This window comes from Mustela lutreola, chromosome 7 (assembly GCF_030435805.1).
Source record: "Mustela lutreola isolate mMusLut2 chromosome 7, mMusLut2.pri, whole genome shotgun sequence".
NCBI lineage: Eukaryota > Metazoa > Chordata > Mammalia > Carnivora > Mustelidae > Mustela > Mustela lutreola.
This window is the reverse complement of record NC_081296.1, coordinates 75,601,769-75,717,479: the sequence shown is the minus strand read 5'-3', so window position 1 is coordinate 75,717,479 and position 115,711 is coordinate 75,601,769. Positions and strand designations below refer to the sequence as shown.

Below are 115,711 nucleotides of genomic sequence, written 5' to 3'. Positions count from 1 at the left end.
GGGAGCTTTGAACAGAGCCGCCAAAAATTTGAATTTCACTAGCCTACTGCTCCTAGAGATCTGGTGACTTAAGAGTACCAGATAACAAAATTGAGTGACGTCTTGGTGTGATGGAAAGAACATGGGTATTGGATCAAATAATGCTATGTTCAAACTTTAACCCTTCAATTATTATTGTGTAATTTTAGCCAAACATTTTAATGGCCTTGGGACACAGTTTCTCTAAGATGAGCTAGAAGATGACTTTCACAGGTGGTTTTGAAGACTGAATCCAATTCGTGTGGATAAAAACTACAAGGCATAGAGGTCAGTACTGAGTCAACATTTGTTAACTCTACTTTGAGGAAATACATAGAAGAGGCAGAACTCTATTGAAAGTATGCAAAGGGCAGTTATTCTAGCCTGACCCCCTCCCTCTGGACAAAAAAGGTGTGATTTTCTGCTGTCCTAAGGCAGTGTTTGTCTACCAACTGTATCCTTATGCTACTTTCCCAAGTGAACTCCTACACCTGAATACTCTTGGTGCAGCGGGCTCCTTCCCAAGAGAAGGTGGACTTCATCTTCCTCCCCACCACGAAGCCTCTCATAGACTGACCCCAGCTCACATCTGGACCCAGGGCTTACTTAGGGAGCAAAATACAATGTTATATGTCGATTATATTTATAAAGCTGGGGAAAAAAGAGGTGGCAGGAACTGAAATAATAATAAACATGAGCTATCTCCCTCTATTTCTTTTTTTTTTTTAATAAACATATAATATATTTTTATCCCCAGGGGTACAGGTCTGTGAATCGCCAGGTTTACACACTTCACAGCACTCACCATAGCACATACCCTCCCCAATGTCCATAACCCCACCCCCCTTCTCCCAAATCCCTTCCCCCCAGCAACCCTCAGTTTGTTTTGTGAGATTAAGAGTCACTTATGATTAGTCTCCCTCCCAATCCCATCTTGTTTCATTTATTCTTCTTCTACCCTCTTAACCCCCATGTTGCATCTCCACTTCCTCATATCAGGGAGATCATATGATAGTTGTCTTTCTCTGATTGACTTATTTCACTAAGCATGATACCCTCTAGTTCCATCCATGTCATCGCAAATGGCAAGATTTCACTTCTTTTGATGGCTGCATAGTATTCCATTGTGTATATATACCACATCTTCTTGATCCATTCATCTGTTGATGGACATCTAGGTTCTTTCCATAGTTTGGCTATTGTAGATATTGCTGCTATAAACATTCGGGTGCACGTGTCCCTTTGGATCACTACGTTTGTATCTTTAGGGTAAATACCCAGTAGTGCAATTGTTGGGTCATAGGGTAGTTCTATTTTCAACATTTTGAGGAACCTCCATGCTGTTTTCCAGAGTGGTTGCACCAGCTTGTGTTCCCACCAACAGTGTAGGAGGGTTCCCCTTTCTCCACATCCTCACCAGCATCTATCATTTCCTGACTTGTTAATTTTAGCCATTCTGACTGGTGTGAGATGGTATCTCCTTGTGGTTTTGATTTGTATTTCCCTGATGCCGAGTGATATGGAGCACTTTTTCATGTGTCTGTTGGCCATCTGGATGTCTTCTTTGCAGAAATGTCTGTTCATGCCTTCTGCCTATTTCTTGATTGGATTATTTGTTTTTTGGGTGTTGAGTTTGCTAAGTTCTTTATAGATTTTGGACACTAGTCCTTTATCTGATATGTCATTTGCAAATATCTTCTCCCATTCTGTCAGTTGTCTTTTGGTTTTCTTAACTGTTTCCTTTGCTGTGCAAAAGCTTTTGATCTTGATAAAATCCCAATAGTTCGTTTTTGCCCTTGCTTCCCTTGCCTTTGGTGATGTTCCTAGGAAGATGTTGCTGCGGCTGAGATCGAAGAGGTTGCTGCCTGTGTTCTCCTCAAGGATTTTGATGGATTCCTTTCTCACATTGAAGTCCTTTATCCATTTTGAGTCTATTTTCATGTGTGGTGTAAGGAAATGGTCCAATTTCATTTTTATGCATGTGGATGTACAATTTTCCCAACACCATTTATTAAAGAGGCTGCCTTTTTTCCAGTGGACATTCTTTACTGCTTTGTCGCAGATTAGTTGACCATAGAGTTGAGGCTCTATTTCTGGGCTCTCTATTCTGTTCCATTGATCTATGTGTCTGTTTTTGTGCCAGTACCATGCTGTCTTGATGATGACAGCTTTGTAATAGAGCATGAAGTCTGGAATTGTGATGCCACCAACTTTGGCTTTCTTTTTCAATATTCCTTTGGCTATTCGAGGTCTTTTCTGGTTCCATATAAATTTTAGGATTATTTGTTCCATTTCTTTGAAAACAATGGATGGTATTTTGATAGGAATTGCATTAAATGTGTAGATTGCTTTAGGTAGCATAGACATTTTCACAATATTTATTCTTCCAATCCAGGAGCATGGAGCATTTTTCCATTTCTTTGTGTCTTCCTCCATTTCTTTCATGAGTACTTTATAGTTTTCTGAGTATAGATTCTTAGCCTCCTTGGTTAGGTTTATTTCTAGTTATCTTATAGTTTTGGGTACAACTGTAAATGGGATCGACTCCTTAATTTCTCTTTCTTCTGTCTTGTTGGTGTAGAGAAATGCAACTGATTTCTGTGCATTGATTTTATATCCTGACAATTTACTGAATTCCTATACAAGTTCTAGCAGTTTTGGAGTGGAGTCTTTTGGGTTTTCCACATATAGTATCATATTATCTGCGAAGAGTGATAGTTTGACTTCTTCTTTGCTGATTTAGATGCCTTTAATTTCCTTTTGTTGTCTGATTGCTGAGGCTAGGGCTTCTAGTACTATGTTGAATAGCAGTGGTGATAATGGACATCCCTGCCGTGTTCCTGACCTTAGCGGAAAAGCTTTCAGTTTTTCTCCATTGAGAATGATATTTGTGGTGGGCTTTTCTTAGATGGCCTTGATAATATTGAGGTATGTGCCCTCTATCCCTACACTTTGAAGAGTTTTGATCAGGAAGGGATGCTGTACTCTGTCAAATGCTTTTTCAGCATCTATTGAGAGTATCATATGGTTCTTGTTCTTTCTTTTATTGATGTGTTGTATCACATTGATTGGTTTGTGGATGTTGAACCAAACTTGCAGCCCTGGAATAAATCCCACTTGGTCGTGGTGAATAATCCTTTTAATGTACTGTTGAATCCTATTGGCTAGTATTTTGGGGAGAATTTTCGCATCTGTGTTCATCAAGGATATTGGTCTGTAGTTCTCTTTTTTGATGGGATTTTCTTGTCTGGTTTTGGGATCAAGGTGATGCTGGCCTCATAAAATGAGTTTGGAAGTTTTCCTTCCATTTCTGTTTTTTGGAACAGTTTCAGGAGAATAGGAATTAGTTCTTCTTTAAATGTTTGGTAGAATTCCCCCGGGAAGCCGTCTGGCCCTGGGCTTTTTTTTGTTTGGAGATTTTTGATGACTGTTTCAATCTCCTTACTGGTTATGGGTTTGTTCAAGTTTTCTATTTCTTCCTGGTTCAGTTGTGGTAGTTTATATGTCTCTAGGAATGCATCCATTTCTTCCAGATTGTCAAATTCACTGGCGTAGAGTTGCTCATAGTATGTTCTTATAATTGTCTGTATTTCTTTGGTGTTAGTTGTGATCTCTCCTCTTTCATTCATGATTTTATTTATTTGGGTCCTTTCTCTTTTCTTTTTGATAAGTCTGGCCAGGGGTTTATCAATCTTATTAATTCTTTCAAAGAACCAGCTCCTACTTTCATTGATTTGTTCTATTGTTTTTTTTTGGTTTCTATTTCATTGATTTCTGCTTTGATCTTTATGATTTCTCTTCTCCTGCTGGGTTTAGGGTTTCTTTCTTGTTCTTTCTCCAGCTCCTTTAGGTGTAGGGTTAGGTTGTGTACCTGAGACCTTTCTTGTTTCTTGAGAAAGGCTTGTTCCGCTATATATTTTCCTCTCAGGACTGCCTTTGTTGTGTCCCACAGATTTTGAACTGTTGTGTTTTCATTATCATTTGTTTCCATGAATTTTTTCAATTCTTCTTTAATTTCCCGGTTGACTCATTCATTCTTTAGAACGATGTTGCTTAGTCTCCATGTATTTGGGTTCTTTCCAAATTTCCTCTTGTGATTGAGTTCTAGCTTCAGAGCACTGTGGTCTGAAAATATGCAGGGAATGATCCCAATCTTTTGATACTGGTTGAGTCCTGATTTAAGACCGAGGATGTGATCTATTCTGGAGAATGTTCCATGTGCACTAGAGAAGAATGTGTATTCTGTTGCTTTGGGATGAAATGTTCTGAATATATCTGTGATGTCCATCTGGTCCAGTGTGTCATTTAAGGCCTTTATTTCCTTGCTGATCTTTTGCTTGGATGATCTGTCCATTTCAGTGAGGGGAGTGTTAAAGTCCCCTACTATTATAGTATTATTGTGGATGTGTTTCTTTGATTTTGTTATTAATTGGTTTATATAGTTGGCTGCTCCCACATTAGGGGTGTAGATATTTAAAATTGTTAGATCTTCTTGTTGGACAGATCCTTTGAGTATGATATAGTGTCCTTCCTCATCTCTTATTAGAGTCTTTGGCTTAAAATCTAATTGATCTGATATAAGGATTGCCACTTCTGCTTTCTCCTGATGTCCATTAGCATGGTAAATTGTTTTCCACCCCCTCACTTTAAATCAGGAGGTGTCTTTGGGTTTAAAATGAGTTTCTTGTAGGCAACATATAGGTTTTTTTTTTTTTAATCCATTCTGATACCCTGTGTCTTTTGATTGGCGCATTTAGCCCAAACTCCCTCTATTTCTTACCAAATCCAGTAATAAAAACAAATAATTGCATAGCACTTGCCTGTTCTGAGTCCTTTCTAGATATTAGCTCATATCTGTCTAACATGACTTACCCTTACTCAGGCGTCCAGACATATAGCCCAGGAAGTCTCTTGTACTTGCTCTAATCTCTTTTTCCACAACACCACACTCAAACTAAATCTTTGCATTTTCTTCATCATCATTTTGAAAGATAAGTGCAAAAATCAAACAACAAGGATGCTCACTGCTGCATAAGTCATAGCAGGAAAATACTAAGAACAACCTAAATGCTCAAAATAGGGATTGGTTAAGTAAATTATGACTATTAAAAAGATGCTGTAACGTTTCTCCAAAGAAGACATACAAATGGCCAAGAGACCCATGAAAAAAATGCTCAATATCATCATCAGGGAAATACAAATCAAAACCACAAGGAGATACCACCTCACACCTGTCAGAATGGCTAAAATTAACAACACAGTAAACAACAAGGAGGATGTGGAGAAAGGGGAATGCTACACTGTTGGTGGAAATGCAAGCTGGTACAGCTACTTTAAAACAGCATGGAGGATCCTCAAAAAGTTAAAAATAAATACCCTATGACCTAGCAATTACACTATTAGGTATTTATCTAAAGGATACAAAAATGCTGATTTGAAGGGATATATGCACCTCAGTGTTTATGACAGCATTATCAACAATAGCCAAATTATGAAAAGAGACCACATGTCCATTGATAAATGGATAAAGAAGATGTGGTATATGTATATATATATATTATAAAGGATGAAATCTTGCCATTTGCAATGACATGGTTGAAGCATTTCATTATAAATAAACATAATGCAAGACAAAATAAGTCAGAGGAAGGCAAATACCATAGGATTTCACTTACATGTGGAATTAAAAAACAAAACAGATGGACATTAGGGGAAAGGAAGGAAAAATAAAAAAAGATAAAATCAGAGAGAGACGCATACCATAAAAGACCCTTAACTCTCAAAAACAAACTGAGGGATGCAGGAGGGAGGTGCGTGGGGGATGGGCTAGATAGCAAATGGGCATTAAGGAGGCTCTTTCGATGAGCATACTGGGTGTTATATGCAACTAATGAATCACTAAATCCTACTCCTGAGACTAATACTACACTCTATGTTAATGAACTTGGATTTAAACAAAATCTTGGAAGAAAAAAAAAAAGATGCCCTAGAAGAATATCATTGATATCCAAAGATTATTCAATATACATAGTGAAGTAAATACTTCAGCTTTACAGAACAGGATACGTTCAGGATATCCAGGCTGGTATGCTAACTTAAATGTATGAAACAGTAATCTCTTTTTTTTTTTTTTTTAAAGATTTTATTTATTTATTTGACAGACAGAGATCACAAGTAGGCAGAGAGGCAAGCAGAGAGAGAGGGGGAAGCAGGCTCCCTGGTGAGCAGAGAGCCCAATGCGGGGCTTGATCCCAGGACCCTGGGATCATGACCTGAGCTGAAGGCAGAGGCTTTAACCCACTGAGCCACCCAGGTGCCCCTCTTTTTCTTTTTTTAAAGTCGTGTACGTACATGTATAATTTAACACCCAGGTTAAATAATAGACTCCTAGGATTCCAGAAGCAACGTCTTTACCCTCAGACCTCAATATGCTTCTGAGTTTTCTGACTTTGTGATAATCATTTCCTTGACTTTTTTGTATATTTTTAGCATTTGTGTGTCAACTCTGAGCAACTGTTTGATCTCTTTCTGAACTTTACTTAAATGGAACCATTCTTTGTTAATTTGCTTATTTGATTCAGCATCAAGTTTGAGATTTATCCATGTTGCTGCTTAAACCTCCGGCTGTTTCACTGCTGTTAGGTACTGCTCTGTGATATCAACAGTGTACCCATTCTAAGATTTTATGTTATTTCCAGCTTTTGGCTGTTACAAACAATGGTACTATAAATAATCCTGTGCCTGTTACTGCACACATAATTTTTTTAAAAAAGATTTTATTTATTTATTGTACGGGTCTATTCAGCCAAAGCAGCCCCACCCCGTTGAACTGCCATTTTGTTGTAAAACTTAAATTGATCTTAACACCCCCCCCCCCCCCCCCGCCGCCAGGGGAACTTATTTAAAAGCAAGTCCTGGAAACCAGTCCCAGGTAACAAAGTCCAAATACAAGGGTGGGTCAGGCCAGGAGGAGGTATTCAATCAGTGAGGGCGCATACTGTCTCCTAGCTACCAAGGAGTATGGGCCCCGCTTTTTGGGCACCTTTTGGGCACCAGTTCTGAACTAGGTGATAGACTGGTTCAAATGTCTACTAGTATAAATTGTAATTCAGTTAGTTGCCTAGCATCATTGTGGAGTTTCCTGTGTGTGTTCCAATCTCATTGGCAACCTGTGTGTGGCCAGGCCCAACCACATGGCCTTTGCTCTATAAAAGTTAGTCTGGAAAGCAGGGAGGGGTCGTCCTTTCTATAAGGGGTGGCCCCGACGGGTCTGTTTGACGGTCAGTCTGATTCCTGATGCTTGGTGCCAAATAAAGCTTTGCTTGACCTTCGCTTTGTATCAGTCTCACTCCTTTATTCATTTACCCATTGTTGGGGTACCCCATTTTGGGGGGACCCAACATTATCAGAGAGAGAGGGAGAGAGAACAGCAGGAGTAGCAGGCAGAGGGGGAAGGAGGCTCCCTGCTGAGCAGAGAGCCCGACGCAGGGCTCCATCCCAGGACCCTGAGATCATGACCTGAGCCCAAGGTAGACACTTAACTGACTGAGCCATCCAGGCGTCCCTGCACACATGAATTTTAATGCCTACATTAAAATGGTTTACATCCCCATCCTTGATCACACACCCCAACCTCCATCCCCACCACTCCACCCCCACCACCACATCCAGTCTTTCACTTGACTCTTTTCCTCAACTCCCTGCCAGTGTGCTTTTGGAAATTCCCCCAGAGTATGCTTGCTCTAGTTTCATATTCCACAAATCTGTGATCACTTACCTCCTGCTGGCTCCTAACTGGCTGAGGGCTTTAGATGACATCCTGTGGCTGGGTTTTTCTTCTTGTAGGCTGTTATCCTCTCTTGCTGTCCATAAGTCCTTCTCTCTTTCCCATCAGCAGTTTAAACCAAGCTGTAACTTGTTCAACAAGATTTTTCTGGAGGGTAGGGGTTTCAGAAGAAAAGCACAAGGTAGTAGGGAGAGAGGGAAAAGAGAGTGGGGGTTGGGGGAGAGACAGAGAGAGACAGAGATACTAACAGAGAGAGAGAGATAAGGAAACAGAGAAAACTTCTCATTGCCACCAGATGTGGACCCAGTTGTATCTAATCTTATCAGGGACTCCCATGGCTGTGCCCGACCCCTCCAACCCCGGCCCTGGGAATTCTTGATCTGCTGTCCTGTGCAGCCAGTCCACCTCCCCACACTGGGAGCATGTTCCCTGAGCAAGCCAACAACCTCTGCAGACCCATGTTCAACGCCCTCTGCTCTAATATCTCCCTCAGTCCTAATTTCCTTTCTTCAGGAGGATGTCCACTGCATCCAGGGATAACCTCTTGCTTCCTCCAGGGCAATTTCTTCCAGTAGTTCAGTAGCTTCAAATTTCCCAAAGTCTGGTTGCTCGGTCTCCAAAAACCTGAGGGTAGCATAACCAGGATCAAAATGAAGTGAGCTGGACCCCAGGCCAGCCTGGTTCTTTACCCGGATGGCCTGGGTGAAGTGGAATGGACCCTGGTCTGATTCTCCCTTTCCTGCAATCCCCTGCTCTCAAACTTTCCCGGTGGACCCTGGGTGACTCTGAATGTTAACACTATCCAGAGCAGATTGTCTATGCCTAGGCTCCTGGAGGTCTGAATATAACAGGGAGGATTTCTTTCTCCCAGACAATCACAGACTTTTTCCATCAGAGGCTGACTTCTGCAACCTTTCCCACTTGTACTCAGAAAACGCTCAACTCCATTTCGGGATTTGAGGGTCTTCATTGTTCTTTTGTGAAACTATGTGGCACATTTGAGTAATCTTGTAACAAAGGAGAGAGCCATGGGAAGACAATTTGACCTCCACTTCCTAGAAGTAACAGTTGTTGCCCTTGTCCTGCTCTCCTTCCCATTCTCTACTCTTTACCTCCAACCAGGATTTTTAAAAATTTCCATTCAACTAGTATTTATTAGTCACCTACTTTGTACAAGATGGAAGGTGCTAAAGTGGTAAACAAATCCATACGGGCCTTAAAGAATTTACACCCCAAAAAGTTGTGGGTTAGCCATGAAACCAACGGTTAATTGCAAATTAAGCTAAGTGGTAAAAAGGGAAAAAAGAAAAAGATGACAATAGCAGGAGATAGTGATGCAAATTTTAGAGTGAGGAAGTCAAGAAAAAAGCCAAGGAGAGATTTTTAAGTTGAATTTTGAGTTCTGTCTGGTGACAAGAGTCCTTGAAATGGGAAATAAATCGACCTCTTTGAAGAGGTGAAAGCAGGTCTGAGGCTGTGGTGAAGTGAGCAGGGTGTGCGTATAGGGTGGTCAGGATAGGAGCCGAGGGGAACAGGGGTCAGTCCGTGCAAATCCTTCAAAGCCATTTTAAGTAAGTTAGGTTTTATTGTAATTACAATATAAAAAATTATTTGATTTAATTTTTAGTAGGTAGCAAATTCTCTTTAAATAAATAAGTAAATGAGCATATTAAGTTAGTCAGTCAATAAATACAGTAAGACATAAAGTTGTAAACTTCTCTGTGAGAAGTCCTCCTCCTACCTCCTCGCCCCAACTGCTCAATTCCTGTTCCAGGTAACTACCATTATTATTGGCTTTCAAGAATTCCAGCAGATTTTCTGGGGACATAAAAGCTGTATTCTCATTTTCTCTCTGGTTTTTTTTTTATTTTTTATTTTTATTTTAATGATATTAGTACTTACTTATTTGAGAGAGGAGGTGAGAGAGAGAGGAACAAGAAGACTCCATGCCCAGCACAGAGCCTGATCTAGGGCTTGATCCCACCACCCTGCCTGAGCTGAAATCAAGAGTGGGACGCCCAGGGGCACCTGGGTAGCTCAGTGGGTTAAGCCGCTGCCTTTGGCTCAGGTCATGATCTCAGGGTCCTGGGATCTAGCCCTGCATCGGGCTCTCTGCTCGGCGGGGAGCCTGCTTCCTCCCCCTTCTCTCCCTCTGCCTGTGCCTGCTTCTCTGCCTACTTGTGATCTCTGTGTGTCAAATAAATAAGTAAAATTTTAAAAAAAAGGTCATTAGCCATACCTTTAGAAGAGTGGGATGCCCAACTAACTGAGTCACCCACATTGTAGACAATTGTAGACATTGTTCAGCAACTCCGCATTTTCCTGGATGTTCCTTGGAGCGGTTAAGAAGTAAAATTCAAGTGAGTAAATTTTAAAGATTTGCTGGCTTTGTTCAACAATTCACGAATTGGGCCATATCCCTCCCTCCTGGCAGACAGATAGGAGCTCAGAGGAGCTCCACACAATGAAAGGTTTTTACAGGCAGGAGGGAGTGGGAAAACGATGTTAGGGATTCGAGTGGCAAGGTCACCTTCCTTTAGGGGATGGCAGAAGTCAGTCGCTCGGATTACCTACCAAGTGCTGACCAAGGAATTCCAGGTTGACTGGTTTAAGATCCCAATTCCTCAGAGGCTGAAACTGTAATTAAGTTTGGTATTAAGTCTTATTCGGTTGATGGGAATTGAGCATAAGTGACTCTGTTTTGGGCCTGTTCTCTCTTTTTTGACAGAATGTGCTCATTCTTTTGTGTGGTTGTGTTGTATGCAGGTGACCTTAGTTTACTTAGTCTCCTGGCTGTGGACATTTGGGTGGTTTCCAGTGTTTTGTTATTACAACCGTGCTGCCGCAAAGAAGAACACTTGTCCTGTCACACACGTCCAAGTATATCCTGAAGCAGAATAGGCAGGTACATTTTCAGTTCTGGTAGGTACTTCCAGAATGCCCTGCAGACACCTGGGTATGAGAATGCTTGTTTCCCTGTGGCCTTGCATACAGAGTGTATTAGCAAGCCTGTCTTCTGCTATTCTGTTAGGGGAAAAATGGTAGCTCATTGTAGATTTAAGTTGATGTTCTCAATTGTGGGTTCTTTATTTCCCTTTCTGCTCATTTCTGTTACTATTTTTTTGCCCAGTTTTTTGACTAGGGTGCTGGTCTTTTTCTTCTTGCCCTTGTACTGTGACTTGCAAACATTTTTTTTTTTTTCTGTTTGTCATTATCTTTTGACTCGACTTGTGTGTATGTGTTTTACTATGTTTGAATTTATGATTTTTGGATTTTGAGTCGTAGTTAGGATATATTCTTCACTTTGAGGTTGAGCTTCAGAGCTCCTGAATTTTCTCCATGGTATTTCCATCTTGATTTTTTTTTTTTCTTTTTAGAACAGCTTCATTTAAGTTTGATTTGTGGCATCTAAATGTGGTATCTCCCAATCAGATGAGGGCCCTCAAATGCGGATGATGATCTGGGGGGAGCCCCTCCCTCTGTGGCAGTGAAAGAACTCACTGGAGGCAGAACAAAGAAGTTTACTGAATACATGCGCAAGGGATCTGGGACAGAACAGAGGAGAGGCTATCTACCGCAGAAGCAGTAGGCCGGGGCTGTGTAGAAAGAGGGAGGGTGAGGCAGTATGGCCATGTATGGAATTTCCCCCTTTTTGATAACTGTGCCTAGTTTTAAGTAGCGCGTGGGTCAGTTAGGGCTTATGGAGATTTCCAGGTAGGTCAGCTGATGGGCCTGTCTGTATTCAGCCAGGGGAATCCTGAGGGCTCTTTCCACATTCTGTTGCTCAAACCTTTTTGCCAAAAGTGGCCTCTACAGAATTGATATACCAAAAATTGCACATATTTAATGCATATAATTTGATGAATTTGGACATAGACATACATCTATGAAACTGTAATCTTGATTATGGTGATGGTTTCATATGGCTTTATTTTTTAAGTTTAAGTCTTTGATTTATTATTATTATTATTATTTTTAAGATTTTATTTATTTATTTGACAGGCAGAGATCACAAGTAGGCAGAGAGGCAGGCAGAGAGAGAGGGAGAAGCAGGCTCCCTTGCGGAGCAGAGAGCCCGATGCGGGGCTCGATCCCAGGACCCTGAGATCATGACCTGGGCCAAAGGCAGAGGCTTAATCCACTGAGCCACCCAGGCGCCCCAAGTTTAAATCTTTGAGTTAAAAGAAAAATTAATTTCTTGGTGTGAGGAATCCAACTTAGTTTTTTCCAGATGGCTCTCCTGGTTCCCGTTTATTGAAGAGTTCATCTTTTTCCCTCTGATCTTCTTGTTGCTATTTATTAAATTGTTCATCTTTTTCCTTCTGAGCTGAGATGTTATTTTTATTATATGCTAAATTGCTGTATGTATCTGAATTTATTTTTCCTTTTGTCTGTTCATATATCAGTTTCTCAATCTTTTAATTATTGAAGATTTATAATGTATTTTAATACCTTCTTGGTTTTACAGAGTGTTCCTTACTATTTTAGTTTATCTATTTTTCCTGTGAATGATAAAAGTAGCTAATGAAATCCAAAACAGAATCTCTAAAATGCTTACTGGGGTTTTCACTGGGAATGTGTTAAATTTATAAATTAACTTAAGAAAAATGGTATCTTTGTTATTGTGTGTTTTCTCTCTGAGGATGTGGTATGTCTTTCCATTTCTAGGAGCCTTTTATATTATTCAGTGGCAATTTTAAAAAGTTTATTGTGCTCAAGGAAATCAGTGTTAAGATGAAAAGATTTGGTAAGGAATTAAAAACTGTAAAAAAAGAACCAAGTGAAAATTTTACAGCTGAAAAAGTACAATAACATATTAAGAAATCAATACCCAGGTTTATTATCATATTAGATGCATCTGAAAAGAGAACTCAAAGATAGGGCAGAAAAAATTTTCATCTGAAACCCAGAGAGGCAAAAAGATAAAAAATAGAGAAAAGAATATTATACACACATATATATATAACATATATCTATGTAATTTATTTAACATATAATACACACATAAATACTAAATATATTATGTATATGAGGTAATGGAACAAAGTTTAACATAGTGTAACTGGAGTTGCAGAAGGAGAGAAGAGAGATAATGGATAGATACAATACTTGAAGAGAAAGTAACAAACTTTTCTATTTAAAATGCCTAACTTGGGGCTTGGTGATTTTTATGTGCTAGATAAATGTCAGCTGTTTACACCGTCATATTACTTCCACACCCCTGGTCCCATGAAAGATTTATACCATTGGCAGTATTGCTGGAGTCCAAATTCACTCTCCCAAAACCTATGTTTCCCAGGCATACTTGTTCTTTTCCATCTGTTTTGTTTGTTTGTTTGTTTGTTTGTTTTGTTTTTTAAATCAACAGCTTTTTTTGAGGTATAATTCCCAAATAAATCCATTTAAGATGAATAATTCAGTGCTTTTTGTATATTCACAGAGTTGTATGGCCATCACAAGAAACATTTTCCTCACCCCTTCCCCTCAAAGAACCCTGTTCCTCTTAGCTGTCAACTTCTGACTCCTTCCCCCTCTGCCCCAGCTCCTGGTAGCCAGTCACATGCTTTCTATTTCTACAGATCTGAGTATTCTGGACATTTCATAGAAATAGAATCATACAATACGTGGTCTTTTGTGACTGGCTTCTTTCACTTATCATGGTCTCAAGGTTCATCCATGTTGTAACACGGATCAGTGTTTCATTCCTTTTTCTTATGGAATAATATTCTGTTGTATGGCTATACCACATTTTATTTACCTATTCATCCATGGATGGACATTTGGGTTGTTTCCATTTTTTGGCTATTATGAATCATGCTGCTGTGAATAACATGTATAAATTTTTGTGTAGCTATAAATTTTCTTAAGGGTATACCTAGTAGTGGAATTGTTGATTCATAAGGGAATTTTATGCTTAGCTTTTTGAACAACTGTTTTCCAAAAGGGCTACGTCATCTTTACACTCCCACCAGCAATGTATGAGGGCTCTAATGTCTCTACACCTCCACCAGCACCTGTTATTATCTATCTTCTTTTTCTCTTTAAAGTAGTCTCTACATACAACGTGGTGCTTGAACTCACCACCCTGAGATCAAGAGTCGCATGCTCTACTGACTGAGCCAGCCAGGTCTCTTACCTTTTTTTTTTTTTTTTTTTAAAGATTTTATTTATTTATTTGATGGAGCGAGCATGTGAGAGAGACAGAGAGCAAGCACAAGCAGGAGGAGGAACGGCAGGCAAGGAAGAAGCAGGTCCCTGCTGAGCAAGGAGCCTGATGTGAAACTCGATCCTAGGACTCTAGAATTATGACCTGTGCAGCCGCTTAACCATCTGAACCACCAGGTGCCCCTCATCTGTCTTTTTGATTATAGCCATCCTAGTGGGTGTGAAGTGATATCTTACTGTAAATTTTTCAGTAACAATTTGAAAAAACCTTTTATTTCAAAATAATTATAAATCCAGAACAAGTTGCACAGATGGTGCAGAATCCACACGAATCATTCTGTTACCGAATGTTACCTAATGGTAACATCTTACGTAGCTTTAGTAAAATGTCAACACTAGGAAACTGGTATCTGTACAATACTGCTAATAGGCCTAAGTCAGATTTCACCAGTTTTAAGATGCAGTCTGTTATGGACTGCCTGTTCAAATTCATATGTTGAAGCCCAACACCCAAAGTGATAGTATTAGGAGAGAATTAGGTGTAGTAAGTTCTGGAGGGTAGAGCCTTCATAAAGGGATTGGGGTCTCATGAGAAGAGGAGGAGACTAGAGCTCTCTTTCCTTGCAAGGGGAGGATATAGCAAGAAGACTGCCAGGAAGAAGCTTTTCCTCCCATACAGAATCTGTTGACACCATGTAGATGGATGGCCAGGGAGGCAGTTGGATAAGAGATTTTAGAGCTTAGAAACTGGGAGGGACTCATGGTATAAACTTGACACGGGCTCTGTATCTATGTGGATATCACATAGGTAACATTTAAGCCACAAAAGCAGATAAGGCCACCTAGGGAAAAAGATGAGAGTAGGGCAGTGCCCTGGAGCATGCTAACACCTACAGCCTGATGGGAGAGGACAGCAGAGAGGTAGAAGGGAGGGTGTGACAGGCCATTTCCGGAAAGCCCCAGGGGACAAGGACAAGGCAGTAGTAGATGGTATTGATGTCCAATACCATCAAGAGGATAAGAAAGATGAAGATTAGAAACCAAAACTTCTATTCTATTTGGCAATTTGAAAGCATTTAATCACTTAAAAAAAAAAAAAAAAGATTTCTTTATCTCAGAGAGAGAGAGAGGGAGCACAAGGAGGGGGACAGAGGGAGAGGGAGAGAGATTCTCTCCAGCCGACTCCCCCGTAAACCCAGAGCCTGGCATGCGGCTCCATCTCTCAACCCTGAGATCATGACCTAAGCCCAAACCAAGAGTCCATAGCTTCACCGACTGATCCCCCAGGTCCCCGGCAATTGATCACTTTTTACTTTTTCTGTCTCCATGAAAATATTTTGTAAAAGGCAAGAGATTTATGCCATCTGAAGAGAAACCAGAGCATGCATTTGATGACCCCTTTCTCCTCAGAAGGAGGCTCCAGGAGTCATGTTGTCCTCTTCACAGTAGTGTCTGCATGCCCCATTCTCTCTCTCTCTCTCTCTCTCTCTCTCTCTCTCACACACACACGCACACACACACACACAGACACTCATCCTTTCAAATGCTAAAAACAATGAAGTCTGGATGATGTTTCCATTTTTATTCTTTTTGCTTATCTGTGTTTTCTCATCTCTCTACAACAGTAAGTTGTTATGTGGTAATTCAGAAAATTCACTGTGTTACCTGATAGCATCTGCGTGTCCCTGAGCACCGTGTGGCCAGCAGGGCAGCGGCTCTCTAAGTGCCTGTCCCTCCGTCCCTCCCTCCCTCCCTGCTGCTGAGAGAGAAGGAATAGCAGGCATAATACCCATCATTCCGGCCACTTATTCTGCATACCCTTGGCTTTGTTCTTGGCTACGGAGCCTGAGCTCTGTCCAAGGCGGGGTGGCGGGGGTGAGGGGTGGGTTCTGTGGTCTGAGGTCAGGGGTGGAAAGGCTGCCTGGAGGTTTGGGTTGCTAAGCGCACTGTTTAATTTAGAAGGGCCTTTCATCCTGGATCTCTTGATCAGAATTGGGGAAAAAAGGGGTGGGGTTCATGAAGCCTAGAGGAAGGGCCTTTGAAGGGTGGGGCTAAAGTGGAAGGAGGGGGAACCTTTTAAATAAAGGTCCCACACTGGCTGCCCAGGAGTACGTCCTCCACCTCCTCCGAGTCCGTCTGTGAGAAGGCAACGCAGCCGCTGCCGCAGCCCCAGAGAGATGATGGAGCCCGAGGAGTACAGAGAGAGAGGTGAGGAGGGCACCCCTGTTGTTCTCTAGGAACAGGGCTGGTGGTCTGCCCTTAGCTTTGGGGGTGGGGGGCTGTCGTTTGACTGGAGCCGTAGAATCGCCCTCTGAGAGTTGGTTTCCACAAAATTTTTCCTGAGAAAGGACTGCGGGACCCCAGAATGGAAAACTTTCTCAACGTCTCTTTCATTCGCCCTCTCCCTGTCCTTCTCCCACTCTCCCAAGTTTCAGCTGTCCTGTCCCCTTTCTCACAAAGAGAGGATTTGGATTCCTGATCCACTTACTAGGGAAAGGGGATTATTCACGTTCTGAAGCAGAAAAAATTTCTCCAAGTGTTCTGTAGTCACTGCAAAAATCTTTTCTGTATATTCATGTCTCTATGTGTGAATCTGTCAGTGCTCTTCTTTCACTTAGTCCTTCATTTCATAAATATTTAGTGAGCAGCTATTATATCGCAAGCCTTGAGGAATGCGAGAATCCAAATGGTTAGCCTGTTTTCCCGGCATCGCTCCTTAAGCAGGCAGGAGGTAGTGGCTTCTAATTTTTCTTTCTGGGACTTTTTATATCCTTCCCCCCAGGGATAAGTTATGTTGCCTGAAATTTCTTTGTCTTAAGGTATTGTCGCATGTTAGGTCCAGCTTTTCCTCTCTCCTCCATCCGCACCTCACTCACTAAGCAGCTAGCAGCCTTTGCATTCAAGCCGGCACTCGCTTATTCCCCGGGTTTCCCAAGAGCCACAAGCAGGTTCCCGCGGACATCCAGCCTCTGTGTCCAGCACAATTACATTTCCTGTTGCTCCTGGACCAGTGATGGGCAGGTCCGGTTTTGTAGAGCCCTGCTGGGGTGCTACTGCAGTTGTGAGAGGCAGTGGCTGTGGGAGGATTGGAGGAGAGGGAAGGGTGTTCAAATCTCCCTTTGTTCCTTTCCCAGTTTATTTCTGAGTTTGGTCCTGCTCATGAGAATCTTATGTGAGCTGGTGTAGAGGCAAGAAATCAGGTTCCTTCTTCTCTCTGTTTTATCTTATTTTATTTTTTTGCAGGGAAAGAAAAGCCTAAAGAATCCTAAGAAGCAATTACAGATACTGAGAGAGACAGGGAGAGAGAGAGATGAACACACAGATGCAGAAAGGGAGAGAAACAGAGAGAAAGAGAGACAGAGAGACAGAGGGACTTGGAGGGAGGGAGAGACATAGGCACTCTGTCTTAAGACTGAAGCCCCGTCCTGAAGAAATGAAAGGGGAGGGAAAAAAAGTAAATAATTTAGAGGCGGTTCAGAGTATTTGGATTGGCTATTTTTCTTCCTTATGTATTTGTTCATTCTTTTTTTTTTTTTTTTTTTTTTTAAGCATCTAAGAAATGTCCTAAGCATTGAGGTATTGGTGCAAAGAGAGTGAGGGAAACTGAGTTATTAAGACCTGGTCTTGCATACTCCCCAAACGAATAATACAATATATGCCAACTAGCAGGAATTTAATACTGGACACAAATAAACAAAAAGACATTGCATTTCCCCAGAACTTCAGGCTAGTGCAGGGTTCCTGGTCCGGGTCTATGTTGTGCTTTAGGGATTTCATGAACCTCTGAAATTATACACTGTGTGTGTGTGTGTGTGCGTGCGCGCAAGCCCATAGTTTTCATCAGATTTTCAAAGAAGTCCATGGGGTCGAAAAGTGCGAAACTATTGGTCCAGCGGGAATAGTGAACAAGTAGATTTTTCAGCTTGTGTCAGAACCTGGCAGGGGAGCTTAGCTTCTGTGCTAACGAAGAGTATAGTGTGTGTGTGTGTGTGTGTGTGTGTGTGTGTGTGTGTAACAGTTTTTGGACAGAAAGAGCTACAGAGCTTCTTCTAAACCTGTAAGGTAGAGAATTAATGAGATGTTCTGTTATGGAGAAGAAAAGAAAGGTAGGAGAGAGAGTCAAAGTTGATATGGATAAGGGAAAGGGGAGGAAAAATAAGTATTTTACTTTAGTGCTTGAGTTTTATAGTTCATGATTTTCTCTCTGGTTCATTTGTTCACTCACACACTCCACCCCCTCAGTCATTCATGCCCTCACTTATTTTTTCATTCATTTAAAAAAAAAGATTTATTTATTTATTTGAGAGAGAGGGAGTTGGGGAGGTGGGTTGCATGGAGAGGGAGAGATCCCAAGCCGACTGATTGGAGTCTGATGCAGGGCTCAGTCCCATGACCCTCAGATCATAACCTGAGCTGAAACCAAAAGCTTGTAGCCTAACTGGCAACCCCCCACCCATTTTTTATTTTAAGTAATCTCTACCCCCAACAAACGCTGGATGAGAACCCACAACCTTGAGATCAAAAGTCACATGCTCTACTGACTGAGCACCGCCACCTTCACTTATTTTTAAATTCTGAAGACACGGCTGGTGCTAGGGATCAGGACTTCTCCCCATCAGTCCACGAATCCACCTCCTTCTTCACCAGGTCTCTTGTTCCTGACCCGAGGGGGTGGGACAGGGATTGGCTAGGCCCAGTGGGGGGACATGAGGCGGCTGTCTCCTCCTCTCTTGTAGGAAAACAGATGGTGGATTACATCTGTCAGTACCTGAGCACCGTGCGAGAGCGGCGTGTGACTCCGGACGTCCGGCCTGGTTACCTGCGAGCCCAGCTGCCTGAGAGTGCGCCCGAAGAGCCTGACAGCTGGGACAGTATCTTTGGGGACATCGAGCGAATCATCATGCCTGGGGTGAGATACAGTCCCCACAAGGGCAATTCTGGGTTTTGGGGCAGTGGAGGGCAGGCAGTAGGCCTGAAGAGAGGCCTGTCGTGGGTCAGACTGCCACTTGGGCACCAGTGTGCCAGCCTGTTGTGTGAGCATGTGGAGGGCCAGGGCTTTGAACTTAGGTTTCTGAGGCCAGGGCTGCCCTGTGGGACTGGATGGGAGGCCGGAGGGCGTTAGCCCTTCACCTCAGGGTCTCGTCTGACGGATGCATGGAAATCGAATGGGATGAGGTAAGAGTGAAAATTGGGCCTGAGGGGAAAGGCCAATGTGGAGAGCAAGGCAGAGAGAGGAGGCTGGAGACAGTCCCTGAAGTCCCACCGAACGCGGAGACTGGCTGCAGGGCGGGAAGGAGGCCGAGACTACACCCTCCCTGAGGGTACCTGCTTGTCACCTAGAGAGGCCCAGGGAGCCGAAAGAGACCTGTCACCCCCTGCTCTCTCCTCCTGGAGGTGGGAACGGTGTCCTTCCCCACCAAGGGGAGGTCTCACGCTTGAGCTGCTTTTCAAGAGTAGAAAGGAGCTTTCCCTGAATCATCTGTACTCCCCGTGACAAGGAGTCCGGCCTGGTAACAGCACTGGCGGGGACCAGGGAGCAGACAGAGACCAGCTGTTGCTTGCACTGTGGCCTCTGTGGGCTGGGATGCTGTCCCTGGCCACCAGGGGCAACGAGCTGTGCCAAGGTGTTCATGCTAAAAGTGAGAACACCAGCCCTCCTCCCTCAGAAGGGCTGCCTTTTACTGAGCGCCGTGTCACATGCCAGGCCCTGGACAGGCCACGTTGCAGACTGGCTTGTTCTATCCTATAGTGATCCTACACTCCCTGTTTCACAAATGAGGAACCTGAGCCTCAAGGATGTTAATTGTTTTCTCAAAGTTACAGAATTTATAGTCTGGTGGATCCAAGATTTTAGCCCTGAGCCAGTCTCATTCCATAGGCTCCTTCTCCTACACTGATCATCTGCGCCGACTGAGTGCTCTAGCCTGACCCTGTGCACCCAGGCGCTGCCCTTCAGTGGGACCCCAACACACAGGCTGTTCCCTTCACTCTGTCTGCTTGGGGCATTGGTGTCCTGAACCGCATGTGTTCAGAGACCTCCCAGGACTGACTTGGGATTTGCTTCCATCATCCCCTCAAAGCTTCAGATGGGACAGAAATATGCCCGGAATCAGGGATGACAAGTTATCCAAGCTTTGTGCAGCCGTATTGGTTAGCAAGTTTGAATAAAGCCCATTACTCACCTCTCTCTGACCACTCAGTCTATTTCACAAGCATCTTTTGAAAATTTCCATATCGTAAAGCTTTACCCAGGAGGCTAGTGCCCCGATAAGATTATCTCATGGATTTCATTCTGTAAAATATAATCTGTTGAGGGACCAACTGTAATTTGGTAGTGAGGCTGAGAGCAACTGTCAGAGGAGGCAGAAATGAGCTGATTCATTGATTGCAATTCCCGCAGTTGCTGGGGGTGTGGCCAGAGAGGCTCATTTCTGGAAGGAGAGTTCTGTCTGTTCTTGATAAGGGTTCCTCTGGCTTATCTTATCATATTTATCTTGTAAGAACAGATAATTGTCTCTCGATAGGGTTAGGGGATGGAAGCCCTTCTTTGGGGTTTCCAAAATACTGTCACTAGGGACACCGATAAAGAGGGCCCAGTCTTCCAACGCCTCTGAGAGACGGCCTGAAATCGGTTGGCCCTTTGCTTTCTCATGTTGACCAGCACCTCATTGAAGACTGGACTGACTTTTCCCTCCCTGCCATCTCCTAGACACAAAGAGATGAACTTCCCTTCTGCTTTAATTCTGACTCTGGTTAGAAAAACCTCCTCTGCAATTCATGGGGGAGAGAGAGCAGCACAGGGAGAGAAGGCAGGATGTCTTCTTGCTTGGGTCCTGGGGGCAGACAGCCCTGGGTTTCTGCCTTGGCACTGTCATCTGTCCCTGTGAGGTGTTTGTGATCATGGGGATGCTGCTTCGCACTAGCTGGCCCTGATTCTCATCTGTGAAATGGGGGTAATGGGGGAACTTATCTCATGGATACTGTGAGAATTAAATAAGATGAAGTATGAGAAAATGGAAGATACCGTCCTTACCTTCCACACATTTCGCCTAGCGAAAATCGGAGGAAGAGGTCTGATTATCTAAGAGTCAAGTCAGATTATATGATGAGTCTATCACCATGTGATTAACTCACCATTTACGTTAGTGCTTTACATTTTGCAAATCTCCTCCCAGACCAGTCCACATGACAACCCCAGGAAACATTTATTTTCCTGGATTTATTTTATGATGGGAAACTAAAATTAAGAAAGGTGCAGAGGAGTATCCTGTTTTTAATGGGATCTGCATCATATATACATTTTGAGATCCCTTGTAAGAAAATAAAATTAAGTATCTTTCTCAAAAAGACCCATACAAACATGGGACCTTGGAGCTTAAGTTCCTTAGCTTCACGATAAACCTACAAAGTCTCACAGCTGGTTAGGGACAAAGGTAGGACTGGAACCTGTGTCCTTGGACTTGAATATTATGCTCCTTCTACCACACACACTTTCTAGGACACTGTCCTTGCCAATGAGGGATTACAAGAATTTCTGCACACTAAATATTGATACACAAAGATGTTGACTAATGAGTTCTCAGTAGGATTAGACATCTAGAATGACAGGGTTCCATGGGTTCAGAGAAAGTTTCAGAGGAGCTGGGGAACTGGGAAAGGGTTTGTGGAGGAAATGAGTATTTTGTAGCTTTCTAGGAATTAGCAGGTTTTGGAAGGTCCTATCAGTATGGGACATGCCTACTTGTCAGGAGACACAGCATTGCTCAAAAGCATGAATTCAGAAGTGAGCAGGGCATCTTCATCAACAGGGAGATGAAGCCAGATTAGATAATTAATGAGGCCAATGAGCCCATTATGGTAGGGCCCTCTCTGTCCATCTAGCTTCTGCTTTCACCTGGCTCTTCAGTCTGACTGTGGGCCTGGGGCTTAACTTGGAGGTAGGGGTCCCAGGCCTGTGAGCCGGCAGTTCCCTGCCCTTTTCTCTCCTTTCCCCAACTTCACTGGGAAGTGGAAGACAGCTTTGAATCCGTTCACACTGACTCCCCGCAGGAGCTGTGTGCCCAGAGAGCTTGGAGATCCACAAAACAAAGGACACTTTTTGCAAGAAACTGGTTAGGACAAGCAACTTCTTCTTCTGGAGCTCATAGTCTCCTCTTCCTTTTATTGCTGGGCAGGAATGGCATGGGGGATAAGCAGTGGAAACTAATGTGAGCACTCTTCAAAAATCCACAGCCCTAATTACTATACTGATTTTCATTTTGCATATTCCCTTCTGGTCTTGGCATACGTACATAGGCTCCACTGATGAAATAGCATAGAAGATGAGAAATGGGGGTGGGTGGCAAGAACACCATGAATATGTTGTATTTTTATGGAGTTGTGTCATTTACTTGACTGTCTTACAAGTGTCAGTCCATCTCTAGAGTGACCAGGGAGGGTCTCTGGTAGAGGGAAGCCTCCCAGACATGCCTCCTGGTGCCACACATGGACATGCTGTCCCTCCAGGTGGTACACTGGCAAAGTCCCCACATGCACGCCTACTACCCAGCCCTCACCTCTTGGCCATCGCTGCTGGGGGACATGCTGGCCGATGCCATCAACTGCTTGGGATTCACCTGGGTGAGTAACCATGGCCGTAGCTGTTAACTGGTGGCCGCTGGACATGTAGCAGAAAGTGACATGCTGGGGCAGGCATAACTTGTCCTGATCTCTGAATGGGGGTTCTAAGTTAAATATGAACAATGGCTACATTCTTTGAACTTTGTAGAAACTATCTCATCTTATCCTCTAACCCTAGGGCATCATGAGTAGTGGTCCATTTTTTTTGTAGATAAAGAAATTGAGGCTTGGATAACTTCACCTCCCTAGGATCACACAGTGCACAGAGACAGAGATGACATTTGGACTGAGATCTGGTTATTGCCACAGTTTGTGATCCTCAGTAGGCACTTTGGCGCCTGTGGGTACAACTTCCTCTGTGCTCTTGTCTGTGAGGGTTTAGGGATCTATCCTCAGGCTCCCCTTAATAATTCCCTAAGGGCTGAGCGGCTTTAAATTGCGCCAGAAGCCTCCAAGAACAGATTTATATTTTAAGCCTGACCTGTTATAGGGTGTGTCAGGGGAAGGAACAGCTGGGAGCGGAGGCTGAGGGGAGCTGCTATCTTTTCCAGGAAGGAGTGGTTTCTTTCTTAGTCCTAAAGCTTGCCCTTGGCTTTCAGGATGCTCAGCTGGGTATTTTAGGGACTAGGGAAGCCAAATGCAAGCCATCATTTCTAGGGCTGTTTCTCCATAGAACAGTGGGAGTTAGGAAAGACTCCTGCTGGTTGAGGAGGGGCAGCGATCCAAAGCCCTATGTCTTTCGCCCCTACAGTTTGGCAGAGGATGGGGTGAGAATGGGGCATAGGGCCTGACACTGAGCCCTTGTCCAGGGGGAAGATAGGTCAGGTTCCCACTGATAGCATGGGGACCAGGGAGGGCCAGGGCAGAGACATGTGTTTCTGGGGCTGATGGGGCAGGGGGAGGGGTGCAATCTTGGTGTCCAGGGACTTCCTGGATGAAGCTGCTTTCTGTCTCGCAGGCCTCCAGCCCTGCATGCACGGAGCTGGAGATGAACGTCATGGACTGGCTGGCGAAAATGCTGGGACTCCCGGAGCACTTTCTGCACCACCACCCCGGCAGCCAGGGAGGAGGCGTCTTACAGGTGCCTACCTTGGCAGAGCTCCTCCCAGCTTGGGGGGCAGACGGGTGAATGATAAGCTGAACCCCGCAGAGGGCCTTCTCCTATTTTCCACAGAGGTCCCCCCACGTCATCCCCTCCACCACTATCACTGCCATCATCCCCTTGCCCTTAACTGTCGTCATTATCCTGATGGCCGCCACAATTGCCCAGTCCGCTATCAGAGCCACCGCCACCTCCGCGGTCACCACTCTCACGGAGGCTGCCACCTCCACTCTTCCTTTTTCCCTTTTTTCTTCAAAAAAGATTCACAAGTCCACCCATGATCACATTTCCAGTATTGCTGGATTCAGGTGTCTTCGTTTCTCACCCGACCCCTCCCCTTCCTTGTCTCATTTAACACCTTTTGGGGAAAGGGAAAGAGAAGGCAAGTAGAGACTTCCTGCCCTCCCTCCTGGGTCCAGGAGACCCTGGGCAGTGAGAAAAATGAGCCCCATAAATTGATTTACCTTATCCTACAGCCCTATCATTTGGGTATCTGTCAAATGAGAGTTCCTCAAAGATTTCTTGTCTTGTTAAGAGCCACCCATATGGTCTAGCTTGCTGGGTGTCTCGCATAGACTGTGCATACTGCTGGGTACTTCTGCATCTAGAAGCCCTCTACATTTATGAGGGCTTGGTTGTGAGACCTTTGAGGGCCCAACAATTCTTGACTTCTACTCTAATACACAATTTTCCTGGTTTTATAAACTATAAGATAGAGATAATAATAAATAATATAGCAACAATATTTTCCTCAGAGAGTGGATATGAACGTTCAATGAGCCCTTTTTCTTCCTCCTCTTCCTCCTTTTCTTCTCCCCCTCCTCCCCTTACTCCTCTTCCCCCTCCTCCTCCTCCTCCTTCTTCTTTTAAAGATTTTATTTATTTATTTGACAGAGAGAGAGAGAGAGAGAGCGCACACAAGCAGGGGAAGTTAGAAAGGGAGAAGCAGGCTCTGGGACTCTGGGATCATGACCTGAGCTGAAGGCAGACACTTAACTGACTGAGCCACCCAGATGTCCCTAAGTGAGACCTTCTTTAAAATAAAAATAGCCATGCTGCTCTGGGATGAGACCTGGACAGTTTGCTGGACTCATTGCTAGCTCAGTGACTTGCTCTTTCTCTGCAGTCTTGCAACAAGACTAAAGGAAAATTGCTGCATGCTGTGGACCTTCTGGGTTGTGTGGAGATAGTTACAACTGCAGACAGTGTATCTGGGGGACATGCTAAATGTCTGCTGTACGTGACTTTGCTTTTCATTTAATTATCTCAAGGACTCTGTAGGTAAACAGTATCATCACCAATCTTTGAGATAAGAGCCCTGGAGCTCAGGGAGGTTGAAAGCCTGCCTCAGTTGGCCGGCTGGTAAGTGAAAGAAAGGATTTAAACACACACTCATCTACATCCAAGGGACGCTTCCTCCTGTATCATCAGCCCTGTGAACTTGGTTCAGTCCTGTAACATCTCTGAGCGTTGCTGTCCTTGTCTGTAGGTGGGAATCACAAGCACCCTAGAGTGGTTTATTGAGGAGCCAGTGGGATGACAGAACGTTTTGTAGACCCTGGATAGCTAAGTAGATGGAAGGTAGCATTGTTATTCTTACTACTCTTCTGCTGTTAACACCCTCTGCTAGGTCTTTTTAGCAGGGAGCTATAGCTGTGGGAAGAGTTCAAGAAGAAAAGACACCAAAGACCAAGTGAATGAATGTTGAGAAACCTGTAAGAATTCTATGAGGTTGCTGAGGGGCCCACAGGCTGCCCACAGACATGGCCAGAACAAAATCCTATCCAGCCTTCATTTGGATAATCAGTACTCCCACTCTGGGAGGCAAGCGGAAAAGAGTCTCCCAGAGGGGCAGTGTTAGCCCGAGATCACAGGACCCATCGGCAACAGAGCCAAGGCCAGAGTGACCAGCCTCTCAGATTAAACCAAGACCCCCTCTCTCAGGAATGTCCCTTTAGAAACAAGCTCTAGTTCCATGCCTAAAATGAATAAATTAAAGGCTCTTTATTTTTTAGCAAGTTTACATGGGGAGCAAACATATCTATAGGCAAATTTCTATCTAGCAGAGGCTGAACATTCTCTTTTTGGTTTCTGTGGCCTCTCTAAATAAAGGTGTTGGTATTAGGTGCAAATTTGCTTTCATCACTTCCCTGGTCAGTTGGAGGAGAGGCACAGGGTGCAGTGAATGGAGAATGTGGGACAGGTCTGTGAGTCGGGAGAAACAACAGCCCTTCAGGCAGGAGCCAGGGGAATATGCCCGGGCACCAGAGGAAGAGGCTGCCCCCGATAATCCTTCTTCCACTACAGAGCACAGTGAGTGAGTCTACCTTGATTGCCTTGCTGGCAGCGAGGAAGGACAAAATCCTGGAAATGAAAGCATCTGAACCCGGGACAGACGAGTCCTCCCTGAACGCCCGGCTCATTGCCTATGCCTCTGACCAGGTGAGTTGCCCGATACAGGCCAAATCCTGAAGTTGGCGCTTGGCTTCTCGAGTCATAGTTCTTGAGTAATTTTTTTCTAGACACCAGTAGGCTGGAGCTCAGGGCGGCACAGGCCTCAGAAGTCCTCTCTAGGACACACAGCAAATGTTATTTTGATTCTCCTAGTCTGGCTTCAGCAGTTCCTGGGGGGGGGGGGTGCGCAACCCCGGGGGGACTTGGCTAACAGGTTTCCATGGTCCTTCTAGGCTCACTCCTCAGTGGAGAAAGCTGGTTTGATTTCCCTGGTGAAGATGAAGTTTCTGCCTGTGGATGACAACTTCTCACTCCGAGGGGAAGCTCTTCAGAAAGCCATTAAGGAAGACAAGGAGCGGGGCTTGGTGCCTGTTTTTGTAAGTTAGAACGAGTTCTTAGCTTAGAATGATAGGACCTGGGGGCGAGGAAGGAATTTGGGCAGAATTTAGGCAAGTAACATGCTGAAAAAAAAAAAAAAGCAAAAAAAAAAAAAAAAAAAGGACAACATTTTATAAGTTATGAGTTGCTACTTGTTGGTGTGTTAAGAAATAAATTTTGTGGGTCATAATCTGTACAAGAAACAAATAAGAACAGAAACTATCAGAGCGCATTCCTATAACCAGAGTAGTCTGGTTTGGTGGAACTTTCCTTCAAATGCACATTTGTACTAGATTGTTCTATAAATTGTATTTCTTACTGTAGGTCATGGTAAAGTGTAATGTGAAATACATGCTGTTCCAGTGGGATGGGTAGGATCGATAATACTATGGTTCAGTCTTTTTTTTTTCCAGGCCAACTGTGTCACATGAGCCCACCTTCCCACATTAACCATTAACTTCCTTGATTTTTCTTCAGGTGTGTGCAACACTGGGGACCACTGGGGTCTGTGCATTTGACTGCCTGTCAGAGCTGGGCCCCATCTGTAAGTGTCTGCCCTGTCTGGCTAGGAAGATAAGTCATGAACTTTAGAATGTTCCCTTAGAGCAAGAACCTGAAACTAGCTCCGTGGCATTATCTTCCCCCTCTTGGGTCAGTGCAGAGAGCTGAAGAAGAGTCCCAGAAGCCACCTGTCACAAGGCAGCCAGAGCCCTGCTTTTCCCAGCAGTGGACCAGGGGGTTAGAAATCCCCCCAGCCCTTGCCTTGCATCCTCTCAAGGAAGCAACAGTGGGAGAGTCTCAGGTTCTCTTGCCCTCTCACGTGTACGTCCAAACCTAGAGTAGGCCATATGCGAAACACAGGGTGAAGGAGACACCATGGAACATTTGCTATTCTAGGCTAAGGAAAGGAAAATGGTAGGGTGGGGGAAACCATGGGGGAAGATAGAGGTGGAGAAGAAATCCCATTTGGGATTGCATAAAATCCCCAAGCAAGAAACCCTCTAAGAGAAAGAGATATCCCCGCTGGAACGTTTGTGTCAGATGCCTTAACCCTGCCCTCCGGGCCAGTAGGGAGTTGCTTTCTGTGCCAGGAACTTCTAGGTTGATGCCCAGGGAGTGCTGACCCTCTGGCCAGTGAGAGCAACAGGCCAGTTGTGGCTCCATGGATTTTCCCTTAGGAGGCCCCCACCCTTGCCCCCACCCTCATCTCCCCATGCCTTGCCAGCTTCTCCAGCTGGAGCGGGCCAGCCTTTCTTCTCTTCTCTTGAAGCCCGCCAGCCACTATACCAGGAGCAAGATGACTTTGAGCTGGCTGGTGGCAAGCCCCCACCCCCAGTCCTGCCTCCCAGCCAGGCGACCTTTGCCTCCTCAGGTGCCAGTGAGGGACTGTGGCTCCACATCGATGCTGCCTACGCAGGCACTGCCTTCCTGTGCCCTGAGTTCCGGGGGTTTCTGAAGGGCATCGAGTATGCCGATTCCTTCACCTTTAATCCTTCCAAGTGGATGATGGTGCATTTTGACTGCACTGGCTTCTGGTGAGTGTGGCAGACAAGCTTCCAACCCTTGGGAAAGCTTTGCTCCCTCTGGAGAGGCCTCAGCCACTAATGCCTGCTTGGTAACCCACAGGGTCAAGGACAAGTACAAGCTGCAGCAGACCTTCAGCGTGAACCCCATCTACCTCAGGCATGCCAACTCAGGCATGGCCACTGACTTCATGGTGAGTGGCCAGAAGCGGCCTCTGGGATGGACTGCACCTGACCCCAGAAGGTCTCCTTCATGTTGGCTTCTGTCCGAAACTGGCATATTGTGAGCCCATCCCATAATATGTTGCTGTTTGCCTTCAGTTTCTAAGCATATAGAATGAAACCCAGAAGACTGTTAAAAAGCCTAGAAAATGAGACCAACCTCTGAGGCAGTATGGCCATTTCCTGAATATGCGTGTCATTCCTTACTCCCCAAAGATGCCTCTTCTACCACGAGTGGGTCCATTCCCTTCTGTCTCCAGCTTGAATAATCTGCTCTGCTTACTGCCCAGCAGCAGGGTAGGGCAGAGAATCTCTGTGGGTAGGGAAGGAGGCTCCTTGCTTGAATCTCCTTCATGTTTTGTCCCCAGGGCATTGCGTCATGGTGGGAGGCTCCACGGGAGGTGGTGGGGCACAGGCACCCTTCCTGAGCTTCTCCAACCAGTCGTGGCCTTCTCAGCTAGCTGCACATCCGTCTCTTGAATCTGCCCACATTCTCAGCCTGTACTAGCTCCTGGGGAAATGGATTCTTGAGATTTACCCCTCAGTTTGAAGAGGAACCTTTCCTTTAGTTGTAGAGGAGACAGAGATGTGAACAAGTTATATCTGTGGCCAAGGGGAGGCAGCAGAGCAGAGTAGGTGAGCTTGGTTTGAAATGCTACCCCAGCTGTGGGCCTTTGGGAAACTCAGCTGCCCTCTCTGAGCTGTGGCTTCCTCATCTGTAAGATGGGCACAGGGAGGCTGTGAGGGTGAAATGGGAACATACACTTAAATCACTTAACACAGTCCTAGGAATGTGGCAGTTACTCAATTAATGGTAGGGGTAGTATTGCTAAAAATTCTTCTTTGAAGCTGCAGAGATTTCACTGGAGAATGGTTACGCTTTGAGGTCCTTAAGCCAGCTGGCCTGTTGTTCCTCAATTTACTAACCTCTGTGACCTTGGTCAAAGGACTTAGCCTCTCTGTCTTGGTCCCTCATCTGTAAAATGAGGATGATGATACTAATATTGGGTTCTAAGGCTTGTCATGAGGTTAAATGAATTAAAGCAGTGAGGCAGAGAGAACCGTGCCTGAGGTCCGTGATTCAGTCTGTAAAGAGAAGATTCTGTCTTGTCTCCTTGGACAATTGAACTGTCTTGGCCTTTTAGTCCTAAAATAATAGCTCTGTCGTCTCTTGATTGCATTGCTTATTCTCCCTCAGACCAGCTCAGACTTCCTTTACATTTCTGAGTCTGCTTCTTCTTCTTCTTCTTTATTTTTCAAAAGGGATCAAGATTTCCTTTATTCACAAGTGGTTGACTCTGGTTACCTTTAGAGGTGAGGTTCATGAGGGGAAGGGGCCCCCAGAGGAAAAGCTTGGGCTTTTCATGGCAGATCTCTCAAGTCCATTTTGATCAGCAAATACAAGCTTCTTTTTTCAAGGAGGAGAATTTTTTAGTGAGGAAAATGCTTGCTACCATACACTTTGCAATTGATGCTGTCACTTTTTAAATGCCCTTTGGAATCAGGTGTCAGCTAATAACACACTCAAGATTCCTCCCTGCCACGCCACCCCCCCACTAGGAAATTGTCAATGTCATCTATGATGTACATTGCCATATTTTCCTTTTTTGATTGGAGTGGGTCTGTAAGCTTACAGACCCCCAAGACGCTGATAAAAGTAGACAAATAATGGTTCTTTCATCTTCATTGCCCTGTCTGGTAGGTTTTCAGCAATTTTTTAATTAAAAAACATTTCCACAGCATTCTAAGGGGCAGATCTCTTCAGGGATAATTCTAAGTTTCTTTCTTGAGTGTGAAATGGGAAATGATACTCATTCTCCTATAAGTGTATTTGGATCATCATCACTTAAGAGCATTATCTTACCTTCCCCCATTTTGGATCTCCTGTTACCTTTTGTTTGCTTATTTGTTCCCACCAGTGTCCCAAGGTCTTTCTGTGGCTCGTTCCCATCAGTTTGGAGATTTTATGATGTTCTTTCTCTTCTCAATAACATTTTATAAAAAAAATATTGAATTCTACCTTTCTTAACAGTGGTCTGGGGAACATTATTATTTATAGTCCCTCTCCAGAAGGTGTGAATTTATGCATTTCCTTCCCTCACCTCTAAATCTCTGGATTCCATTTCCAAGTCTCAAAGAAACTTCTAGAAAATGGAAGCCTTCATCTGTTGTGATCCTGAAAGTCTTCACTGCTGCTCTGACCCAGGCTCTTTCTCCCCAGGTGACTGTAACTTTAAACAGAAGAGCAGCCATGTTTGAGATGAGCCAGAAATAAGCAGCATCCTGGGAGAGAAGGCTTAGGAACTTCATCCCTGAGCCCGACACCACCTAAAATCAGGGCTACATTTTCTAACATCAAGCTCCCACTAGTGGATGGGGGCATTGTCTTGCCTGTGGCTGCAAAACCTCAGAAGGACACAGAGGAGGCTTGGGGATGTCTTGAGTTAAAGAAGCGCCACATCACCTTTTCTATGTCCAAATTTCCTGCTCTAACTGAGACTATCATCTAGCTGGGTCAGCACGGACTGATTTTGGAATAGTGACAAGAGGAACAACCGGGGATATGAATAGAGTGTGAAGAAATAAAAAATAAAATAGTCTTTGCCTCTCATTTTAATTTGCTGGTGAGATAAAGTAGCCAGTTAGCCGTAACCATTTGGGAAGCCACGTTTTGTTATTCTAGAGTGTTCCTCTAATAAGGGATGGAGTTTTTGACTGCTTTCCCTGTCCCAGGGATTTTGTCCTGTGCTCAGGTTTTGATGCCCTCTGCTGGTAAGCACAAGTCCCCAAGCTGGAAAACAGAGGCTTAGTACTTGACATAGGAGAAACATTGTCCATCCACAATGGAGCAGTGTCCCCAAAGGGAGAGTGCCCCTGCCCAGGTCAGGAAGTGAGTGTTAAGGGTGAAGGTGAGCACATTTTCAAGGTTTTGGTAATCCTGTGGATGAGTACATAAATATCAGTGGGACAAATATTTATTTTCAGTCAACAGAAATTTTGGCAAAGCTTTCTGGCATTTGAAGAAGAGGTCACTAGAAAACACATTACTCATCAGGGCAACCGTCAGTGTTTTCCAAACCCTTTGGTTTGTTTGAGATGTGTGAAACCAGTTTAAAATTGTTTTGAAAATGTTTCAATCTAGGGTGTCCATGCCTTGAACTTTAAGCTCTGTTGATTTGGTTACCAGGAACAAAGGGTCAATTTTAGTTTCACAGGAGCCCGGATGTGGAGGCTCATTTGAAACCTGAAAGCTGGAGTCATGGCTCCTGAGGGCACAGGAATGTCACAGGAGTGTCTCAGGAAGAAGTTGTGACCAGACAGTGAGATTAAATAATGATCATCGGGGCTCTAGGTAGAAAGACTGCTGTGATCTATCTGTAGCTTGCATTTTTATCACCTAAATAGCTACCGCTTGCTGATGACTTCTGGCGAAGCTCTTCTCAATTGATTCCCTTCAAGCCACTTCCATCGGAGGTGCTGCTCATTCTCGGTCTCACGAAGAGCCAGTGGGGTGGCATCACCACCCCACTGGGGGGTGGCGTGGGCATCACCCAGGCAGAGCCCGAGAAGAAACCCATGTCTGTGGGGCTATAGTGTCCCAGCCCTTAAGCACTGTTCTTTACATTTTGGGGGGTGGGGGTGATAGAAATAGAACTTCATTCCCTGCAATTTGAGAAACTTAGGTTCTTTTCAAGAAGAAAAATACATTGCCCCATCTTGAATTTTGGCCTGAGTTGAAATGTTGAAAGCAGCATTTTGAAGCAAAATGGCTTCTCCTTGGTTCAGGGTCATGGACTTGGTTTCCACTTGCCATGCTCTTGGACAAGGGTAGATATTGGCCACCTTCCCCAGGATTTGGTCCCATGACAGGACATCCTTTGGGTAACTAGTCTTGGCTTCTTCTTAGCAACAACTTCCAGAGTCATGGTGACACCGTCTATCCCTGGAGGGCAGGACAGGCAGGGTAAGGAGTGTGTAAGGGAGCAGGGCTCTTGCCTGTATTAATCAGCCCTTGTGCCTTTGTTCTAGCACTGGCAGATCCCCCTGAGCCGCCGGTTTCGCTCTATCAAACTCTGGTTCGTGATTCGGTCCTTTGGTGTGAAGAATCTTCAAGCGCACGTCAGACATGTATGTAGTCTTGCTGTGTGTCCTTGTGGGGAGGAAAGCTGGCTTCTGCCCAGGGGACCTGCGGTGTATGGCTCAGGTGTCTGGGCCTGTTCTTGGGCTCCTGGGACTTGATTATTCAGGGTAGCCATTTCTTGTTAGCTAGAGGGATCCTGAGCAAGAACACGACACCGGGGGTGGGGGGCTATCTGCTGTCTGCTCCCCTGCGGGAGGGTCTCATTACTCCTTCTGTTAGTCACCATGCACCGGGGGAGTGATGGCCTGAGAGCCTGTTTTGCAGAGAGAGAAAGAAAAGAAAACAAAGGGCACCTTGTGTGTTCGGGGTAGGAACATATCTTTCTATAAATTACTCTGATTATCACAAAAGCCTGAAAATTTGTGTCCCTTATGGTTATGTCTGAGACACGGCTCTTCTGGCTTGGACATGTAGACCTACCAAGTCTGGAACAAACCTCTCTGCATCATATCGGTGCCTATTTACAGAAGGTCTATTTGGTATCATTTATTTTAACCCAAATCAACAACAACAACAGAATCATTGTGCTAGAAATAAAACCCAGAAGTGAGTGAGACAGGCACCGTCTCTCTGTTGTATTCTTCATGATAGAAGTGGGACTTGACTAAGAATTTTGGCTAGGAGATTTTTTTAAAAAAATATTTTTATTTATTTATCTGATAGACAGAGATCATTAGCAGGCAGAGAGAGAGGAGGAAGCAGGCTCCCCGCTGTGCGAAGAGCCCGATGTGGGGCTCGATCCCAGGACCCTGGGATCATGACCTGAGCCGAAGGCAGAGACTTTAACCCACTGAGCCACCCAGGCGCCCCTAGTAGCATTTTTTTTAAAAAAGATTTTATTTATTTAAGAGAAAGGGAGAATGAGAGAGAAAGGGAGAGAGAGAGAGCATGAGGTGGGGAGGGTCAGAGGGAGAAGCAGACTCTCTGGCTGAGCAGGGAGCCCAATGCAGGACTCATTCCTGGGACTCCAGGATCATGACCTGAGCCAAAGGCAGCTGCTTTACCAACTGAGCCATTCAGGGGCCCCTAGTAGCATTTTTCACTCGTTTCTCTGAGTGCCTATGAGTAAGGCAAAGCCACTGATAAAAGCCATGGGAAAGTTCAAAGACATTGTCGTTATTACTCTGTTTGTCTTTTCCCTTCCACCTTCCCTTTAGGGAATTTCTTCCTCATGAGATAAGCACAAAACCAAATGAAATGGTCAAAGCAGTAAGCATGGCTGGTTTATGGTTGGTGATTTGACATTCGTAATAAACATCCAGGTGTTTGGCCACTGGGTGTTTATCATTGAGTGGCTGTCACGTGGCATGTAGTGCGGGACATCAGGCACTTCGTCCTCTCTCTAGATCCTCAGACTTGAGACTGGAGGTAGTGGCTGGGAAATGAGACAGTGGAGGTTACAAGTTACCAGGAAAGCTCTTTCGCTTACAACTTAGGACTGGATATCCAGGGTGTAGGTCTGGCCAACTCCCCTAATGCTCCTCTGAATTCCCATCAGTTCCCCGACTCCCGACATTAGACCCACACTTCTGGGCTTGGCTGTCAGGGACCTGGGTAGGAGCCTCTATTTCAGCTCAGGCTTCTCACTGACCCGTTACAGCTGTGTGCTCAGTCGGCCTCTGTACTTTCCCCTGTGCTTTGCCCTTCTGGATTGCTTTCTGTTCTCCAAATGTTGTTAAAGGCTTGTGCTTCCTTGGCATTCCTAAAATCACCTACTTAAGCACTCTTTTAAAACGGAGCTCACAGGTTACCAATGTCCCACAGCAGTAAGGGGTAGACCAAAACAGAGTTGTTGTGAATTAATTTTATTTTTTCAACTTGACTGAGATCATAATTATTACTTGCATAGTGTCTTAAATTTTTAAAACACCTCCTACTGTTTCATCAGATTCTTACAACAATGCTTGGAATGGGCACCCTGACCAGCCCCATATTATAAGTGGGGTTCAGAGATGGTAATTATACCGCTCAAGAGTGGAAGTCCTTTTCTCTGCACAATTTTGGGTTATCTTCTACTACGTGAGCTCTTGGAGGTTATATAAAACCGAGATGTGTATCTCACAGAGAGCTGTAGTACAGTAATGCTTTGGAGAATGGAAACTGGGGTTGATTTTTCTGTTCTACCCTTTACTATTTGGTGACCTTGGGCAAATTACTTAAACTTTCTGTGTTTGGCTTCCTGATTTATAAGATGGGAAAATGATAATACCTATCAAAGTTTAATGGTGATGATTACATGATGATACATATAAAAACCTTACTTAGTATGGGACCTAATACACATTTAAGTACTCAATGAAGATTCTTTCTTTCCTTTCCTCCTCCTCCTTCCTCTGCTTCTTCCTCTTTCTTCCCCTCCCCACTCCTCCATTTTTCCCCTTCTTCTAATGGTAACAGATGACTGTTCTCATTATCATCATCATCATCATTCATCATTTTCTACCACCTACAGTTGGGATTGGCCAACTTTTTCTGTAAAAGACAGACAGTAACTGTTTTTGGCTTTGCAGGCCATACTGTTTCTGTTGTAACTATTCAATTCTTACACTGTAGCACAAAAGCCATGGTAGACAATACAAAAATAAATAGGCATGGCTATGTTCCAGGAAAGCGCTGTATTTGGCCTTGTAGCTCTAGTCTGCCTGCCCTTGACCTAGATTGGTTCAGGGCACGGGTAGTAGCCATGCCCTCTTCATCTGTGAAGGTGGTTTCTGGTGGCAGGGGTGCTGAGTTTTTCCCCTCTCCCCTGGCCCCTGTGTCTACCTTGTCACAACCAGCTTACGTTGTAGGCTGGGAGGTGGGAGAGCAAGCAGAACATGGTGGAAAGTGCCCATACTTGGTGACCAGGAGACCTGGCTTCTGCCCCTTGTACCTCGGGGAAGTCCCTTTCCCTGAGCCCCTTTTAGAAAATGCAGAAGTTAAGACAGAAGAACAAGAGTGTGGCATGAACATGGGGAAGAGAAGAAAGAAGAAAGTATGCGACCATGTAGGGTAAGATAAGTCTTTGAGATTAGATGCTTAAAGAGAATAGATCAAAACCTAAAAAGAAAGAAAAAAAAGACCCCAGTGTACTCAAGGAAAGAGAGGTCCTCCAACATCCTTCCTGCTTTTTCTTCCGGTGTAACAGCTGGGCCCACCTGACCACATCCTGCTTGGTATCAGCTTTATTTTATTAATTAATTAATTTTAAAAGATATTTATTTATTTGACAGGCAGAGATCACAAGTAGACAGAAAGGCAGGCAGGCAGGCGTGTGGGGGGAAGCAGGCTCACTGCTGAGCAGAGAGCCCGATGCGGGGCTTGATCCCAGGATCCTGAGATCATGACCTGAGCTGAAGGCAGAGGCTTTAACCCACTGAGCCACCCAGGTGCCCCTTATTTATTTATTTATTTTTAACATGTTATTTATTTGACAGAGAGAGAGAGAGAAAGCAAAGAAGGGGGAGCAGGAGAGGGAGAAGCAGGCTCCTTGCAGAGCAGGGAGCCCAACATGGGGCTTGATCCCAGAACCCTGGGATCGTGACCTGAGCTGAAGGCAGACGCTTAACCGACTGAGCCACCCAGGTGCCCCTTGATATCAGCTTTATCAACTTTTCTATTAAAACTAAACTTGGGGGCGCCTGCATGGCTCAGTGGGTTAGGCCTCTACCTTTGGTTCGGGTCATGGTCTCAGGGTCCTGGGATCCAGCTCTCTGCTCAGCGGGGAGCCTGCTTCCTCCCCCTTCTCTCTGCCTGTCTCTCTGCCTGCTTGTGATTTCTGTCTGTCAAATAAATAAATAAAATCTTAAAAAAAAAAAGAAAAAGAAAAAACTAAACTTGACCTAGTGCAGTCAATGATGGACTGTCTGTATGCCAAGTGTATGCGTTGTATAACTGACTGTGTAATGTCTGAAATTGAGAAACTGGGACAAAAGTGGTGTGATTAGCTAAAATCTTTTGAGTTCTCTTGAAATTGAGTATCAAGTCTGAGAACCAGGTGATTCAATGAGAACCAGGTGAGAGCAATTAGCAAATATTTTATTGAGATCCTTCTGGATGCTTATAGAAACTTTTTAGAAATGAAAGAAAAGATAAGTGTCCTTGTTTAGTTAATAATCTTAGGTTTAAGAAAAAGGAAATTAAAAAATGACATAAACTTCAATGAAGGATTAATATGGTACAAAGTTAAACATTTTTTTTTATTGTGGGAAAATATCCCTAAGGTAAAAATGACAATTTTAACTGTTTTTAAAAAGATTTTATTTATTTATTTGACAGACAGAGATCACAAGTAGGCAGAGAGGCAGGCAGAGAGAGGAGGAAGCAGGTTCCATGCTGAGTAGAGAGCCCAATGTAGGGCTTGATCCCAGGGCCCTGGCATCATGACCTGAGCTGAAGGCAGAGGCTTTAACCCACTGAGCCACTCAGGAACTCCCATTTTAATCATTTTTAAGTGTACAATTCAGTGACATTAGGTATGCTCCCAACATGTGCAACCATCATTACTATTTCCAGAACTTCCCCCTCATCCCAAAGAGAAATTCTGTGCTTGTTAAACTGGTGCAGAGAGCTTCCCTCCTTCCTTCTTTCCTTCTTCACTCCCTCTTTCTTTTTCTCTTTTTAAAAGTTTTTTTTCTTTTTTTAAGATTTTGTTTATTTTTTTGACAGCACAAGAAGGCAGAGAGGTAGGCAGAGAGAGAGGAGGAAGCCAGCTTCCTGCTGAGCAGAGAGCCCGATGTGGGACTCGATCCCAAGACTCTGGGATCATGAGCTGAAGGCAGAGACTTTAACCCACTGAGCCACCCAGGTGCCCCTAAAATATTTTCTTTATTAATTTAAGAGAGAGAGAGAGACCACTGAGGGAGAGGGAGAAGCAGTCTTCCCTGCTAAGCAGAGAAACTGATGTGGGGCTCGATCCCAGGACCCTGAGATCATGACCTGAGCTGAAGGCAGGTGCTCAATGGACTGAGCCACCAAGGTGCCCTGAGAGTTTTCTATGGTGTATGTGGGGAGGATGTATAAAAAATATATTCCTGGTGGAATGGGAAAAAAAAAAAAAAAAAAAAAGAAGGGGTCATGAAACAGTGTGTGAGGTATGGGGAAGGTATGAAAAGGTTTGAGAGGCAAGGGAGAGACATAGGCTTAGGATAAGGACAGGGCTGTTGAGAACCCACATGGTGCCTCTACATACTGTGAAAACAAGAATCTCTTCCTCTGGGCAGATCCAGCCTATACAAAGGACCTGGCTGGGAATGCAGACAATGGGCTGGACTTTGGCCCTCGCTTGCCACCTTGACCAGTCAAAAACCTGTGAAGCCCAGGATCTGAGGCCAGATTTCACTGATGGCAAAACACATGCCTTCTGGCTCTGGAGCTGAGCTGAAAGAGGGCCCTCAGAAATGAGTTCCTGAGGTGGATCTGAGGATGACAAGCCATAGGACATTGCTCACAGGAGGTTTCCCAGCTTGGAATATGAGCTACATCAAATGGAGAAAATCAGGCAGAAACCATTCAGAACTCTGTGGCTCAAAGGTGTCACGTTTAAACCCATTTAGCAGTGTGAAACTTTATGTGGAATTGTCCCTTTCCTGATTATTAATCTCAGTTCTCTCTATATTTACAATTTTAGGGCACTGAAATGGCAAAATATTTTGAGTCTCTGGTCAGGAATGACCCTTCCTTTGAAATTCCTGCCAAGAGGCACCTTGGCCTGGTGGTTTTTCGTCTAAAGGTAATGCCAGTAATGCCGTATCCCATGGCTTATAATTATGTTAGTTGATGGTTGTTCAGCCTCTTGGATCTATAAATACTGGGCTTCTGGGGGTGCTAAGGGGGACATGACATAGATGTCATTTCTCTTTATTCTTTAAACAGGGTCCTAATTGTCTCACAGAAAGTGTATTAAAGGAAATAGCTAAAGCTGGCCGTCTCTTCCTCATCCCGGCCACTGTCCAGGACAAACTGATCATTCGTTTCACTGTGACATCCCAGTTCACCACCAGAGAGGACATCCTGAGAGACTGGAATCTCATTCAGGACGCTGCTACTTTTGTCCTGAGTCAGCACTGTACTTCCCAACCTAGCCCTCAGCTTGGGAACCTCATCCAACAAACCACAGGCCCCAGAGCCTTGGCCAATGGAACGTCCCTTCAGTCTTCCAATGGGGCGGGCTCTGACCTAGCGCAGGCCAGGAAGATCATCAAGCAGCCTCAGCGTGTAGGAGCCAGTCCTATGAAAAGGGAAGACAGCTGCCATCTTGAAACCCTCCTGGACCCACTTGATGATGACTGCTTTTCCGAAGAGGCTCCAGATGTCACCAAGCACAAGCTGTCCTCCTTCCTGTTCAATTACTTGTCCGTACAAAATAAGAAGAAGGCAGTGCGTTCCTTCAGTTGCAACAGCATGCCTGTGAGTGTTCAGAAGCCGCTGCCCATGGAGGGCTCTATGAAGAATGGTGGCTCCTCTAGGGCCAGAATCTTCTCTAGGTTCCCAGAAGAGATGATGATGCTGAAGAAAAGTGCCTTCAAAAAACTCATCAAGTTTTACAGTGTCCCAAGCTTTCCTGAATGTAGCTCTCAGTGTGGGCTCCAGTTACCCTGTTGCCCTCTGCAGGCAATGGTTTAGACCAGGGGTTTCAGTCAGAATCCAAGAATGTGTTTCAGGCAATTGCTGAGCCCTTCAAAATTATATGCTGAATTTGTGCGCTTATGTGTATGTGCATTTTTCTTAAGAGAGAACCCATCATTTTATCAGATTCTCACAGAGGTTCGTGACCCATGATAAGATACAAATGGTATCTTAAGCCAGCATGGTACAGAAGGTCCCAGCCATCTGGTCAGAATGAAAGGACCCCAGGAAGGGTACTGACAGGCACCTTCTGTGGTTCAGCTTGTGATATGAGATACATTGTAGAAATAAATTGTACTTGTCCCTGAAAAAATATCCTGTGTGACTTAATTGACTACTGAGAAATTGGCTAATTCATCAGAGCTCATCCTGGAGCCTTAATGTATGTGCTTACGGAGTCTACTTTTCAGGATGTTGAAGATGTGGATTTAACTCTGAAAGAATGACTTTGGAGGAGCACTTGGTATGAAAAAGGTAGGCAGTCTGAGTCAGGCACTGTGACTCACAGTTTATAAATGAGGAGACTGAGGCCCCAGGTCACAAAAGCTTGTAAATGGGCAAAGCCAGGTCTCCTTGTCTTCAATAAAGCCCATGCTATTTCCATCGTGCCATAACTGATCAGAAGCTCACGGTCCAGCAGGTGCCCCCTCAGTCCTTCAGTACATTTCAAGGCTCCCTCTTTAAAATAAATTAAAAAAAAAAAATATATATATATATATAAAAAGGTGGTCGGACCCCAGTAGGCTCTGGTTACAGACAAATGAATGTTCTGGATAACAGTGTAAGTACTGAGCTCTCATCTGAGAACACATGCTTTAATATAACCTCTGCTTAACAACCAGAATTACTTTAACAAGATCAGAAGTCACATAATTGTACAATGTGATATTTCCAAGAACAAAAGTCATGTTCTCTCCCATCATTTGTGTTCAGGTTGTCCCTAGGAGATCAGTACAGCAAAGGCAGAGAGGATTTAGAATTTTGCAAAAATTCTTAAGTGCTGACCCACAAGCAACAATGTTCTAAATTATTGGCAAAATTCACAAATACACAGGGGTATCTGGGGTTTTCCTGGGGCCATTCTTAGGTCCTTTAGGCCACATTAAGTGCTCAGGAACTACTCATCATTAGGCATAGTAAGTAGAGGCAAGGATTTTGGTCATGAGTCTTCTTAGTCACTTAAAAAAATGGAGAGAGCTTAATCAATATTTCTAGAACTGTGTTGGGGGTGGGGGCGGTGACCCTTCTTGTCATCTATCATGAAGGATTCCTGAACATGTTTTCCTGGGGCCTTATGAGGATTAAATTGGGGGAGCATTGGGGCTCCTTGCCAGCCCCTGGTCATCTGAAGACGTCCTCAAGAGAAGGAAATTCCACTTCTTTTAGGGAGACTGGGGTGAATCTGGATTACACTTTTTGGACATGGACTTAGTTACCATGAAGTTCCTGTTTCCTAGGATAAGCGCCAGTAAAGAATATGTTGTCTTGATTGCCACTACCAGGGACCTGCTCCTAAGACTGTACAACTGACACAGGTTGAGGTTAAAGACTTCTCCTCAAGAAGGGAGCTGGCTAAGTGTAAGGGGAAAGAGCCTGTCTGCAAGGCCTCCTCTAAGTTTCCCAACCCTCCCGCATCATGCCCAGGGGGCCTAGGTCCTTAAACAGGCTACTTGGCAGGAGACTGGCTGTGGAGCGAAATCGTCTCAGGTTTGAGGAGCATGTGGGACTTGGAGCGGGGGCAGATACTGACTGGAGATCTGGGACTTATATGGCCCACAGATAACATTTTGCTCAGGTCCATGGGAGGCTTATAAAATCTGAGCCTTCACATTTAAAACACTGGAGGATTCACAAATAGCTGGGTTTCTGTTTTCTGAATAATCAGATCTTAGAAGTGCCTGAGCTGTATCCCCAAAGCACAGTCATCAGCCAGCTGAAGCCCAGTAGTGGCTGCCCTCAAGTTTGCCACATTCACGACCTGTTTATCTCATCCCCATTACTAATGTGAGTCCTGAAGACACGTGAGTGTACAATCCTTGATGTAGTTAAGAAATGTCTACTAACACCTTCCATGTATAGAATTCTGATACTGTTGGCTTAGGCTCCTTTAAGGAGTCAAGGTGGTCTTCTCACCTGCTGAGGAATGCAGTTTGTAGACAGTGGCCCAGATGCTCTGAGGAGGGGAGAGTTGGCCTCACACTGGAGCTGGATTTCCACTGGACTTCTCAATAGTGACCCAGCCCCCTCACCTTTCAGCTTCTTGCCATTTAAAATTTATTTTTGTCTTTACTTTTTTTTTAACCTACAATGCCATTATTATTATGATGAGTTAGGACATGTATGAAAAGTTGCCGATGAGGCTGTTAGGCTCAGGGTTTTTGCACTTCAAAGTCAAGAAAGAGACAATGTCATCCCATCGGTTGGCATTCATCTATTTTATTACATATTTTAGAAAATAATGCACCCTCTAACAAGCTTGCTCTGCAAATACGAATGGTAGGTGCAAATTGAAAGAAATACTTATCTCTAAATATTTTTACATGTCAAGGTTTAGGTGTAATTTTTAAAAAGCCTCCCTTTTTGGAATGCATAAAAAAATTGCATCTCGTAATCTCCAATCAAATTAAGGTTGGATTACACCAAATGGTTATACTGGGTTCATTCAGTTTCTTTCTGGAAATGTGAGTTAGCCTCTTAGGAATATTCAGAGTTTCAGAACTTTATTATTGATGGCATTGTAAATGTCCTCAGTCATCGGCACATACGTTTCTGCTTTGTCATCCAAGAAATACAAGGCATCTTTGATGACTGTCGGGTTAAAGCCCTCCTCCACGAGGGTCACTTTGCGGTGTTTAAAAGTTCCAGTGATTTCAATGGTGTCCTGAAAAACAGCAAACAGTCCACATTGGTGGAGTGTTTTGTAAACAGATGAGGGTTCAGGCCAAGGGGCAGAGGTGGGACAGGGGGGTGGAAGCTGTGAAGGGCAGCTCCACGTATCAATACCTCGGGTTTACAGAAGCTCCACAAGGTGGGGGGGGAGGCCTTTGTGGAGGTAGTTTTTCATTCCCCTGAGGCTTTAAAATCACCCGTGGGGCATGAGGGGCTGTGGATGGTGAAAGGCGGAGTAGGACTGCTTATTGAGCTCCAGGTGTTACTAGAATATCCTAATTTATGGAGGGGTGGGACTAAGGAATCATCTTAACACAGACATCGGCTTTATCTTTCTTCAGTTGATAGGTGATGGCGGATCTGAGGGTATTTCAATGTTCACGTCTCTCAGCCATTCTCGGCATAAAGCAAATGTCAGTGCTTTATGAACATCAACAGAAATAACCCTATAACTTCTGCAATAGCAGGTAATCTAATATTTCTTTTCTCAGGTCTCCAGCTACAGAATCATAGAGCTCATAGTCCAAAAGTGAGAGTGTTAAGCTAACCAATGGGTTAAGGTTTGAGAAAGAAAAAAAAAAAAAACACCAACATCCCTCTTGTGGTGATAGTTAAGCCTTTGATAGTTCCAACCGGCTAATGATGCCCAATTAAATTTCACACCTTAGAAAGATGTAGAACTACAGTGGATTTTTCCATTCTTTAGAACTGGAAACAACAAATAGGAGTGTCGGAGCATTTCTGTTTGAAGTGCCTGTCATGCCTCATCAAACACAGACTTTATGAGTTATCCGCTAATGCTGCTGCTGAGTGAACTGGTCTGTCTTTTTAGGGAGAAAGGGATCAGAATTCAGCTTCTGCTAGTTCTATTTTCTGATATTTCTGCTTCCTAGTTGAGCTTCCAGGTTAGGGGTGGTGAAGATTTGGTTAATAGGGTTGCCATGGTGGAAGGGAGTTGTTCTCTAAGAGACAGCTGTCTCTGAGAGAGAGGATAACTGAACTCCACAGCGAGAGGTCTCACCTGTATTCTTAGAAACCGGGGCCTTGCATATGTGGGCAGGTAATCGGCAACATGGTTAAAGATTTTCTTTCCATCGAATTCACAGTTTTCCTTCATTTTGATTGCGGCCATGCCAATCCGACCCTCATGACCTAGAAATTAAATGAGAAAACATTAGATGTGTTGTGCTACTTAAGACGCTTTCCTAGTTCAAAGAAGTGAGGACTAAGAGCCTGGGTTTCTTTTGGATAGTTGGAAATTTTATTTCAGATATATGTTGAAGTCATTCTAAAGCGAATACAACAACAAGAGCTATATGCCAATTAAAATCTTCTTTTTAAAGGTTTATTTATTCACTTTAGAGAGAGAGAGGAGGGGCAAAGGGAGAGGGAGAGAGAAACTTTAGCAGACTCTTCACTGAGCTTGAAGCCCCATGCAGGGCTCGATCTCAGGACGGTGAGATTGTGACCGGAGCTGAGACCAAGAGTAGGACACTCAACAGACTGCGCTGCCCCGGTGTCCCAATTAAATCTTTATCATACGCCAGACCCTATACTAAGTGTGTTTTATGGACTACCCCATTTAACCCTCACAACAGCCTTATGAAGAGGTAGAAATGCTATCTGCATTTTATAGATGAGAAACCCTACAGATGAGACATGAGGCTTAAAGATATTAAGGAATTTGTTCACGTTCACACAGCAAATAATAGGCAGAGTGAGACGCTGGGTTGAGACAAGTGGTCCTCTTTCTTAGTGGCCTCCATGAAAACACCTGAAAGGGAGACGAGTCCCACTGGTGGCTCAGGGAATTTTGGTTTTTGGACTCTGGTGGAAAGTCCTTTGTCCCCTGTCGTGAACCACTGGGCTCAGGATGCAGCGTCAGGTCTGTTGTGTTTCAGGGCACAAAAACCACCTTTGAGACTTATTTATTTAATCAAGATTCTTAATAGCTCTGCCTCTCTGCATTTCAGAGAAGCTGTGGGTCGGAAGGGTGATGACAGGCACAAGGGTGAGCTGCTATGGGCCCTCGGGTTGATAAGCTTTACACCCTTAGAGGCCGTGTCTCCACGGAGATCCAGCAGCTCTTTCCTCCCTGTCAGGCAGCAACGTAAGTGGAGAGGAGTTTAGAACGATTACTCAACTGTTTTCTAGTGAGGATAGTGGTAATTAGGTCTTAATACATCTTCTACCTGACCCAGCGGACCCAGCGGGAGTCTAGGTCCACTTCCCTAAACTACTTAGCTGTCATCAGAGAGGGGAAGGAGCCCGTCCTTCGTCACCTGAGCCCCAGCTTTCGAAACCTCTCCCATGGTGATTATGTGTTTACCTGTGGCTCTAAAGAAGGTAGGAAGCAAGAGGAAACATTAAAAGAAAGAAGGTGCACCCCTATACAATTTGCCTCTTAGCTGAAGGAAGGAGGAAGGGCACTGGACCCTCTTTCTCAAGGGGTCCCCACCCTGGGAGCTCTCTTAAGAGCACCCATCTCAGGACTCTCGAATGTCTCTGGTAAACTTCTTTCAGAATCAAGGCAGAGGCTGATGCAACAGAAATCTTCAGTGCTGACTGGCTCCTTGCCTCTTGCTCTGACAGAGGCAATGCCCAGCTGAGACATGAATAGTTCTATTGGATCTCTAGTCTCTGCCCGGGCTCCCAGAGCTTGGTTTGGGGCTGGTTCATCTCCAGAAGGAAGAAGGTTCCAGTTTACAGCTGTTTTTGCCAGAGTCTTTATAGAGTTGCATTGTGCAGTGTGGCAGCCACTGGTTACATTTGGCTCTTAAAATTAATTATAATAAAATCCAATAAAAAATTCAATTCCTCAGTGGTACTAGCCACATTTGAAGTGCTTAGCAGCCATGATTATTGTCCACCATATTAGACAGTGCAGACACAACATTTTCATCTTTGCTGAAAGGTCTATAGAGCACAAAAAGTTCTGGAGAGTAGCTGGGAAGTTCTGGTGTGACACCTAATAAATGTCAACCAGACCCAAACTTTGGAGTACCTTCCTGGTTGAAAGCTGAGATGTGTGAAGGTCCCGCTGAGCTCTCTGCTGCTGAGAATCACTCTGGTAGACTGGCTTATTCTAGATAGTCTTGCTATGTTTCTAGGCTGGAATGGGGTTGGCTGTGTGCCTGGTAGACCAGCCAGCCACAGGCAAGATATCGAGAATCACAGACTCTGAAAGCTAAGAGACACGTTTCAGCTCATCTCGAAGCTTTCAATGCTGCAGAATCCTCACAGGACCTCACATGGACATCCATCTTCTTCACATGTCCCAGTCTCTGGGACATTCCCTGCCTTAGGAGACTGGCTTTTCTGTTGTTGGCCTCTGGTTATAGGAGACATCTCCAGTGAAAGTTTGTTCCCTGGTGTTGCATACCTGTTCCTTGTTTTACCTGATTGCCTTAAAATCATTTGAAAACCATTAACCTCCTCTTCTTTTTGTTCTAGATGAGTGATTCCCAGATCTTACTAGTTGTTAGAGTCACTTGGGGATTAAAAGAAGGCATGAAGAGTCCTCGTCCCAAACCCTAGAGGTTCTGATCTATTAGACCTGGGCTTTAAAAAGTTTCCCAGGTTGAATCACTATACAGTACAGCTGAGACGAATACTACACTGTACGTTCACTAACTGGAACTTAGATAAAAACTCGAAACAAGTTTCTCAGATGATCCTGATGATCGGCCAGACAAGGCTTCAGTGCTCCTCAGAATTTAGAATTTTTTACAAAAATTTATGGTCACACGCACATAACATAAAATTCATCTTAGCTATTTTAAAGTGTACAATTCAGTGGTATTTTGTACATTCACAACGTTGTGCAACCATCACCCATATCTAGTTCTAGAATGTTTTCCTTACCTCCAAATCAGTTTTTAAGACAAATGGAGGGTTTGTTAAAACACAGCTGCCCAGGCCCCACCCCAGAGATTCTGATTCAGTAAGTAGGTCTGGGGTCGGCCTGAGAAATCGCACCGTCAGCAAGCTCCCGAGTGACCCCACTCCGAAAAGCATTGGATTCGATCCTTCCATTCCATTTCCCAGATTCTCTCACCTTCTCATACACATTCTTTTGTGTGGTTGGCTAAATCCAGCATTCAGAAGTGCATGCAACATTTCAGGTGGGGTCTGTGAGGGCCCAGCATGCTGTGATCGTGGACAACAATGACATGCGTCCTTGTGTGAATTCAGCCTATGTTCCAACATCGGAGGAGTGTGCTGTACCCCTCATGCTCTGTGACCCGGGATGCAGCTGCACATCCCTTCGTGGCACTGCCATAGGGTTGGAGAGGAACAGGCAAGAGAAAGTTTCAAATATTCTTAAAAAAATTAAAGACAGCCCAAAGTCATGGGAAACCATCACAGCTCAGGAACTTTTGGATTTCCATTTGGAAAATAGGTGAGAATCCCAAATATTGAGTTCTGGGGGAATATTAATAACATCTCTAGCACCTTATATTTGGACAGTGATTTGCAGGTTTTAATTCTCTGTCATCTATAATGAAAATGATTTTTTCCCATGATGACACTCCTGGATCTATCTGGTAAACAGGTATTTAGTATTTATGTAGTTGAAATGAATGTGTTCTCTTGACAATCTCAACTGCAGGGCTGGTATTACCCCAAATTTTAGTGACTTGGTCAAAGTCAAACAGCCAGCAGGTACTGCAGCCAAGTTCCCAAAGTCAGAACTCAGCACTCCCCACTCTGCTGGCAGAAACAGATCCGCACATGAAGGCTTGGTGACCCCACTCTGTGTGATGATGATTCTGAAAACTCATGGGGTGGGCTGAAATCAAGGACCTGTTTTAAAAGAAGTCTGGACAAAGTCCGCTCCTTTTCAGTTTTTTTCTCCTAGCAATTCTACTTGTTTTTATTTGTGATTCCCGGTTCAGAGGCCAAGGTACCATTTCCCCGCCATCAAGCCTAAGGGGTGCCAAATGCAGTGTGGGACCATGCATCTTGGAGAGATCTGGCTTGCCTGAGAGCCCAAGGACAGCCGGGGAGCTGAACCACAGAAGGAGACCAGGTTCAGATGTACTGACTTGGCTGATTTACAAGGGACCATAAAACAGACATCAGCCCCTTACTGCCAGGTGGCTGAAAGAGTTGTTCGACTCTCCAGCTGACAGGCAAAAGTGATGACAAACTTTGCTCTGGGGTTAAAACAATGTTCAGTAACTGTATGGGTTTAGGCATAAGGTTTAGATTTACAACATATTGTGCATACCTGGCACGGGCACTCCGTAAACATTTACTTCTTGGACGAAATCGACCAGTCCTACTATATCAGCAACTTCAGTGGTGGCCACGTTTTCCCCTTTCCAGCTGGAAGAAAAGGCAAGGTTAGCAGAGGTTACTGATGGTTCCTGGCCAGGTTGCCAGGACAGGGCAGGCGGTGTCGGCCCCAGACCTCTGGAGGGCGTCAGCACCTTTTTCCACTCTCTTCCCCCAGATGCCCCAGACTCAGTCATGGGAAGGCACCTTGCTTGAGAAACAAAAGACAAAGGCATAGAACTAAATAATAAAATGTGAAATTCCAACCTCACCGCATGAAACCTGACACAAAGAATGGTGCTGTTCTAGTGTTGAAATACAGGTTTGGCCTGAGAAAGGCCCAGGAAATAAAAATAAGTCTCAATGACTTTTTGTTGTGTTTAGGTCTCTCCCTTTTCTTACTGACTTTGGTTGCTATTTAATTCAATTTAATGGAATTTCGTCCTTGCATTTCAGGGTCTCATGGCAAAGGGAAAGCTTTGAATGGGAGATATACTTTATTTGCAGGGAGGTTATAATGTGAGTGCCCAACCTGGGGCTACTTGTCCTCTTAATAAAGAATTAAAATTTGTCTTACATTGAAAAATTCTTTAGATCTCCCAGAAGTATCTTTTTAGTAACATGTAGGTGGCATAAAATCATGGTATGGATCCTGACTCATGGAATACTAGAGATGGGAGGGTCACTGAGGTCCCTATCTCTTTCTTTTTCTTCTTTAAGAGACAGGGTCTCGCTCTGCTGCCCAGGCTGGAGCACAGTGGCTATTCATAGGGGTGATCCCACTACTGATCAGCACGGGAATTCCGGTTCTCCCCTCCTTAGGCAACCCGGTGGTCCCCCGCTCCCGGGAGGTCACCATATTGATGCCGACCTTAGTGTAGACACCCGATCGGCATAGCGCGCTACAGCCCAGAACTCCTGGGCTCAAGTGATCCTCCTGCCTCAGCCTCCCAAGTCGCTGGGACTACAGACGCGCACCACCGCGCCTGGCAGGTCCTTATTTCATGGGTGAAGGGATCGGGCTTGAAAAAGGTTACCTGCCGTGATAGCACAGCTGGTCAGGAGGAGAGGTGAGCTTAGGCGCTTGATTCTCCTCATTCCTGTTTTTGTTCTTCCTACTGCAGCCAGACACCTTCCATCCCTTCCTCATTCATTCATTCATTCATTCATTCATGTGTGTTAAGCTCTGGGCTAGGTGCTAGGGGGGTGAACCAGCAGGCACAGGGCCTGACCTCAAGGACCTTACACAGGAAGCAAGCTGATTAAACCCAATGTCACGAGGCTGGGGGCCCATGCTGTGGTTGGGAATTAGTTTCATGGTCATCTTGTAATGACCTTCAAACTTCATGGTGCTGACTCGGGTTTCTGTGGGAAACCACCTGGTTAGGGCTGGAGCGAGTGAGGGAGGGAGAGAAACAATTGGGGCTCAGAACACTCCACCTCCTCTTCAGCCCATCAGCTCCACATGAGTTTGCCTTTGGTTTTACCTAAAGAAAGGCCCCATGATTGGAAACAGTGTGAAAATTCCTGGCTGTCCTACAAGTGTCTGGTAATAATGGAGGATGAAGGAGAGGAGTTGGACGAACTATGGGGCTTCAAAAGTTGGGCCCAAGTTTTCTGCCTTTTTCTCATCTGGTGTTACTCAAGCAAGTTAACTGTGCATTGCAGAGTGACACTTTCTGTGTTTTGTTGCTTATTTTCTGGGAATACAGAAGGTTGAATGGTCACACTGAGAGATAGAAGGAAAGGGAGCATCAGAGCCAAAGCAGAATGCAGTTCCAATTTAGGAGGCAGCCAAATTGTACATGTGTTAATTTTTTGGCTCAATAATTCAGAGAAACCAACCGGAAAGTATCTCCAACTCGGTCGTGGAAGTAGATGAAATTGTCATGGTCAATCATTAAGAGATCTCCGCTATTAAAATAGAGGTCTCCTTTCTTAAAGACGTCTCTCAGTTTTTTCTTCTCTGTCTGAGTATTTCCTCCAGCATAGCCAGAAAAGGGTGTAAGTTGTGTGATTCTGCAAATGAGAAGTCCAACCTCGCCTAGGACAGAAGAGAGTAAACTGGTATTTTATCGGCTAGCAGCAAGCAAATTTTATTATTAACATTCTCCGGAAACTGTTGCCATATACTCAGAAAAGGACATCTTCACGTGTGGCCCTTAAACCTGCTGAAAGTACCATTTTAAATGTAATTTTATTTAATTTTATTTTCAAATGCCATTTTTTAATGTTATAGGGCTTGGCATTAAGCCTGGTTCCACAATGAAAAAATTAAAGACTTTACTTGTAATTAAAACACTCTCAGAGGGGCACCTGGGTGGCTTAGTGGGTTGAGCCCCTGCGTTCAGCACAGGTCATGATCCTGGGGTCCTGGGATCGAGCCCCACGTCGGGCTCCCTGCTTGGCGGGGAGCCTGCTTCCCCCTCTCTCTGCCTGCTTCTTTGCCTGCTTGTGATCTCTCTCTCCCTCTGTCAAATTAATAAATAAAATATTAAAAAAAAACCAAAAAAACACTCAGAAAAATGTAGTGCGATGTTCAGATTGCATTTTCAGTTACCTTTATTAGAAATCATTTACAAAGCTGGCACAACATTGATCTCATTTTCCATGTACAGTGGTAACATTCAGATGCTTATCATTTTAATAATTTGCATACAGTATTTGGAATCAGTTTTTGAACTTACAAATGGAAGATATTTTCTCCTTTACCTCAACCTTTCATTTTCCACAAGCTAAGACAACTCCCAAGTGAAACATCCCTATCATTGTCTTAGTTTTATAGTATTTTCAAGACATAAACTTATAAAGTTCTTTTTCAATCTGTTTTGATTTGACCAAATGCACAGATTTTCTAAATTCTAGATCTTGAAACTCCATATGTATCTGTTCCTCAAGTGGATCTTAAAATTCTTCCAAAAGTGACTGTGTTCAAATAATTCTTATCCCATTTTACAGAAGATATGCCTATCCCTCATGTGCATAACCTAAGTCCTGCCAATGGACATTGCCCCAGTTATCAAATTAACCCCGGGCTGAAATTAGCATATATTTTTTTCAGACTACTCCCCGATTTTAAAATTTGTAATGAAATTGAAACTCATTGGTTCTCCTGTGTGTTTTCAAACTCTTGTAATTGGGTTTTGATCACATTTTATTTTAAAGAGGCTAACGCATGGCTTAAAATAATAAAATCTCCCTTCCAAGTACTAACCAGGCCCAACCCTGCTTAGCTTCTGAGATCAGATGAGATCGGGTGTGTTCAGGGTGGTATGGCCATAGACTTAAAATAATAAAATCTAAGTAACACCAAGCTAAGAAAATGCTTTTAAAAACCTATCCTTTTATATATTTATATTTATATATTTTATATATTTTTAAATATATAAAATATTCATATATTTTAAAATATTTATTTATATATTTTTATATATTTATATAAAATATATTTATATATTTATACATTTATATATTTTATATATATTTATATTTATATATTTTTAAAGATTTTATTTATTTATTTATTTGAGAGAGACAGAGAGGGAGGGAGAGAGACAGCATGAGGGGGGAAGGGTCAGAGGGAGAAGCAGACTCTGTGCAGAGCAGGGAGCCTGATGCAGGACTTGATCCTGGGACTTCAGGATCATGACCTGAGTTGCTTAACCAACTGAGCTACCCAGGCTCCCCTCTGCCATTTATACTGAAGTGTGTGAAACCTGGCTTTAATAGGGGGTTTTGAGGCGCCTGCATGGCTCAGTTGGTTAAGCAACTGCCTTTGGTTCAGGTCATGATCCCAGAGTCCTGGGATTGAACCCCGCATTGGGCTCCCTGTTTGGTGGGAAGCCTGCTTCTCCGTCTCCCACTCCCTCTGCTTAAGTTCCCTCTCTGGCTCTCTCTCTCTCTGTCAAATAAATAAATAAATAAAAATCTTAAAAAAAAAAAATGGGTTTTGGAAAATGCCGGGTAAACCCAGAGTAAGAGTGATAGAGGTCTTGAGAATTTTCAATTAGCGGTTTTGCTTTTTTCATTCCTTGATAGAAATGTGAAAAAATGCCTAGCGTTGGAGCAAAATAACACAATGATAAGAAGTGGTGAATGCAAGAGAACAAAAAAGAAAGAAACCAAGAAAACCAATCAAACAAACAAAACAACTGTTGCCATACAATCCATTGGCAACACGCTGGCTGTAGGAAGGGTCTCTTTCCATGCCCATGTGCATGTATATCCATACACATCATATACACATGTGTAGACACTGTACACACAGAGTACAGAATTCTATGTGGCCACACATTTGTAATTCTAAAAATGTTAGTATTTTACCGAATAATGATTTACACACATCATTAGACAAATGCACAGTATTTTAAGCTTGAAAGTGAAAGAAGACCCACTAAAGTGAACTAGATTTTGCAACCATCATTCCATATCCCTTTCCACAAAATACCTCACAGACAGGAAGTTGTTAAGCTAGGTTTCAAAGTATAACTATGCTACATGTAGTGGTAAATTAATACCTTTTGGAATTCCTGGAATTAATTATTTCTGAGGGTATTAAATAAGTCTCTTTTATTCCCCCACCCTAAAAAAAATTTTTTTTTAACCATGTATTCATTTTAGCAATTGTATGTTAGTTCTTTTTTTTTTTTTTTTTTTTAACTTTTTTTTAAGAGCCTGATGCAGGGCTCAATCCCAGGACCCTGAGATTATGACCTGAGCCACAGGAAGAGGCTTAACCCACTGAACCACCCAGGTGCCCCTGTATGTTAGTTCTTAATAGTCACTAGATAATGGTAAAAAAAAAACCCAGGTTAACTGAACAGAACTCTCCCGTACCTTTGGGAACTCTGATGCAATATCCATTTCCATCTCGCATAGGCTCATCTTTCTCCACGTCATATTTAATCAGATCATAAGTTATGACTTTCTAGAAAAATTAAAATACATAATTTTATTTTATTTTATTTACTTTTAAAGATTTTATTTATTTGAGAGAGAGCGAGAGAGCGTGCACACAGGAGAACAAGCATGGGGAGGGGTGGAGGCACAGGGAGAAGCAGACCCCTGCTGAGCAGGAAGCTGGACACGGGACTCCATTCCAGGGCTCTGGGATCATGACCTGAGCTGAAGGCAGAGGCTTAACTGACTAAGCCAACTCGGAGCCCCCAAATATATCATTTTAAATATAAATTTCTTCACATCTTTCCCCTTTCATTGTGGCATGGCATACATTAAGTACAAAAAGTACATAAATCGTAAACACCCAGTTTGGTAAAATTACATATGGACACATCCATGTCACCACCACACAGACCAAGAAATAAAACACTTCCATATGCTGTCAAAGTCTCTTCTTTCCCTTTCTGTCATGTCCACTGCTATTCTAACTCATCACCATCAATTATCTTACACTTCAAATAAATGAGGTAAGGAGATAGAGTAGGTGCCCTTGTTCCTGCTTTCATTCTGTAAAATGTCTGTATCTCGTCTAGCCACGCTGTTTTTTTCCCCAATGGTTTATTTTTTATTGCCATGGGATTTTCCTTGTTTGAATATACCACAATTGATCTATCTTCCTGTTAATTGGCATTTGGACTGTTTCCAGTTTTAGACTTTTACAAATGATGATGTTGTGAACACTCTCTCACATGTGTTTTGGTAGACATATCACAAGGGGGTTTTAAAAACCTGTATGCCACTGTTAGATGTTTCACATTTCCACATATTTTCCAATATTGTTAAGGCTCAGTTCTAGCATTATTTCATGCGTGTGGCTATCAAATGATTAAAACTCCACCATTTTCACATATACATTTCAAAGACATAAGAACTTAAATTTATATAGTCCAGTAAGAGAAATAAACATATGATTTTCTCTACTAATATTCTCTACTCTTATTTCCTCTACTAAATCTGACAGTATTTAGAAGTAATTATTAGCCAGGAAGACTGTGTCCGCTTCAGATTTAAGTTTATATGATAAGTTAACCAGTCCTATGCCTCAATAGTAGCAGATAACCATTACAAAGCAAGTAGCATTCATAGTCTGCCAATGTTAGACCTTGTTTATTTGCAAGGGTGTAAAAAATTTGGGGCTGGTGCATCATTGGGCTCTCTGCTCAGCAGGAAGCCTGCTTCCTCCTCTCTCTCTGCCTGCCTCTCTGCCTGCTTGTCATCTCTCTCTGTCAAATAAATAAAATAAAAAATCTTAAAAAAAAAATTGGGGACTGGTAACTAATGTTTTTTTCCACATCAGTTGCAGGGGCATCTTCTCCCTCCTCCCACTTTTTTTTCTTCCAATTAAAAAAATACCAGGATGCCTGGGTGGCTCAGTGGGTTAAAGCTCTGCCTTCGGCTCAGGTCATGATCTCAGGGTCCTGGGATCGAGTCCCACATCGGGCTCCCTGCTCAGCGGGAGCCTGCTTCCTCCTCTCTCCCTCTCTCTCTCTCTCTCTGCCTGCTCGTGATCTTTCTCTGTCAAATAAATACATAAAAAATCTTATAAAAAAAAAACCCTTCTTGTTTAAAGCTGAAAAATTGACAATAAAACATGGTAATCAACGGATGAGAAGCCAAGAACTAAGTAATATATGGCACCAACTTTTAAGGGCCTCAGATCTGGTTTAAAACGAGTTTCCCTGACACTTGTCTTTTTTGAGGGTCAGTAGTAATGACATGGATGTCTTGTACCATGTCTCAATCAACTCAGCCTCCTACCCTTTCTTGTTCTGAGTTGCATTCGACCTGGGTACCCGAGGTTTCGGCTGCTGTGGGTTGAACTGAAGCTAGCTAGAGAAGACTGACCTTACCAGTGGGGGGTAATAAATGGATTCTGAGCTCTGTGGCAGTGCTGCCCTGTAAAATTTTCAGCTATGACGGAAATGCTCTATATTTGAACTGCCCAACACAGTAGCTATGAAACACATGTGGCTACTGAGCATGTGAAACGTGGCTGGTGAGAGGGAAGCACTGAATTAAAAATGTCATTTACATCATTGAAATAGAAATGGCCACATATAGCTAGTGGCCACTGAGCCAGGTGGCACAGGAGTGGAGAACGGTGACAGGACCTGTGTCGCATAGACGTGGCTGTTAGTGTCTGAGAGGTTCCAGGGGCTTGAGAATGCCTTGAGATAAGGCCAGAATGTGAGGAATGGGATGATAATAAGCACAAGAGCTATAGCTAATAATTGTTCACAGCTATTATATGACAGGCATTGGGCTATAGCCTCTAAGGACTTTTTTCCCAAGCTATTTAATTCTTTCAATAACCCTTTCCCCTCATTATAAATACAGAGTTTGGGCCAGATGCACTAGGCTCTACATTTTCTCTTTTCTCTTTTTATCTTTGTTTTGCAAACAATGAAAGGGAGGCCTAAGCAACAGAAGTGACTTGCTCAAGGTCGCCCAGTCAGTATGCAACGTGCTGAAATTTGATCTCTCGAGGCCCAGCTCTTATGCACACCAATTGCTGTCCTTTGTCCTCTGAGGATTAGCCCATCCTGTTGCCTGGGAGCTCTGGTGTCACCGTTCAGGGCCAGGCAGGAAGGGCTGCCAGTGGAGTAGTGACAGCTGGGACTGCTCTAGCCAGCGGAGACTCAGGCTTCGCTGAAGATTCCTGGGATTGTTGAAAGACGGGATCACCTGGAAGACTGACTGCTCAAACACAAAAAAGGCAAAGAGACCGTCTGGAGACACCAGACAATAAACACCTGAGTGGAAGCAGAGACTGCTGTGGGAGCTGGCTGGAAAATAACAACTAGCATTCTGGTGGAGTCATCGGGGAAATACGAATGTTTGTGAAATGCCAGAGCCGGGGCACGTTCCAGTTCTCTGGGAGGTCCCAATGGTGGTTCTGAATCCTGGCGTCACAGCTTTTGGCAAACACTGATGTGGGTGCCCTGCCCCAGAACCATGGGACTCAGAGCTCAGGGGGTGGCACCCTGCCCCTGTAGGTGTACAAAGGTCCCCCAGTCACTGTGAGACACAGGACCATGAAAGAGAAACACTCCATTTCACAGTGTGCGGTCAACTTACCCAACCAGTAGGCTTCTGGTATTTGGTCATCTACACTCATAAATGCATTGGGAATATTGCGCAGAAGTTGCAGGTAGCAAAGGCGTAATAGGTTGTTATTACAAGAAATTGAGATTTAAAAAATGAAAGGGCCCTGTCACTTTGCATTCACTGTCATAGAGAATGAGCAGACCCTCTCTTGGAGACACGGATCGACCATGGCTCTGATGCGGTACGAGCTTCTAAGAACATTGTCATGACACAGCTTTTAAGAAGTCTCTGTATTCTGAAAGGCAGTCCCATATGCTTTCATCTTTCAATGTACTTACTTTCTGTAGGTAGTTTACTCTCCCGACAGCACCGATTTTTCTCGTATAATTCATAAAGGCAATATTGCCTTCCGTGGCAGCGTAGAACTCATAAATGTAAATGTCCCCAAATCTCCTGATGAATTCCCTCCACACGTCTGCTCGCAAGCCGTTTCCTATGGCCAGTCTCACTTTATGGACATGATCATTTGGTTTCTGTGGCAGGGGAAGGAGAGACCAAATTAAACCCTCTCTGGAGACTGCACTTACATACTTGTAATCGCCATTACGTTTCTACACATTTATGTTGGTTATGGATTCACCTCTTAGTGCACGCCTTTTCTGTTACTCACACCCCATCACGCCCCCTCCTCGCCAACCCACATGGTTTGGGCTGACAGCTGGAACTCCGATTTCATAACCCAAAGACTTGTGTTTTCCTATTTTGATTTTTAAGAGGTAAGGTGAGATAATTTGATAGAACTAAAGGAGGCTAACATTTAATCCACATCCACTCTGAAGCTAGACCAAGGTACTGACTGTCTTCTTGATGGGGCTGGTGAATCTCAGTGAACTACCAAAGAGGAGGGTTCACATGGGAAAGATCTATCAAAGGCTCACAACCGTCTTCACTTGACAGGGAAGAAGAAAACTGGGAACACAGTGTAAGGAGAGAGACTGATTTTCTACAGAGTGATTACTGTTAGGGTCTCAGGGGTGGAGAGAGGATTTTTTTTTTTTTTTTTAAGATTTTATTTATTTGAGAGAGAGTGAGAAGGCGAGCATGAGTGCGGGAAGGGAGGGAGTGGGAAAAGCAGGCTCCCCACTGAGCAGGGAGCTGGGTTAGGGGCTTGATTTGGGGTTTGATCCCAGAACCCTGGGATCATGACTCAAGCCAAAGGCAGGCACTTAACTGCCTGAGCCAGCCAGGCGCCTCTGGAGAGAAGACTCATGATCATGTCCTCATTTCACAGACCCAGAGGTCACAAAACCAGGTAAAGCGGAACCACGACGATGAAAATGTCCCAGGGGGACTGGGAAGGGGAAGAGAGAGAGGAAGCTGGCTCCCAGTTGCCTTGGGTGGCCTGGGAGGAATACATTTTGCTATAAATAAAAATCACAAAGGAAAAATTGTTTTGAGTGTAAGATCTGAAAGGAGCGCTTGTGTCCGCGGGAGAGGTGGAGTTAGGACCCGGTTGCTTTCCATTCAACCACAATCGCTTGGGAGGCCCCTACAAATATGTCCAAATCTGTAGTAATTTCAATGATATTTTATACCAATAATGCAATTTATGTCTTCCAGGAGATCACAGTCTGGTGGTGGGAGAGGAGGGTAAACAAGTATAATTTTAGTAAACAAGTATAATTTTAACCTGCAAATTCTGTAATTCTATAACCTTTAACAGGAAATGTAATGGAATGGGTGAAAGTGCCTGGTAACCAGACCTCTCACTTCAAATGTTAAGTTCTTGGATTGGACAACAAATTTGCTTAAGAGGGCAAAGCTTCTGAAGAGCATTTCTTACCTTATTTCCTATTCTGTGAAATCACTCTGAAGTTATTTTGGGGTAAGAGTTCCTCTTGGAAAAGAGCTGTTGGCATTGAGAGACTGGTGGTTCTCTGGTAAGGGGAGGGCATTTGATAAGATGGATAAAAACCAAACCAAAACAAAGCTTGAATTGAGTTCCACGTGAGAAGGAGGCAGTGGGTCAGGGGAGCAGTATAGATAGATGCCTTTCATTTTCGAGTACTTGTTGGTGAAAAGTCAGGTGGTGAAGTGTTCTCAGGAGTCCTAACCAACAAAGTGGACAGATACTGGTTTTTGTAAAAACTGGGTCCCTTGTGTGGCCTTCTGAGGAGGAAATGTGTGTAGAGCCCAGGGGTCTCATGCTAGTAGCATGAACTTCGACATTCTGACTGAGTGGGAACCTATTCTCTTAACCAGCAAGCTAGATCATAGGTCACAGAATCTATAGATCTTCCTCGATTTCTGATGGCATTACATCCCAATAAACCCACCATAAATTAATAATGTCCTAAGTAAAAAATGCTTTTTATTCACCTACTCTACCGGACATTATAGCTTAACCTAGCATCCCTTAAGCGTGTTCAGAACACGTACATAAGCCTACAGCTGGGGGCACCTGGGTGGTTCAGTGGGTTAAAGCATCTGCCTTCGGCTCAGGTCATGATCTCAGAGTCCTGGGATTGAGCCCCACATTGGGCTCTCTGCTCGGCGGGGAGCCTGCTTCCTCCTATCTCTCTACTTGCCTCTCTGCCTACTTGTAATCTCTGTCTGTCAAATAAATAAATAAAAATCTTTTTAAAAAATTAAAAAAAAATAAGCCTACAGCTGGGCAAAGCTCCAGCACAAACCCTACTTTATAATATTGTATTGAAGATGTCAGGTAATTGATTGAATACTGTACTGAAATTGAGACACACAATGGTTGTCTGGGTCTTGGCTGTTCACCCTCATGACTGTATGGCTGACTGGGAGCTGTGTCTCACTGCGGTTGCCCAGCCTCACGAGAGAGGAGCAGAGTATCTATTGCTAGATGGGAAAAGATCAAAATTCAAAACTCGGCATATGGCTTCTACTGAGTACCACTTTCACACCACGGTAAGGTAAAAAAAAAAAAAAATCATAGGCAGAACCATCATAAATTGGGGACTATCTGTATTCCCTTTTAGAAATTGAAAGTACCTAGAAGCGGGGAGACCATATGCCTGGTTTGTCAGGGCCAGTCCTGGTTTATGCCCGTGGTCCTGATGTACTTATTTTTTTTTTTTTTAAAGATTTTATTTATTTGTCAAAGAGAGAGGGAGAGAGAGCGAGCACAGGCAGACAGAATGGCAGGCAGAGGCAGAGGGAGAAGCAGGCTCCCCGCCGAGCAAGGAGTCTGATGTGGGACTCGACCCCAGGACGATGGGATCACGACCCGAGCCGAAGGCAGCTGCTTAACCAACTGAGCCACCCAGGCGTCCCCCTGATGTACTTATTAATTATACTCCTTTCACTCCCAAGTGTCCCCTTTTAGACAGAGAATTGGAGGGTCACCCTTCCACAAGGCACTCTTCCCAGTTGAGGATTGTCAGCTTTTCAGAGATTACCCTTGCCTCCCACACTGCTGTCCCTCACTGCCCCTCCAGGAACAAAACATCATAAATTTTCGAAGAATACTGACTTTGGCTCTAAAAAATAACGTCCTGACCTGGAGCTAACCTGCTCCCAGGCCTGTGTGAGAAGCTCCAAAGTAGCATTCCAGTGTGTAAACCTGAGACTTGACTAAATTCACGTGCAGCCCGTAATCACCCTCTTAGATCATTTCCTTTTCTGATGGGTGGTGAATGTTGCTCTCCTCCATGGGATTATAAACTCCTCTGAGGCCAAGTGGATCTCTATTTGTCGGCCATGCCTGCACCTGGACTCTGCATACAGTCCAATCGCTGCAATCAAAGGAGAAACCTCCACTGGGAAGCCCTCAAGCTTTCTGTTGGATAGTTAATGGTCCGGACATCAGCCCAAGGGCAGGCAGCCCAAAGGCAGTCTAGGGCACAGCAGGCGGCAGGTGCCTTGGTTGTCTGGGCAACAGGCCAGCCTGCCTCACAGGTGCAGCTGTCACCTGGGGGTGGCAGTTAGCTGGGATGAGAGTCACAATACCACAAGCTCGGTTTTCCTCATGAACTGAGGGATCTCATTACACCAGCAGAAGGGATTAAGGCTGTAAGCTGGAGGTGTTTGTGTGTACCAGCTGGGAGATCCTGGAACCTTCTGCCATGTCTGGTTCTCACCCAAGTTTTCCTTGCCCCTGGCTGAGCATACCGGTGTGATTTGAGTTTTCCTTGCCTGTAGGAGAAACTGTGTTTCCTTATCATCAAATTCACTCCTCAAGGGAGCTGTATTTTAGGTCAAGAATCATCTGCTTGTTTAACAGAGATCAAACTTTTGATTCCACATGAGAGAGGTGAGGGCACATGCAAGCACCTGGGGGGACTGAAATCCACACTAGGATTTGATGACTAAAGGGTGAGAGGTTAGGGTGTCCAGAGAGGAATGAAAAGCACCAGGTAAACAGAAAACTTTCATCGAGGGTCTTACTACTATGTGCCAGGCATTTGACCCTCATGGTCTTGCTCAGATTTCTATAGAATCCTACCAAAATGTGATAGATAACAAAAGTATTTGCCCCTGGGGTGCCTGGGTGGCTCCGTCAGTTAGGCGTCTGACTCTTGACAGCTCAGGTCTTGATCTCAGGGTTGTGAGTTAAACCCTGCATTAGGCTCCATGTTAGGTGTACAGCCTACTTAAAAAAAAAAAAATTTTTTTTTGCCTCAATTACAGTTCAGGAATCAGAGTCTCAAAAAGATGCTACATAGGTAGCAACATAGTTCTCCAAGATTCAAATCCAAATGCATGTGACTTCAGAGAGAATGCTTTTCCTTGGTTCGGGGGAAAAAAAAAAAAAAAGTGGCACATATGCAGTTTACATTCTAACAGTCCAAGCACTGAAAGGTTTTTAAATGGTGGCTTCTGTCTCCTCTCTACAACCTGGAGGCTTACACTGTCCACTCTTGTAATCAGTGCCATTGTCACTCTTGAAATCAGTGCCAATCCAATGTCAACGTCTTCCTCTTCTCTCCGGCTTCTAAATTACATGCTTAGACTGCTATCTTTTGATTAATCAATTTTAGATGTTATTTGTTGACTTTCTATTGTGCTGGAAGAAGTTGAAGCTCTCTATCATTCTCTTCAGTTTTTCCAATATCGCAGTTTTTAGTTAACTCCAGATGCAGTGCTCACATTTTGCTCATCATACACTACTGATGAGCCAAGGAATACACTCTGATCCAGTTATTGAGGCAATTTTTATTTTTCCTGCAACTCACTGCCACCTACCCATTTGCTGTGTTTTCTTTTTCTATTCACAGGTCTTTCCTCACCACTCAACAGCCTGGAAATACAATATTCTTCATGATGAAATCCACCAGATGCTCTAATTTCCTTTTCCCTTTATGCTTTCCTGTTAGCCCTCTGCTCCAATCTGGACTGGTTGCTCTCCAGGCCTGGGGATCCCTTTCCCTCTCTCTCCTGGCTCCTCAGCTCTCTCTTCTCATTCTCTTGTTTGCATGGAACACTTTCTCTAGTAACTTCCTAAGGAGGGTGTATAGGAGGAAAGCCATTTTGAGATTTTGAATGTCTGAAAATGTTCTTACTGTATACTTGATTGATAATTTGATTGGATATAGAATTCTAGATAGGCAGTACTTTTTACTAAGAATTTTGAAGGCATTGATCTTTTGTCTTCTAGCTTGCAGTACAGTTGTTGCCAAGTCAAATGTTACTCTTACAGACTCTTTCCTCTCTGTCTCTCTTTTTTAGTAGTTTTACATTTCATCCTGGTGTTTAAAATTTTTAAGTTGCACTCATTTCATTGGGTACTCACTTGGCTCTTTCAATTTGTCCTTCAGCTCTGGGAAGTTTTCTTTCCTTTTTTCCTTTTTTTTTAAATTTTAAAAAGCTGTTTCTCTTAAGCATTTTTTTTCAGATAGGTTGACCATTACTGTTTTCATTTCACTTTCAAGAAATATTATTGTTATTATTATTATTTTTTAAAAAGATTTTATTTATTTATTTGTCAGAGAGAGAGAGCGAGCACATGCAAACAGAGTGGCAGGAAGAGACAGAGAGAGAAGCAGGCTTAGAAATAAGTCAGTTGGAGAAAGACAACTATCATTTGATCTCCCTGATATGAGGAAGCGGAGATGCAACGTGGTGGGTAGGAAAAGAATAAATGAAACAAGATGGGATCAGGAGGGAGACAAACCATAAGAGACTCTTAGTCTCACAAAACAAACTGAGGGTTGCAGGGTATGTGGAGGGGGAAGGTGGGTAGGGAGAGGGAGGTGGGGTTATGGACATTGGGGAAGGTTTGTGCTATGGTGAGTGCTGAGTGCTGTGAAGTGTGTAAACCTGGTGATTCACAGACCTGTACCCCTGGGGCTAATAATACATTATATAATAATTAAAAAATTAAAAAAGAGTTGGATACTTAACTGACTGAGGCTCTTGCCTGTAGGTTCTGCACTGTTCCATGACAGGGTAGTTCTACCTGAGAATTAGACTTCTAGATTCTTTTGCCTACAAGCATAAACTGGCTACTGGAGTTCTAGAAGCCAGGGAAGGGCACTGGTACCCTCTCTAGTTAATAAGTAGATATTTACTCAATCTCTGTTTTCAGTGTTTCACCCCTGCCCGCCTCCCCTTGTAGGGTCCTTGATTTCAGAGCTCTTCTAGGTGTTCTCCAGAGAATAAACCTCCAATCTACCACAAGGGTGGGAGAGGGGAGCAGAGGTTTAGGAATTTTTTACACAGATTTTCCAAAATCCTCCTGTTTTCAAGCTTGAAACCTCAGTCCATCTCTAGTTGTATTTGGTGCCTCTGATTTCTCAGGTTTCAGGAAGTCAATCAACTTCCTTCTTGTTGGTACCAGCTTCTTAGCTTTCACCTCTCTCAATCCCATGATGTCAGTGACCTTCATCTTTCAGTTCTCTAAACTATGTAGTTTCCTGTTGCAATGTCTCTTAGCTTCTCTTTGTTTTGGGGAGATTTTTAAGAAATGAAAAAACAGAGGCATTCACCATCTTAGAAAAATTCTAGAGTCCCGGGCGCCTGGGTGGCTCAGTTGGTTGTGCCACTGCCTTCGGCTCAGGTTTTGATCCCGGAGTCCCGCAGTGGGACTCTGACCTTCTCCCCCCTCATCTCTCTCTCACTCTGTCAAATAAATAAATAAAATCTTAAAAAAAAAAAAAAAGAAAAATTCTAGAGTCCCTTATCTTTTTTTTTTTTTTAAGGTTTTATTTATTTATTTGTGAGAGAGAGAGAGAAGGAGCAGAGAAAGAGGGAGGGGCAGAGAGAGGGGCAGAGGGAGAAGCAGACTCACTATTGAGCAGGGAGATGGACACGGGGCTCGATCCCAGGACCGTGAGATGATGACCTGAGCTGAAGGCAGACACTTAACTGACTGAACCACCCAGGCGCCCCACCAGAGTCCCTGATCTTAACAACTAATATGCTATACTTCTGTGTGGATCCCCTAGGACAAAAGAAAACCCCCAGTGACAGGAATGAAAGGAAGAGGATCCATTTTTCTGCTCTACAGAGAGGGCTTTCTCCCTCCAGTGCATCTTCTCACTGAAGCCAAAGGGACTGTCTAAAAACATTGTCTCCCCATCAGTCTTCCATGGAAGGTCCTTCCATGCTTTGTCATGTTCACATTTAAGTCTTAGCATAGCAAAGCCCTTGTCACCTGGCCCCATCATCCAGTCTGCCTCCTGCTACACTGCTTGCAGCTCCCAACATGCCAGTCCTTCGCTCCACTCTGCACACCCTGTTCCAGGGAACCAGAAGCCCTTCTTTCATTGCACGGCTGGTAAGTTTCTCTGTACCCCTCGAAACTCACCTTCTGTGGTAAACCTTCTCTGATTCTGCTCTCTTTACCTCTTTCATTTTTCTGCTTTCCTTTCCCTTTTTTGCCCTGCCCCAGCTTGCCCCTGAGAGGTCAAACTGGTCACTGTCTACTCTGTGCTGCTAAATACCCTCCACTCTATATTCTGTCAGAATGGAGGTGATGCAGAGACAGACATGTGAGGCTGGGAGCTTATCTAATTTTGGAGGGAAGGCAGATGACTCGAGGAGGTAACAGTAGGGAAGTTGAGCCTATTCAGCGGTCTCGGAATTCTGGTCGTTCTTATTTCCTCTTCCAAATACCATGACTTCTATGTGTGGCCCCTGGAACTCTTTCCTGGTTCCCTTTTCCTTCTCCCTCTCCTCCTCCTGCCCCGATCATACATACACCTGGCAAGCAGTACAAAGCCTCATTTAGACCCATTCTGTGGCTTAGCCCTGAACTGGAGTAGAGAAACACTGAGCTTTAGCAGTATCTTGTTCCAATAAATTTATCTTTTTCCTAAATGGCACTGCTGTTTAAGCAAATACACAAAACAAAATGGGAGATGACAGCTGCATGCTGAACCCGACTGGACTTCCACAGTAAACAGGTATTCTGGACGCTAAGGCCCATACGTAACAATGGAAGACAGGTAAGATGGATCAAGATATTTCTATAGCAACACTGTAAAAGCACTAGTCAGCAGCTTTGTTATGCAAACCCCACTCAACTTTAGATGAGCTTGATTGACTCATTTGAATGTCCTCTCATTTCTTCCTTCCCACCCGTGGAGCAGAATTTTCTCTGATTCATTTGATGATAGATATGGAGCACCTACTAAGAGGTACACATTCTTACGCACTGAAGATGATGATGATAATGGCTACTCTTTGTTGATTATTTACTAAGCATCAGGTATTTTGTTCGGTACTTTCTTAATCATCTCTTTTTTGTCTTCACAGCCCCCTATGAAGTAGGTACTATTGTTTACCCTGCTGGAGGACAGGAAAGTGAGAGAGAGTTTAACTGTCCCGTTCACACGGTCATTGGTTTCAGGCCTGGTGACCCCTGAGTCTTGGCTCTTAAGCACTACATTCTTCGCTTGAGCCAAATCTGAATTCCTGTGCTAAGGGTAGCTGGCGACATGTCTCCCCAGTCTTCTGCTCTATCAAAGGAGCTAGTGACAAACTGAGGATTTTGGAGGGGAAGGGAATGGGGGACTGGGTGAGCCTGGTGGTGGGTACTAAGGAGGGCACATATTGCATGGAGCACTGGGTGTGGTGCATAAACAATGAATCTTGGAACACTGAAAAAATAAATTAAAAAAAAAAAAAAAAAAGGACCTACTGAATAGGATTAAGACAAGGGACAAGCAGAGGAGCCTCCACCTCCCTGACATTGTTCCAGGGTTTCTTGAGAAGCAGTGCCATGTCTGTGGACGGGGGTTATTTGGTTTATCTACTCGGCTGAGGCAGGAGTTTCCTCCCTAACATCCACTGCTTGGGGTGGGGGGTGTTAGCCCCTCCAGTGATGGCCTATTCTAGACAGCTCTAAGGATGCAAAACTTCCTGATTACATTGGTCCAGAGCCTTCCACCACCAGTTCTAGTTCTTTATCCACTTTTGTTTGAGAAGTCCTTTTGATGCAATCTTTCTTTAAGCTCCTTTAAATCCACAGAATTTGGGTCATCTATCGTGACCTATTTTTTAAAAAATTATGGTTAAATATGCATAACAAAATTTCCTATCCTGCCCATTTTAAAATGTACAAGTCAGTGGTACTAAATACATTCACATTGTTGTGCAGTCACCACCACTATCCATCTCCGTAACTCTTTCATCTTGTCAAACTGAAACCCTGTACCCATTAAACAAGAATTCCCTGTGCTCCCCCGCTCCTGGCCCCTGGCAACACACCACTCTACTTTTTGTCTTTATGATTTTGACTACTCTATGTACCTTGTATACATGAAATCATACAGCATTTGCCTTTTTGTGATTGGCTATTTTTCACTTAACACTGGGTTCACTTGTGTTACAGCACACTGCAGCACTCCCTTCCTTTTGAAGGCTGAGTAATATTCCACTCTGTATACATACCACACTTGCCTACCCTTTCATCCATTCTTGGGCACTTGGGTTGCTCCCACATTTTAGCTATTATGAATAACGCTGTTATGAACATGAATATACAACTATCTCTTTGAGAACCTCCTTTCAATTCTTTTGGGCATGGTACCCAGAAATGGAATTGATGAATTACATAGTAATTTTATTTTTCATGTTTTGAGGAACTGCTGTACTGTTTTCCACAGTGGCTGAACCAGTTACTTCCCACCCACAGTGCATGCAGGTTCTAATTTCTCCACATCCTCATCAACGCTTGTTGTTTGCTCTGTGTGTGTGTGTGTGTGTGTGTGTGTGTGTTTAATAGTAGCCATCCTAATGAGTATGAAGTGGTATTTTACTATAGTTATGATTTGCATTTCCCTAATGATTAGTGATGCTGAACATTTTTTCATGCGCTTGTTGGCCATTTGTATATCTTCTTTGAAGAAATGTCTATTCAAGTACTTTGCCTATATTTGAATCAGGTTGGTTGGTTGTTTTTTTGTTATTAAAGTTTAGGAAGTCTCTATACATTCTGAATATGAATCTCTTCCAAGATATATGATTTGCAAAAATTTTCTCCCAACCTGTATGTTGCCTTTTACTCTGTTGATAGTGTCTTTTGAGGCACAGAATTTTGAAAGTTTTATGAAGCCCACTTTGCCTATTTTTTCTTTTGATACCTATGCCTTCGGTGTCGCATTCAAGAAATCAGTGCCAAATCCAATGTCATAAAGTTCTGTTTTATGTTTTCTTCTAAGAGTTCTATTATTTTAGGTCTTGAATTTAGTGTTTTGTTTTGTTTTTGAGACAGAGAGAGAGAGAGAGCGAGCAAGGTAATGGCAGGGGCATATGAAGAGAGAGAATCTCAAACAGGCTTCACACTCAGTGCTGAGCCCAGCATGGGACTCCATCTCACGACCTTGAGATCATGACCTGAACTGAAATCAAGAGTCAGACGGATGCTTAATCAACTGAGCCACCCAGGTACCCCTAGGTCTTTTTTCCATTTTGAGATAGTTTTTGTACAAGCATGTTAGATAAGGGTCCAACTTCATTCTTTTGGGTATTCAGTTTTCCCAGGTCCATTTGTTGAAATTTGTTGAAAAATTGTCCTTTGCCCAATGAATAGTCTTGGCACCCTTGTCAAAAATCATTTGGCGACACATGAAAAAGTGCTCCATATCACTCGGCATCAGGGAAATACAAATCAAAACCACAATGAGATATCACCTCACACCAGTCAGAATGGCTAAAATCAACAAGTCAGGAAATGACAGATGCTGGCGAGGATGCAGAGAAAGGGGAACCCTCCTCCACTGTTGGTGGGAATGCAAGCTGGTGCAGCCACTCTGGAAAACAGCATGGAGGTTCCTCAAAATGTTGAAAATAGAACTGCCCTATGACCCAGCAAATTCACTATTGGGTATTTACCCTAAAGATACAAACGTAATGATCCAAAGGGGCACGTGCACCCGAATGTTTATAGCAGCAATGTCCACAATAGCCAAACTATGGAAAGAACCTAGATGTCCATCAACAGATGAATGGATCAAGAAGATGTGGTATATATACACAATGGAATACTATGCAGCCATCAAAAGAAATGAAATCTTGCCATTTGCGACAACATGGATGGAACTAGAGCGTATCATGCTTAGCGAAATAAGTCAAGCAGAGAAAGACAACTATCATATGATCTCCCTGATATGAGGAAGTGGTGATGCAACATGGGGGCTTAAGTGGGTAGGAGAAGAATAAATGAAACAAGATGGGATTGGGAGGGAGACAAACCATAAGTGACTCTTAATCTCACAAAACAAACTGAGGGTTGCTGGGGGGAGGGGGTTTGGGAGAAGGGGGTGGGATTATGGACATTGGGGAGGGTATGTGCTTTGGTGAGTGCTGTGAAGTGTGTAAACCTGGTGATTCACAGACCTGTACCCCTGGGGATAAAAATATATGTTTATAAAAAATAAAAAATTAAAAAAAAATCATTTGGCAATGATTAACATTGACAAGGGCTTACTTCTGGGCTCTCTATTCTATTTCACTGGTCTATACGTCTGTCTTCATGTTAGTACCATATTGTTTTGATTATTATAGCTTTGTAGTAAGTTTTGAAATTAGGAAGTGTAAATCCCCCAGTTTCATTCTTTTTCAAGATTGCTTTGCAGGTGCCTGGGTAGCTTAGTGGGTTAAAGCCTCTACCTTCAGCTCAGGTCATGATCCCAGGATCCTGGGATTGTGTCCCACGTCAGGCTTTCTGCTCAGCGGGGAATCTGCTTCCCTCTCTCAATGTCTCTGCCTGCCTCTCTGCCTACTTGTGATCTGTCTGTCAAGTAAATAAATAAAATCTTAAAAAAAAAAAAAAAGAGTGCTTTGGCTATTTGGGGTCCCTTGAGGCTCCATATGAATTTTAGGTTAGGTTTTCTTCTGTATTCACAAAATATGTCATTGGGATTTTGATAGGGATTGCATTGAATCTATAGGTCTCTTTGGGTAGCAGCATTATTTTAACAATATTAAATCTTCCAATCTGTGAACATGGGGTGTGTTTTCATTTATTTATGTCTTCTTTAGTTTCTTTCATCTATGTTTTCTAGTTTTTATTATACATGTCTTTCACCTCCTTGGTTAAGTTCATTCTTAAGTATTGTATTCTTTTTTATGTTAGTGTTTTTGTAATTATCTTTTAGATTGTTCATTGTTAGTGTATAGAAATACAACAGATTATTGTGTGTTGACTTTGTATCCTGCTACTTTGCTGAATTCATTTATTAGTACTAACAGTTTTGCTGTCTTAAGGATTTTCTTAAATAAGCTTATATTATTTTTAAAGTCTTTGACTGAAGGTTTCTGAAGGTTTTTCTTTCTTTTTTTTTTTTTTAAGTAACATTGATCATTCTTTATACTTCTCATAAGTATTTTGAAGACAACCCAGAACTGAGGGGTAGGGGAGGAGCAAGAGCTAATAGAAATTCTGTATCTTCTAGATTTGAGGTAATCTGTGAATTATACAATAAATCATAATATATTTTGAAGATAGAAAGCCCCAATCAAATTTTAGTTTTCAGCATCTGAAACAGCGTTATGAGGAAGGAGAAAGGTGGAAGTGTTTATATGTGTGAGTGTGTGTAAGCCTGAAAGAGTTACACAAACATGTTTATTTTCCTCAAGTCCACACACCCTCCCCCAGGAGACTTCTAACTGACAAAGGGGGCTTTTAAGGCAGACGACAAAAGCCAAACAGAAGGGCCCCATATGGATTTCTGAGTTTTAATAGTGAAGCATGCAATCTTGAGGGCCAGATGGGATACTAATGTGAAAAAAATTCAATAATGACTTCAACAGAGATTGCTGTGAGAAAGGTCCTAATCCAGTTCACAGCTAATTATGACTCTCACGAAGCTGGTGAATCTGCTGCCCAGATCAGAATAATATGTGCTAAGTCTAAGCATCCCAGGGGAACTGTATACCTCTCTAAAGTTAGTCATACATCCTTGAGGGGCCAGAATTTAGAGGTTCATTCAATGAAGTTTGTTGATGCATCGAATATGCCACACACAGATCTCAGGGCTAGAGGTCTGGCAGCGAATGAAGCCCCTGGTGCATGGAACTTTCATGCAACTGGGGGAGACAGACAATAGTCACATAAACCTGTCCTGTGTCAGGAGGTACAGTCCTATGAAAAGCAGTCACCCATGAGATGAATGGTAAGGGGTGAGGTGATAACACTTGTTGATTAGTAGGAGGGGTCTCTCTGATTAGCTGACATGTGGGCAGAGACTGAATGAAGTGAGGAGGGGAAGAATGGGGGCCAGAGCATCCTATGCTTCTTCCTATGTCACGGCAGATGTTATATAAGTTGAAGATAACAGGTGCTTATAAATAATAATTTATCTACTTAGTGATCCTCTGAGTTTGTTTTGATTAAAAGGACTACAGGAATCAGGATCTGGTGAGTTTACTGCATTATCTAGTCTAGTGATTCTCAACTGGGGCTGATTTTGTTTGCCAGGGGACATCTGGCAATGTCTGAAGACATTTTGATTGTCATAACCTGGTGGGGGGGAAGGGGAGGGTACTACTGGCATGTCCTGCATAAAGGCCAAAGACGATACCAAACATCCTACAGTACACGGAACAACTCCATATGGCAAAGAATGAATGCACTGAAGATGTCAGCAGTGCTGCTGTTGTGAACCCTTGATTTGGTCCTCAGGCAGGCTGTCAGGCCTCTGATAATACTTGAGGGGTAGGGCAGGAGAAGTTCTTTCAAAGAACCCCATCAAGATATGTGGATATCTGCAAACAGGGTAGATCCCAGGCCTCTGGACTAACCTTGGGGCATCGGCTCAAGCCTGTTGACAGACTTAGTCAGATGGTTTCAAGGCCACATGGTGATTTATTCAAGCAACATTAAGTAAATGATTCCTGTAAGCCTGTGGTATAAGACGAAGTAAGGATACAAGATGTGGTCCCTGCCATCAAAGACTTTACAGCTTAGGGAGGATGGAAGGTGTGAAAACAAATACATGCAAGGTGACAGGGCCAGAGTGGGTAGAAATTAAATGATGCGAGGGAAAGAAATCAAATATTGCTGGAGTGACCCAAATAGGTTTAACGTATGAGGTATCCTTTCAACTGGGCTTTGAGAGTGAGTAGGCTTTAGACAGTTAGGGAAGGAGAGGATCTGCTCGGTAGAGGGTAAGAATTGAGAACAGGTAAAAAAGTAGGCAAAAGTAATATTAACAACTGACACCTAGTAAATCCCCTCTATAGGATAGGTGGGGCGCCATGCACTTCATCGCGATGAACAACCGTGGTCTAAACTGAAAACTGGTAGATAGGTAAGTCTCTGCTGAAGCCCAGCAGGACCCAGAGTCATGGGAATTCCCCTTATCCATCTCAAAAAGAATGAAACTTGGGGAGTGTTACCTGGGGTGAGTTGCATAAATACCGAAGAAGTTCACCAATATACTGAATGACAGTGACATTATACTTCCTGCAGTCATCCCAGAACTGGCTGGCTGAAAATTTGCTCCGCAAGACAATAGTAGAACCTACAGAGAAGTGTATATAAAGTGTTAAAAAAGAATTGCTATGAAAAACTCCCTGGTTGTATTTGTCATTTTTTGAAAGGTAGAAATTTAAATATGAATTATATTCACAACCGAGTTTTGAGTACTGCTTATAGTCAAGATGAAAACCAATAAGGCATGGTTTTATTCCACAGAGGCTTTCAATCTGGTGGGCGACAGACACATGCAGACGTCTTTCTAATAAAAGTCAGTGTGCAATAAATAGGGTGTTCAAATGAATCTCTAAGGGAATGTGAATGAGGGGGTGTGTGTGTATTAATTCGGGTGCTTGGGGATAAGTGCTGAGAAGGGCATATTTTGGAAGAGGTAGGACTTGAATTATGTCTTGAGCAATGAATATGAAGAATGATGAGAGAATTCCAGGCAGAGGAAACAATGTGAAACATAAAGACAGGACAGTCCAGAAGGCGTGGAAAGATAGCCAAGACTCAGCTGGATCGTGACTGGAGTGGTGAAGAGTGGGTGAGTCATGGGAGAGGAACCTGGAGAAGCAGCTAGGGGTGCCATCATGGAGAACTTGGAAGTGCCAAGTGGAAGAGTCAAACTTTGCAGGCAATGGAGTAGTAGGGTCTTGAGCAAGCAGGAAAACTGTTCTTTGATGGGTGAGGTAGACATAATGGTTCCCAAAGATGTCCCTGTTCTAATCCATAGGACCTGTGAATATGGTACCTTACATGGCAAAAAGGACTGTGTAGAGGTGATTAAATTCAGGATTTTGACATGGGAAGATCACAGTGGATTACCTGGGTGGGCCCAGTGAAATCACAGCTGTCCTTATAACAGGAAGGCAAGCAGGTCAAGGGCAGAAGAAGATGGGATAATGGAAACAAAATGTTGTAATGATGTGGTTTGAAGACTGAAGAAGTGGCCATGAGCTAAAGCCTCCAGAAGCTGGAAAAAGCAAGGAAATGGATTCTCTCCTAGAGCTTCTAGAAGGGATGCAGCCTGCCGACACCTTGGTTTTAAGACTTCTGACCTTCAAAACAGCATTAAAACTTGTATTCCTTTAAAGCCACTAAGGGCACCTGGGTGACTCAGTGGGTTAAAGCCTCTGCCTTCGGCTCAGGTCATCATCCCAGGGTCCTGGGATCGAGCCCCACATCGGGCTCTCTGCTCCTTGGAGAGCCTGCTTCCTCCTCTCTCTCTCTGCCTGCTTCTCTGCCTACTTGTGATCTCTGTCCGTCAAATAAATAAATAAAATCTTAAAAAAAAAATAAAGCTACTAAGTTTGTGGTAATTTGGTACAGTAGCATTAGGAATAGCAATAGCAATAGGAAATCAACATAATGGATAAAAATCATATATATCAGACCCAACCTAACTATAGGCATGAAATGTAGTAAAGTGAAATTAAAAACTCAAATTTTTTTTTCATGCTATTAGTTTAGCTTTATTCCTAAGTATACAAAAGTCCACTGTTTTAGAAGAGGAAACATTTTTTAAAATACTATTTTTTCTTCTTTAGAATGTATCTATGGGAAGCACCTGGGTGGCTCAGTGGGTTGAGCCTCTGCCTTTGGCTCAGGTCATGATCTCAGGGTCCTGGGATCGAGCCCCACATTGGGCTCTCTGCTCAGCCGGGAGCCTGCTTCCTCCCCCACCCCCCACCTGCCTCTCTGCCTACTTGTGATCTCCATCTGTCAAATAAATAAACAAAATCTTAAAAAAAAAAAAAAAAGTACATTGCTATCACCTCAAATGTCTTATTTAAAAAAAAAAAAAAAAAGAATGTATAAGCAAATGTGTGAGTAATGGAGTTTTCCCTTTGGGACCTCAGAGGCCCTCTGCACTTGATGAACCCAAGTATATGACAGGTCCCATCAGTCATTCCAGGTCAGTGTGGAGGTGGGTACTGATGCTGGGGTAAATATTTTATAACTGACCAATACATTGGTGAGGGAAAGACAGAGAGGTTTGGGCCATAACACAGGCACATACATATGTATATGCATACATGTTATTATATATATGTTTATTATTAGTTAAAATGAAATGTCACATGGAAGAAAAAATTAGGGTCTTTTTGTTTGTTTGTTTGTTTTGTTTTTTTAGCTTAGAGAGTTAGAGATGGCTTTCTGGGAGAGGTGGACGTTAGACTGAGCCTTGATGTATACAAAGGGCATAAAGACTACTGAAAGGAGGCAAGATGGCAACTCTAATTTGTATGGTAAAATTTTGGAAGGAAAGAGAAGGGACGGAAAGCAGGTATCCTGACAAGAGCTGAAGAGCTGTGGGAGCAGAGAAGAAAAAGTAGGATGAGAACAACTAAGGGGGAAGTTTAAATCAGATGCTGACAGAGATCTACATGCAGATTTCTGAAGATGGAAATTACAGAGGGCACTTACTTATGGGACCTAAGAATCAAGTGTCTTGACCTGGATGAACACCCAGAACATTTTGAGGAAATTTCCTCCTTGATATCCTGAAAACTGTAGCACTCTATTATCAGATAAGCAGGCATGGGAAAATATAAATTATTCTAGATACTTGCTGGTGATGTGGGAGCCAAATACCCTTGTTCCTAACATAGAATCAAATGCCGTTCCTGGCAGACAGGAAAGTCGCCGACTTTGTATTAACTTTCCCCGTGGAGCATGTGTGGCTGTGTACCAGACTCCAGTGCCTTTAGAGAAAAAGCTTACCACACAGGATACATCCGTGGAGACCAACCATTAGCGCAGCACTGTGGTACAAGGGCAGGGTGGTATAAATGACATCATCTTCCTTAATCCCGCTGGCACTGACGAAGCCAGTCCCATACCACAGGCGTTGGTGATTGATCGTCGCAGCTTTCGGGAGACCTTTGCAAAGATACAAGAGAAGGCAGGGTGAGCCAAGATTGGCCATTCGCAGACATGTTGTCTGGGAGAGAGATCTGGCTTAGGAAGATCCATGGTCCAGTGCTTAGAGAATTGCATGGGGCCATAATCAGTTACACCAAGAGTCAGCAGATTTTCTTCTGTAGGAGACCAGAGAGTCCATGTTTTAGGCTTTGCACGGTCATACAGTCTCTGGTATAAATACTCAACTCTGCTATTGTAGCTGATAATAGCCAGCCATATAAAAGAATGAATGTGGCTATGTTCTGAGAAAGCTTTATTTGCCACAACAGGGGGGGGAGGCTGTATTTGGCCCACAGACCACTGCTTGCTGAACTGAGTTAGATGGTTACTCCAGTAGTAATTTGAAGAGAAAGGCATGAATGTCTGTTGAATTTTTGCTCTACACCTGTCATCTTGCAAGGTATTTTCAAAATTTCAAATATTTCTCATAATTAACAGGATCAGTAAAATTATATTCTCTAATCCACAGAGGAGAAGGCTGAGATTCAGAGAGATTGAATACTTTTCCATTCCTATCACTTTTCTTCATAACCACTTTTATTAATTTCTTAGCTCCTCTTCTAGAGTGTTTTTATATAAATACAAGCAAATAGGAAGAGTTGCTTATTTTGTTCTTGCCCTTTACTCCATTAAAAAAATGGACAAACTTCTGCATTTTTCCCTCTCTGCTTAACACTGGATGATTGAGAACTGTCCATACTTATCCAATGAAACTTTCCTTATTCATTCATTCATTTATTCTCTCCTTCTCTCGGTTGCATCAAGTCTTTGTATTTATGTGTTATAATTTATTTAACTCTTTTGCTATTCCAGCCTGGTCCACATGCTAGTTTATCCTATGAGTGATGCTGTATTTGTAGGATAAATTTGCTGAAGTGAGACTGTAGGGTCAAAAGATAACATATCTTTGTAATTTTGATAGGTAGCGCCCTATTGCCAGTTATAAGGGCTGTCCCAATCCACTCTCTCACCAGCAACATCTGAGTGGACCTGATCCTCATAGCCTTGCCTAGGTATTCTCTCAAATGTTGGAATGTTTGCCAAATTGAAAGGTGAAAAACGGTTTCTCGGTGTAGTTTTAGTATATTGCATTTTCTTAAATATAATTTATATAGCATATTTGCAAAACACTATTAAAAGGATTTGTTTATATTGTTTCTCATGGAAGGTGACACAGTCATGGGGAGGTCCTGAAGCCATTATTAAGGGGCTAGGGCTAGAGGTTAAGACGTTAGTAGGTAAATGGACTTTTTTTTTTTTTTTTTAAGATTTTATTTATTTATTTGAGAGAGAGACAGTGAGAAAGAGCATGAGCAAGGAGAAGGTCAGAGGGAGAAGTGGACTCCCCATGGACCTGGAAACCCAATGCGGGACTCGATCCCGGGACTCTGCATGACCTGAGCCGAAGGCAGTTGTCCAACCAACTGAGCCACCCAGCTGTCCCTATAAATGGACTTTTTAAGGAGGAAGGCAGTCCATTGTAGACTCAGATCCTTCCATACTTACTTGATGGCACCTTAGCTAGGTATGGCCTAAGTAATAGCAACTCATTATAAGGTAAAGCAGTGTGGTCAGAAACCTGTCATAACTGTGAACACAATTCAAAATTCATTTTCTTTGACAGTGGGCCAATGGCATTATGTTAGTATTAATGTTCCATTCTACACTAATATTAAGAAATATAAGAAAGCATTGATAATCAATTGTATTCACCACAGAAAATAATTGTACAGATAGTAAAAACTCTAAAAAATATATATATTTTAAATCATTTTTTAAAAGATTTTATTTATTTATTTGGCAGAGAGAGAGATCACAAGTAAGCAGAGAGAGAGAGGGAAGCAGACTCCCCGCTGAGCAGAGAGCCCAATGCGGGGCTTGATCCCAGGGCACTGAGACAAAACCTAAGCTGAAGGCAGAGGCTTAACCCACTGAGCCCCTAAAATATATTTTTAAAAAGGAAATACATATCCTTCGTTGCTTTGAGGTACTTTCAGAAATTTCCCAATTTAAGATTTTGTATTAATGAAGAAAAAAGAATATATGGTAACTATTACATAATTTTGTACTAATGACTGAGGAACAGGGAAAACATCTTGTTTTCCAATTGCTTAAGTGAGCTCTTTTTTTTTTTTTAAACTTCTTTTTAAAGGCTTATTTATTTGAGAAAGAGGGAGAAAGAGAGAGAGAGCAAGCACAAGTGGGAGGGGCAGAGGGAGAAGGAGAATCTCAAGCAGATTCCCTGCTGAACACAGAGCCCAACACTGGGCTTGATCTCATGATCCTGAGATCATGACCTGAGCTGAAACCAAGAGTCAGATGTTTAACTGACTATGCCACCCAGGTGCCTCAAGTTCTTTTAATTAATTTTTACAAGAGTTACTTAACAAATATTTTATTTAGAGATAAGGAGAAAAGCAAAGTAAACATCAACCCAATCACCTTCCAATTAAATATAAATTCAGAATTATGGGATTAAATTAAGGGGAGCTCAGTGTCTTTTTCTCCCTAAAGTGGGTTTTATATTTGACTGCCAAAAACTACATTGTGAAGTTCTATTCTTGTGTAGCATTAACTAGAATTCCCTATAACTAACTGAGGGCTGACTTTTTCTCAATTATTTCCCAAAGTTCACAACTTAATTTTACCATTCTATTAAGAAATGAGGATAAATGAGGATAAATTCCCATATATTAAGGTACTGTCTGTATGTTGGGGAAGCATTTGGTTAACTATGTCATCCCACCATTCTGATGGCGTGGCAATAGATATAACTTCTGACAGAAACAGGATAGACAAGCTTTGGGCACTGGATTTAATATGTCATGCCCAGTCTCCCTTCATTTACTTAAAGAAAATACTTAATGAAAGTAAGTGTACAAAAGGGAGCCCATCTTGAGGTTAAACTCAGGTCTAGGAATTGGGAGAACAGATGGGTGCTGAGGGTCTGTTGAGGTAAAAGAAGGGAGTGTTTATAGGCTGGTGTTGGGATAAAAGGCTCAAAGGAAACTTTAGCTTTATAATGTTTGATTGTTTTACAAGGAAATGCCTGCATGCAATACCTGCTTAAATTAAATTAAAATTTTAATCAAAAGGAGAAATGAGTCACATATTCAGTTTTCCAATATTAATAATAACCATCAGCATGCTGGCACTGGCTTCTTGTCCTCCTTTTAAATATATCCATATGGTCTCATATTATTACATTTTGATAATGTTTTCTCTGGCCTAGAGCAGGCAAACACCACATTATCTGTTAAATCGAAGAACTGGGAGGTATTGTGGCAGAGAGGTCAGATGGGTGAGAAGTAGTGTCATCCAACCAAGGTGAATCCTGACAAATGACCTTGAGAAGTTCTTAATCTCTCTAAGCACGAGTTTCTGCATCTGTAAAATGGGGATAAGAACGGTACTCATCTTTTTTTTTTTTTTTTTTTTTTTTTTTTATTTTTTATAAACATATATTTTTTATATACATATATTTTTATCCCCAGGTCTGTGAATCACCAGGTTTACACACTTCACAGCACTCACCAAATCACATACCCTCCCCAATGTCCATAATCCCACCCCCTTCTCCCCAACCCCCTCCCCCCGGCAACCCTCAGTTTGTTTTGTGAGATTAAGAGTCACTTATGGTTTGTCTCCCTCCCAATCCCATCTTGTTTCATTTATTCTTCTACCCACTTAAGCCTCCATGTTGCATCACCACTTCCTCATATCAGGGAGATCATATGATAGTTGTCTTTCTCTGCTTGACTTATTTCGCTAAGCATGATACGCTCTAGTTCCATCCATGTTGTTGCAAATGGCAAGATTTCATTTCTTTTGATGGCTGCATAGTATTCCATTGTGTATATATACCACATCTTCTTGATCCATTCATCTGTTGATGGACATCTAGGTTCTTTCCATAGTTTGGCTATTGTGGACATTGCTGCTATAAACATTCGGGTGCATGTGTCCCTTTGGATCACTACATTTGTATCTTTAGGGTAAATACCCAATAGTGCAATTGCTGGGTCATAGGGCAGTTCTATTTTCAACATTTTGAGGAACCTCCATGCTGTTTTCCAGAGTGGCTGCACCAGCTTGCATTCCCACCAACAGTGTAGGAGGGTTCCCCTTTCTCCGCATCCTCGCCAGCATCTGTCATTTCCTGACTTGTTGATTTTAGCCATTCTGACTGGTGTGAGGTGATATCTCATTGTGGTTTTGATTTGTATTTCCCTGATGCCAAGTGATATGGAGCACTTTTTCATGTGTCTGTTGGCCATCTGGATGTCTTCTTTGCAGAAATGTCTGTTCATGTCTTCTGCCCATTTCTTGATTGGATTATTTGTTCTTTGGGTGTTGAGTTTGCTAAGTTCTTTATAGATTCTGGACACTAGTCCTTTATCTGATATGTCGTTTGCAAATATCTTCTCCCATTCTGTCAGTTGTCTTTTGATTTTGTTAACTGTTTCCTTTGCTGTGCAAAAGCTTTTGATCTTGATGAAATCCCAGTAGTTCATTTTTTCCCTTGCTTCCCTTGCCTTTGGCGTTGTTCCTAGGAAGATGTTGCTGCGGCAGAGGTCGAAGAGGTTGCTGCCCGTGTTCTCCTCAAGGATTTTGATGGATTCCTTTCGTACATTGAGGTCCTTCATCCATTTTGAGTCTATTTTTGTGTGTGGTGTAAGGAAATGGTCCAATTTCATTTTTCTGCATGTGGCTGTCCAATTTTCCCAGCACCATTTATTGAAAAGGCTGTCTTTTTTCCATTGGACATTCTTTCCTGCTTTGTCGAAGATTAGTTGACCATAGAGTTGAGGGTCTATTTCTGGGCTCTCTATTCTGTTCCATTGATCTATGTGTCTGTTTTTGTGCCAGTACCATGCTGTCTTGATGATGACAGCTTTGTAATAGAGCTTGAAGTCCGGAATTGTGATGCCACCAACGTTGGCTTTCTTTTTCAATATCCCTTTGGCTATTCGAGGTCTTTTCTGGTTCCATATAAATTTTAGAATTATTTGTTCCATTTCTTTGAAAAAGATGGATGGTACTTTGATAGGAATTGCATTAAATGTGTAGATTGCTTTAGGTAGCATAGACATTTTCACAATATTTATTCTTCCAATCCAGGAGCATGGAACATTTTTCCATTTCTTTGTGTCTTCCTCAATTTCTTTCATGAGTACTTTATAGTTTTCTGAGTATAGATTCTGTGTCTCTTTGGTTAGGTTTATTCCTAGGTATCTTATGGTTTTGGATGCAATTGTAAATGGGATTGACTCCTTAATATCTCTTTCTTCTGTCTTGCTGTTGGTGTAGAGAAATGCAACTGATTTCTGTGCATTGATTTTATATCCTGACACTTTACTGAATTCCTGTATAAGTTCTAGCAGTTTTGGAGTGGAGTCTTTTGGGTTTTCCACATATAGTATCATATCATCTGCGAAGAGTGATAATTTGACTTCTTCTTTGCCGATTTGGATGCCTTTAATTTCCTTTTGTTGTCTGATTGCTGAGGCTAGGACCTCTAGTACGATGTTGAATAGCAGTGGTGATAATGGACATCCCTGCCGTGTTCCTGACCTTAGCGGAAAAGCTTTCAGTTTTTCTCCATTGAGAATGATATTTGCGGTGGGTTTTTCATAGATGGCTTTGATGATATTGAGGTATGTGCCCTCTATCCCTACACTTTGAAGAGTTTTGATCAGGAAGGGATGTTGTACTTTGTCAAATGCTTTTTCAGCATCTATTGAGAGTATCATATGGTTCTTGTTCTTACTTTTATTGATGTGTTGTATCACATTGACTGATTTGCGGATGTTGAACCAACCTTGCAGCCCTGGAATAAATCCCACTTGGTCGTGGTGAATAATCTTTTTAATGTACTGTTGAATCCGATTGGCTAGTATTTTGTTGAGTATTTTCGCATCTGTGTTCATCAAGGATATCGGTCTATAGCTCTCTTTTTTGGTGGGATCCTTGTCTGGTTTTGGGATCAAGGTGATGCTGGCCTCATAAAATGAGTTTGGAAGTTTTCCTTCCATTTCTATTTTTTGGAACAGTTTCAGGAGAATAGGAATTAGTTCTTCTTTAAATGTTTGGTAGAATTCCCCCGGGAAGCCGTCTGGCCCTGGGCTTTTGTTTGTTTGGAGATTTTTAATGACTGTTTCAATCTCCTTACTGGTTATGGGTCTGTTCAGGCTTTCTATTTCTTCATGGTTCAGTTGTGGTAGTTTATATGTTTCTAGGAATGCATCCATTTCTTCCAGATTGTCAAATTTATTGCCGTAGAGTTGCTCATAGTATGTTCTTATAATAGTTTGTATTTCCTTGGTGTTAGTTGTGATCTCTCCTCTTTCATTCATGATTTTATTTATTTGGGTCCTTTCTCTTTTCTTTTTGATAAGTCGGGCCAGGGGTTTATCAATTTTATTAATTCTTTCAAAGAACCAGCTCCTAGTTTCGTTGATTTGTTCTATTGTTTTTTTGGTTTCTATTTCATTGATTTCTGCTCTGATCTTTATGATTTCTCTTCTCCTGCTGGGCTTAGGGTTTCTTTCTTGTTCCTTCTCCAGCTCCTTTAGGTGTAGGGTTAGGTTGTGTACCTGAGACCTTTCTTGTTTCTTGAGAAAGGCTTGTACCGCTATATATTTTCCTCTCAGGACTGCCTTTGTTGTGTCCCACAGATTTTGAACCGTTGTATTTTCATTATCATTTGTTTCCATGATTTTTTTCAATTCTTCTTTAATTTCCCGGTTGACCCATTCATTCTTTAGAAGGATACTCTTTAGTCTCCATGTATTTGGGTTCTTTCCAAACTTCCTTTTGTGGTTGAGTTCTAGCTTTAGAGCATTGTGGTCTGAAAATATGCAGGGAATGATCCCAATCTTTTGATACCGGTTGAGTCCTGATTTAGGACCGAGGATGTGATCTATTCTGGAGAATGTACCATGTGCACTAGATAAGAATGTGTATTCTGTTGCTTTGGGATGAAATATTCTGAATATATCTGTGATGTCCATCTGGTCCAGTGTGTCATTTAAGGCCTTTATTTCCTTGCTGATCTTTTGCTTGGATGACCTGTCCATTTCAGTGAGGGGAATATTAAAGTCCCCTACTATTATTGTATTGTTGTTTATGTGTTTCTTTGATTTTGTTATTAATTGGTTTATATAGTTGGCTGCTCCCACGTTGGGGGCATAGATATTTAAAATTGTTAAATCTTCTTGTTGGACAGACCCTTTGAGTATGATATAGTGTCCTTCCTCATCTCTTATTACAGTCTTTGGCTTAAAATCTAATTGATCTGATATAAGGATTGCCACTCCTGCTTTCTTCTGATGTCCATTAGCATGGTAAATTCTTTTCCACCCCCTCACTTTAAATCTGGAGGTGTCTTCGGGCTTAAAATGTGTTTCTTGGAGGCAACATATAGATGGGTTTTGTTTTTTTATCCATTCTGATACCCTGTGTCTTTTGACAGGGGCATTTAGCCCATTCACATTCAGGGTAACTATTGAGAGATATGAATTTAGTGCCATTGTATTGCCTGTAAGGTGACTGTTACTGTATATGGTCTCTGTTCCTTTCTGATCTACCACTTGTAGGCTCTCTCTTTGCTTAGAGGACCCCTTTCAATATTTCCTGTAGAGCTGGTTTGGTATTTGCAAATTCTTTCAGTTGTTGTTTGTCCTGGAAGCTTTTAATCTCTCCTTCTATTTTCAATGATAGCCTAGCTGGATATAGTATTCTTGGCTGCATGTTTTTCTCGTTTAGTGCTCTGAAAATATCATGCCAGCTCTTTCTGGCCTGCCAGGTCTCTGTGGATAAGTCAGCTGCCAATCTAATATTTTTACCATTGTATGTTACAGACTTCTTTTCCCGGGCTGCTTTCAGGATTTTCTCTTTGTCATTGAGACTTGTAAATTTTACTATTATGTGACGGGGTGTGGGCCTATTCTTATTTATTTTGAGGGGCATTCTCTGAACCTCCTGAATTTTGATGCTTGTTCCCTTTGCCATATTGGGGAAATTCTCCCCAATAATTCTCTCCAGTATACCTTCTGCTCCCCTCTCACTTTCTTCTTCTTCTGGAATCCCAATTATTCTAATGTTGTTTCGTCTTATGGTGTCACTTATTTCTCGAATTCTCCCCTCGTGGTCCAGTAGCTGTTTGTCCCTCTTTTGATCAGCTTCTTTATTCTCTGTCATTTGGTCTTCTATATCACTAATTCTTTCTTCTGCCTCATTTATCCTAGCAGTGAGAGCCTCCATTTTTGATTGCACCTCATTAATAGCTTTTTTGATTTCAACTTGGTTAGATTTTAGTTCTTTTATTTCTCCAGAAAGGGCTTTTATATCTCTCGAGAGGGTTTCTCTAATATCTTCCATGCCTTTTTCGAGCCCGGCTAGAACCTTGAGAATTGTCATTCTGAACTCTAGATCTGACATATTACCGATGTCTGTATTGATTAGGTCCCTAGCCTTCGGTACTGCCTCTTGTTCTTTTTTTTGTGGTGAATTTTTACGTCTTGTCATTTTGTCCAGATAAGAGTAAATGAAGGGGCAAGTAAAATACTAAAAGGGTGGCAACAACCCCAGGAAAATATGCTTTAGCCAAATTAGAAGAGATCCAAAATCGTGAGTGGGGAGAAAGGGGATAAAAAGAGGTTCAAAAAGGAAGAAAGAAAAAAGAAAAAAAAAAAAAAAAAAAAAAAAAAGAAAAGAATTTTTTTTTTAAAAAAGAAAACACCTAAGAAAAATGTAAAAAAATATATATATATATTAGATAAACTAGTAAAAAATCGTTAAAAAGGAAAAAGGTAACAGTTAAAAAAAAAAAAAAAATTTTACCCGAAGGCGAGAAAAAAAAAAAAAAAAAAATGAAAAAGAAAAAATTAAATTAACTGCAAGACTAAAAAAAATCACAGGAAAAAAGCCATGAGTTCCGTGCTTGGCTTTCTCCTCCTCTGGAATTCTGCTGCTCTCCTTGGTATTGAAACCGCACTCCTTGGTAGGTGAGCTTGGTCTAGGCTGGATTTCTTGTTGATCTTCTGGGGGAGGGGCCTGTTGTAGTGATTTTCAAGTGTCTTTGCCCCAGGCGGAATTACACCGCCCTTACCCGGGGCCGGGGTGAGTAATCCGCTCGGGTTTGCTTTCAGGAGCTTTTGTTCCCTGAGCGCTTTCCGTAGAGTTCCAGAGGACGGGAATACAAATGGCGGCCTCCTGGTCTCCGGCCCGGAGGAGCCGAGAGCCCAGGGCCCCACTCCTCAGTGCGCCCTCAGAGAACAGCGCCCAGTTACTCCCGTCTGCCTGACCTCCGGCCGCGCTCCGAGCTCACCGAGCCTGCGACCGGTTCAAGGTAACACGGAGCTGCGAGCTTACTGTCGGCTCTGTCTCTGTAGCCGGCTTTCCCGTTCCAATACCCGCAGGCTCTGCGACACTCAGACACCCCCGATCCTTCTGTGACCCTGCGGGACCTGAGGCCACGCTGACCCCGCGTGGGCTTCGCTCCGGTTTAGCCTCTGGAGCGATGTCCCTCCGCGGAACAGACTTTTAAAAGTCCTGATTTTGTGCGCGGTTGCTCCGCCGCTTGCCGGGAGCCGGCCCCTCCCCCCGGGGTCTATCTTCCCGTCGCTTTGGATTCACTTCTCCGCCGGTCCTACCTTTCAGAAAGTGGTTGTTTTTCTGTTTCCAGAATTGCTGTTCTTCTTCTCTTCGATCTGCCGATGGATTTTCAGGTGTTTGCAATCTTTAGATAAGCTATCTAGCTGATCTCCGGCTAGCTGAAGCAGTCTCAGCTTGCTACTTCTCCGCCATCTTGACTCCTCCCCACAGATGTCTCCCAAGAACGGTACTCATCTTAAGGATGGTGGGAGAGTTGTATAAACGCGAGACCCTAAAGCTTATAGGAGAATGCCTAGTATATTCTATCTTTGATATTGCCTGTTCCATATAGTTATTCCAATAGCACTGTTAATTGGCAGTGTTTTTTTCTTTATGGTTCATAAAATTATGCTGCAGCTTATAGTTGAAGGTATCTTAGATTTGGTGAAATACAGTACTTCAGGCCCTGGGCTAGAGCCATTCTACACCCACATCACCAAACAGCTCCCAGTCAGTGTTGCATGGGAAGATAATGGTCAAAGCATTTATGTAAATACAACTCTGTTATTGTTCTCTCATTTTCATTGGTGCCCCATTTATAACTGGCTATCCATTATGTATAGACTTGTGATATAAGATAATTGAAATCCAACCATCATTTAAAAAATTCCCAAAACTTATTCAGTGCCAAATTTTATCTATTATCATAACTATGTTTGTACTTCTTGGCTAACTTCTTTCTCTGTTCTACATACCAGCGATGGGGAAATACAGGTAGCTTGGAGACACCCAAATAGGATCACATGCTATGAAACAAGACCAGTTCCCACAGGCAAAGAGCTAAATCCTCTAAAGTATTAGATATCCGATAAGTTTTGCCAAGGGAAAGAACATTTGAAAACTTAATGCAACATTTAACTCCTTCAGGCTAAGTCCATTTCTTTGAGAATCCTTTATTTTTACCTGTGGTTCCAGAAGTATAAATGTATAAGGCAGGAGTGGAAAAAGTGACTTCGGACCGCCAAGACTCTGGAATAGCTTCTGTTGACATTTCATCTACTTTGTCTAGTAAAGAGTCGACCCCATCCGTGTTAGAAGTTCTGCTCACATAATAGATGGACACATTATCCTTTTTCAGGCTTGGCAGCACCTCTTCAACAGCGTCTTGTAGTTCTTAATATGGAAAGAAAATCCAAATGAATTATATTAGTCCACTGAAGTTCTCTTAGTGCAACAGGCTTCATATTGATTTTGTTTCCAGCATAATTTTTGCTGAAATGTATAGACATGACATGGGGTACTTATAGTTATACAGTTTTAAGCATGGACTTTGCTAGATTTGGAAATTTCACAAGATTCCAAGTTTTGGGGGAAGGCTGGGTTTTAATGGGTTCCTAGCATCAGGTGGTTGGTTGAAGATTTCAAACAAACTGACACATGGATAAAAACCAAGATATATAAGTGCATAACTTACATGCATGTCTGGTATATGTCTCAAAATACTCCAGAAATGAATTTGGTTATTCCCAACATATGTGTCCCAATGATGAAAAAGAAAAAAAGAAAATTTTAAGGTAGGAGACAAAAAACAAAAGCAAGGCAACCATGCTAACTAATAATGATGACAGAAGCCAACTTTATATGTACACATACAGACATATTTCTTAACACATCAGGAGCAAATAGTATCCCTAGGAAAGTTCAACTCATCTGAGAAAGGAGCTCCAAATTTCATAAGCATATTTTATGCTCTAAGAAAAAATCAGGGCCAATTAGTGTGTTTTTCAAACTGTGGGTCACAATACAGTGGTGGATTTTTGAAATCATTTGAAGTGACCAAAATTTTAAAAATTCCAGTAGAATGAAATATGTTTTCAGAGTATATCACACATAGGAACAGGTAAATATTACTTTTTTAAAAACAGCTTTCAGTCAGTTGTATGAGTGTGTGTATACTGTCACAAACAAATACATTTTTCTACTGTAGGCCAACGTCAAAAAATTTAAAAGGTACTGATTTAATATATAAACCACATTTCATGTTTGCTGCTTGATTTCTGTGCCCTTCAATCACAAGATAAGGTGGCCTTTCCGCTTATTTGTCTCGACCTTGTGAAAACTGAACTGAATATACTTATTTTTAATAGGAAGCTGACCCAATACCCCAGGGAAGTACCTTGGGGAGGCCATCCCTAATTCATCTTATATGCTTTGTTTTTCATTTGTTTATATATGATGGCTCCATCAAAACAAGAAATACCATCAAGCCACATACATTTAAAAAAATATTTTAAACATTTTAACCAGAAGACTCATGCACCTGGTAAAAAGAAATCAAATAGTACGAAAGAGTTTATTATGAAAACCAACAGTTCCATTCCCCTTGCCTCTTCAAAACTAAACGTGCCACCTAGAGGTGATTACTTTCAAGTGTTAAAAATCTGTTTCTTCTAACAATTGCCTCTGTATCACCAAATAATGTGCTTTTCCTGCTACCTCTTGACCTATCGATTTTGATCCCCACTCTTGTTCTCCCCCGTCCATCAATAGTCACTATCTCCACTTTACGCTGTCTAGGTTCATAGAATTTACATCTTTTCTGAGACTATAATTCCATCTTCCCAGCTTTGTTTATGGGTTGGCTCTAGAAGTGGGCACCAATAATCAGGGTCAACAAGATTATGACTATGTAAATATTATTCACTGCAGAGCAGAGTAACACATTATATAATCATGTTTCCTTTCATGAGGAGTTTTCTCCTTGTGTGTCTGTTGGCTACCATCCTTTAAGATTCTATTGGCTTCAACTGTTTTCCACCTCCACCAGATCAGATTGCTTTCTAGTCCTTCAGCACTTCAAAATATTAACCAAAAAATACCCCTCTTATAAAAACTGGAATGGTTAACACCCCATCCCTTGCCACTGCCTTGGTTTAGGTCTTTATCGATCTTCCCGATAGGCTTCCAGACCAATCTCCCTGCCTCTACTCTTTCCCTGCTTCCAACTTAGCAGCTACACTATGGTTTCTTATTATTGCCCTGCTTAAAATCTTTCAATGGCTGCTAAGCCCTTATGGTAGAGTCTACTCTCCTTATGAAGCATGTGAAGTTCTGAGCCCATTCACAGTTTAACCCCTGGGGACTTTACTGATGTCATCTCCTAGTACCATCTCTTATCCCCTTTCCTCTAACCACATCGATCTATGTGAACTGAATGTATCCATACTTCCACATCTCATGACCTTTGTCCAGATAGCTTCACCTACTCTGAGTGCCGTCCTCTATCCTGGTCACCTGGAAAACTCGAGCATATCCTTCAAGACTCATATCCTTGGCAACACTTCTCTCTGTTGCCTTCCCTTCCCCCGCCGAGTGGGGTGCTCCCACAGGGGCCTACATTAGTATTAGTACACTGTGTGACTTGCTTGTTCTTTTTCTCCTCTATTGGTGAAAATGTTGAGATCAAGGATCAAGAATTACGAAATCTCCTCTCCCTCTCCCTCCCCTGAAGCTATATACTCAAACACTGTGTTGTAATTTATCTTGATTAGTCTTTCCCCTTTGCCCCCCTCTTTCCCAACATTTATCCATCATCTGTTTGAAGAAGGCTTCCTATGTGCCAGGCATGATTCTAAGCACTGGATATAACCGCGATGGAAACAGACACAGTCCCTGCTTCTACAGAGCCTAATGCGGGAGGAAGCGAAGAAATCATCCATTTAAGTAAGGTGTCCTAGGTGTCACAACAGGGGATATGGCATTTTGGGAGGGGCACAAAGGCAATCCAGAGGCAGTATCATCTCAGTGGAGACCCGGAAAGATGAACAGGAGTTGGCAAGTTGAAGACCAACGGAGATTGACTGAGCCTGTTTCTAGCAGAGTGAACAGCTTATCCAAAGGTCCAGAGGCCAACAACATGGTGTCAAAGTAGCTGAAAGTGGCTAAAGTTGACTGGGGAAAAGAAGGTTGGGAGAAGAGTCTAGAATATAGTCCAAGTCCCTGGTGTAAGTCAGGGCATATGGATTGCAGCTAAAAACATGATACATTTTTCAGCCTGAAGTTTACATTCCATTTTTTAAAAAGGTAAAAGGAAATGCAATTAAGCTGGTGTCATGCTAGATTACAGTTCAAGCAATTTGGCATCACGCATCTTTTACTGCATTCATGTTGCTACCCAGTCCTCTGTAAGCCTTTAGTTTGTGATACCTTTAGTAGAAGTCATCTCATCTGAAGGGAAGGCAATTGATCCTGCCCAACAATTTCCCTACATGTCCTCTGCACTGTTGGTGTAGAATTTGCATTTGGGCATTGACTTGAGAGTCCAGTGTCACCAACCATATTAGGACACACCTAACATACCTGATGGCAGCATCCTTTCTTCCTTTAAACTAGACATGCTGATATAAAAACTGAAATTTGAAAGGAGCTTCTGGATTTCTGTTAACCAGCTATTTGATATTTAGTATCTTTCCTTAAGCCCTTTATAAATACAACTGGACCTATATGTTTTCTCCTTCACAAATTTTGTCCAGTGTGGGTGTTATTACTGTAAAGTCTGCTTACTTAAAAGTGGCAATCAACCAGGACCCAAAAGCTCTACTCGGCCCAGGCTGAGATCCTGAGAACTCTCTGTTCTGAGATTTACATGCAGGAGTCCACTTGACAATGACACCTGTCTGGTTGCAAGGGAAGCAGACTAGATAGAGGGCAAGGTTGAACAGCGATGCAACCACACAGAGACCTCGTTCAACTGGTTCTCTGATCCTATTGGTACTCTGGCACAATGGCTCTCTTGAAGCAAGGGCAAGTCCTGGAGAGGGTCCTGGCTAAGAGATTCCACTGCCCATGTTCCCAGCAGCGGAGGAATGAGCATCTCAGTACTGAAGGGCGCATTTGAGTAGTCCATAACAACACCCACTACCCCTTGCATCCTTACTGATAACAAAGCCTTAATGTTTCCATTTGTATAGAACAGTCTGTACAGTAGTTTTACATATATCACATCATATAATTTTCACAAGAACCCTGTGATACCGATACAGTCATCCTGTTTCTACAAACGAAGACAGAAGTTCAGTGAGCCTATGTATGGAAGGATACATACAAAATAAACAGAAATATATTGGGTTTATGCGATTCCTGCTGCATCCTATACTAGCCATTCGGGTTCAAGTTTTGAGAGAGTGCCTTACTTTTTAGAAGATATTGTCTATTTGTCCTTCTGCTTAGTTCTTGTTAAATAAAGCATGTGGATCTACCTTTGAAGGGCAATATTGACAATCTCTTGTTCATCTTCTTTGAAAAGCATAACCTTGAGCTTTGTTGAAGCTTGGGTGTGAAAAACAGTATTCACAGAAAGGGGTCTGAATGGTATAGAGTAGATCTGTTGGTTCCTCATTAGTCTACGTTTAAGTTGGATTGAAACAGAATCTCAGAGAAAGCAGTGCATACTTGAGTGAGGGAATATTGAGGGATAACGTTTCCCCTCCCTTAAAATCTGCCTTGTTCAAAAAAGAAATCAAGGGAGCATATGAAGTTTCCCTCCCTCCCTTCTTTCCATCTTAAATAAGAGAAGAAGAGGAATTTATGAACACACGGCCCATTCCTAGAGAGCAGGGAGACATACAGGTTGGTGAGCTGAACCAGTCTTCGTCACCAAGGTGGCAAGGTGCTACTGGCTAACGCTGCAGCTTTCTGATGGGCAAGGCATTCAGTCTAGCAGCTAGTTCTGCTACTCGATTGTCTCCTTGAATGAGTATCTGACTGAGTCAGAAAACACTCCAAATGCTTATCTCAACAAAGTAGGATCTGAAAAGGAGGCGTGAAAGGAAACGTGTTTTGATAAAAATCTCAGGATGATTGTGAAATGGTTGGTAGCTGCACAAGTCAGGATTGAAGGCTTATCTTTTCTTCACTCAAAAAGGCAACTGAAGCACAAACTAGTTCTTAACAATCTTTGGAGACAGTCTGAAAGCAGGTTTTCTAATGCCATTTGTAACTGTGATTTTGCATTTTTAACATCGGCAGTTTGGAAATTACAGCATTTAATAACCTACAGTCTGGTCTATACGTCAACACCCTGCAGATAGAGGCATGCATTTACCCCTCCCCCTGCCCCACACAATACAAATCTCCCTAAGGTCAGAAACACGTTTAATGAAAGTTAAGTCCCACCTGGAATAGGTTAATCTTTAACAGGGAAATAAACACTCATCTTACCTTTATGCATGTATATAACTTCCTTTTTTTTTTTTTAAAGATTTTATTTATTTATTTGACAGACAGAGATCACAAGTAGGCAGAGAGGCAGGCAGAGAGAGAGAGAGAGGAGGAAGCAGGCTCCCCGATGAGTAGAGAGCCCGATGCGGGGCTCCATCCCAGGACCCTGGGATCATGACCCGAGCCCAAGACAGAGGCTTTAACTGACTGAGCCACCCAGGCGCCCCAACATGTATGTAACTTCTTAATACTATTTTCGTTTCTCTTAAAGTTCTTACTTATGGGAACCCTTGCTTTCTAAATAGCCCTGGAATCAAGGTTAATTCTTTGATTAGGAGGCTGTCAGGTCATATCAGGACTTACATAATTGGTATCCATAAGCAACCCTGCCACCTATCTACCAGCTATCTGCTTCCTTATTTTTGGTCAGAGGTTGTGGGAAGGTCCTTTTCAGATACTGGCCACTTATATTCAAGGTGCAGAATAATCTGAACCCTAACCTTCTTCAGTTTCAATAACAATAACACCTGATTTAAAGTGGCTTTTGTTTTCACACCTTCACTCCCTTCTTGTTTCTAAAGAAAAAGAGCTGTTAGTGTTTGCAAATACCTGGTAGTTTAAACCTGGTAGTTTATTTTGAATGCCCCTTGCAACCTTTAGGTATGAGCAGGGCATGAAGAAAAATTTTAGAGAGCCTCTTTAAGCTAGCTCTCTGTCCAGACCCCGAGTACGTTACTCATTTGATGCCTAGGCTTTTATCCTCCACCATCTTATGCAGAGACCCTCATGACTACAGTCCCAGCCCATCCTATGCTCATGTCAGTTTCCTCTCTGGCAATGAGACCCCATGAGAGCATCTCTCTCCTACAGTCCATTGCCAGAGGTAAACTTCGAGGTAAACAAGTCTGGTAGGGTGAGGCTGGGCTTAGAGGGAACTGGATCTAAATGGATTTTCTCAAATCGGGATATATTTAACTTTTTTACAACATTTTTCGTGTCCTCATGCCTGACCCAACAGTTCTCATACTTCAGAGAAGAAAGCCAGTCACAGCCAATCAGGATAATGGAACTCATTAATTTGACAAACATTTGTTAAGTGACTACTACGTGCTAGGTAATACTAGGGCCTGCTTCAAAGATACAGGAGAGAATTCTAAGCCTTTGAGACAAAGTACACGGAGGCAAGGCATCTAAGTTTTCCTCGAGCAGCCCAGAGAGAGGAGTGGAGATGAGTACCTGCCTTGACCCTTGGCTAAAGTTGGTATTGGAAAATCATCTCCCTCCGTGGAAGTGAGACCACTGCTGTTGGCCATTCTTTGAATTCTCTGGGTCCTTATTTTCTCTGCAGTGGAGTCCATTCTGTAGACAGCTTTTAAAAATTACCATTATTTAAGTCCAGCCTGCTGTTGTCCTCACAAAGTAAAATTCTAATGAAGCATCTATGTTATGAACCTGATGCAAACTGCTTCTGGGCTTCTCTTGCTTGGACGCCCTGTCCCCAACTGCCCTTGCCAAGCTCAGTTGTTAATGTCCCCAGAAGCGTTCGCCCTCTGTTCACCAGCCCCCACCCTGACCCCAGCACTTTGTATCTCTCTCAGCAAACTTAACATACTTTTTACATCCTCCTGGATGTCACAGTCATTTGTGAATGTGGCTTAGTTCTTTTACTGGACTATAAGATCCTTGAACAAACGAATTCTTCTTTTCTCCCTATCCTATCATGGCAACCAAATTGTACCTTGTACAAGGTAATTGTACAAGGACTCCGTAACGTTTCTTGCTATCAAATTAAATGGTTGGTTCATCTACTTTTCTCAACCTGACCTCAAGTTTGTCTGACAAGACTTCTCCTTGGGGCACCTGGGTGGCTCAGTGGGTTGGGCCACTGCCTTCGGCTCAGGTCATGATCTCAGGGTCCAGGGACCGAGTCCCACATCGGGCTCTCTGCTCAGCAGGGAGCCTGCTTCCTCCTCTCTTTCTGCCTGCCTCTCTGCCTACTTGTGATCTCTCTCTGTCAAATAAATTAAAAAAAAAAAAAAAAAAAAAAGACTTCTCCTTGGTCCTGACACTAGTTTTATAACAAAATGCTCCACCATTATAATGACACAAATGCTTTTGAAAGTTATTGAAGGCATTTTCCTTCATCCCATTGTTCAAAGGAGGTCTAATTTTATTTTTGGCAACCTTGCAAAACCAGGTCAAAAGTAACCTGGAATATTTTACAGATCTCTGGATCTCAGTCTTATAATAGTATCTTTAAGAGTTATTAGAGCTTGTGAAAGAGTACTACCTAAAGGGAGCCTTTCACAGTTGTGCTGAGCCATGCAGTGTAGGTAAGCCTGGCCAGTGAGCTGATGAAGGAGACATAGGATAGCCTTCCAGTAGAAGAACTAATTTAGTGATGATCTGAATGTTAGCATAGATGGCAACAGAGAAAATGTACGATTTTGGGGGTCCTCCGGCATGTTTTCCTATCTCACTCAAATTCTGTTTGGGAAGTTGCTTGAAAAACTATCAGCCCCAAAACTTGTTTTCTATCAATGACAAAATCAATACGGGATATAGCTGAAGGCAATGTTTCCATGTAATTACTTCCGTCATACCCTTCTATGGAGAAGGACCTGAAATGTACTACAGAGAGAATGTCATATTTTCTGAGTGATGGGTGCTCCTATAGAGTAAATTCCAAAGCTATAATTGGCCTGTTAATTATAATTGAGCCCTGTTAAGCTTTATCAAAATTCACCAAAATTCATGACAACGGGATCAATCTTCATGATAAATGCCACGGTGCTGGTCTTTTGCCTAGACTCCAGAATCTGACAGCTAGTGGGAATTCAAGAGCTCTTACTACTCCACAAGCCCTAAGGCTGAAGTTCAAAGCACAGAATCAAACCCTGGTGAATGGTAGCCATGCCAAAATTTCCAATATAGGTCTCACTTTTATGTACTGATGTTCAGGTGGTGTAGTAGAGTAAGTGCCTTGGAAGTGAACAAAACAAAACAGGACAAAACATGTAGGTTCCGTCCCCAGCTCTCTGTTGCTAACCCACTATGTGACTCTGGGCAATTGATATCACCCTTCAGGGCCTTTGTTTGTTCAACAGAACCAATCTCTGCAGTTCCTGACGTCCCTCACAGGGAGCCTGAAGTACTATGCAGGTAAACAGTATTGAAGTGTCTCCTGCCCAGGGGTAAAAAGATCACTGTGATAATAACTTTCTTTGGAACCAAAAGCCAAAGTAATAGGTTTAAGAGTCTTCCAGTTACTAAGAAGTTAAATTATCTCTTTGCTCAGGCAACTAGAAATTGCTTGCAATTTTCTTGAAGGGACCATCCCCCTTACGTAACTTGGCTGTCGTTAAGTTGACCCCGTTTTTAAACATTTATACAAAGCCTTCATTTTTTGGATTATTTTATACCACATGAAACACGTGGGTAAGTTTCTTGATTTCCCACAAGGGAGCAGACATCCTTCTGTGACCCTACGCCAGATGCTTAGCTTGCCTCAGTTTCCTTAGTTGTGAAACGTAGGGGAGAGAGCAGAGGATGCTTAATCCATTCCAGCTCTAGCCCAACATCTATGTAGAAGAAGGCAGCACAATGTGGGGCAATTCACAGGCTTTAAAATTGGATGGAGCTGGGCTGGAATTTTAAGTTTGTTTTCTCAACTGTCTGATAGAGGGTAATGACATGTTATCTCTCGGGGTAATAAAAGTGCTCTGCATAGACGCTGGCAGGGAAAGGTATTTCAGAAAGGTGGGGCTTCCTAGCTCCCTATTTCTTCAGGTCTTTCAGCTCCTATCTGGTTGGGCCTCCCCTTACTGACCTTACTGACAGAGTGAGAAGCAACTCCTAGTCCTTATTCCCTCTCTAGGAAGGAAAGCCAACAGTCCTGTGGGTAACAGATTCTTTGTTTCTTCCTGGCCGGGTCACTCCTGGAGCATGAAGTTACCATTTCAGGTCTTGCTGAAGCATAGCAAGAGGTAACTCTCAAACCAGAAGTCACTTTGGCTACAGATGTAATGGGGGCTGATAAGGGCACTGCAGCAGATCCCTAAAATCTTTTGGGGGAGCAGATCAGTAACCTTCTCTCTGCAGTGAGAATCTAGAAAGGCTAACTGCATTTGAGAGCTGGAAGCATCCGTGAAGACCCTGTATTAGAGGAGGAAACGAAAGGACAGGGAGGGAAAGTGACTTTCTCGTGATCACATAGCCAATCAAACAGCAGAGATGAGAACACTCTGGATCCTCTGGAATTCACATTCAAGACTCTGCATTTTAACGCAAAGATTGTCAATACTGGTTAAGAGCTTGGACTCTGGAGGTAGATAGCTGTGGTTAACCCCTCTCCCCCCAGCTGTGTGACCTGCGGAGGCGTAAGGCGTCACCTCTCTGGTTTAATCTACAAAGCCGGTGTAGTAAACCCTATCTGTTAATAGGATTAAAGGCAACACTTAGTGCTTAATACAGTGCCTGGCAGGCTTCCACAACAGGTTGTTCTAAAGATCATTAGCCTGAGGAAGGGTTGCTATTCCCTTCCTCTACACTTCCAGGTGGTATCTGAACTTCCCTTTCCAAAGCTCTACTCTACACCATGCAGCGGCGTTTATCACGGCGCGAAGGAGCCCATTGCCAGGGCCGGCGCTCCCCGGGGCTCACCTGGCGAGGCCAGTAGCACCTTCGCGCCGCAGCACTGGAAGCAGTGCAACAGGGACTTCGCGCGGATGTTGTAGTTGAGGCACGCCATGGCACAGCCCAGTTTGACCAGCCCCAGCCACAGCCACACGTAGGCTGGTTCGTTGCCCATGAAGACAGCCACGCAGTCTCCCTGGCGCAGGCCGAGGTGCTCCCGCAGCGCCCGCGCCACTTGGTTGCTGCGCCGGTCCACCTGCGCGTAGGTGAGCGTCTCGTCTCGGTAAAGCAGGAAGGGCTTGTGCGGGATCCGGCGCACTTTCTCCAGAAAGACGTGCAGGAGCGTGCGCACCGGCCGCCTATCCCTGTAGCTGCGCACCCGCTGGGACACACCGGCCAGCCGCAGAAAGAAACGCACGTCCTGGAACAAGTAGGGGCAGCAAAGGTTCACCAGCAGCGGTAGGAGCAGCAGCCCCGCCAGTGCCGTGCAGATGGCGGGCAGCATGACGGTGGTGGGGCCCCCTGTCCCCGCGAGGACAGTGGGTGCGCTCCGGGCGTGCAGCGCGGCGGCGGGGAGGGCTCCGGGCGGACGGCGTGCTGGCTGCGCGGGGGCGCGCGGCGAGGCTGGGGCGACAGCGGGGCGCCTGGGGTGCCGGCACCAAAGCGGGCTCTCTGGCAAGTGGAGCGGTGTGCGGTCTGCGGGGACGCCGGGAGGGAGAGGCCGGCTGACCCCGCCCCCTTGTGGGTGTGCAGCCACCTGGGCGCCCCGCCCGCCTAGCTGTCCTCCCGGGGCCGGCGAGGCGGCTTGGCGGCTCGCCGGGGTCTCGGCCGTCCCTCGGCGCGACGTCGAGTCTCTGTCTTGTGACCGAGGAGCCACAGTTTCCTTGTCAAATGGTGATGACAAGACGCACTTCGCGGACGTTGGGAAGATTAGAGGAGATAATGTAGGCGTAGTCTGTAACTTATTGCTACCACCCGCGGAGTGCCTTATAGAAGTGACTTAGTATCGGTAAAGCGCATTATAAATGTGAGAGTCTGGTAATTAATTAGTAACGCGTACCAGGTGCTACCGCCACGTGGGATTCCCACCCGTCCGTTCCTGGTCCCAGAGGCTTTCCACCTCATTTCTCTTTGTTTTTCAGATTTGCCGCCCCCACCGCGCCCTTCCCCCAGCCCAGTTGCTGGGTGGTCTCCCGTGATGAGGATTTCAAGGTTGAAAAGAAGCATTATCGGTTTTCACCTCCATCTCATTCCAGTTCCTGGGCTGTGTGTAAAAGGACCGGCCCAGCCAGTCCAGATTGGGCGTGAGGCAGGGCCACACTCTGCCCGCAGAAATCAAGCTCTGGCGATATTATACTTTCATCTGTTTGTTTGCTTGTTTGACTTTTAATATTTTGCTCTAAGTGATTTTTCTCTCTTGTATGCTGAAGATTTTCAACTAATGTTAGCCTGATTCAACATTTACTAAGGGGTTCTATCAAAGAATATTGCAACACAGAGGACATTAAGTAAACATTCCCATTTCTCAAAAGTCTGTGTGTGTGTGTGTGTGTGAGAGTGTGTGTGTGTGTGATCGTGATCGTCTAATTTTCCTTAGTGCTGCTTCTGTAAAGGGAATACTTGCTGCTTGCTACTGAAGAGGGTCGATCTCTAAGAAAAGCAGTGTTCTTTCTTCCTCTCCTGTCCTCCTACATTCATCATCTTATTCTTAGGGGATAGCCACAAGTAATGAACACCGACTCTTGCCAGACACTCTGCTAGGGGCTTTCCTGTAATATATATATTTTTGGAGCAACACAGTCATCTAAAGGGGGAACTTTCGTGCTCATTTACAGACAGGAAAAGGACACTTGGGTAAATTAAGAGAGCTAGTAAGCGGCGCATGGATTTTGAGACTAATATCTGTTTGGCCCTGGGGCCCTCCCTTAGCCACACCATATGTTGCCCTCTTATTCTCTAGGTTTCCATCCATGATCTTTTCAGAAATCTTCTTTTCTTTTCTTTTTTTTTTTCCTTTATTACAATCTCTCCTTCTCCCCTGCTCCTTTTTTTTTTTTTTTTTTTTTTTTTTTTTAAAGTGCCCTGTTTTTACTCCTGGGACCTTCTCAAGCAACCTTTCCTTCCTTGTCTTTTTCTGAATCTTTCATGGCAGATCCGGCTACTCTCGAGTGACTGGTTGCATCATATCTCTGGGGATGGGTTGGGGGTCTTGGTTATCCCTGAGGAGTGGCTTATAGTGTTAATCAAAGACGGGATCAGGACAGAAACCATTCTCGTGGGCACCTTTTCTTTCATGTTGAAGCTCAGAGCCAGCCCTCCCTTAACGTCCCAATGCCACCATTGTCCCCTTGACTAGTCCCTTCAGTAGCCTCCTAGATCTCTCTTGCCACGTCTTTGAATAGTACTTCTCGGAGTGCTGGATTACTGCAAAAGCCCCCTTTTTCCCTCTTCTTGTGAGGATCACTCTAGCCTTGTGTATCAGCAGTTTTTCAGTTGCAAGTGAAAGAGACCAGACCAAACTGGCTTATGTAGAAATAGGAATTTCAGCAGCAACTTCAGTCAGAGTCCAGGGGTAGGACAGGCTCCGAATGAGCCTTCATTGGTGGCTTAAGTGCTAAGACATGGACCCCATTTCCCTTCCCCCATTTCTTTGCTCCACCTGCTCTGTTCTCATGTAGGCTCTCCCTCATATCCAAAGATGCCTGCCAACCCTCGGGCTACATGATTCTCACGTCAACTTCTGACAGAAGTATAAGAATCTTTTTCTTAGTTCTTATTTAAAGAAAAATAAATCTCTGATTGGGTTCTGGGCCCATCCCTAGAGCAGTCTTTGTGGCCTAGTGAACAGTAATGTTGATTGCTTTAAGCTAATCAGGACTCACCCATGAAGCTGGGATAGAGTTAATCCTATACATCTTGGAACTCATGAGGATCTATTTCTTGTCCTGAATTTATAAACCCACCACACAGCTTGGCTTTTGATTTTCTGTCTGTTAGTTTTGCCTTTCCCACATAGAATTCAGTTTTCCAGAATGAAGTCATAAAAAAGAGCATGAGTCTTGAAGTCTGAGGACCTGGGTTCAAGCACTTGTCCATTACATGTTGGCTGACCTAACTCACCTCAAGTTTACCAGAAAATGCTGATGGTGGTACCTTGTGTTAATTTTGTAGGCTTTGAGGTAGTGAATGCACAGGGGCTATAGTCAGCAAGGATGTGTTTTGTATGTTATGACTTTACTTAGTATGCATAGGAATTTTGTGACTTAGTATGCATAGGAATTTTGTAATTGACTCATTCAATGGCTTATGAGAAGGGTTATCTGTAACTGTGTTGCCTTCCATGAATCCATCACGTTTCTTGAAACAAGGGGTGCCTACTATAGCCTGTGGAATAGCCAGCATGGGTGACCTTTGGGGACAGGTTTACAGGTGTGTAGCTATTCAGAGAGGGAAATGGTAAAAGATCAGTGGGGATGGCATAAGCTGAGATTGGCCCCTCTTTTGGAGAAATGAAAGAGGGGAGAGACTGGGGACAATAGGTTGTTGGTATTAGACATGAGGGAGCAGGGCTCCTTTTTTTTTTGGCATCCCAGTTGTGCTTGCTTACTACACAATCAAGACAAAATACAAGTTGAGAGGCTCAGTGGGTTAAAGCCTCTGCCTTCAGCTCAGGTTATGATCTCAGGGTCCTGGGATTGAGCCCCGCGTTGGGCTCTCTGCTTGGTGGGGAGCCTCCTTTCTCCCCTCTTTCTGCCTGCTGCTCTGCCTGCTTGTGATCTCTCTCTCTATGTCAAATAAATAAATAAAATCTTAAAAAAAAATACAAGTTGAAAAAAAGGTGTTTGTTCTCAGTAGTTCTGACTGGAATGCCTTTGATTTAGGGTGGAATTTTAATTGAGGGAAAAGTCCTAGTGAAATGATTGGTGCTTCTAGTGATGGTATGTGTGTTTCACAAGATTTTTTTCCTGCTTATTAAACAGCCCTCTCTCCTTTCAGCATCCCATTACAAACCACAAGGCCCCTTCCCGGTTGCTCTTCTACATCCCTGGGTGGGTTAGTTAATTCTTTACCTTTACCTTTTGGTTTCTTTGCTCTTACTTTACCTTTTCTTGAATTATCTTCTTGTCCAGTTCTTTTTTTTTTTTTTTTTTTTTTTTTTTTTTTTTTTTTTGTAGTTGAAGTATAGTTGACACATCTTATTGTATTAGTTTCAGGTGTATCTTTTTGTCTGATTCTTAACTGGTAAGGTTTATAGGGTTGTTTCTTCACCTTTTTTGTTTTTCTCTCTAGGTGGTCTCCCTGGTTCCTGTTGATGCTGCAGACTTCCGAGTCTGCATATGCAGCCCTAACCTCTCTCCTGAGTGCCAGAAATTCACTTCATAATGGCAAACCAAACACCTCTGGGTGAATTCATTTATTCAATCACTCATTTATTAATTTAGCATTTATTTTAAGTGTACTAGATACACACTGCTTCATAGGAAAAAAGGCTGGGCAGGTATTCTCATTTTCAGATGAGTGAATTAAGATTCAGGGAAGTTAACCAATATGCCAAAGGTCACACACAGCAAGTAAGTTAATTGTGGAGCAGGGACTAAAACCTTTTCAATTCAGAGTTAGGTGTCATGGGTGAATGATGCCTCCTCATCCACCCACCACCCCCCACCCCCCTACAAAATATTTACTCAGTAGAGCTGCAGAAATCTGTGAATGTGACCTTATTGGGAAAATAATTAACTTAAGGATCCTGAGATGAGATAGTCCTGTACTAGCATGGGCCTTAATCCAATGATAAGTGTCTTTAGAAGAGAAAGGAAGGTGGGAAGATACACAGAAGAGAGGGGGATGTGAAAATGGAGGCAGAGATTGGAGTGATGCCTCTCTAATCCAAGGAATACCCAAGTTTGTGGGCAGCCACTGGATGATAGAGAGGGCTGGAATGGATTCAGAAGGAACCAGCCCTGCCAATACCTTGGTTCTGAATTTCTGTCCTCCAGAACTGTGAGAGGAAAAATTTCTGTGGTTTTAGCCAATGAGTTTGTGGTGATTTTTCACAGTAGTCCTAGGCAACTAATATACTAAGTCACATTGTGTTTCACATAAATTAGGACTCCTACCTCAGGACTGGGTGGCACAGTGGGTCAAAAAGTCCAGCAGTTGACAAAAGAGAAAAAAGTATGAAGATCTGAAGTAAGTCCTACTGAGTTTACTGGAACAATAAGAATCTTCATGTAATAGGCTTCATGGGAAGTAAAATTGTGATCTGGGAGTCTGGTTTCCCACACAGTCTGGGGTCACTTTATTGACCCCAGACCTTAAAACTCATGGATCACCACTGTCTTGGTGATTCAGCCTTTCTCTATCCCTGTTTTGTAGTTTCTGCCACAATTATTTTCTTCAGTTCTGTAAATTATTTTTCCTGCCTGTCCCATCAATTCTGTTTAAACTCATGTCTTCTGTTGCCTAACAACATGTGATTACTTTCTTCTCCTTGCTGATCTTTCACCATTACCTTCCTTTTTGTTCAATTATATCCCTGTTTTCTAGCTCGTATTCTTTTTTTTTTTTTAAAGATTTTATTTATTTATTTGACAGACAGAGATCACAAGTAGGCAGAGGCAGGCAGAGAGAGAGGAAGGGAAGCAGGCTCCCTGCTGAGCAGAGAGCCCGATGCGGGGCTCGATCCCAGGACCCCAGGATCATGACCTGAGCTGAAGGCAGAGGCTTTAACCCACTGAGCCACCCAGGCATCCCTCTAGCTCGTATTCTTGAGTAGATCTTGTAGACCCCAAAATTACCGAAAACACGACTATCTAGAATTCTTATATATCCAGGGACTGCTTTCCAGCTTATAAATTCCTGTAATTGAGGAAGGTGCATAGTCCTGGTCCAATCAGCTGTGTTATTTGTGGGCACACATGGAGCTGGTAATAGAGAGGCCAATGGAGTCTTCTGATTCATTACATAAACATGGTCCCTGTACTTAAGTCTTACTCATAGAGACTCGGCAGTTTTCCTCTAAAGCGACTATGGAAACGGTAAAACACATTAATTAGCTTAATTTATCTTTCTGCTAATTTCATATTATAATGTCTTCATTGAGTTCTTCTGACTACTACATACAGCTGTTGTGGAAAACTAACTTCTTTTAACTAATAAATTATTCATAATTTAGCATTTACGTACATGGCAACATTATTTGTGTAGATTCAAGTTTTTATCTGATGTTACAGTCCTTTTGCCTGAAGAGCTTCCTCTAACATTTCTTGAGTTGTAGCTATTCTGGCAATGAATTACTTCAGCTTTAGTTTTTCTGAAAAAGTCTTTATTTAACCTTCAAGTTTGAATGGTATTTTCCCTGGGTAAAGAAGGCTTGTATGTTAGTTTAATTCTCTGGTACTTTCAAGATGCCACTTTCTTGTCTTCTGGCTTGCATCGTTTCTGACTGCTGTAATTCTTTGTTTCTTTGTACATAGTTTATTTATTTATTTTTTCTGGATATCTTCAAGATTTTCTCTTTATTTTTGGTTTTCAGCAGTTAGACTCAGAGTGTGTGTGTGTGTGTGTGTGTGTGTGTGTTTAATTTATCTTCTCTGGGATTCTGTAAACTTCTGGGTCTATGGTTTGATGTCATTCATAATTTTGGAAAATTTCTTGGTCATTATCTCTTCAAATATTTTTTCTGCCCTATTTTCCCTCCCTCCCTCTTTCCCTTCCTTTTTTCCTATGACTCCAGTTATTCATATATTGGGCCATTTGATATTGTGGAACAGTTTTTGGATGCACAGTTTTTTATTCACTTTTTTCTCTTTGTGTTTTAGTTTGTATAATTTCTTGACCTATCTTCAAGTTTTACTGAGTTTTTTTTTTCCCTCAGCTGTAATAAGTCTATCTAAATAATTCTACATTTCTGGTATTGTGTTTTTTATTTCTAGCACTTCCATTTGACTCTTTATTATCATTTTCATTTCTGCTGATAGTCCCCATCTACTCATACATTAAAAAAAAAAATGGCTGTTACTCTAAAGAGCTCCTCCCTATGGTTCTTTCCTACCCACATGAGTGGAGTTTGTTATGATCAAAGACTTCAAAGCTTAATGCATATACATGCACCCCTCCCCCCACCACACCTGACTTTTGTTTCACTATAATGTTAGTCATAGTAACTAGGAAAATAAGTCTGGTCCCAATTTCTTCAAGACTGGAGAAGTCAGGGGGCGCCTGGGTGGCTCAGTGGGTTAAAGCCTCTGCCTTTGGCTCGGGTCATGATCTCAGGGTCCTGGGATCGAGTCCCGCATCAGGCTCTCTGCTCAGCAGGGGGCCTGCTTCCTCCTCACTCTGCCTGCCTCTCTGCCTACTCGTGATCTCTGTCTGTCAAATAGATAAAAATAAAATCTTAAAAACAAAAAAAGACTGGGGAAGTCAGTTATCTAAGATAGATTCAGAACTCCACTAGTGACGTTAGACTCTCCTTTTCATCTTCTAGACTGTACCTTGCTCTTTTGTGTCATCCCTGTTTCATGTTTATAGTGTGACGCAGATAATATACAGGAACCTTCTGAATACCAAGACAGACCTAGCCAGTCAATCTTAGCATTCTCTTTGGTTGAGCCTAAGCATATATCATAATGTTTTGTTTTGTTTCTTTTTTTTGTTAACACAGTGCTCTAAGATGCCATGACCAAATGATCATATTTGACTTCTGAGATTAGTTTTGCTTATCATTTATTTAGTATTGATCTATATAGTTGGACAATAGAATTACCAGGGAAGTTTGTTTATTTATTTATTTATTTATTTTAAAGATTTTACTCATTTATTTGACAGAGATCACAAGTAAGCAGAGAGGCAGGCAGAGAGAGAGAGAGAGAGGGAAGCAGTCTCTCTGCCAAGACCCTAGAACCTCAAGACCATGACCTGAGCTGAAGGCAGAGGCCCAACTCGCTGAGCCACCCAGGCACCCCTCCAGGGAAGCTTTAAAAACTGCATGTCATGTCGTTATTTTTTAAGGTGCTTTTATATTTTTGAGATACACACAAAATATTTATGGATAAGATCATGTCAAACCCTTTCAGAGATAGTCGTAGATATTGTGATTTTTTTATTCCTAAATACTTCAGCCTGTATCTTATAAAAACAAGAGCTTGCTCTAGTGTATCTAAAATAGAGATACAACACTTGGGAAATTTAAAATTGATACAATTCTATCATCTAATATATTTAATATTATCCCCTAACATGAGACTTTATTCAAATATCCCCAGTTATCTCAATAATACGTTTTATTAGAATTTTATAATCACCCAAGAGATAATCAAGGATCACACATGTTGTAGTTAGTTATCTGTCTATTTTGTTTCCTTTAATCAAGAGCAGCTCTCTAGCTTTTTTTAAAGGCTTTTTTGACATTGAAATTTTTGGATTTCAGGCCAGACATTTTATAGAATGTTCTTTGGTTTGGATTTACTTGATATTTCCTCAAGGTTAGACTCAGGTTGTGAAGTTTTCACAGAAATACCACAGAAGTGACTTGTATCCTCAGTGTGTCATATCAAGAGGCAACTGCTGTTGGATTGTCCCATTAGTAAGTCTGGTATTAAGATGGATCACTTAGTCAAAGTGCTAACTGCCAGATTCGTTGTATTTTTATTTGTGATTCATATATATTCTGGGAAGCAATACTTTCAGACTGTATAAATATTCCTTTATGCCCCATTTTTTTCACTCAGTGATTTAAGCTCACTTTGATGATTCTTGCCTGAATCTATTATTCCTACAGTGGTTCTAAAAGGATGGTTTTCTATTTCTATCATTCCTACTACAAGCATCGATTGGCATCCTTTCTTTTTCTTTTCCTCTCTTCTTTTTAAGGATGGGTATGGACTCATGGATTTAGTTAGTCTGTTTATTTATTTATTTATTGGTGTCTAGCATTTTCTTTTTCTTTTTTCCTTTTTTAAAGTATTTTTTTACTTTAATTCTTTAAAGTAATTAATACTTTAATCACTTTAAAGTAATCAATCAAATTAATTAATTATATAATTATATAATAGTTAATTATAATTTAAATTAATTAAAGTACTAATTACTTTAAAGTAATTAATTAAATTACTTTAATTAATTTAAATTACTTTAATTTACTTTAATAGTTAACATACAGTGTTATATTACTTTCAGGTGTATAAAATAGTGATTCAGTAATTCTATATATTATTCAGTGCTCATCATGATAAATGTACTTTTAATCCCTTTTACCTATTTCACCCATCCTTTCCCACTTCCCCTCTGATATGCTTTATTTTAAACATAGAATCTCAGTTAAAGTTATTAGTTTTTATTTTTTTTAAACAATTTTTTAAAAGAAGATTTTATTTATTTATTTGACAGAGATCACAAGTAGGCAGAGAGGCAGGCAGAGAGAGAAGGGGAAGTAGGCTCCCTGCTGAGCAGAGAGCCCGATGCTGGGCTTGATCCCAGGACCCTGAGACCATGACCTGAGCTGAAGGCAGAGGCTTAACCCACTGAGCCACCCATGTGCCCCTATTATTTATGTATTTATTTAGTATTAATTAATTAATTTAGAAAATTTTTCAGGTACTATTTCTTTTTTTTAATTTTTATTTTTTTTATAAACATATAATGTATTATTAGCCCCAGGGGTACAGGTCTGTGAATTGCCAGGTTTACACACTTCACAGCACTAATTTTTAAAAATTTAAAAGAAGATTTTATTTTACAGAGAACAAGCTGGGGGAGCAACAGAGGGAGAGGGAGAAGCAGACTTCCCACTGAGCAGGGAGCCCCCAATTTTCATGTCAAGAAGAACATTTTACTGGAAGCATACTTCAGAACACATTTTTTTTAAAATTAAAGATTTTATTTGTTTATTTGACAGACAGAAATCACAAGTAGGCAGAGAGGCAGGCAGAGAGAGAGAGGGAAGCAGGCTCCCTGTTAAGCAGGGGGCCGGTGTGGCAGTCCATCCCAGGACCCTGGGATCATGACCTGAGCCAAAGGCAGAGGCTTTAACCCACTGAGCCACCCAGGAGCCCCCAGAATACATGGTTTTAAAGATATCTATATAAAACATTTCAGGGGCACCTGGGTGGCTCAGTTGGTTAAGCTTCTGCCTTCATCTCAGCCAGTGGATCAAGCCCCACATCAGGCTCCCTGCTCAGTGGGGAACCTGCTTCTCCCTCTCCCTCTGTTGCTTCCCCCACTTCTGCTCTCTTGCTCACCTTCTGTCAAATAAATAAATAAATAAAATATTTTTTAAAATTCCACTCAAGAAAAATGAAATGCACATTTCTTCAAGTACACACAGAAGAATTTCCTGTTAGATCACATAGAAAGATATATAATAAGATATGGTATATATATATATATATATATATATATATATATATATATATTACGCAGTCATCAAAAGAAATGAAATCTTGCCATTTGCAACAATGTGGATGGAACTAGAGGGTATTATGCTGAGTGAAATAAGTCAATCAGAGAAAGACCATTATTGTATGATCTCCCTGATATGAAGAATTTGAGAGGCAAAGTGGGGTTTGGGAAGTAGGGAATGAAAAAATGAAACAAGGTGGGATAGGGAGGGAGACAAACCATAAGAGACCCTTAATCTCACAAAACAAACAGGATTGCTGGGGGAGGGGTATAGGGAGAGGGTAGTTGGGTTATGGACATTGGGGAGGGTATGTGCTATGGTGAGTGATGTGAACCTGACAATTGTAAACCTGACAATTCAGGGACCTGTACCACTGGGGCTAATAATACATTATATGTTAATAAAAAGACAAAATAAAATAAAAATGGAAAAAAGTATTCAATGATTTAAAAGAAAGAAAAAGAAAGATATAAATATTACAAATTTTTGAAGACTGAAATTATTCTAAAAATCTTTTCCACCCATAGTGGTGAAAAACAAAAGATTAATAACATAAAGTAGGAAAATCTATAAATATTAAGTATTTAATACATTAAAATTAAACAACACTCTACTGCACAAGCAATGGACCAAGTAGGAAATCAAACAACATATCAAAATATGTCTCAAAACAAAAGAAAAAGAAAGCACAATATTCTAAAACCTATGGGATGCAACAAAAGCAGATGTTGGAGTGAAGTTTATGCTATAAACGCTTATATTAAAAAAGTTCAGGGATGCTTGGTTGGCTCAGTCAGTTAAGCGGCTGCTGTCATGATCCCAGGGTCCTGGGACTGAGTCCCGTGTTGAGCTCCTTGCTCAGCAGGGAGCCTGCTTCTCTTACTCCCTCTGCCTGCCATGCTGCCTGCTTGTGCTCTCTCTCTGTGTCAAATAAATAAATAAAATCTTAAAAAAAAAAAAAATAAAATAAAATAAAGTTCAAGCAGATAACATTATACCACGAGGAACTAGAAAAAGAAGAAATTCAGCTGATATCTAGTAGAGAAAGAAAATAATAAAGAAAAATCAGAAATAAATGAAATAGGGACCAGATTAACAAATAACATAACATTGAGAGTAATGACCAGTTTTTTTAAAAGATAAAATTGACAATGTTTTAATTACATTAACTAAGAAAAAAAAAGTCTCAAGAACCAAAATGAGAAATGGAAGCAAAAGCAATACAACAGATAATCACAGAAATACATAACGTGATAATTACATACTAACAAATCAGATAACTTAAGAAAAAAAACAGATAATTCCTAAAAACGCACAGGTTAACATGATTGAATCCTGAATCTTCAATCCAGGAAGGAGGAAATCTTTTTAGACTGATAACAAGCATGGAAGTTGAATTAGGGGGTACATGGGTGGCTCAGATGGTTAAGCATCTGCCTTCAGCTCAGGTGATGATCCCGGGGTTCCTCAGATTGAGTCCCGAATCTGGCTCCTTGCTCCTTGGGGAGCCTGCTTCTCCCTCTGTCTCTGCCTCCTTCTCTCTCTGTCCCTCATGAATAAATAAATAAAATCTTAAAAAAAGTTGAATTAGGAATCAAAAACCTTCCAGCACAGAAAAGCCCAGGGTCACATGGTTTCATTGGTGAATTCTACCCAACATTTAAACAATTAATGACAATCAAATTATTACAAGTGACAATCAAAATATACAAATAATGGAATAGAGGGAACACATCCAAAATCATTCTAGAAGGCCAGTACTAATCTGATAACAAAGCAGGAGAAAAAAATACAAGAACAAAAAAGTCTAGTTTGTCCAATATAAGTATTCTTACTCTTTCTTTTAACATCAATTTTTGTGATAAATATTTCTCCACCCCCTTGTTTTCAGTCTGTAGGTGTTTTTAGGTCTAAAAGGAATCTCTTGTAGGCAGCATATAGATAGATCTTTTTTAAAAAAATTTATTCTGACACCCTATGTCTTTTTTTGGAGCTTTTAGTCCATTTACATTCAAAGTAATTATTGATACATATGTATTTCAGGAGATTTTCTCTGATCTTGTCTGTCACATTTGGTCTCTGTTTTGCACTCAAAGAATCTTTAAAATTTCTTGAAGTGCTGGGCTAGTAGTCATGAACTTCTTTAGTTTTTGTTTGTCTGAGAAACTCTTCATCTCTTCTTCTATTCTGAATGATAACCTTGCTGGATAGAGTATTCTTGGCTGCAGATCACTCCTTCCACATGCATTTATTGGCATCCTTTCTCTTTTCCTCTCTCATTTTTTAAAAAGATTTTGTCAGAGAGAGAGAGAGAGAGGCAGAGGGAGAAGCAGGCTCCTCACTGAACAGGGAGCCCGATGTAGGACTCCATCCCAGGACCCGGGGATCATGACCTGAGCCGAAGGCAGATGCCCAAACATCTGAGCCACCCAGATGCCCCTTTTCCTCTCTTTTTAAGGAGGGGTATAGACTCATGGACTTTTAAAAAGTTCGACATTTTATAATTCTTTTCATTTGTTTATTTTTGCTGGTTGCCATGTTCTTTTATGTTTCCTATCAGTCTTTGAGCATGCTGTTAGTTCTGAAAAAAGACTATGTCCCAAGTCACATTGTATTTTCCCTGACCTAGCCCTGGAATCATCCATTTTTTTTTTTTTTTTCTATGTAATCCTGCTTCTTTCTGTTGGATTTTGGTATTTAGATGCTGAGATCAGGATACAAAGTATACTCTTTGCTACAGAAGAGTCATTGCTTCTAGGATCTTTCAATGTATGAAGCTAGGAAATACATACTTTTTAAAACCATGAATTTGTAGTGCTATCACTAATTCCTTAATCCAATGCCATAGGGTTTGCTTCTTCTTCCCCTGTTCCATATTTTAAACAAAAATCTCCCACAGTGGAGAAAACTGGTTCCCAACATCAATATATCTATATTTGGAAAATTGTTTTCAGAATTATCAGATCAATACCACCGCCAACAACAAACTTATTGAGTTGCATTCAAGGTTTTCGTGCAGCTCTTATTATCCTTAGAACACCACCTGATGATGGAAAATTAGTTTAGCCTTCAAAGATTACTTGGAATTATCATAGCAAGTGGTCATGCTATTGATGTGATCATACTTATACTGGTTTGTTTCTGTTTCTGTTCAGTTTAGAATCAATTCAACCTTTGGATTTAATTTTGTATTTTGGAAATGAAAACATTTACATGGTCAAAAGTCAAAATTCTATGAATAATATGATAAAAATTTGATCAGCTTTGTTCCATTGTTTCCCCTATCTTTCCCACTCTTTCTCATCTTTTCCCTTTAGGTTTCTAGTTTATTTTCCCTGCATTTCATTTTGCATAAATAAGCCCATATTTTTGCCCCCAGTTGTATTGAGATTCACTTGATGTATGATGTATTTTTTTTTATTTCATCTTCTTTCTTTCTTTTTTTTTAATTAAAGATTTTATTTATTTATTTGACAGACATCACAAGTAGGCAGAGAGGCAGGCAGAGAGAGAGGGGGGGGAAGCAGATTCCCTGCTGAGCAGAGAGCCCGATGGGGGCTTGATCCCAGGACCCTGGGATCATGACCTGAGCTGAAGGCAGAGGCTTAATCCACTGAGCCACCCAGGCGCCCCTCACCTTCTTTCTTATAGAAGGTAGCATAGCATATGTATTTTTCATTTTTTTCCTTGTTATTTTTTTTTTTTCATTTTTACAAAAAACATTTTAATTTCTCTTTATTGTGGTTCTTACAAATCAGTTTTGGCTGAATAGAAATATTGTCCTCTGGCACAAAGCCCCCAAGTTCAAGGAAGTTCCCGATGATGGGCCATTTTCTATTCTGGGATACCAATGAGGTGTCTAAGGGCACCTGTGACAAAAAGAAAGAGAAACAAAAAAGAATGGGTGAGGAGAGTGGTGGGGCAGAAGATGGGGAGAAAAATTGGCCTTGAAAAAGCATTTATTTATATCAGGCTAGATGGCAGAGGAGTATGAGATCTAAATTCCATCCTGTCTCAGGAATTCAGCTAGACAGTTATCAAGCCATTCTGAACATCTACAAACTGAATAAGAGATTGAAGAGAAGAAAAGCAGCAATTCTAGGAACAGAAAAGCGACTACTTTCCGGAAGATAGGACATGCGGAGAAGTGAATCTGAATTGATGGTAAGATAGACTGTGGGGGAGGAGCTGGCTGCTGGCAATTGAGAGAGTAGCAGAGCACAAAATGAGAACTTTTAAAAGTCTGCTCTGTAGAGGAATGTTGCTTCAGTGGCTAAGCGAGGGTGGGGGATGGGGGGTGGGGGGGTGGAACACTTGCTGGAACAGTGTGGTCCTAGGACCTTTGGAATCACAGAAAAACCAAGGGGGTCTGAGTGCGGCAGAGGTCCCAGGTATCAGATTGGGGAGGAGGCTCTCAGCTTGGGGTTGTCATAAATCCCAATCTGAGGCACAGTCAGGCCACTGCTCTTTGAGCAGGGGCCCCACAAGTGGCGGATCTGGGAGACTCCCCTTCCCCTCCCCCTACTTTTTCCCCTGGGAGGATGGCGCCAGAGTGCTTGGCAGGAATCTGCTGAGTTGGAGATTCCAAACAGGGCGGTGCGCCAGAGATAGAAATGCTCAGTCATAGGCCAGGTGAGCCCAGAGCATGGCTAGACACCAGGAAGACAGGAGGGATTGACGGCTTTTCTCTCAGGGCACACTGTGGAGTGGGGACCCAAGCTCTCAGCTCCTATGGGGCCAGAGATTGGGAGGCCGCCATTTTCATTCCCGTCCTCCAAAGCACTACAGAAAGTGTTCAGGGAACAAAAACTCCCAAGATGGAAACCACTCAGATTACTTAGCCTGGCTCCTGGCAAAGGGGGTGCAATTCACTCTCCAGCAAAGACACTTCAGAATCACTGCAACAGGCCCCTCCTGCAGAAGATCAGCAAGAACATCCAGCCAAGAGTAAGTTTACTGATTGCAAAACAGCATTAGGGAAATATAGCATATGGAATTCATGGCTTTCCCTCTCATGATTCTTTAGTCTTTCAGAGTTAACTTTTTAAAATTTTCATTATTTTTTTTTCTTTTTTTCTTTTTTTGAATTTTTCCTGTTTCCTATTTTAATGAACATTTTATTAATACTTAAAAAAATCTTTAAAAAATATATTATTTAATATTAATGTATTATTTAATATTATACATATTATGTATAATATACACAATATATTATGTATATTTTAATATATTTATTTATATAAATATATATTTTTATATAATATATACTTTTATTTATATAAATATGAAATATAAAAATATAAATATATATAAATTTATTTATATAAAATATATTTATATATTTATTATATTATATATATATATAATTAGGCTGGTGAATGGAACAGAGCCATACACTTGATTTGGGGTGTATTCTGGTATGTTAGAAGAAACTGCCTCCCAAAATCTAAAGAAAGAAAAGCTTATATATACAAAAATAAGGGTAAACATGGTGAAGGAATGTAATATGACTGTAAAGATGAAAATTTTAAAAGATTTTAAAAAAGAAATTGATGGGCGCCTTGGTGGCTCAGTGGGTTAGACCTCTGCCTTTGGCTCAGGTCATGATCTCAGGGTGCTGGGATCAAGTCCTGCATTGGGCTCTCTGCTTGGCAGGGAGCCTGTTTTCCCCCCACACCCGCCTGCCTCTTTGCCTACTTGTGATATCTCTCTGTCAAATAAATAAATAAAATCTTTTTTAAAAATAAAAATAAATAAATAAAAAGGAATTGATAAGGTAAGAAGTTGGTTGGGAAAAGGAAAGGGGGAAAAGAGAGAGAATGTGATCAAGCTGGAGACTAGAGCAAAGGCATATGCTAGAATTAATGTATATTTTTTTCTGTTAGAAGAAACTATATCCCAAAGATTTAAAGAAAGAAAGACTTTTATGTATACAAAAAATAAGGTTAAATACAATGAAGGGATAGACTGACTATAAAAATGAGAATAAAGTTTTTTTAAGTATTAATAAAATGTTCATTAAAATAGGAAACAGGAAAAATTCAAAAAAATAGAAAAAGAAAAAAAAATAATGAAAAATTTAAAAAGTTAACTCTGAAAGACTAAAGAATCATGAGAGGGAAAGCCATGAATTCCATATGCTATATTTCCCTAATGCTGTTTTGCAATCAGTAAACTTACTCTTGGCTGGATGTTCTTGCTGATCTTCTGCAGGAGGGGCCTGTGTATATATATATATAAATATAATATGTATATTATATATAATATATAAAAATTATACATATGTATATGTATATGTATACATACATATGTATAATTTTTATATATTATATATAATATATATATTATATATAATATATAAATATAAATATATGTATACATACATATACATATACACATACATATGTATATTTTTTTCCTTTCTTCTGTCCCTGGTTTCCGGTCTCTTCTGATTTGGTTAGTGTATATTTTTCTGGGGTTGTTGTTACCATTTTAGCATTTTGTTTTCTCATTCATCTATTCCTCTCTGGACAAAATGACAAGGCAGAAAAACTCATCTCAAAAAAAAGAAAAAAAAAAAGAACAAGAAGTACCGACTGCTAGACCTAATCAATATGGACATTAGTAAGATGTCAGAACTAGAGTTCAGAATGATGATTATCAAGGTGCTAGCTGGGCTTGCAAAAAGCATGGAAATACTAGAGAATCCCTTTCTGGAGAAATAAAGGAACTAAAATCTAACCAGGTTGAAATAAAAAAAGTTATTAATGAGGTGCAATTAAAGATGGAGGCTCTTACTGCTAGAAGAAATGAGGCAGAAGAGAGAACTACTGATATAGAAGACCAAATGATAGAGAATAAAGGAGCTGAGAAAAAGAGAGATAAACGACTACTGGATCATGAGGGGAGAATTCAAGAGATAAGTGATACTGTAAGATGAAACAATATTAGAATAATTGGGTTCCCAGAAAAAGAACAAAGAGAGGGGCAAAAGATATATTGGAGCAAATTATAGCAGACAACTTTGTTAATTTGGGGAAGGAAACAAGCATCAAAATCTAGGAGGCACAGATAACCTCCCTCAAAATCAACAAAAATAGGTCAATACCCCATCATCTAATAGTAAAACTTAAAAGTCTTAGAGACAAAGAGAAAATCCTAAAAACAGCTTGGGATGTGAGGTCTGTAATCTACAACAGTAGAAACATTAGATCGGCAGCAGATCTGTCCACAAAGACCTGGCAGGCCAGAAAGGACTGGCATGATATATTCAGAGCATTATGAGAAAAATATGCAGCCAAGAATACTATATTCAGCTAGGCTGTCATTGAAAACAGAAGGAGAAATAAAAAGCTTCCAGGACAAACAAAACTAAAAGAATCTGCAAACACCAAACCAGCCCTACAGGAAACACTGAAAGGGGTCTTCTAAGCAAAGAGAGGGCTTAAAAGTAACATACCAGAAAGGAACAGAAACAATATACAGTAGAGTCACCTTACAGGCAATATAATGGCACTAAATTCACATCTTTCAATAGTTATCCTGAATGTAAATGGGTTAAATGCCCTAATCAAAAGACACAGGGTATCAGAATGGACAAAAAACCAAAACCCATCAATATGCTGTCTACAAAAAACTCATTTTAGACCCAAAGACACCTCCAGATTTTTTAAAAAAGATTTTATTTATTTATTTGACAGAGAGGGAGAGATCACAAGTAGGCAGAGAGGCAGGCAGAGAAAGAAAGGAGGAAGCAGGCTCCCTGCTGAGCAGAGAGCCCGATGTGGGGCTTGATCCTAGGACTCTGGGATCATGACCTGAAGGCGGAGGCTTAACCCACTGAGCCACCCAGGCACCCTGACACCTCCAGATTTAAAGGGAAGTGGTGGAAAACAGTTTACCATGTTAATGGACATCAAAAGAAAGGTGGGGTGGCAATCTTTATATCAGACAAATTAGATTTTAATCCAAAAACTATAATAAAAGATGAGGAAGGACACTATATCATACTTAAAGAGTCTGTCCAACAAGAAGATCTGACAATTTTAAATATCTATGCCCCTAACATGGGAGCAGCCAATTATATAAACCAGTTAATAACCAAATCAAAGAAACACATTGAAAATAATACAAAATAGAAGGGGACTTTAACACCCCTTCATTGAAATGGACAGATCATCTAAGCAAAAGATCAACAAGGATATAAAGACTTTAAATGACACACTGGATCAGATAGTCATTGCAGATATATTGAGAACATGCCATCCCAAAGTAACAGAATACATATTCTTCTCTATTGCACATTCTCCAGAATAGATCACATCGTGGGTCACAAATTAGGTCTCAACTGGTACCAAAAGGTTGGGATCATTCCCTGCATATTTTCAAACCACAATGCTTTGAAATTAGATCTCAATCATAAGAGGAAAGTTGGAAAGAACCCGAATACATGGAGGCTACAGAGCATCCTATTAAAGAATGAATGGGTCAACACGAATATTAAAGAAGAATTTAAAAAATTCATGGAAACAAATGAAAATGAAAACATAACTGTTCAAAATTTTTGAGATGCAGCAAAGGCGGTCCTAAGAGGAAATTATATAACAATACAAGCCTTTCTCAAGAAACAAGAATCATCTCAAATATATAACCTAATCCTACACTTGAAGGAGCTGGAGAAAGAACAACAAAGAAAGCCTAAACCCAGCAGAAAAGAGATAATAAAGAACAGAGCAGAAATCAATGAAATAGAAACCAAAAGGACAGTAGAACAGATCAATGGAACTAGGAGCTGGATCTTTGAAAGAATTAATAAGATTGATAACCCCCTGGCCAGACTTATCAGAAAAGAAAGGAAAAGAGAAAGGACCCAAATTAATAAAATCATGAATGAAAGAAGAGAGATTATAACCAACACCAAAGAAATACAGTTATAAGAACATATTGTGAGTAACTATATGCCAGCAAATTAGACAATGTGGAAGAAATGGATGCATTCCTAGAGACCTTTAAAACCGCCAGAATAGAACCAGGAAGAAATAGAAAACCTGAACAGACCCATAACCAGTAAGGAGATTAAAGCAGTCATCAAAAATCTCCCAACAAACAAGAGCCCAGGGCCAGATGGCTTCCCGGTGGAATTCTCCCAAACATTTAAGGCAGAATTAATACCTATTCTCCTTAAACTGTCCCAAAAAATAGAAATGGAAGGAAAACTTCCAAACTCAATTTATGAGGCCAGCATTACCTTGATCCCCAAACCAAAGATCCCATCAGAAAGGAGAATTACAGGAGAAGGGAGTTGAGGGAATTGGAGGGGGAGAAGAACCACGAGAGACTATAGACTGAAAAACAATCTGAGGATTTTGGAGGGGCGGGGAGGGCGGAGGGAGGTCGGACGAGCCTGGTGGTGGGTATTATGAAGGGCATGTATTGTATGGAGCACTGGGTGTGGTGCATAAACAATGAATTCTGGAACACTGAAAATAAATTAAAAAAATAAGTAAAAATTAAAAAAAGGAGAATTATAGACCAATATCCCTGATGAGCATGGATGCAAAAATTCTCACCAAAATACTAACCAATAGGATCCAACAGTACATTAAAAGAATTATTCACCACAACCAAGTGGGATTTATTCCTGGGCTATAAGTTTAGTTCGACGTCTGTAAACCAATCAATGTGATACAATACATTAATAAAAGAAAGAACAAGAACCATATGATAATCTTAATAGATGCTAAAAAAGCATTTGACAAAGAATAGCATCCTTTCTTTCTTTTTTTTTTTTTTAAATTAATTTATTTATTTGACAGACAGAGATCACAAGTAGGAGAGATGCAGGCAGAGAGAGAGAGGAGGAAGCAGGCTTCCCGCCGGAGCAGGACCCTGGGATCACGACCTGAGCTGAAAGCAGAGGCTTTAACCCACTGAGCCACCCAGGCGTCCCACATCCTTTCTTGATAAAAGCTCTTCACAGTGTAGGGATAGCGAGTACATACCTCAATATCATCAAAGCCATCTGTGAAAAACCCACTGTGAATATCATTCTCAATGGGGAAAAACTGAGAGCTTTCCTCCTACGGTCAGGAACATGACAGGAATGACCACACTCATGGCTGTTGTTCAACATAGTACTATAAGTCCTAGCCTCACAATCAGACAACAAAAAGAAATAAAAAGCATCTGAATCAGCAAAGAAGTCAAACTCTCACTCTTTGCAGATGATATGATATTTTATGTGGAAAACTGAAAAGACTCCACTCCAAAACTGTTAGAACTTACACAGGAATTCAGTGAAGTGTCAGGACATAAAATCAATGCACAGAAATCAGTTGTATATCTATAGACCAAAAACAGGAAAGAAGAAAGAGAAATTAAGGAGTCAATCCCATTTACAATTGCACCATAAACTGTAAGACACCTAGGAATAAATTTAACCAAAGAGGCAAAGAATCTGTATCAGAAAACTATAGAGTACCCATGAAGGAATTGAGGAAGACACAAAGAAATGGAAAAACATTCCATGATCATGGATTGGAAGAACAAATATTGTGAAAATGTCTATGCTACCAAAAGCAATCTACACATTTAATGCAATCCCTATCAAAATACCATCAACTTCTTTTTTTTTTTAAAAGGAACAAATAATCCTAAAATTTATATGGAACCAGAAAAGACCCCAAATAGCTAGAGGAATGTTGAAAAAGAAAACCAAAGCTGGTGGCATCACAATTCCAGACTTCAAGCTCTATTACAAAGCTGTAATCATCAAGACACTATGCTACTGGCACAAAAACAGACACATAGATCAATGGAACAGAATAGAGAGCCCAGAAATGGACCCTCAACTCTATGGTCAACTAATCTTCAACAAAGCAGGAAAGAATGTCCAATGGAAAAAAGGCATTTTCTTCAACAAATGGTGTTGGGAAAATTGGACAGCCACATGCAGCAGAATGAAGCCGGGCCATTTCCTTACACCACACATGAAAATAGACTCAACAATGGATGAAAGACCTCAATTTGAGACAGGGATCCATGAAAATCCCTGAAGAGAACACTGGCAGCAACCTCTTTGACCTCAGCTGCAGCAACTTCTTCCTAGAAACATTGTCAAAGGCAAGCATGCAAGGGCAAAAATGAACTACTGGGACTTCATCAAGATCAAAAGCTTTTGCACAGCGAAGGAAACCATCAACAAAACCAAAAGACAACAGAATGGAAGAAGATATTTGCCAATGACATATCAGATAAAGGGCTAGTATCCAAAATCTATAAAGAACTTATCAAACTCAACACCCAAAGACAAATAATCCAATCAAGAAGTGGGCAGAAGACATGAACAGACATTTCTGCAAAGAAGACATCCAAATGTCCAAATGGCCAACGGACACATGAAAAAGTGCTCCAGATCACTTGGCATCAGGGAAATACAAATCAAAACCGCAGTGAGATACCACTTCACACTAGACAGAATGGCTAAAATTTGCCAGTCAGGAAGCAACAGATGTTTATGAGGATATGGAGAAAGGGGAACCCTCCTACCTTGTTGGTGGGAATGCAAGCTGGTGCAGCCACTCTGGAAAATAGTATGGAGGTTTCTCAAAAAGTTGAAAATAGAGCTACCCTAGGACCCAGCAATCACACTACTGGGTATTTACCCTAAAGATACTAATGTAGTGATCCAAAGGGGCACGTGAACCCAAATGTTTGTAGCAGCAATGTCCACAACAGCCAAATTATGGAAAGAGCCTAGATGTCCATCAATAGATAAAGAAGATGTGGTGTGTGTGTGTGTGTGTGTTGTGTGTGTGTGTGTGTATAACGGAATACTATGCAGTCATA

At 42.2% G+C, this 115,711-nt stretch overlaps 2 protein-coding genes across 2 annotated transcripts; one reads left to right on the top strand and one right to left on the bottom strand.

The window, feature by feature from the left end:
* Window positions 1–16,070: 16,070 nt before the first annotated feature.
* Window positions 16,071–39,663, top strand: HDC (histidine decarboxylase). Its single transcript, XM_059181519.1, has 12 exons — window positions 16,071–16,177; window positions 18,706–18,878; window positions 22,475–22,588; window positions 23,547–23,669; window positions 25,998–26,132; window positions 26,378–26,521; window positions 27,000–27,066; window positions 27,895–28,057; window positions 28,149–28,239; window positions 32,297–32,395; window positions 38,017–38,118; window positions 38,262–39,663. The coding sequence occupies exons 1-12, from the start codon at window positions 16,147–16,149 to the stop codon at window positions 39,009–39,011; spliced, it is 1,992 nt and encodes a 663-aa protein (XP_059037502.1). The 5' UTR covers window positions 16,071–16,146; the 3' UTR covers window positions 39,012–39,663.
* Window positions 39,664–41,434: 1,771 nt separating this feature from the next.
* Window positions 41,435–94,171, bottom strand: SLC27A2 (solute carrier family 27 member 2). Its single transcript, XM_059181518.1, has 10 exons — window positions 93,493–94,171; window positions 83,575–83,784; window positions 72,814–72,972; window positions 70,008–70,132; window positions 55,529–55,723; window positions 52,020–52,110; window positions 49,029–49,227; window positions 47,137–47,234; window positions 42,925–43,055; window positions 41,435–41,895 (listed from the first exon to the last, which is right to left on the bottom strand). The coding sequence occupies exons 1-10, from the start codon at window positions 93,968–93,970 to the stop codon at window positions 41,719–41,721; spliced, it is 1,863 nt and encodes a 620-aa protein (XP_059037501.1). The 5' UTR covers window positions 93,971–94,171; the 3' UTR covers window positions 41,435–41,718.
* Window positions 94,172–115,711: the final 21,540 nt, after the last annotated feature.

Bases quoted from the DNA above. Each gene is read 5' to 3' on its own strand.
- HDC (XM_059181519.1), top strand. From the start codon at position 16,147: ATGATGGAGCCCGAGGAGTACAGAGAGAGAG. The intron at 28,058-28,148 runs GTGAGTGTGGCA...GGTAACCCACAG, and splicing joins TTTGACTGCACTGGCTTCTG to GGTCAAGGACAAGTACAAGC. The intron at 38,119-38,261 runs GTAATGCCAGTA...TTCTTTAAACAG, and splicing joins TGGTGGTTTTTCGTCTAAAG to GGTCCTAATTGTCTCACAGA.
- SLC27A2 (XM_059181518.1), bottom strand. From the start codon at position 93,970: ATGCTGCCCGCCATCTGCACGGCACTGGCGGGGCTGCTGCTCCTACCG. The intron at 55,724-70,007 runs GTAACACTCCCC...CCCCTGCCACAG, and splicing joins ATTTATGCAACTCACCCCAG to AAACCAAATGATCATGTCCA. The intron at 43,056-47,136 runs GTATGCACAATA...TTTAATTTCTAG, and splicing joins TTACGGAGTGCCCGTGCCAG to GTCATGAGGGTCGGATTGGC.